Source organism: Leucoraja erinacea, unplaced genomic scaffold (assembly GCF_028641065.1).
Source record: "Leucoraja erinacea ecotype New England unplaced genomic scaffold, Leri_hhj_1 Leri_310S, whole genome shotgun sequence".
Taxonomy (NCBI): domain Eukaryota; kingdom Metazoa; phylum Chordata; class Chondrichthyes; order Rajiformes; family Rajidae; genus Leucoraja; species Leucoraja erinaceus.
The window spans coordinates 1-144,179 of record NW_026576211.1 but is presented as its reverse complement, the minus strand read 5'-3'; the positions used below and the strand labels follow the sequence as shown (position 1 = coordinate 144,179).

At 46.3% G+C, this 144,179-nt stretch overlaps 2 protein-coding genes across 3 annotated transcripts; both read right to left on the bottom strand.

The window, feature by feature from the left end:
• Positions 1 to 27,710: 27,710 nt before the first annotated feature.
• Positions 27,711 to 107,120, bottom strand: LOC129693483 (uncharacterized). Its single transcript, XM_055630292.1, has 10 exons — positions 106,783 to 107,120; positions 106,004 to 106,210; positions 89,750 to 90,088; positions 85,641 to 85,910; positions 67,960 to 68,076; positions 67,767 to 67,868; positions 52,695 to 52,820; positions 31,112 to 31,192; positions 29,302 to 29,411; positions 27,711 to 28,791 (listed from the first exon to the last, which is right to left on the bottom strand). Exons 1-10 carry the CDS (start codon positions 106,820 to 106,822, stop codon positions 28,786 to 28,788), a joined length of 1,398 nt encoding a protein of 465 aa, XP_055486267.1. The 5' UTR covers positions 106,823 to 107,120; the 3' UTR covers positions 27,711 to 28,785.
• A 6,842-nt stretch (positions 107,121 to 113,962) lies between these two features.
• On the bottom strand, positions 113,963 to 144,169 carry LOC129693485 (golgin subfamily A member 6-like protein 2). Of its 2 annotated transcripts, XM_055630293.1 has the most exons (13): positions 142,791 to 144,169; positions 127,763 to 127,828; positions 127,092 to 127,238; positions 126,640 to 126,753; positions 125,460 to 125,573; positions 124,472 to 124,610; positions 123,832 to 123,947; positions 123,123 to 123,240; positions 122,493 to 122,545; positions 119,393 to 119,525; positions 116,766 to 116,872; positions 115,680 to 115,771; positions 113,963 to 114,906 (listed from the first exon to the last, which is right to left on the bottom strand). In XM_055630293.1, the coding sequence occupies exons 2-13, from the start codon at positions 127,808 to 127,810 to the stop codon at positions 114,801 to 114,803; spliced, it is 1,287 nt and encodes a 428-aa protein (XP_055486268.1). In that variant the 5' UTR covers positions 127,811 to 127,828; positions 142,791 to 144,169; the 3' UTR covers positions 113,963 to 114,800. The 2 variants fall into 2 exon arrangements, with proteins under 2 accessions (XP_055486268.1, XP_055486269.1); XM_055630294.1 differs by lacking the exon at positions 142,791 to 144,169 and having other exon boundaries at positions 127,763 to 128,133.
• Positions 144,170 to 144,179: the final 10 nt, after the last annotated feature.

Genomic DNA, 144,179 nt, shown 5'->3' with positions numbered 1-144,179 from the left:
GAGAGAAGCGAGGACAGAGATGGGGAGAGGGAGAGGGCAGAGAGAGGGGGAGAGAGTGCGGAGAGAGAGATAGAGAGAGAGATGAGGGAGGGGGGAGGAGCAGAGAGAGGGGCAGAAGGAGAGAGAGAGGGAGAGAGAGAGAGAGAGAGAGAGGGGGAGAGGGAGGAGAGAGAGAGAGAGAGAAGAGAGAGAGAGGGAGAGAGAGAGAGAAGAGAGAGAGGGAGAGAGAGAGAGAGAGAGAGAGAGAGAGAGAGAGACGAGGTGAGAGAGAGGACGGTCTCTGGTGGTGAAGCACCACTGTGCCATGCAGAATTATATAACGGCTTCCTCCGCCATAACAGCACCCAATATTTGCTAGAAAAGTTATTCATTAGTAGTCCTGTTTGCCAGCTGGTTGACCCTCTGTGTTCCCCTCCTGCAGGATTTAGGAGCCGTTGCTGTGGACGGAGAGACGGGGACTTGACCGGCCATTGAGGGCGGCCAGGGTGCCGATGAGCTCGGTGTGCGGGCTGAGCTTCGATGGAGGACCACATGACGGGGCATAACAAGGAGAAATGTTATGAGTGCAACATGTGTGGCAAGGCCCGGCAGCACATGAGCGAGCTGTAGATCTACCGGCGGGTGCACAAGGCAGAATGCACCTTCGACTGCTCCACCTGCGGCAAGAGCTTTGCCTAGTTGTCGGGGCTGCAGGATCACCAGCTGGTGCACAGCAGTGAGCGGCCCTTCATCTGCTCCGACTGTGGCAAAGGCTTCAAGTCGTCGCCGCACTTGAAGCAGCACAGGCGCATGCACACCGGTGCGCGCCCCTACACCTGCACCCAGTACAGCAAGGACTTCAACCGCTCTAGCACCCTGCTGGTGCACCAGCGCACCCACACCAGCGAGTGCCCATTCAACTGTGCCCAGTGCGGCAAGGGCTTTACCCGCTCCTGCAAACTGCTGGTGCACCAGCGCACCCACACCAGCGAGCTCTCCTACACGTGCGCCCAGTGCGGCAAGGGCTTCACCCACTCCTCCAAGCTACTATCCCACCAACGGGTGCACGTCGGCGACTGTCCCATCCCCAGCCCGTTGTGTGAAGAGCACTTTGCCAGGGCCTACCATGCCCTGTCTCACCAGCACGTGCACACCAGTGGCCAACACTACGACTGACTATACAGCGGTGAGGAGTTTGACAGCTCGCGGGGATTGAGGCAGCACCGATGGACGCACGCTGGCGAGCAGCTGCTCCCACTGTGACAAGAACGCAGCAGATATACACCAGAGAGAGACCCTTTGTGTGCGCTGAGTGTGACAAGGGGTGCTTTCTTTCTTATAAAATCTCTTTATTAGTTTCTTTTACCAAAAAGCTAAAACAAAACAAACAAAAAACAAAGCAAAAGAATAATGATAAACATAACAATCCTTCTAAATTCCAGGGTGTACAAGCCCAGCCGTTCCATTCTCTCACGATATGACAGTCTTGCCATCCCGCAGCAGCACCTTTACTTCCTGAGGAGATTCAAGAAAGCTCACCTGTCCCCCCAGATCCTGACCAACTTTTACCGCTGTACCATCGAAAGCATCCTGACCACCTGCTTCACGGTATGGTACAGCAGTTGCACCATAGCGGACAGGAAGGCACTACAACGGGCGGTGAAAACCGCTCAGTACATCATCGGTGCCCCGCTCCCTGCCATGGATGCCCTCCACCAAAAACGGTGTCTGAGACGGGCCGGGAAGATCATCAAAGACCCCTCCCACCCCAACCATGGACTGTTTGCCCTCCTCCTATCAGGGAGGCGGTACAGGAGCCTCAGGTCTCGTACTAGTAGGATGAGGAACGGCATTTTCAACAGCACTATCACATTGCTGAACTCGGAGTCCCGCCGATAGATTTCTCCAGTCTCTCCGTCCACATTGTTTGCTTAATCTGTATTTATATTTCTATATTGCACTATTACTACGGACTGACGCTAAACTGCATTTCGTTGTACCCATACTTGTATCTGTGCAATGACAATAAAGTTGAATTGAATTGAATTGAATTGAATTGAATTGAATTGAATTGAATTGAAATGAATTGAATTAACCTGGTGAACCTACGCTGCACTCCCTCAATAGCAAGAATGTCCTTCCTCAAATTAGGGGACCAAAACTGCACACAATACTTGAGGTGTGGTCTCACTACAACTGCAGGAGGACCTCTTTGCTCCAATACTCCACTCCTCCTGTTATAAAGGCCAACATGCCATTCATTTTATTCACTGCCTGCTGTACCTGCATGCTTACTTTCAGGACCCCCAGATCCCATTGTATTTCCCCTTTGCCCAACTTGACACCATTCAGATAATAATCTGCCATCCTGTTTTCGCTACCAAAGTGGATAACCTCACATTTATCCGCATTAAACATCATCTGCCATGCATCTGCCAACACACCCAACCTGTCCAAGTCACCCTGCATCCTCAGAGCATCCTCCTCACTTCACACTGCAACCCAGCTTTGTGTCATCTGCAAATTTGCTAATGTTCCTGAATCCCTTCATCCAAATCATTGATGTATATTGTAAATTGCTGCAATCCCAGCATCGAGCCTTGCGGTTCCCTGCCTGCCAGTCACTGCCTGCCATTCTGAAAGGGACCCATTAATCCCTACTCTGCCAACCAATTATTAATTCCTGTCTGCCAACCAATTTTCTATCCATGTCAGCACTCTACCCCAAATATCACGTGCCCTGATCTCCTATATGGGACCTTATCACTATAGTGGCCATTTGGCATAATTTTGTGAGTCATACATTATAGCATTTTCCTTTAAATGTTGTCTGCCTGTAATGATGTGTGTGGGATGTATGACGTAGTTGGATTCAGATTCAGATTCAGATTTAAACTTTATTGTCATTGTGCAGTGTACAAGTGCAGAGACAACGAAATGCAGTTAGGATCTCACCCAGAAGTGGGAACACAGAATAATGACTGTAAAAATAGATATGTATATTCAGTAGCAGTAGCGCAATTTTCGGGGGGGGGAGGATTTGTCACTGGGGAAAGGAGTGTACGTTGGGCGGGGGGGGGGGGGGGGGGTGACTAGCAATCACCAAGATGCAGAGTTAAGTATATAATCATATGACAATTACAGCACGGAAACAGGCCATCTCGGCCCTTCTAGTCCGTGCCGAAGACTTATTCTCCCCTAGTCCCATCTACCTGCCCTCAGACCATAACCCTCCATTCCTTTCCCGTCCATATAACTATCCAATTTATTATTAAATGATAAAATCGAACCTGTCTCCACCACTTCCATGGGAAGCTCATTCCACACAGCCACCACTCTCTGAGTAAAGAAGTTCCCCCTCATGTTACCCCTAAACTTCTGTCATTAATTCTGAAATCATGTCCTCTTGTTTGAATCTTCCCTACACTCAATGGAAAAAGCTTATCCACGTCAATTCTGTCTATCCCTCTCATCATTTTAAATACCTCTATCAAGTCCCCCCTTAACCTTCTGCGCTCCAAAGAATAAAGACCTAACTTGTTCAACCTTTCTCTGTAACTTAGTTGCTGAAACCCAGGCAACATTCTAGTAAATCTCCTCTGTACTCTCTCTATTTTGTTGACATCTTTCCTATAATTTGGCGACCAAAATATTACACCATACTCCAGAATTGGCCTCGCCAATGCCTTGTACAATTTAAACATTACATCCCAACTTCTATACTCAATGATCTGATTCATAAAGGCCAGCTCACCAAAAGCTTTCTTTACCACCCTATCTACATGAGATTCCACTTTCAGGGAACTGTGCACAGTTATTCCTAGAACCCTCTGTTCAACTGCATTCCTCAATTCGCTAACATTTACCATAGTATGCACCTAACGTCTATAGGTAGTTGACACCAATAACTGAAGAATGGGTAATTCATGCAAATCCCATCCCCCTCCATAACTAGAGGTGGCATTCATAATTTTCCATCTTTGAGCACAAGCATCAGTCTGAAATTGAACTGAAGTTTAGTGACCAAACTACTGGAGCAATGCTGAATATTGTTCGTCCACCATAGTGACTTTGGTGGCCTCAGCTGGTAAAAGCATAGGTCTGTAACAATTACCTATATGACCTACATGAGTATAGAAGTTGGGATGTAATGTTAAAATGGTACAAGGCATTGGTGAGGCCAATTCTGGAATATGGGGTACAATTTTGGTCGCCTAATTATAGGAAGGATGTCAACAAAATAGGGAGAGTACAGAGGAGATTTACTAGAATGTTGCCTGGGTTTCAGCAACTAAGTTACAGAGAAAGGTTGAACAAGTTAGGGCTTTATTCTTTGGAGCGCAGAAGGTTAAGGGGGGACTTGATAGAGGTCTTTAAAATGATGAGAGGGATAGACAGAGTTGACGTGGATAAGCTTTTCCCACTGAGAGGAGGGAAGATGCAAACAAGGGGACATGACTTGAGAATTAAGGGACAGAAGTTTAGGGGTAACATGAGGGGGATCTTCTTTACTCAGAGCATTGTGGCTGTGTGGAATGAGCTTCCAGTGAAGGTGGTGGAGGCAGGTTCTTTTTATCATTTAAAAATAAATTGGATAGTTATATGGACGAGAAAGGAATGGAGGTTTATGGTCTGAGCGCAGGTATATGGGACTAGGGGAGAATATGTGTTCGGCACGGACTAGAAGGGTCGAGATGGCCTGTTTCCGTGCTGTAATTGTTATATGGTTATATGGTTATATGGCACTTGACAGGCTACCACTTTGCACAATGCAAGTTCTGATAATGCAAAGGCCCAATTGCACAGCTGAAACACAGCTGCTATATTGACAATTACACTTGATAAATAGAAGACCGCTTGATAACAAGGTTGTTTTAGGCTTCTATTGATTCCAATCTTTAAAAAAAAAAATTGGATAGGCATATGGATGAGAAGGGAATGGAGGGTTATGGAATGAGTGCAGGCAGGTGGGACTAAGGGAAAATAATTGTTCGGCACGGACTTGTAGAGCCGAGATGACCTGTTTCCATGCTGTAATTGTTATATGGTTATAATCTCTTGCCCCAGGGCGAGTCCCAGATAAATTAATAGTTAACGGTAAAAGCGAATAATCAATACATGTAGATGGTATCAACTTAAATTTAACTGGATGGATAAGTAACCTCAATTTCTCAAATCTATTCGCGGCTGAAACAGTTGAACTCAGCATTTAGAATATCATCCAGATAAGCCATAACAAGTGTTTTTGAGCTCTGAGCAGTCCCAGCACCAGTTAGTAATTTGGTAGATGACCTGGGAGCTGAAGTAGCCCATTTGCAACGCATTAACTATTATCATTGCCCCGTCCAGATAAATTCCAATGTCTCCTGGGATCCCTGTGAATGGGACCTGAAAATATATGTTGCACATGTGAATAAAATCAATTATGAACCGACATCCTCCTTCTTACACAATGAACAGGCCACGCCTGCCATAATTCTGTGCCTGCCTTGAATGACAACTCTGGCCCCAAATTCAAGCCAAGCTTGGTACCTATTGTATACTGCAAATAATACCCCAATACTGCAATAATAACCCAATATCATTTTAGTATAACTGATCTGAATCTCAAGTTATCATAGTCTTTTGTACAAAAACAATTGTAAATATTACCAACTTGTAAATGGTCCACTTACCCCATGTTTTGGAAGAACCAGACCCACCTACCTCCATGGTTACCGGTGGTCTATGATAACCTCAACGGTCCCTGATGTGGGTACTATTCCCGTCCTTGACTGGATTTTCTGAGACCGCTTTGGACCTTGGCCTATCAAGCTGCCACCAGAACAGTGGGGTGTCTCATTGCCGATACGATGAACGTTTGTACCTTGATCAGTCCGCCACGTTTACCTTCATCATCCAGGTATACCTGTTGGATAATTCCTACCTGATGAGAAGATTTGGCGGCTGGTTTCATTTCCTCCATGTCACCCCTGATAGCGCTGTTTACTGCCGGCACTTGTAGTGTGAGGGGAAACTCTGGCCCCTTCCGGGTTTTCTGCCAACGGCTGGAACCAATGCTTCCGGCAGTAACCACTTCGCTTGCGAGTATTCTCTCGCACTCCCCTCCACAGAGAGGGAAATTCATAGGCAGCCCAGAAAACAGGTGTCGCCGCAGGCCCCTGAGGATACCTGCGCTGACATGGCCCCTCCTTCGGACCTATATCAGGACTTTTGGTCTGAGCCAGACTGATAAAACTGACCCTGAATGCTCTCCTCCTCAGAGAGGGAGACATTGTGCAGCCCTGAAACAGGTGCCGCTGCCAGTGGGATCGCCATAATACCTGGGCTGATAACTCCCTCTGACGGAGTATATCATAGTGGAGTACCTCTCCACCAAGTGCTCCATGTGGGTTGAGGCGTCCACAGACGCTACCCATTGAAGGAGGGGAAACCTCCTGGCCTGACCGGCTTCCTCGTGGTTTGACCCCGTCTCTGGGGCACCATTGGGGTCTGGGAGCCGCTGATTCCACTGTCAGCGACTCGGGTGGCGAGACCGGATTACTGCCGGGTTTACCCCTTTACTGGGGGAACCATAGCGGTCTGGGAACCACCACTCACACTCACCTCCTGGGTGTCGCTTACCTCCTTGTCAGCGACTTGGGAAACAAACCCGACGGCCGCCGGCTACCCGCTTCCGCGGTCCGGACCGGGATTCCCCGCAGTCCATAACCGGTTTCCCCGCGGCCCGTCCGACTTCGCCCCGAATCCAGCAGGCAAACTCTGTAAAGAGCTTCCTGCAACACAAAAAAACAACCTAGAAATAAGTTTAAAACTTACCTTACAGGTTTAAACTTACCACTGGCAGGAGCAGCACGCTTGCAAGTCAGTCGTTGCGCAATACATCAGACGTAATGACACGCATACGGGTTGACGGCCTTTCTCATGTAGTCATTCACGTGACTCCGAAGTAAAATTGCTGCTCTGTCAGAGACGGACTAGCCACTACAAGAGAAGTTGGTTAGCAGCATCAACGATCTAATGGAAATGACAACATGGACAGAGTCTGCGAATGAAATTTTGCTGGAATTCCAGCAAAGGTAAGGAACCTGGAGTTAGAGACACTGATAAGTAGGTCTCATTTTTTACCTCCATGAAAGTCACTATGGTGGACGAACAGTATTCAGCATTGCTCCACTAACTTTCGTCAGAAAATCTTCAGTTATATTACATACTGATGCTAGTGCTCAAAAATGGGAAATTACTAATATCATCTCTAGTTACGGAGGTGATGGGATTTGCATGAGTTACCAATTCTTCAGTTGCTCACACCTGGACGAGGCTCACACCTGAATGAGGCTCACACCTGGATGAGGCTCACACCTGGATGAGGCCCGCACCTGGATGAGGCTCACACCTGGATGAGGCCCGCACCTGGACGACGCCCTCGCTGGGCGAGGCTCACACCTGGACGAGGCTCACACCTCGACGAGGCTTACACCTGGATGAGGCTCACACCTGGATGAGGCTCACACTTGGATGAGGCTCCCGCTGGCCGAGTCTCACACCCGGACGGGGCTCACACCTGGATGAGGCTCACACCTGGACGAGGCTCACATTTGGATGAGACTCATACCTGGACAAGGCTTACACCTGGACGAGCATTACACCTGGATGAGGCTCACACCTGGATGAGGGTCACATCTGGACGAGACTCACACCTGGCAAAATCCCTTGGTGGACAGGTGCACACCCGGACAAGGCTCACACCTGGATGGGGTTCACACTTGGACGAGGCTCACACGGGGACGAGGCTCACACCTGGACGAGGTTCAAGGCTGGATGAGGCTCACACCTGGCTGAAGCTCCCGCTGGGCGAGGCTCACACCTGGGCGAGGCTCACACCTGGATGAGGCTCCCGCTGGACGAGGCTCATGCCTGGACAAGGCTCACCCCTGTGTGAGGGTCAAACCTGGAAGAGGGTCCAGCGGGATGAGGTTCACACCTGGACGAGGCTCACACCTGGATGAGGCACCCGCTGGACGAGGCTCTCACCTGGGCGAAGCCCACACCTGGACGAGGCCCACACCTGGACGAGGCTCACACCTGGATGAAGCTCACACCTGGATGAAGCTCGCACCTGGACGAGGCTCACACCTGGATGAAGCTCACACCTGGACGAGGCTCACACCTGGGTGAAGCTCACGCCTGGACAAGGCTCACACCTGGACGAGGCTCTCACCTGGGTGACGCTCACACCTGGACAAGGCTCACACCTGGAAGAGGCTCACACCTGGAAGAGGCTCCAGCTGGATGAGGCTCACACCTGGATGAGGCTCACACCTGGACGAGGCTCACACCTGGACGAGACTCAAAGCGGGATGAGGCTCACACCTGTATGAGGCTCACACCCGGACGAGGCTCACATTTGGACAAGGCTCACACCTGGAACATCCCCTCGGTGGGCGAGACACACCTGGACGAGGCTCCCACTGGACGAGGCTCCCACTGGACGAGGCTCCCACTGGACGAGTCTCACACCTAGATGAGGCTCACACCTGGGCGAGGCTCACACCTGGACGAGGCTCACACCTGGATGAGGCTCATATTTGGACAAGGCTCACACCTGGAACAATCCCTCGGTGGGCGAGGCTCACACCTGGTGAAGTTCACACCTGTACGAGGCTCACACCCGGACGAGGCTCCCGCTGGACGAGGCTCACACCTGGATGAGGCTCACACCTGGACGAGGCTCACACCTGGACGAGGTTCATAGCTGGACGAGACTCACATTTGGACAAGGCTCACACCTGGAACAGTCCCTCGGTGAGCGAGGCTCACACCTGGACGAGGCTCACACCTGGACGAGGCTCACATCGGTGGGCGAGGCTCACACCTGGGTGCACTTTTATGTTCATCTCATGGTCCACTTACCCCATGTTTTGGAAGAACCAGACCCACCTAGCTCCATGGTTACCGGTGGTCTATGGTAACCTCAACGGTCCCTGATGTGGGTACTATTCCCATCCTTGACTGGATTTTCTGAGACCGCTTTGGACCTTGGCCTATCAAGCTGCCACCAGAACAGTTGGGTGTCTCATCGCTGATTCGATGAACGTTTGTACCTTGATCAGTCCGCCAGGTTTACCTTCATCATCCAGGTATACCTGTTGGATAATTCCTACCTGATGAGAAGATTTGGCGGCTGGTTTCATTTCCTCCATGTCACCCCTGATAGCGCTGTTTACTGCCGGCACTTGTAGTGTGAGGGGAAACTCTGGCCCCTTCCGGGTTTTCTGCCAACGGCTGGAACCAATGCTTCCGGCAGTAACCACTTCGCTTGCGAGTATTCTCTCGCACTCCCCTCCACAGAGAGGGAGATTCATAGGCAGCCCAGAAAACAGGTGTCGCCGCAGGCCCCTCAGGATACCTGCGCTGACATGGCCCCTCCTTCGGACCAATATCAGGACTTTTGGTCTGAGCCAGACTGAAAAAACTGACCCTGAATGCTCTCCTCCTCAGAGAGGGAGACATGGTGCAGCCCTGAAACGGGTGCCGCTGCCAGTGGGATCGCCATAATACCCGGGCTGATAACTCCCTCTGACGGAGTATATCATAGTGGAGTACCTCTCCACCAAGTGCTCCATGTGGGTTGAGGCGTCCACAGATGCTACCCGTTGAAGGAGGGGAAACCTCCTGGCCTGACCGGCATCCTCATGGTTTGACCCCGTCTCTGGGGCACCATTGGGGTCTGGGAGCCGCTGATTCCACTGTCAGCGACTCGGTTGGCGAGACCAGATTACTGCCGGTTTTACCCCTTTACTGGGGGAACCATAGCGGTCTGGGAACCACCACTCACACTCACCTCCTGGGTGTCGCTTACCTCCTTGTCAGCGACTTGGGAAACAAACCCGACGGCCGCCGGCTACCCGCTTCCGCGGTCCGGACCGGGATTCCCCGCAGTCCATAACCGGTTTCCCCGCGGCCCATCCGACTTCGCCCCGAATCCAGCAGGCAAACTCTGTAAAGAGCTTCCTGCAACACAAAAAAACAACCTAGAAATAAGTTTAAAACTTACCTTGCAGGTTTAAACTTACCACTGGCAGGAGCAGCGCGCCTGCAAGCCAGTCGTTGCGCAATGCATCAGACGTAATGACACGCATACGGGTTGACGGCCTTCTTCATGTAGTCATTCACGTGACTCCGAAGTAAAATTGCTGCTCTGTCAGAGATGGACTAGCCACTACAAGAGAAGTTGGTTAGCAGCATCAACGATCTAATGGAAATGACAACATGGACAGAGTCTGCGAATGAAATTTTGCTGGAATTCCAGCTAAGGTAAGGAACCTGGAGTTAGAGACACTGATAAGTAGGTCTCATTTTTTACCTCCATGAAAGTCACTATGGTGGACGAACAGTATTCAGCATTGCTCCACTAACTTTCGTCAGAAAATCTTCAGTTATATTACATACTGATGCTAGTGCTCAAAGATGGGAAATTACTAATATCATCTCTAGTTACGGAGGTGATGGGATTTGCATGAGTTACCAATTCTTCAGTTGCTCACACCTGGACGAGGCTCACACCTGAATGAGGCTCACACCTGGAGGAGGCTCACACCTGGATGAGGCCCGCACCTGGATGAGGCTCACACCTGGATGAGGCCCGCACCTGGACGACGCCCTCGCTGGGCGAGGCTCACACCTGGACGAGGCTCACACCTCGACGAGGCTTACACCTGGATGAGGCTCACACCTGGATGAGGCTCACACTTGGATGAGGCTCCCGCTGGCCGAGTCTCACACCCGGACGGGGCTCACACCTGGATGAGGCTCACACCTGGACGAGGCTCACATTTGGATGAGACTCATACCTGGACAAGGCTTACACCTGGACGAGCATTACACCTGGATGAGGCTCACACCTGGATGAGGGTCACATCTGGACGAGACTCACACCTGGCAAAATCCCTTGGTGGACAGGTGCACACCCGGACAAGGCTCACACCTGGATGGGGTTCACACTTGGATGAGGCTCACACGGGGACGAGGCTCACACCTGGACGAGGTTCAAGGCTGGATGAGGCTCACACCTGGATGAGGCTCCCGCTGGGCGAGGCTCACACCTGGGCGAGGCTCACACCTGGATGAGGCTCCCGCTGGACGAGGCTCATGCCTGGACAAGGCTCACACCTGTGCGAGGCTCACACCTGGAAGAGGCTCCAGCGGGATGAGGTTCACACCTGGACGAGGCTCACACCTGGATGAGGCACCCACTGGACGAGGCTCACACCTGGGCGAAGCCCACACCTGGACGAGGCCCACACCTGGACGAGGCTCACACCTGGATGAAGCTCACACCTGGATGAAGCTCACACCTGGACGAGGCTCACACCTGGATGAAGCTCACACCTGGACGAGGCTCACACCTGGGTGAAGCTCACGCCTGGACAAGGCTCACACCTGGACGAGGCTCTCACCTGGGTGACGCTCACACCTGGACAAGGCTCACACCTGGAAGAGGCTCACACCTGGAAGAGGCTCCAGCTGGGTGAGGCTCACATCTGGATGAGGCTCACACCTGGACGAGGCTCACACCTGGACGAGGCTCAAACCGGGATGAGGCTCACACCTGTATGAGGCTCACACCCGGACGAGGCTCACATTTGGACAAGGCTCACACCTGGAACATCCCCTCGGTGGGCGAGACACACCTGGACGAGGCTCCCACTGGACGAGGCTCCCACTGGACGAGGCTCACACTTGGATGAGTCTCACACCTAGATGAGGCTCACACCTGGGCGAGGCTCACACCTGGACGAGGCTCACACCTGGATGAGGCTCATATTTGGACAAGGCTCACACCTGGAACAATCCCTCGGTGGGCGAGGCTCACACCTGGTGAAGTTCACACCTGGACGAGGCTCACACCCGGACGAGGCTCCCGCTGGACGAGGCTCACACCTGGATGAGGCTCACACCTGGACGAGGCTCACACCTGGACGAGGTTCATAGCTGGACGAGACTCACATTTGGACAAGGCTCACACCTGGAACAGTCCCTCGGTGAGCGAGGCTCACACCTGGACGAGGCTCACACCTGGACGAGGCTCACATCGGTGGGCGAGGCTCACACCTGGGTGCACTTTTATGTTCATCTCATGGTCCACTTACCCCATGTTTTGGAAGAAGCAGACCCACCTAGCTCCATGGTTACCGGTGGTCTATGGTAACCTCAACGGTCCCTGATGTGGGTACTATTCCCGTCCTTGACTGGATTTTCTGAGACCGCTTTGGACCTTGGCCTATCAAGCTGCCACCAGAACAGTTGGGTGTCTCATCGCTGATACGATGAACGTTTGTACCTTGATCAGTCCGCCAGGTTTACCTTCATCATCCAGGTATACCTGTTGGATAATTCCTACCTGATGAGAAGATTTGGCGGCTGGTTTCATTTCCTCCATGTCACCCCTGATAGCGCTGTTTACTGCCGGCACTTGTAGTGTGAGGGGAAACTCTGGTCCCTTCCGGGTTTTCTGCCAACGGCTGGAACCAATGCTTCCGGCAGTAACCACTTCGCTTGCGAGTATTCTCTCGCACTCCCCTCCACAGAGAGGGAGATTCATAGGCAGCCCAGAAAACAGGTGTCGCCGCAGGCCCCTCAGGATACCTGCGCTGACATGGCCCCTCCTTCGGACCTATATCAGGACTTTTGGTCTGAGCCAGACTGAAAAAACTGACCCTGAATGCTCTCCTCCTCAGAGAGGGAGACATTGTGCAGCCCTGAAACAGGTGCCGCTGCCAGTGGGATCGCCATAATACCCGGGCTGATAACTCCCTCTGACGGAGTATATCATAGTGGAGTACCTCTCCACCAAGTGCTCCATGTGGGTTGAGGCGTCCACAGATGCTACCCGTTGAAGGAGGGGAAACCTCCTGGCCTGACCGGCATCCTCATGGTTTGACCCCGTCTCTGGGGCACCATTGGGGTCTGGGAGCCGCTGATTCCACTGTCAGCGACTCGGTTGGCGAGACCAGATTACTGCCGGTTTTACCCCTTTACTGGGGGAACCATAGCGGTCTGGGAACCACCACTCACACTCACCTCCTGGGTGTCGCTTACCTCCTTGTCAGCGACTTGGGAAACAAACCCGACGGCCGCCGGCTACCCGCTTCCGCGGTCCGGACCGGGATTCCCCGCAGTCCATAACCAGTTTCCCCGCGGCCCGTCCGACTTCGCCCCGAATCCAGCAGGCAAACTCTGTAAAGAGCTTCCTGCAACACAAAAAAAACAACCTAGAAATAAGTTTAAAACTTACCTTGCAGGTTTAAACTTACCACTAGCAGGAGCAGCGCGCTTGCAAGTCAGTCGTTGCGCAATGCATCAGACGTAATGACACGCATACGGGTTGACGGCCTTCTTCATGTAGTCATTCATGTGACTCCGAAGTAAAATTGCTGCTCTGTCAGATACGGACTAGCCACTACAAGAGAAGTTGGTTAGCAGCATCAACGATCTAATGGAAATGACAACATGGACAGAGTCTGCGAATGAAATTTTGCTGGAATTCCAGCAAAGGTAAGGAACCTGGAGTTAGAGACACTGATAAGTAGGTCTCATTTTTTACCTCCATGAAAGTCACTATGGTGGACGAACAGTATTCAGCATTGCACCACTAACATTCGTCAGAAAATCTTCAGTTATATTACATACTGATGCTAGTGCTCAAAGATGGGAAATTACTAATACCATCTCTAGTTACGGAGGTGATGGGATTTGCATGAGTTACCAATTCTTCAGTTGCTCACACCTGAATGAGGCTCACACCTGGATGAGACTCACACCTGGATGAGGCTCACACCTGGATGAGGCCTGCACCTGGACGACGCCCTCGCTGGGCGAGGCTCACACCTGGTCGAGGCTCACACCTCGACGAGGCTTACACCTGGATGAGGCTCACACCTGGATGAGGCTCACACTTGGATGAGGCTCCCGCTGGCCGAGTCTCACACCCGGACGGGGCTCACACCTGGACGAGGCTCACACCTGGACGAGGCTCACACTTGGATGAGGCTCCCGCTGGCCGAGTCTCACACCCGGACGGGGCTCACACCTGGACGAGGCTCACACCCGGACGGGGCTCACACCTGGATGAGGCTCACACCTGGACGAGGCTCACATTTGGATGAGACTCATACCTGGACGAGGCTTACACCTGGACGAGCATTACACCTGGATGAGGCTCACACCTGGATGAGGCTCCCATCTGGACGAGACTCACACCGGGCAAAATCACTTGTTGGACAGGTGCACACCCGGACAAGGCTCACACCTGGATGAGGCTCACACTTGGACGAGGCTCACACGGGGACGAGGCTCACACCTGGACGAGGTTCACGGCTGGATGAGGCTCACACCTGGATGAGGTTCCCGCTGGGCAAGGCTCACACCTGGTCGAGGCTCTCACCTGGAAGAGGCTCACACCTGGAAGAGGCTCCAGCTGGATGAGGCTCACACTTGGACGAGGCTCACACCTGGACGAGGCTCTCACCTGGGTGATGCTCACACCTGGACAAGGCTCACACCTGTGCGAGGCTCACACCTGGAAGAGGCTCCAGCTGGATGAGGCTCACACCTGGACGAGGCTCACACCTGGACGAGGCTCACACCTGGATGAGGCTCACACCCGGACGAGGCCCACCCTTGGACAAGGCTCACACCTGGAACATTCCGTCGGTGGGCGAGACACACCTGGACGAGGCTCACACCTGGACGAGGCTCACACCTGGACGAGGCCCTCGCTGGGCGAGGCTCACACCTAGATGAGGCTCACACCTGGACGAGACTCACACCTGGACGTAGCTCACACCTGGATGAGGCTCCCATCTAGACGAGGCTCAGACCTGGACGTAGCTCACACCTGGATGAGGATCATATTTGGACAAGGCTCACACCTGGAACAATCCCTCGGCGGGCGAGGCTCACACCTGGCGAAGTTCACACCTGGACGAGGCTCACACCTGGCGAAGTTCACACCTGGACGAGGCTCACACCCGGACGAGGCTCCCGCTGGACGAGGCTCACAGCTGGATGAGGCTCACACCTGGATGAGGCTCACACCTGGACGAGGTTCATACCTGGACGAGACTCACATTTTGACAAGGCTCACACCTGGAACAGTCCCTCGGTGAGCGAGGCTCACACCTGGACGAGGCTCACACCTGGACGAGGCTCACACCTGGACAAGGCTCACATTGGTGGGCGAGGCTCACACCTGGGTGCACTTTTATGTTCATCTCTCACGCACCCATCAGCCGACCCATCCAATCGCTGGTCACCACCTCAGCCACGCCGACAACCCATGCATGCAAGGAACTGCAGATGTTGGTTTTCAAGAAAACGCGCAACGTGCTGGAGGTACTCAGGGGGTTTCCTCTCTCCCCTCCCTCCATATCTCTCCAATACCACCGCACATGTTGCTGCCCCTCTCCTCCGCCCTTGCCCTCCCTCCAGCCCAGCAACGCACCCCCCTCACTTTGCAGTTGCCTTACAGTCATTGCCGGCTGTTTGATTGCACAAGGACAGCAAAACATGAAGATATTCAACTTGAAACCTGCAACAACCAGCTTAAAGTTGCGGGAAATTAAACTGGGAAAGTTGCCAACATGAAATTAAAGCGCCCCAAGAATTTCTATCGCAAAACTTATTACTTACTGGCCTTCATCGGTAGAGTGTTGGGTGTGGAAGTTAAGAGGTCATGTTACAATACATTAGTAACTGCAGATAGTTGTTTAAATCAAAGATAGACACAAAAAGCTGGAGTAACTCAGCAGGACAGAGATATAACCATATAACCATATAACAATTACAGCATGGAAACAGGCCATCTCGGCCCTACAAGTCCATGCCGAACAAATTTTTTTTTTCCCCTTAGTCCCACCTGCCTGCACTCATACCATAACCCTCCATTCCCTTCTCATCCATATGCCTATCCAATTTATTTTTAAATGATACCAATGAACCTGCCTCCACCACTTCCACTGGGAGCTTATTCCACACCGCCACCACTCTCTGCGTAAAGAAGTTCCCCCTCATATTGTCAAGTTGGAAAGAGTGCAGAGAAGATGTATGAGGGTATTGCCATGAGGTCTAAGCTACAGAGAGAGGTTTGGCAGGCTAGGACTCTATTCCTTGGAGCACCCAATATTCTGGGGTGATGTTATTGAGGCATACAAGATCATGAGAAGAATACATCCTGTAAATGCAGTCTCTTCCCCAGAGTAGGAGAATAGTAAGATTAAATGAGAACTTACCAGTTTGAAGTTTGATCTTGATTTTATGAGGAGTCATGATGAGCGATTACGTGAAGAAGGGCCATCCGTCTGCGTGCGCGTCAATCTTCAAAGCAGCGGTGTTAAATCACAGATAAAAAGTAGACCTGAGAATTGTAAGATTGAAGAAACTAGAACTTCCATATGACCTTGATAGTATGAGGGTGGGAGCGGTGGGCACGTAATCGCTCATCGTAACTCCTCATAAAATCAAGATCAAACTTCAAACTGGTAAGTTCTCATTTAATCTTACTATTTTACTTCGGAGTCACGTGAGTGACTACGTGAAGATTTCAAAGCTGTGATTTTACACCGGTTACGAATCCAGGCGTCACACACTGAATGGATTGACCATGGATGAGTGTAATCATTAAAGCATTCAGACATTACGTAGTTAAGTAAAGACACTGATGCTTTAAATGAAAGAAAGGTTTTTTAACAAGTTTCCCCTCCCAACCTTGGGGGGAAACTAGGGGACAGAACTTAAAATGGTACGTGCAAACACCCCCAGTCCGGTTATAGGTTTGTTATAAAACCGGTGGACCGTTATTTCATTCGTCCATCCTGCAGCCACTAGTATGTCATCAAGGGGCACGTCCATAGCTCCTGCTGCCGATGTAGATCCAGCCCTGGTGGAGTGAGATATAATAATATAAATGTTCACTCCTACTACCGCCATTACCCCCTTTGACCATCTGGAGATGGTTTGAGTTGACACCTTCTGGTGTGGTCTTTTATGGCTGATGAGGACCGATTGTTCTGAGCCTCTGAGGTTCTCCGTAACTCTCAGATAGTGGTGTTAGTATGTTACCACACACACAACCGTTGGTCCTCTGGATATGCCAAGAACTGGATCTCCATCCCTGGCATTCCTGGCCTGCTATGTTTATATCAGGTTCCTGATTACAAATGTTATGTTGTTCATATTGGTGGTCATGTGGTCCAACCGTAGCTTTTGCAGTGTCTGGACTCTTTGTCAGCATACCACCTTCAGGGTTAGTTATAGGCGGTCCCCACTGTCAAAGTAGGGTTAGTACCATGCTCACATCCCATGTGTCCGTGTACCTTGGTCTTGGAGGTATTAAATTGTAAATTCCCTTCATGAATTTTGTTGTAAAGGGGGTGCGTTCCTATCGACCCGTGCCCTGCTTCCAGCATCAGATAGGAGGAGAGTGCACTTCTGGCACTATAGATTGCACTATAACTTTGTTTATATTTATAGTACAGAGTTGATAGGAACTCCAAGACATCTGTTATCCTAACTGTGGTGTGTTTGTTTGGACAGTCCTATGCCTTAAAATGGCCTCCTCAGAATCTGCAGACCGACAAATTAATACGTTCATGTAGTGGATGATTGCTCCCTGTAACTGGGTTCACTAGGAGGCACCGGCTCTTGGGTACAGCCATAACTGGCTGGTCTATAATTCCCAACATTTTTTGGGAACCAGGCTTGAGTAGGCCAATCTGGCATTACCAATATGCCTGTGGCTTAGTCTTGCTTGATTTTGGTCAAGCATCGGTTTGTGAGACAAATTGGCGGAAAGCATCCATAAACATTCCTCCCCAATCGAGGGAGAAAGCATTCACTGCCTTTGCTCCTGGATCCAGCTCGCAGGACACATAACTGGGTAACTGATGGTTTAGTCTAGATGCAAACAGATCAGTATCTGGTATGCCAAATAGTGTAGTTATTTCATTAAATACTGCCCGATTTAACATCCATTCTGTTGTTATTAAATATTCGTGATCCAGCATCTGTCACCATGTTATATCTGCCTGATAGATAGATCGCTGTAACCCAAATATTCCTCTCGATACACCAGTGCCAAATGAGGTTCGACAATCTGTCGCAAGATACAGATTTTACACCACCCTTGTCAAGTCAAACTGAAATGAAAGGACTACTGCTAAATTAAAATCACAAGCGCACAATAGTAGGAAAAGAGCATATACCATACAGGTGAAATGGAGTTAAAGGGGGAGGAGTGTTAGGTATAGGATAATTAGGATAAGTAATTGGTGTCTTGTGATGTCTTGGGCAAGTACGTATGAGCAGAGGAGGCTGGAGGTGGCGTCCTGCAGTAAAGAAGCTTGTATGATTCCTCTCGTGTCCGAGCCTTTATTCAAGACTGGTCAAAGCATCCGAATACACAACAATTGGCGAAGAGGATAAAAGAATGAAGATAAGAACAAGGCCAGCAAGAAGAATCGAAAACAAAAGTTAAAAATAGAAGTAGTATTTGGAAAGAAATGGAACAGCACCAAGCCAAATGGTTTTGAATTGGCGCCAAAAAGAAAAAAGGTAGGAACGGGAAGCAATAGCTCAGGGAAGAGCTAGGAAAACATGTAGGGGCAGTAAGGGTCACCGAGCACGGTGTCAGCTTACCTGGAATGTATCCAGGGCTCAGCCCACAGCCAAGCCCAAGCAGCAGCCACAGACGTCGGATGGCGGCCTAGTACCGTGAAGACCACGGACAGGTCCAGAGAAGCCACCGACAAGAGGACCGTGTAGCCCACGGCCAGCCCCAGTAGCAGCCACAGACGTCAGGTGAGGGCCTAGTACCGTGTAGGCCACGGACAGGTCCAGAGAGCCACTGACAGAGGCTGAGTCTTCAGCCCAACTGGGAACAGTCAACCCGGTGGGGGGTGAAAACAGAGAAAACCCGGTCGGGATCAGAGTCAGCCCGACCGTGAGCAGAAAAGTGGACAGGCCCACGAGAGAAGTTGACTTGCGGCTAAAACTTGAACAGTATAATCTAAGAGACTGTCCTGAAAACTGCCGCGATCGCCAACAAAGGCATGCAGGACTGATTATCTACAGCACCCGATTAGCAGCTGGTTTTTCAGCTGCTAAAAGACTAAACTGTTAAATACCTTAAGACCTACAACATCCAAATGCCTTCAAAGTAATTAATCAATAAGTCAAGTGGAACTGTAAATTAATTGCTGAATCTGCCAAAATAAAAAGGGAAAAAAAAAATGGAAAAGAAGTGTTTGGTCATTGAGTGTAATCCAGTTCATCATTTCAGGGTGGATGAATCAGATCCCTTTCAAGCGGGGAATCTGCACAAAAACATTAGAAGACTTGACTACCCTTGTGATTGATATATGCGGTGTTATCAATCTGAATTTGAACAAGCACAGGTTGCATGTTGCTACAGAAAATCTTGAGTCCATATTGTGCCCCCAACAATTCTGGGTAATTGATTCCATGTGTTGGGGAATTACAGACTCCTGCTCATTCCATCTGCCCCCACAGCTCTAGACTGCGTTTGTGGCTCCCCATCCTTAGCCGCTTGCATTGGTCTGAAGAACCACCGATGGCATTCGAGCAAGATTTCCCTTGAGCTGTCGCACGTTCCTTATCCACCATACTTATTCAACAATGGCCTCTGCTGGCAATCCATAGTTTTGCCAATTTGGCCTGTATGGAATCTGAGTGTTCGTTCCTTTGCACGCTGAAATTCTGTTAATGCAAAGGCCCGTGACGTACTGCTGGAAATGCAGCTACTATTTGCCAATTACACTCGCTGTTTGCCTGATAGATGGCTAGTATTTGACTATCAGGTCATAGCAGGCTTACTTACATCTTGTTGTTTGCCCCTAGGCAAAGTCACCAACATATTTACTGTGTTTGATAGTAAATCCTAGGTCATCAATTACCCTTGTGGGTGTCAATTTTGATTTAACTGGATGGATGAGGTAACCAAGTCTTTCAAACAGGGTTTTGGTTTGCTTTGAATGATGCTTCTGCCAATTCATGGTGACTCCAAAATGAAAATGTCCTCCAAATATGCCATTGCTATGTGGTTCTGAGACCTTTGTAGACCCAGAATTGGTTTCCGTAGTTTAGTCAACAGTCTAGGAGCTGATGTCAACCCATTTGGCAGAGCCATGCCATCCAGTTAAACTTTAAATATCTCCTGCTCTTAGTGAATGGACACCGAATAGTATGCATCTTTGAGGTCGATGCATGCCATGTGACCATTTTTGGAAACCAACCGAGTTGCTGTTCCAATATTGTCCATTTTGAAATGTTTATATTGCACATATGTTTTTTGAGTTCCGTAAGGTCCAGAATGATGCAGACCCTCCATCTTTTCTCTCTTTTGAGAAATATATTGGATATAAATTGGTGAGGTTCTGTATGTAACCTCTCAATGACATTTTTGTCAGATAAAATTCCAATTTCCTCCTGTATCCATAGTTTCTTGTTGAGAGAACACCTATGTGCGAAATGTTGTGGGTGGTGATGAATTCAAAATGAACTCAATTTTGAACCCTTCTATACTGTGCAGTACAAACGGATCCATAGTGACCCCACACCATTCTTTCAAAATATATTTTAACCTTCCACCCACCAGTATGTGAGGTTTGTCTGGGGTGTTCCCTAAGGAGTTGGTTTGGCTTACCTCTGACGTTACTGGCGGTATGGCGCTGTTTTTCATTTGCGAGGTTTTGGAGGTTGAACTGGTGGTTTTTTGCTCCTTATCCTCGCTGTGGGCCGGCTGGACCCTGCCCCTAAAAGGCCTTGACTCCAGTGTGTGTCTTCCTCTGGTGCCTGGCCCTCTAGGCGTGAAACGCCGAGAGCTGTAAGGATGCATCCTTGGCGATGGACCCTTTTGGGTAACCTGACCTCTGGTTAGTGAGGCGGATTGTTTTTGCCTCATTGTCCAGATCCCGCACCTGTCTCGGCAGGTCAAGGTGAGGGGAGAAAGATTTAATAGGAACTTGAGGCGTAATGCCCCTGTCCCACTTTGGAAACCTGAATGGAAACCTCAGGAGGCTTTGCGCCCCACCCAAGGTTTCCGTGCGGTTCCCGGAGGTTGCAGGTGGTTGTCGGAGGTTGCAGGTAGTGGAAGCAGGTAGGGAGACTGGCAAAAACCTCCGGGAACTGCACGGAAACCTTGGGTTGGGCGCAAAGCCTCCAGAGGTTTCCGTTCAGGTATCCTATGTGGGACAGGGGCATAACTCTTTTTTCCACAAAGGGTGGTGGTGTATGGAACCAAATTAGGGCATGACCAACTTGGAAGGTGTTAGACATGAACACGCTCAAATTGAATGGAGCAGGTTGTTTGAAGGAAAAGGAATGTCATGAAAGTGGGAATGTTTTTAAAAGTGTGCTGACATGAATCCAGGACATGCATGTCCCTGTTCGAGTGAAGGGCAAAGCAGGTGGGCATATGGAAGCTTGGATGATGAGAGAAATGGAAGCTCTGGGCAAGAGTAAGAAGGGTGCATGGGGCAGGTCGATGCAGCTTGGATCAAATGTATCCTTGGATGAGATTCTGGAACTAAGGAGCAAGTTATAAAAGGAAATCGGGAGGGCAAAAAGGGGACAGGGAATAGCTTTGGAAATGAGCTTTAAGCATAATCCTGAGATACAATCAAGGGGAAAAGGGTAACCAGAGAGAGAGTGGGACCCTGAGGAATCAAAGTGGTCAACTCTGTGTGGAGCCTCAGGAGATGGGCAAGGTCCTCAACAAGTATTTCTCCTATGATTTTATCATGGGGAAAGACTGGGGAACTTGAGGCAGTCAATGGAACTGCCTTGAGTACAGTCGAGGAGATGCTGAAGGTCTTGACACGTATGATGGTAGACAAATCTCCCTGGCTGATCAGATATACCCCCAGGATAGTGTGGGAAGCTAGAGAGGAAATTGCAGGAGCCCTGGCTGAGATTATGAATCATCATTAAATATAGTGAGGTGCCAGCAGAGGAGTGGTAAATGTGTGTTTATTTAAAAAGGGCTGTAGGGAAAAGCCTGTGAATACAGGCCAGTGAGCCTGACATCTGTGGTTAGAAAGTTACTAGAGAGTAGACACAAAATGCTGGAGTAACTCAGCGGGACAGGCAGCATCTCTGGAGAGAAGCAGTGAAGACCAAAGAAGGGTCTCGATCCGAAACGTCACCCATTATTCTCTCCAGAGATGCTGCCTGCCTTTCCTACACAATTACCAGAGAGTATTCTGAGGTAAGAGATACACATGCATTTAGATCAACAAGAGCTGATAGGGACAGTCGGCGTGGTTTTGTACATGGTAGGTCGTGTCTCACGAATCTGATTGAGATTTTTGAAGATGTGACCATAAAGGTCGTCGATAAGGCAGAGCTGTAGATGTTGTCTACATGGACTTCAGTAAAGCATTTGACAAGGTTCCGCATGGTAGGCTGCTCTGGAAGGTTACATCCCATGGTATCCAAGGAGAGAAAGCTCCTCTGTCCAACAATCCTATTGCTCTGCTCACCCTCACAGCCATCACCACCAGGTCCATACAGCCCAGACATTGTTAATATATCAGCACCCCACTCCCCTCCCTCCCTTCACACTTACAATGACTGGCCTTCCTCTTGTGCCTCCATGTGCAGTGAGGGGCTGGGACAGAGGGGGGCAGAGGATGAGGGACAGGGGAACAGAGGGGAGGCTTCAGCTGTGGGCCCTGTGGACGGTATTTACGGGAAGGACGACCCAGGCTTACAGCCAGCGTGGAGAAGCAGCGCCAAATCCAGCTCAACTCTGCCTATCTCGCCAGGTTAACCTACAACACTGCCTGGACTGACGGGACACCGGTCCAGAGCCATGGAGCTATCGTTGCTTCTCCGTGCTGGTCGTAAACCTGGACTGTCATTCCCGTAAGTCCAGGCAGGGCTGTAGGTGAACCTGGCGGGACGGGCAGAATTGAGCTGGATTTAGCGATGCTTCTCTGCGCTGGCTGTGGTCCTGTAGGCACCCCTCCCGTCTGACTCCCGATGTCTCTGGCCACCCCCGGGCATGTGGTTTCTTCGTGTTTCTTGGTTTCTTGGTCCTCCAAAATATTCCAAATGGAATTTAAACTGTAGGTGGTGGAGGGAGGGCTGAAGCCAGAAAGGGTTTTAGGGAAGAAAGAACTACCTTAAATTTAGTTGTATCTGGTTGGGTAACTATGGTAGGGTGAAGATTATTCCATGCTTTAATTGTGCGGGGAAATAACAAATTGCTGTACACATCTGTCTTGGTAGCTGGAATCTCAAATTGGATCGAATGCCCTCGTCTGCTCCTAATTGGTTTGGGTTTGGTGTAGGTTTGGGGTTTGGTGTTTTTGTAATCTATGTCGAGCTGACCATTTAACATTTTACAGGTCAAACTGTGAGCTTCACGTCTGTCTTGGAAAGGGTTCCACCCCAGTGAATTCAGACGTTTGGTGACACTCGCTTCTCTCTCATAGGTGTTAGTAACAAATCGAGCTGCCTGTCTTTGGACCCGTTCGATGGAAGAAATGTTTTTATTTGTGTATGGGTCCCTTGCTGCAACTGCGTAGTCCAAATGAGGTCTAACGAGGGTGAAGTCTAGCTGCGGGGAGTGTATGTGTGTGTGGGGGGGGGGGGGGGGGGGGGGGGGGGGGGTAGGGGAGGGGGGGACACTTGGGTGGGGACGTGGATGGTTTCATTAGGTTTTAAAATCCGGATTACAAAAAAATGGGGGGTATATCCCCCACCTCTCAAAACAGTGATGGAAGTCCCCCACCCCCTAGATTTCAATATGGACTTGGGAACGCGATGCACCAAGACCCATCATACACGTTAGAGAGAGATTACTCCCACGGGAACCCAGCCTCCTGACTCAGTCACTCATTGCCAACCCTACATGGACATTTTCATTTGAAATAAATATCAAATTAACCCGATAGCCTGGAAGAATTGACACAAAAATCAGGGGTAACTCAGCGGGTCAGGCAGCATCTCTGAAGAAAATTACGTTTCTGGTTGAATTCAGACCTTGGAAAACTGTAAACCATATTTATGTAAAATATAACAGATGCGGTCAACTATAAAATTGGTACGAGGTTTTCACGGATTGTGAAATGCACCTTCTGTACAGATCAATACACAAAGTGCTGGCCCCACTTTTTACAGTGAAAGTGACAGTAATGTAGGCATGGACGGGACTTAATCTATGCTAAATGAAAGTCTGCATCAATGCAGCTGAGTGGGAAATCACATCAGTGTCGGTGTGTTGCTGCCCTTAGTTTCACAATAGTGTGTAGAAAGCACAGCGGTGTGTGTTGTACAGGTGAGTGTACAGGTGAGTGTGTGGTGCAGTCGAATGTCAAGTCAAGTCAAGTCAAGTTTATTTGTCACATACACATACGAGATGTGCAGTGAAATGAAAGTGGCAATGCGCGCAGACTTTTGTGCAAAAGACAAACAACAAAACAACCAAACAAATTATAAACACAATCATAACAGACATATTCTTTTACATAATAAATAATGGAAGGAAAAACGTTCAGTAGAGTTAGTCCCTGGTGTACGGAATGTGTACGGGTGTATGTACAAATGAGTGTTAATAAATATCATTAATAAGCGAATGCCCAGTAAAGTTCAGTAGGAGCGTAGCCATATCTTGCTATGCTTTATCATCTTTGATCTGCAGTTTTTTTTAAATATGTTCACATATAGTGCGCGGCCGTGCTGGCGGCTTTGCGCAGGATGTGGTTCAGCCTCACCTCTGCACTCGGCGGCCCGGATGATTACGGGAAAAAAATCTGCCTGCGGGCCGGATGATTTCGGGTTGCAGGCTGCATTCAGCCCGGGGGCTGTAGGTTGCCGACCCCTGATCTAAATCATTAATGTATAAGGTGATTTCACGAAAGGTCACTGGAGCGTTGATCCGCAACCACGTGACCGAAAATCTCAACTGGAGTACATGTTATACATCGGTACATGTTAGTGAATGGGAAAACACACACTTTCCCACCCTTGAAAAACATGGAAAACGGCTGATATTTGAGCTGAAATTTTCTGTGCTAGTCGGGGTGACCATGAAGCACATCGACCTAAAGTTTGCTCGCTGAATTTCATCAAAAGTAAGTTAATAATGCCTTACTTTTGATGAAATTCAGCGAGCAAACGCGATAATTCCCGATATTTTGGATCTTTAAATCTCCACGGCAAATGTCCGCTGTTCACTTCCGCTGTTTTTGCACCTTCAGTTCCCTCTTGTAATTACCTTACTTTCTATCTTTTTTTTTGCCTGAAAATTTAGGTCGCTGTGCTTCACGGTCACCCCGACTAGCACAGAACATTTCAGCTCAAATATCGGCCGTTTTCCATGTTTTTAACGGGTGGGAAAGTGCGTGTTTTCCCATTCACTAACATGTACCGATGTATAATATGTACTCCAGTTGAGATTTTCGGTCACGTGGGTGCGGATCTACGCTCCAGTGACCTTTCGTGAAATCACCCTATACTAGACCAAGGGGGACCCGTCGGGGGTGGGGGAGGGGGGGGGCTGCGGCGTCACACACACACACTAAACACCCCCCACACACACCGTGGGGAGGAATGGGGGTGAGGGGGAGGCACTAGTCATTGCCTGCCATTCTGAAAGGGACCCATTAATCGTTACTCTTTGTTTCAATAGTCAATAGACAATAGGTGCAGGAGTAGACCATTCGGCCCCTCGAGCCAGCACTGCCATTCAATGTGATCATGGCTGATCATCCCCAATCAGTACCCCGTTCCTGCCTTCCCCCCATATCCCCTGACTCAGCTATTTTTAAGTGCCCTATCTAGCTCTCTCTTGAAAGCATCCAGAGAATTTCTGCCAACCAATTTTCTATCCATGTCAGCATTCTAACCCCAATACCATGTGCTATAATTTTGCCCACTATTCTCCTATGTGGGACCTTAACAAATGCTTTCTGAAATTCCAGGTACACTACGTCCACTGGCTCTCTCTTGCCCATTTTCCTAGTTACATCCTGAAAAAATTCCAGAAGATTAGTCAAGCATGATTTCCCCTTCGTGAATCCATGCTGACTTGGACTGATCCTGCTACTACTATCCGAATGTGCCGCTATTTCATCTCTTATAATTGACTCCAGCATCTTCTCCACCACCATTGTCAGGCTAACTGGTCTATAATTCCCTGTTTTCTCTCTCCCGCCTTTCTTAAAATGAGAGACATTAGCTACCCTCCAATCCACAGGAACTGATCCTGAATCTATAGAACATTGGAAAAATATCACCATTGCGTCCACAATTTCTAGAACCACTTCCCTAAATACCCTGGGATGAAGACCATCTGGCCCTAGGGATTTATCACCCTTCAGTCTCATCAGTCTACCCAACACCATTTCCTGGCTAATACATCGCAAATTTTTCCTTAGTGAAGACAGATCCAAAGTTGTTCCTCTGTCATTTCCCAAATAATAAATCCTCTTCAAGGGTCCAACTTTGGCCACTAATACATACCAAAGAAGCTTTTACTATTTATAGTAGCTACATACAATCTTTTTTCCCCGTATTTCAACTTATCTTCTGTCATTTCCATTGGAGGGTTCCCACTCATTTGCGGTGCCCCGACTAAATTCCACCACGTGCCGATTACTTTTAATACCTGACTGAAAAACGGACCATGGCCTTTATCACATCCGAGACGACATCAAACGTAAGCTTTGTGATGAAGAGAATGGAGATGACAGTAGCAAAATGACATATTGCGTGATTTTAAGGGTTGCAAACATTGTCGACCTGTGTGCCCCGACCCTGTAATTTGTGGAAACTGCATGGACTTTGAAAAAGCCAGACAAAAATTGCTCTCCATACAAAAACAAAGCCTCATTTGCTGTTGCTGTATTTAAGGGCAAATTGTCGCACCTTCAGAACTTAAAAAGTTGCATTTGCTTCTGTTTTTTCAGAAGTAGTTGCATCTGGGACAGTCTTGTTGGTGGAAGATATGTGCACTTGGTGAGAGTATGAGATACAAGGCCGATGAAAGTTTTCAGCTTAAAATTAAGTGTTTTTGCGCTTTAGCATTTTTACCAATTGAAGACGTTGTCAATGTATTTAAAGATGTGTCTGACGATGAAGACATCCCTTCTGAGTTTATCACTTATTTAGAGACTACATACATTGGGATTGTAAGGGGACGCGGCTTTCGTCGACGATGAGAAACCCCACAGTTTCCTATTCAACTCTGGAATGTACGCGACCGCGTTTTAAATGACTTGCCAAGATCAAATAATTCCGTAGAAGGGTTCCATAATGCTTTGCGCTCATCGATAACATCCACACATCCAAATTTGTGGAAACTGTGCACTGCCCTTAAGGCTGAGGAAGGATTAAGCCAGACAAAAATTGCACACATTCGACGTGGAGACTCAACAACAAAAAAAAAGACCTATCAAATTATTGATGCACGACTGAAGAAGCTAGTTCAAGATTATCAAAATGAAAACCCTCTGCAATTTTTAAGAAGTATTGCATGCAATTTGTCTTAAGAGAATTTTCTTTAAATAAATTGAACTTTTTTTTTCATAACCGCTTTTTTAATGTACTCGCTGTTATTTTTTACCCTAATGTCAGTATAAAATGTGAGCTAAAATTTATTATTTTTCTTTCTTTATCCCAAATTATATCATATTAAAAATTTTGCGGTGGGAGTTCCTTTTTTTTATTTGCTCTGGCGGAATTTACCATGGTGGAATATACCGTGGTGGAATTTACCTATGGTGGAATTTACCTGGTGGAATTTACCTGGTGGAATTTACCTGGTGGAATTTTACCTGGTGGAATTTACCTAGAACCCTTTGCTATGTTATACTTCTTCTCTTTTATTTTTATAGTGTCCCTGACTTCCCTTGTCAGCCATGGTCGCCCCTTACTCCCCTTGGAATATTTATTTCTCTTTGGAATGAACTGATCCTACACCTTCTGTATTATTCCCAGAAATACCTGCAATTGTTGTTCTACAGTCATTCCTGCTAGGGTATCTTTCCAGTCAACTTTGGCCAGCTCCTCCCTCATGGCTCCATAGTCCTCTTTGTTCAAAATTGTAAATTGTTCCCAGTGTGTGTAGGACAGAGTTATGGGGTGTGGGGTGATCGCTGGTCAGCATGCACTCAGTGGGCCGAAGGGCCTGTTTCCACGCTGTAAAGTTTCACAAGTGTGTCCGTATGGCAGCTTCCTTTAATGAATACAAGGAACGTGTACATGGCAGAGTTTCAGGGTGTGGGGTTCCTTCTCACCGCCCACCATCATCTGTGTGTCCACACGCCTCGCCCCTGCCTCAGTGTGTGGTAGTACTGGCCATCTGTGGCTGAGTGACCACTACTCACACACACCCTGGCCATCTGTGTGGCCACTACTCACACACACCCTGGCCATCTGTGACCACTACTCACACACACCCTGGCCATCTGTGGCTGAGTGACCACTACTCACACACACCCTGGCCATCTGAGTGACCACTACTCACACACCACTGTGTGCAGGACACAGGGACACACAGATAATGATGGTGAAACCCAGACTCTGTACAAGGACAAGCACAGCCTCAGTCACACTAACTAGAGAAACAGACGTACAAACTGCACAACACAATGATGTGATCACTCTTCCCCATACACCAGAGGGCTGAACCCCAGCTCCCTGGACTGGCTTCTGCACCACCTCAGCTCGCCCAGCTCTCACGTTTAATCTGCTTTAGTTTCACTTGAGGATCAAGGTCCATCAGAACTGGAAGGAAGAAAACAGGTGGTGAGTGAGGAATTAGTGATGGGAGAGGTAGAGGAAGAGGGAGAGAGGGGGAATTGGGGAGAAGGGGAGAGGGAGAGAGGGAAAGTGGGGGAGAGGGGGATAGAGAGGGAGAGGGAGAGTGGGGATAGAGAGAGGGAGGAGGGAGGAGGGGAGATTGTAGAGAGGGAAGGGGAGAGAGGGGGAGAGAGAAAAGGAGAAGGGAGAGAGGGAGAGGAGAGACAGGGAGAAGGAGGGAGAGGGGGAGAGAAGAGAGAGAGAGAGGGGGAGGGAGGGGGAGGGAGGGAGAGGGAGGGGGGGGGAGGGAGAGGGAGAGAGAGGGAGGGGAGGGAGAGAGGGAGGGAGGGGAGGGAGGGGGATGGGGAGAGAGGGGGAGGGGAAGGAGAATGGTGAGTATACTCCCACCCATTGCCCCTCTACCAACCCCCCTCTCCCCTCAGTGCCCTGCCTACCCACCCACCCACTGCCCCCCCCCCCCCCCCTGCCACTTACGGTGCATGGCGTAAAAAAGAGTACAAAGACCAACATGGGGAAGATGTAGACGAAGCCGGCTATAATTCCCCGTGAGATCAGCAGTTGATCTGAATATTGGCACTGATGGGCTGCAGGAAAGTGCGAGAAGGTTGAGCATGATGCAGCTTTACAAGGTCACCGTACACAAACATTAACGTTATATACCATCCACATCACTACATTTACACAACCTTCACTCACACCATCTAGTCTTTGGCTTTCAATGCACCTCACACCATGTTAGACTCTTGATATTTCACATTACAACACACTGAAACACTAATTATAGGTCACTGAACTACAGGCAACACACATACAGTGTGAGCACACCTGTGATCACTACAGCTCACACCCAGTGCAATGAACACACCTGTGATCACTACAGCTCACACACACCTAGTGTGAGATACACCATGGGTGGGGGTCCCTCTAAGCAGGGATTCTCCCCCTCTACATTGGGGACCTGGGGTGGAGGGTATTGCACCGAGGAGTTCCCTGCAACCTGTTTCTCTCGCGATCCAGACTCGCCAGCCGCCTGCCACTTTTGTGGGCTGGAAGAGTCTGTGTACCACGTGTACATAGAGTGTGTGAGGCTGCAGCCACTGTTTGAACACCAAAAGGGGCTGCTCCTTGCCTTCTGGCTGCATTTTTCACCCACCATCCTCATCTTTGGACACCCTGTGCGTAGGGGAGAGGGTAGGGCTGAAGATGTCCTGGTTGGGTTGCTCCTGGGCCTGGCCAAGCTGGCCATCCGCGAGTCAAGGCGCCAGACGGTGGAGGGCTTTACCCAAGCCGGCTGCCTGCCCCTTTTCCGAGGATACGTCTGATCCCGGGTGTGGTTAGAAAGGGAATACGCCCTGTCCACGGGCACCCTGAGGGAGTTCCGGGACTGCAGGGTGTTGAATGTATCCTCAATAAGGATTGTATCATAATTGTATAATAGTTGATTATGAATATTTGTTTGTATTGTATTATGGTGGTGGGTTCTGCCTGGTTTTATTGTAGTGTAAATATTATTTTTTAATAATTGAATAATTATTTTGATTAAAAAAAATAATAATTTAAACAACAAAAACAAATGTGAACACACCTGTGATCACTACAGCTCACACCCAGTGTAGGTGAACAATAGACAATAGACAATAGGTGCAGGAGTAGGCCATTCAGCCCTTTGAGCCGGCGGCGGTCCATTCAATGTGATCATGGCTGATCGTCCCCAATCAGTACCCCGTTCCTGCCTTCTCCCCATGGCCCCTGACTCTGCTATCTTTGAGAGCCCTAACGCACCTGTGAACACTACAGCACACACACACACACACATAACATGAACACACCTGTGATCATTACAGCTCACATACACCTAACATGAACACTCCTGTGATCACTACAGCACACCTACCGACAGACACTGCTATGTTCCAAATATTAAATACATACCAGCAATGTTAAAGGATACTGATTATGAATATAGAGATCATCTATAGTTTAATTAGTAGTGTATAGATTAATGTTAAGTATATTCCATCCACACTGTCAAACAGCATAGGTTATAAACACAATGATTATAAGTGCAGTGGCCACATGACTCCAAGGTCAAAGCAGAAGAGACTGCATCCAGTAATATTAAACTGAGCACCACAGACATAGTGTAAACCAAGAAAGAGACAACAGCATCAACATTGTCTCTGGGGGTTTCACACTTAGCTACTCTGGGATGGTAGGTTTGACCTGGTCACTCACTCACTGGTAGCAGCCAAGGGTTTGGCAGTAACTGGCCGGATACACTCACCAATATCTGCAACTTTGTAGAGCAGCACAGATGGAAGCAACACCGATATCAGTCCCAGGATGTAAATGATGCAACTCTGATCTGCAAGTCAATGAAATAATTAATCTGAGCTTGAACACAAAGTGCTGAAGAAACTCTACACCACATTCCAGCATCTGCAGTTCCCAATGTCTCCAATTCACCTGAGCCACTCATGTCGGGAATGATGATGTCACCTTGCCATTCCAGAAACAGAAGGAATGCTGGTGCTCCACTTCTCCGGGCAAGGACCAAGTTCCACACTGCAGGAATCTCCAAACCATGTCCTGACAACCAGGGATCATGAGGCCGGCCGATCATTGTTCCCATAATCACCCACTGGCCCACGGCTGGAGTAAAAGGATGGAGTGGATGGTTCTGCTGGTGAGAGGGTGTGGGGTAGAGTTGGAGTGCGTGTCTTTGGTGGCGAGATATCCAGGAGTTTTCTTGGTCGGGGGGTGGGAGGGTGATGTATGTGGAATTCATTGCCACAGACAGTGGTTGAGGCCAAGTCATTGGGTGCTTTTGGAGCAGACATTGACAGGCTCATGATTGGTGACCGTGTCAAGGATTATGGGGTAATAGACAATTGCCAATAGGTGCAGGAGTCGGCCATTCGGCCCTTGGAGCCAGCATCGCCATTCAATGTGATCATGGCTGATCATCCACAATCAGTACCCCGTTCCTGCCTTCTCCCCATATACTCTCCTATCTTTAAGAGTCCTATTTAACTATCTCTTGAAAACCTCCAGAGAACCGGCCTCCACCACCCTCTGAGGCAGAGAATTCCACAGACTCACCACTCTCTGTGAGAAAAAGTGTTTCCTCATCTCCGTTCTAAATGGCTTACTCCTTATTCTTAAACTGTGTGCCCCTAGTTCTGGACTCTCCCAACATCGGGAACACGTTTCCTTCCTCTAGCATGGCCAAACCCTTTATAATCTTATGTTTCAATTAGATACCCTCTCATCCTAAATTCCAGAGTACACAAGCCCAGCCGCTCCATTCTATCAACATATGACATGTACACTCTGGAGTTTAGAAGGATGATAGGATATCTCATTGAAACATATACAATTGTTAAGGGCTTGGATACGCTAGAGGCAGGAAACATGTTCCTAATGTTAGGGGAGTCCAGAACCAGGGGCCACAGTTTAAGAATAAGGAGTAAGCCATTTAGAACGGAGATGAGGAAACACTTTTTCTCACAGAGAGTGGTGAGTCTGTGGAATTCCCTGCCTCAGAGGGTGGTGGAGGCCGGTTCTCTGGATGCTTTCAAGAGAGAGCTAGATAGGGCTCTTAAAAATAGCGAACTCAAGGGATATGGGGAGAAGGAAGGAACGGGGTACCGATTGGGGATGATCAGCCATGATCACATTGAATGGTGGTGCTGGCTCGGGGCCGAATGGCCTACTCCAACACCTATTGTCTATTGTAAAACTGCAGAAGGATCTCTTTGCTCCTATATTCAGCTCCTCTTGTTATGAAGGCCAACATTCCATTAGCTTTCTTCACTATCTGCTGTACCTGCATGCATACTTTCATTGACTAATGAGCAAGGACCCCCCAGATCCCGTTGTACTTCCCCTTTTCCCAACTTGACACCATTCAGTTAATAATCGGCCTTCCTGTTTTTGCCACCAAAGTGGATAACCTCACATTTATCCACGTTAAACTGCATCTGCCATGGATTTGTCCACTCACCTGACCTGTTCAAGTCACCCTGCATCCTCATAGCATCTTGTTCACAGTTCACCATGCCACCCAGCTTTGTGTCATCTGCAAATTTGCTAATGTTACATTGAATCCCTTCATCTAAAGCAGGGGTCGGCAACCTTGTTCTGCATAGAGGCCGGAACGCATGTCTGTGAGCAGATGGTGGCCACATCTATCACGTGTACACATGGATCTTGCCTCAGATGGTAGGCAACAAAAGGTTCACAGAAGGTAGACCAAAATGCTGGAGAAACTCAGTGGTCGAGGCAGCCTGATGCAATCCTTGCATGACTCACCCGCTGAGTTTCTCCAGCATTTTTGTCTACATTCGATTTTTCCAGCTTCTGCATAAAATATGATGGAGCAAAGTAAGATAGACCACTCGATGTAAAAGCCATAGTAGGTCATGGATCATTACAAGCTCCATCTTAGTAAGCAGATTCACGCGGTTCCCGGACGCTACTGCTGTAACCTGGATGTTGTGTGTGTGTCTGATCAGTGCGTGCACTTATCTGCGTTAGCATATCTTTGAAATAATCGGAATGACATTTTATTCTGTGACTTCAACCTCCTTTGCTCTGAAAAAGTCTCCAAACGTGAGGTGCAAGACACGGGGAGATAGATCTCCTGCACCCACCGCCCGCTTCCGTCACAGGTCAACCTAAATCTTGAACTAACACAGAATTCAGGGTAAACTCGGAGAAAACAACTTTTGCCGCAGTTGAAGGCGAGGCTTCGGCCTCAGCGCGTTAGTTTCAATAGACAATAGACAATAGGTGCAGGAGTAGGTCATTTGGCCCTTCGAGTCAGCATCGGCATTCAATGTGATCATGGCTGATCATCCCCAATCAGTATCCCGTTCCTGCCTTCTCCCCATATCCCCTAACTCCACTATTTTTAAGAGCCCTATCTAGCTCTCTCTTGAGAGCATCGAGAGAACCTGCCTCCACTGCTTTCTGAGGCAGAGAATTCCACAGACTCACCACTCTCTGTTTCCTAACCGATGGTGTTCCGGCCTATCCCTGTGTATAGCACGCCACCTCGCACCTGTATACAGGGAACGAGGGACACAAACAGTGGTCACTGCTGCACTGCCGGAAGTGGTTGGGACAGTCGCGGAGACTGCACGCTTCATCGAGGAGGGACATACAATTTGAGAAGGAGAAAGTAAAATCGGAAGTGGCAGTGATGCAGTTGAACAAAGGGGACTATGAAGGCATGAGAGGGGAGCTGGCCAAGGTAAACTGGAAATGGATACTAGCAGGAATGACAGTGGAACAGCAATGGCAGGAATTTCTGGGCATAATCCAGAAGATGCAGGATCATTTCATTCCAAAAAGGAAGAAAGATTCTAAGGGGAGTAGGAGGCAACCGTGGCTGACAAGAAAAGTTAGGGAGAGGATAAAACTAAAAGAAAGACTAAAAGCACAGCAAAGAATAGCCGGAAGCCAGAGGATTGGGAAACGTTCATCGGACAACAGAAGGAAACAAAACGGGCAATACGGGCTGAAAAGATGAAGTGAAGCTGGCCAGGAATGTAAAGAAGGCCAGTAAAAGCTTCTTTAGATATGTTAAGGGAAAAAGTATAAGAAAGTCAAATGTGGGTCAAAGGCAGACACGGGTGAAATTATTATGGGGAACAAGGAAATGTTAGAAGAGTTGAATAAGTACTTAGGATCTGTCTTCACTAAGGAAGACACAACCAATCTCTTAGAAGTACTGGAGGACAGAGGATCTAAGGTGGTCGAGGAACTGAAAGAAATTTTCATTAGGCGAGAAATAATATTGGGTAGGCTAATGAGACTGAAGGATGGTAAATCCCCTGGGCCTGATGGTCTGCATCCCAGGGTCCTCAGGGAGGTGGCTCCAGAACTAGTGGACACATTGGTGATCATTTTCCAATGTTTAATAGATTCAGGATTAGTTCCTGTGGATTGGAGGATAGCTAATGTTATCCCACTTTTCAAGAAAGGAGCGAGAGAGAAAACGGGGAATTATAGATCAGTTAGCCTGACTTCGGTGGAGCGAAAGGTGCTGGAGTCAATTATTAAAGAAGTAATAATGAGGCATTTAGATAGCAGTAAAAGGATTAGTCCAAGTCCACATGGATTTATGAAAGGAAATGGATTTATGAAAGGACTAATCTTCTGGAATTTTTGGAGGATGTGACAAGTAAAATGGATGAAGGGGAGCCAGTGGATGTAGTGTATCTAGACTTTTAGAAAGCCTTTGACAAGGTCCCGCACGGTAGACTGGTGACTAAAATTAGAGCACATGGTATTGGGGGTAGGTTGTTGACGTGGATAGAAAATTGGTTGACAGACAGGAAGCAAAGAGTAGGAATGAACAGATCCTTTTCAGAATGGCAGGCAGTGGTGAGTAGAGTGCCGCAAGGCTCGGTGTTGGGGCCGTAACTGTTTACCATATATATTAATGATTTGGAATAGGGAATTAGGAGCAACTCTAGCAAGTTTGCAGATGACACAAAGCTGGGTGGCAGTGTGAATTGTGAAGAGGATGTTAGGAGGTTGCAGGGTGACCTGGACAGGTTGAATGAGTGGGTAGATGGGTGGCAGAGGCAGTATAATATAGATAAATGTGAGGTTATCCACTTTGGTGGCAAAAACAAGGGGGAAGATTATTATCTCAATGGGGTTAGGTTAGTTAAGGGGAGGTACAGTGAGACCTGGTTGTCCTTGTACACCGGTCACTGAAAGTTGGCATGCAGGTACAGCAGCCAGTGAAGATAGTTCATGGAAAGTTGGCCTTCATAACAAAAGGATTTCAGTATTGGAATAGAGAGGTTCTTCTGCAGTTGTAGAGGGCTCTGGTAAGACCACATCTGCAGTATTGCGTACAGTTTTGGTCTCCTAATTTGAGGAAGGACATCCTTGTGATTGAGGCAGTGCAGCGTAGGTTCACGAGATTGATCCCTGGGATGGCGGGACTGTCATAAGAGGAGAGATTGAAAAGTCTAGACTTTTATTCACTGGAGTTTAGAAGAATGAGGTGGATCTTATAGAAACATATGCAATTTTACTTCGGAGTCACGTGAGTGACTACGTGAAGAACCCCGCCAGGACGCATGCGTGTCATTATCGTCAAACGTATTGCGCGAGTCAGCACGGGAGAGAACGTCTCCCTTTAGCGGCAAAATCGAAAAAGCCGACACAGCAGGAAGGGACTCTGCAATTGTTCCAACTTACCTTGCAGGTAGGGAAATGCAGAGAACCGAGTAGCCAGCAACAGCAAGAAGCTGCGGGCAAAGCTGGAGGGGGAGAAGCTGTGCCGGAGTAGCGGGCAGCAACAGCAAAAGACGTCAGCAGCAGCCTCGGAGACGGCAGCGCTGAATCTTCGGCTGGAGAGGGAAACAACCGCTGTGCCCGACTTCACCCTCCCGGCCGCTGACCGGTTTGACAGCTGCAAATAACCACTTCTCACCGGGGTCGGTCCCAGCGGGAAACGGGTATTTGAGCGACCGGCTGCAAAACCGAGCGACCAGTGCCCGTCACCGTTGTCCAAGGAGATCCTCCGTGTCCGGGAGACTCAGGGGAGTCTGGCTCGGAGCAGTCAGCTAGGGCAGCAGAACAGTGCTGGGGTGAACAAAGATGTGTTGGAACTCCCCGGGGCGCTCAGAACGGTGTGAAGCGGCTGGCGCTGGAGGTTGCAGCGCCAGGGAACAGGGAGCCAGAACCTGGGGCAGTGGTTCAGATGTATCATCGCTGATTGGGGGATCATTTATGCATCCCTCCCTTTGCCTCATCAGTCGGGTATTTAGGAAGAAACAATAGACTCCACGTCTCGAATTTTGATAATACCTGATTGCCCTATGCAACCATGGGTCCGGTTGATATCAACATGGGTCAGGACCACTGCACCTACAACCTGGGGACCCTACACCTGGAGTCCGCATTACAGGGCTGTAGCTCACTTCTATTTCTATACAGGGAAGTGCTTGAGGGAAGGACAGATTCAGGAGATGGAAGCAGCACCTTCCATAGTGCTATATCATGCTTTTCTCCCTCCCCAGTATACATCACCATCCATCATGCTATAGACCTAACTTACTGGTTCTTCCCGCACTAGGGGAGTTACCCATGTCACTATTATATATTAACCTATTTATTTTAGAGTTGAAAGCACCTCTTCTACACCTGGGACTGAAGGACCGTATGCGGAATTATTTCAGCGGGTCACAGACAGTCCACCCAAACATCAGTACTTGGTATCATCTAGGTACGAGAAGTACTGCCACAACTATAATCATCACCCACAGATCTATGAACATCCCGCCTGTTCTGGAATTTCTGGCAAGCCTCCATTACGATGAGAGGCTCAGTCATAGTGCCATCTACTGCACCAGAAGTGCTCTGTCAACATACCTGTTGAAGGTACGGAACCGCATTCTGTTGGGACACACCCTGGTAACAAAACTCATGAGGGGCATTTTAAAATTAATCCTCAAGAACCAGGTACTCCCAAATATGGGAAGTGAGCATTGTACTGACCATGTTAAGAAACTGGTCTCCAGCTACAGCTCTGTCCCTACGGAAACTGACTATAAAACAGTCATGCTGATGGTCCTGGTCATGGCACAAAGGGTCCAGTCACTACAGAAAATAAGGTTGGATAACATGATTAATTCATCTGGAATTTAATTTTCACATCAATGTAATAGTCATAAGGAACAGACAGAGGTCAGCAGGCCTAAAACAGAATTCAGGGCCTACCCTACAGATGGTCATCTCTGTATTATAACACACTTAATATCATACCTGAAATATATTAAGATCATCAGAGGGAAGAAATGTCACTTTAATCAACTACTAACAGCCACTCAAACAGTGACAGTCCAGACCATCTCTAGATGGCTAAAACAAGTCCTAAATAGGCTGGAGTGGACACTAGCATTTCAAATCTCACTCCACCAGGGCTGCAGCTACATTGGCAGCTATGAAGTTGGAAGTACCAATGGACTAATCCTCAAAACAGCAGGATGGTGAATGGAGGAAACTTTCCAACGACTTTATAACAAACCAGTCATTGAACCTGGAACTTTTGCAGAAACAATTTTAAGTTCTGTATATAATTTACCCCAGGAATAGGGGCAATAATTGGTGTTAATATTTTTACTATTGGGTTTCAATATCGTATTGATGTCTAATAATGTTAACTTTATTCTCTCCAAAAATCAAGGCAGATGTGATGCATGGACTCGTTCCACGGCATGAAATCACAGAGCTTTAAAATCTTCACGTAGTCACTCACATGACTCCGAAGTAAAATAGTAAGATTAAACGAGAACTTACCAGTTTGAAGTTTGATCGTTATTTAATGAGGAGGAACGTTGAGGGATTTTGTGCCCTCCGCTCCCACCCTTGATCATAGTCTGAACTGGTATCTGTTGTCTAATCTTACTATGTTTAGTCATTATAGTTATCTGTGATTCCACACCGCTGCTTTGAAGAATGACACGCATGCGTCCTGGCGGGGTTCTTCACGTATTCCCTTAACGTTCCTCCTCATAAAATAACGGTCAAACTTCAAACTGGTAAGTTCTCGTTTAATCTTACTATTATAAAGGACTGGACAAGCTAGATGCAGGAAAAATGTTCCCAATGTGGGGCGAGTCCAGAACCAAGAAAAATATTCCCAACGTTGGGCGAGTCCAGAACCAGGGGCCACAGTCTTACAATAATGGGGAGACCATTTAAGACTGAGGTGAGAAAAAACTTTTTCACCCAGAGAGTTGTGAATTTGTGGAATTCCCTGTCACACAAGGCATTGGAGGCCAAATCACTGGATGGATTTAAGAGAGAGTTAGAAAGAGCTCTAGGGGCTAGTGGAATCAAGGTGTATGGGAAGCAGGCAGGCGCAGGTTATTGATTGGGGACGATCAGCCATGATCACAATGAATGGGCCGAATGGCCTCCTCCTGCACCCATTTATTCTATGACAGGACTCACTGACAAACCTTCTCCCTGATACACGGCTCCTATCCGTCAAGATGAATTAGAAGATTATATTCAATGTATGTAATTTTACAAAGACGCCAATTGCAATGTGCACTTGTGTGCACGATGCACCGAGACCCATCCGACACGTTACAGAGAGATTACTTCCACGGGAACCCAGCCCCCTGACTCAGTCACTCATTGCCAACCCTACATGGACATTTTCATTTGAAATAAATATCAAATTAACCCGATATCCTGGAAGAATTGACACAAAAATCGGGGGTAACTCAGCATCTCTGGGTCAGGCAGCATCTCTCTGGAGAAAATTACGTTTCTGGTCAAATTCAGACCTTGGAAAACTATATTTATGTAAAATAAACCGTACCCGGTCAACTATAAAATTGGGGCAAGGTTTTTACGGGTTGTGAAATGCTCCTTCTTTAAAGATCAATACACAAAGTGCTGTCTCCACTTTTTACAGTGAAATTGACAATAATCTAGGCGTGGACGGGGCTTAATCTGTGCTGAATGAAACTCCGTATCAATGTAGCTGAGTATGAAATCACATCAGTGTCGGTGTGTTACTGCCATTAGTTTCACAATAGTTTGTAGAAAGTACAGCGGTATGTGTTGTACAGGTGAGTGTGTGAATGTGTGGTGTAGTCGAATGTGTACGGGTGTATGTGCAAATGATAGGTAGCGTTAATAAGCGAATGCCCAGTAAAGTTCAGTAGCAGCGTAGCCATATCTTGCTATGCTTTATCATCTTTGATCTGCAGTTCTTTTTTAAATGTGTTCACATAAGGTGCGCGACCGTGCCGGCGGCCAACACCTCTGCGCTAGGCGGGCCGGATGATTACGGGTTATAGGCTGCATTCGGCACGGGGGCATAGGTTGCCGACCCTGATCTAAATCATTAATGTATACTAGACCAAAGGGGACCCATCGGGTCCCGTCCCCTCAACGCGCTGGGGGGAGGGCGGAGGGCTGCTGTGTCACACACACACACTAACCCCCCCCCCCCCCCCCACACACACACACACACACACACTCCGTGGGGAGTAGTGGGGGGGGGGGGGGGGAAGCACCAGTCACTGCCTGCCATTCTGAATGTCAAGTCAATTCAAGTCACATTTATTTATATAGCACATTTAAAAAACAACTCTCGTTGACCAAAGTGCTTTACATCTGTTATAAGAATACAGGCCCCTACAAAGCTTTCCAAAAAGGGGGGTGGCATGACAGGTTTACAAAAGATTTAATGTGAAATCGTGTGCCGCGCTACGCACATCATGAGCGCGAAGCATGAAGTCCCTCGATGCCAGGGTACAGGGCCTGCTTAAGGGCCCTGGAAGCTCCTGGATTTTAAAGGCTCTCTAAAACCCCTCTTAGATGGGGGAGAGGGAGGGGGCAGTGGGAGAGGGAGTTGGGAGAGGGAGGTGGGAGAGGGAGGAAAAAAGGAGGGCAGGGGGGAGAGGGAGGGGGGAGAGAGAGGGAATGGGGGGTGGGGACAGAGAGGGGGGGACAGAGAGGGAGGGGGGGGAGGAGACGGGGAGGTGTGGGGAGGACAGAAAGGGAGCGGGAAGGAGTGGAGAGGGAGGGGGTGAGAAGGGGAAGAGGTGAGGGGAAGAGGTGTGGGGGAAGGGGATGGAGGGGGAGGGGGGTGAGAGGCGGGTATGGATGGGAGGTGCGAAGGGGTGGGGGAGCCACTCTGCTGCTGGAGTAAGGGGGGAGAGGAAACGGAGAGGAAGGGTGGAGAGGAAGGTGGGAGAGAGGGGGGGAGAGGGGAGAAAAGGTGGGAGAGGGGAGAAAGGGGAGAAGGATGCGGAGGGAGGTGGAGAGGGGTAGGGGGAAGATAGACCGGAAGTGGCGGCGCTGGTGAACGGCTGCCTGCAGTCCGTTCGTTTTTACTTTTTTGTGTTGTTTTTTTCGTTTTGTCTAGTTAAGTTTTTGGTTTTTAGGTTGTGTTTATGTGGGGGGGGGGGGGTTGAAACGGGACTTGCTGTGTCTCCATTCGGGGGGAATGCGACTTTCTTGTCGTATCCCCCTTCTCTGCCTCCGTCTGCGCTGAGGCATAATGGCGGAGCTGGCGACCTCGAGACTCCGGAGGCAGAGCCAGTCAGGACTTGCCCTGGTCTCGCTCCCGTGAGGGCGGTCCAACTCGGGGCTGAGACTCTCCCGTGAGGGGCTGTGACGCTCCCGTGAGGGCGGCCTGGCGCGGGGTTGAAACTCTCCCGTGAGGGGCTGTGGCGCTCCCGTCGGGGCAGCCCAGCTCGAGGGTGGAATGGCGCTCCCGTCAGAGCGGCCCAGCTCGAGGGAGGAACGGCACTCACGTGAGGGCGATCCGGCTCGGGGTTGGAACGGTGCTCCGGTGGCTGGAACGGCGTTCTGGCGGCGGTGACCTGCGTCCGCGGTTCAGCCGCGGGCCAGCGGCTGCGTCCGCTGGACTGGAGGGCGGCAGCTTCGACCACCCCGGGCCACGGTGTTTGAGCCGGCCCGTTTGCGGGGTTCGGTGAGCCGCGGGACTGTTTGTGCCATCGCCCGGTGGGGAATCGCCTCAGCGCAGAGGGAGAAGAGGAGGGAAGAGACTGCAGCCCTAAGATTTTTGCCTCCACCACAGTGAGGAGTTGCTTGGAGGACTCACTGTGGTGGATGTTAATTTGTGTTTTTTGTTGTTTATTATTGTATTATTGTATGTATGACTGCAGGCACGAAATTTCGTTCAGACCGTAAGGTCTGAATGACAATAAAGGTAATTCTATTCTATTCTATTATATAGGGGAAGAGTAGGGAGGGGGAGGGGAGAGAGGTGCAGAGGAGGAGAGGGGGAGTGGGCGGAGAGAGAGGGGGGAAGAGATGGGGGAGGAGGGGGGGGTGAGGAAGTGGGAGAGGAATGGGGGAGAGGAAGGGGGAGAGGGGAGCGTGAGGGGCGGAAAGGGAGTGATGGGGAGGAGTGGGGAGATTTTGAGGGGTGGGGGTGCGCGTGCGCGTCGTCAGAGGTGAGGGGGAGAGGGAGGGGGAGAAAAAAACAGGGCCCGCCTGCTGCTGCTAGCGGGCGGACGTTGAAAATCAGCAGAGGAGGCCCGGCCGCTCAGAGAGAAGGGGGGGGGGGGGGGGGAGAGAGAGGGGGGGAGAGGGAGGGGAAGAGAGGGGGGGAGAGAGGGGGGAGCGAGGGGAGGAAGGTGAGAGGAAGAGAGGAGAGAGCGTGGAGAAAAAGGGTGGAGAGAGAGGGGGAGTGCGGAGAGACGGGTAGAGAGAGGACGAGAGAGAGGGGGGGGGGGGGAGAGAGAGAGAAGGAGATGGAGGGAGGGGGAGAGGGGGAGAGGGGAGAAAGGGGGGAAGAATGGGGAGGGGTGGAGAGGGATAGGGGGAGAGGGGAGGGGAGGGGGTAATGGATAGGGGGAGAGGGGTAGAGGAGGAGAGGATGGGAGAGAGAGGTGAAGTGGGGTGAAGGGGAAGTGGGGGGGGTGGGGCTGGCGTGCATTAGTCAAGCATCGGGAGGCGTGTCGCGAGCAGCGGGGGGGGGGGGGGGGGGAGCAGAGCCGTGCTGCCAAATGAGAGAGAGAGAGAGAGAGAGAGAAGCGGCTTTTGCCACAGCTGGAATGAGCGCGCAAGGCTTCACGAGCTGCTCCAACATTGATGATAAGGTGATGTGTAGAACAAAGAAGCTACAGCGGAACGGAGCTGTAGAATGTTTGTTCAGCTGAGGTTTCTCCACCTCTCTGCGCCTTTAATCAACAGCGGCGGGGGGGGGATGGGGCCTGGAGGCAGGTGGGCCTGGATAGGTCGCCATGTTGGCATTGTGACGTCAAGCAGCGCGTGAGTACGAGGTCGCCATGTTTGCATTGTGACGTCAAGCAGCGCGTGAATATGATTTAGATTTTAAAACGAGTGGTGGGGGAAGTATTTTATTAGAAAACGTGTACATAAAAATGCCCAAATGTTTTAAGGAGTGGATGATTGAATGTAAAAGTGAAATCGCTAGCGAGATGGGAAAAATCTGAGAGAATTTCGGAGTTGTTTTGGCGTAGCAAGGAATCAAAGGCCGAATCTGGCACCCACAACCACACACACACACACGCACATCTGGCACACACAAACACACACACACACACACACACACACACACACACACACACACACACAGAAACACACACACACACACACACACACACACACACACACACACACACACACACACACACACACAAACACACACACACACACACAGAAACACACACACACACACACTCTGTTTTAATATATAGATAGATATGGGCAAAACGCGTGTGTGAGTGGGACTAGTTTAGATGGGACATGTTGGTCGGTGTGGGCAAGTTGGGCTGAAGGGCTTGTTTCCACACTGCATCATTCTATGACTAAAAAGTTAAGAAGATGTTAAGAAAAGTTAAAAATGAATGTAGATAAGTAAAGCAGATTTGAAAGATGAGTGAAATGTAAAGGCAGAAAGATGTTTATTAGTGGAAAGGAACATAGGAAAGGAGGGGGAGAGTGGGCTTGGGCAGATGGGTGAATGGAAAATAGACACAAAGTGCTGGAGTAACTCAGTGGGTCAGGCAGCATCTCTGGAGAACATGGATAGATGACATGTCACGGAGTGCTTGAGTAACTCTGAGTCAGGCAGCATCTCTGGATATTATATTTCGGGTCAAAACCGTTCTTCAGTAATATTCATGATGTGGCATGCATAGACATTCCTGAATGTTACCCAAACCATTGTGAGCTGCTTTGTTATGGTGCTTGCCCTCTCCTATAATGTCTCTGCTGCCTTGGGTGATGCAGGACAGGACACATGCTTTGGGACACGGTGTGAAGCTGTTGCCGTCTGTCCTAGCCTGGTAAAAACCTGGATGGAGTGGATGTGGAGAGGATGTTTCCACTAGTGGGAGAGTCTAAGACCAGTGGCCACAGCCTCGGAACGAAAAGACATTCCTTTAGGAAGCAGATGAGCAGTAATATTTTGGTGGTGAACTGAGGGTGGTGAACTGTGGAATTAATTGCCACAGACAGCTGCGGAGGTCAAGTCAATGGACATTTTTCAGGAGGAGATTGATAGATTCTTGATTGATTCGGGTGTCAGAGGTAATGGGGAGAAGGCAGGAGAATGTGTTTGAGAGGGAAAGATAGATAGAGCCATAGAGTGATACAGTGTGGAAACAGGCCCAGCATGCCCCATCTGCACTAGTCCCACCTGCCTACGTTTGATCCATATCCCTCCGAACCTGTCCTATCCATGTACCTGTCTAACTGTTTCTTAAATGTTGCGATAGTACCTGCCTCGACTACCTCCTCTGTCAGCTTGTTCCATACACCTACCACCCTTTGTGTGAAAAACATACCCCTCAGATTCCTATTAAATATTTTGCCGTTCACCTTAAAATTATGTCCTCTGCTCCTCGATTCACCTACTCTGGGCAAAAGACTCAACCATATCTATTCAAATCAAGATTTTGTACACCTCTATTAGATCATCCCTCATCCTCCTGTGCTCCATGAAATAGTCCCAGCCTACATAACCTCTCCCTATAGCGCTGGCCCTCCAGTCCTGCCCACATCCTCATAAATCTTCACTGTACCCTTTCCAGTTTGATGACATCTTTCCTATAACATGGTGCCCAGAACTGAATACAATACTCTGAATGCGGCCTCACCACCTTCTTATGCAACTGCAACATGACCTCCCAACCTCTATACTCGGCCTGACCCGCTGAGTTACTCCAGCACTCTGTGAAACGTCACAGAACAGGGCAAGATTAGCAAGTTTGCTGATGATACAGAAGTGAGTGGTTTTGCATATAGTGCAGATGGTTGTGAAAGACTGCAGCAGGATCTGAATCAATTAGCCAGGTGGGCAGAGGAATGGTTGATGGTTGCATGATTGCTTGAAGCTCGTGTCGCAGGTATATCAGGTGGTCAAAAAGTATTTTGGCACTTTGGCCTTCATCATTCAGAGTATTGAGTATAAAAGTTGTGAGGTCATGTTGCAGTTGTATATGACGTTGGTGAGACAGCATTTAGAATATTGTGTTCAAGAAGGAACTGCAGCTGCTGGAAGATCGAAGGTACACAAAAATGCTGGAGAAACTCAGCAGGTGCAGCAGCATCTATGGAGCAAAGGAAATAGGCAACATTTCGGGCCAAAACCCTTCTTCAGACTGATTAGAATATTGTGTTCAGCTCTGGGCACCATGCTATAGGAAAGATGTCAAATTGAAAAGAGTACAGAGATCCCCATCCTGGATCAGTCCAATCAGGGTTGTGTCATCCACAAACTTGAGAAGCTTGACAGAGGTATCTGTGGAGGTGCAGTCATTGGTGTGGCGAGAGTAGAGGAGGGGGAAGAGTACGCATCTTGCGGTGCTCCTATGCTGAGCGTTTGCGGGTCCGAGATATGCTTTCCAGTCTCACATGCTGCTTCCAGTCAGTCAAAAAGCTGGTGATCCACCGACAGAAGGGTTCAAGCACAGTCAACTCAGAAAGTTTGGAGCGTAGTAGCTCTGGCACAATGGTGTTGAATGCAGAGCTAAAATCAACAAACAAAATCCTCGCATAGGTCCCCTGGCGGTCTAGGTGCTGGAGGATGAAGTGTAGGCCCAGATTGACTGCGTCATCCACAGAATGCAGAGGGTCCAGCACAGGGATTGTGATATTTTTCAGCTTGGCCAGCCAAAGCCTTTCAACGGTCTCCATGACTACAGAGGTCATTAAGACCAGTAGTCCTTACCTTTTTGGGTACAGGGGCAATAGTGGAGACTTTGAAGCAGGCAGGGTCAGTCCATCTTTGCAGGGACTGGTTAAATATGAGTAATTGGGTGTGAAGTGTTGGTGGGGGTGGAAAAGGGTCCACTCTTCATTACTGGAGTCTTGCCTAAAGTAGGTGTGAAGTGGTGAATGGGAAGGAGAGGATGCAGGGTCCATTCTTTGCAGACTGAGGTCTGGCTGTGTTTGTTGGGGCGGGGTTACCTGGGTTACGGTTCTGATTTTCAAACCTGCAGTAAAACTCATTCAGGTCGTTCGTCAGCTGACGATTGTCCAAAGAGCTTTCCTCTTATAGCTGGTGATTTCTTGCATGCCCTTCCAAACTGAAGAAGAGTCACTAGCTGAGAACTTGCTCCTCAACTTCTCAGAGTACCTTTCCTTGGCAGCTCCAAACCCTCCCCCCCTCCACCCCCCCAGCCCCGATCTGGAAATGGAAATGTTACATCTGTATATAATGATTCCATTGAAATGTATATTTATGTCACAGACTATGGAATTCATATTTTTCAGTATTATTATCAAGGAAAAGAGTTCCAATTGTTTGTTATTATTTGATATTGTTTAAAATTATTCATATGGAGGAGAAAATATAAAAGATCTAAAACCTACCTTTATTTTGCATTCTCACTAAAGATAATCCCCCTTTCCCTCTTCCATCCCGCACCTTCCCCTCTCTCTCTCCCCCTCTCCCCCACCCCACTCTTTCTCGGGTCAGCGGGCATGGCGTGGGCCCAGCGGGGGTGGCTTGGGCCCAGCGGGGGTGGCTTGGGCCCAGTGGGCGTGGCGTGGGCCCAGCGGGGGTGGCGTGGGCCCAGTGGGGGTGGCGTGGGCCCAGCGGGGGTGGCTTGGGCCCAGCGGGGGTGGCTTGGGCCCAGCGGGGGTGGCGTGGGCCCAGCGGGGGTGGCGTGGGCCCAGCGGGGGTGGCGTGGGCCCAGCAAGGGTGGCGTGGGCCCAGCAGGGGTGGCGTGGGCCCAGCGGGGGTGGCGTGGACCCAGTGGGGGTGGCATGGGCCCAGTGGGAGTGGTGTGGGCACAGCGGGGGTTAGTAGGGGTGGCGTGGGCCCAGCGGGGGTGGCGTGGGCCCAGCGGGGGTCAGTGGGTGGGACGTGGGCCCAGTGGGGGTGGCTTGGGCCCAGGGGGGGTCAGTGGGTGGGACGTGGGCCCAGTGGGGGTGGCGTGGGCCCAGCGGGGGTGGCGTGGGCCCAACAGGGGTGGCTTGGGCCCAGCGGGGGGCGTGGGCCCAACGGGGGTGGCTTGGGCCCAGCGGGGGTGGCGTTGGCCCAGCGGGGGTCAACAGGGGTGGCGTGGGCCCAGCGGGGGGCGTGGGCCAGCAGGGGTGGCGTGGGCCCAGCGGGGGTGGCGTGGGGGGTAGATGTCTTGGGCCCCGGCGGCGTGGGGGGCAAGCGAGGGGAGTGGGCCCGGCCACAGCGGCATCTGGTGTTGGGGTTACAGCCGCTGGGCTCAGATTCAGCCACTCCCACCCGGCGACGGGACAACGGTCTCCTGGTCAACGCCGCGGATGGAGATGCTGGACCGGGCAGGCAGACACCGCATTCCCCCCCCCCCGTCCTGGAGAAATGGGCACTCCCTTATCCCGTGGGCCCGATTAGACCCCCTCATGGGTAGTTTGAACCAAGGATAAAAAACAGACCCCCTCCTGCAACGCAATATTCCACTACTTACCTGGAGTAGACGACACGAGGCATCGAGCTCAATGTGTGGAGTGCAAATGGCAGTCTGATCCCGCTCGGGCCCACTCCGCACGCGCGGAGAGACGGTGTCATTTTCCGTCGCTTCCCCAACTACGCAGGCGCGGATGGTCACATTTTCTTCTCCCATATCATCCAGCAGACGGAACCAGAATTTTGTGCGTTCTTCCGACAAATTGGTAACGCTGATTTTTTTTTTTTTTTTTTTTTTTTTTCTTTTTCCACGGGATTTTTTCTTACTCAGGGAAAACGCACCGCCTCTTCAGACGGCCATGGAATAGTATACACAAGCAAGCTAAATGTATGAAAGGGACCCATTAATCGTTACTCTATTGTTCATTAACAATAGGTGCAGGAGCAGGCCTTCGAGCCAACTTCAATGTGATCATCCCCAATCAGTACACCATTCCTGCCTTCTCCCCATATCCCCCGACTCCGCTATTTTTGTGCCCTCTCTAGCTCCCTCTTGAGAGCATCCAGAGAATGTCTGCCAACCAATTGTCTATCCATGTCAGCATTCCAACCCCAATACCATGTGCTCTAATTTTGCTCACTAATCTCCTATGTGGGACCTTACCAAATGCTTTCTGAAAGTCCAGGTACACTACATCCACTGGCTCTCCCTTGTCCATTTTCCTAGTTACATCCTGAAAGCATGATTTCCCCTCGTAAATCCATGCTGACTTGAACCGATCCTGCTACTGCTATCCAAATGTTCCGTTATTTCATCTTTTATAATTGACTCCAGCAACTTCCCCACCACCGATGTCAGGCTAACTGGTCTATAATTCCGTTTTCTCTCTCCCCGCCTTTCTTAAAAAGTGGGATAACATTAGCTACCCTCCAATCCACAGGAACTGATCCTGAATCTATAAAACATTGGAAAATTATCACCAATACGTCCACGATTTCTAGAGCCACTACCTTAAGTACCGCCCAGCGACGGGAGAACGGTATGGATCCGCGGATGGAGATGCTGGACGGGGCAGGCAGACACCGCACCCCCCTCCCCCCTCCCCCCCCTCCGGAATAGAACACAGAAATATTGCAAATGTCATTAGAAACGGGAATAGTGCCGGAGGATTGGCGCACTGCGCATGTTGTTCCATTGCTTAAAAAGGGGTCTAAGAGTAAACCTAGCAATTATAGACCTGTTAGTTTGATGTCAGTGGTGGACAAATTAATGGAAAGGATACTTAGAGATAATATATATAAGCATCTGGATAAACAGGGTCTGATTAGGAACAGTCAACATGGATTTGTGCCTGGAAGGTCATGTTTGACTAATCTTCTTGAATTTTTTGAAGAGGTTACTCGGGAAATTGATGAGGGTAAAGCAGTGGATGTTGTATATATGGACTTCAGTAAGGTCTTTGACAAGGTTCCTCATGGAAGGTTGGTTAAGAAGGTTCAATTGTTGGGTATTAATGGTGGAGTAGCAAGATGGATTCAACAGTGGCTGAATGGGAGATGCCAGAGCGTAATGGTGGATGGTTGTTTGTCAGGTTGGAGGCCAGTGACTAGTGGGGTGCCACAGGGATCTGTGTTGGGTCCACTGTTGTTTGTCATGTACATCAATGATCTGGATGATGGTGTGGTAAATTGGATTAGTAAGTATGCAGATGATACTAAGATAGGTGAGGTTGTGGATAATGAAGTAGATTTTCAAAGTCTACAGAGAGATTTATGCCAGTTGGAAGAGTGGGCTGAAAGATGGCAGATGGAGTTTAATGCTGATAAGTGTGAGGTGCTACATCTTGGCAGGACAATTCAAAATAGGACGTACATGGTAAATGGTAGGGAATTGAAGAATGCAGGTGAACAGAGGGATCTGGGAATAACTGTGCACAGATCCCTGAAAGTGGAATCTCATGTAGATAGGGTGGTAAAGAAAGCTTTTGGTGTGCTGGCCTATATAAATCAGAGCATTGAGTATAGAAGTTGGGATGTAATGTTAAAATTGTACAAGGCATTGGTGAGCTTTCCCCACTGAGAGTAGGGAAGATTCAAACAAGGGGACATGACTTGAGAATTAAGGGTCAGAAGTTTAGGGGTAACATGAGGGGGAATTTCTTTACTCAGAGCATGGTGGCTGTGTGGAATAAGCTTCCAGTGAAGGTGGTGCAGGCAGGTTTGTTTTTATCATTTAAAAATAAATTGGATAGTTATATGGACGGGAAAGGAATGGAGGGTTATGGTCTGAGCGCAGGTATATGGGACTAGGGAAGAATACGTGTTCGGCACGGACTGGAAGGGTCGAGATGGCCTGTTTCCGTGCTGTAATTGTTATATGGTTATATTATACCCTGAGTTGCAGACTATCAGGCCCTGGGGATTTATCAGCCTTCAGTCCCATCAGTCTACCCAATACCATATCCTGCCTAATGTGAATTTCCTTCAGTTCCTCCATCACCCTAGATCCTCTGGCCATTAGTACATCAGGGAGATTGTTTGTGTCTGCCTTAGTGAAGCCAGATCCAAAGTGCCTGTTCAATTCTCTGCCACTCGTCTGTTCCCCAAAATAAATTCACCTTTTTCTGTCTTCAAGGGTCCAACGTTGGTCCAACTTTGTTCTAAACTATTTTTTCATCTTCACATACCTAAAGAAGCTTTATATTCTTGGCTAGCTTATCTTCGTACCTCATCTTTTTTCCCCGTATTTCCTTTTTAGTTATCTTTTGTTGCTCTTTAAACATCACCCAATCCTTTTGCTTCCCGCTCATCTTTGCCATGTTGTACTTCTTCTATTTTTATACTGTCCCTGACATCCCTTGTCAGCCACGGTCATCCCTTACTCCCCTTGGAATCTTTCTTCCTCTTTGGAATGAACCGATCCTGCACCTGGATCTGTATTATTCCCAGAAATACCTGCCATTGTTGGTCAACTGTCATCCCTGCTAGGATCTCTTTCCAGTCAACTTTGGCCAGCTCCTCCTGCATAGTCCCCTTCAACTAATTAGTTCAACTAATATTGACACTTCCCTTCTCCCTCTCAAATTGTAGATTAAAACTTATCATATTAAGGTCACTACTTCCTAATGGCTCCTTTACCTTGAGTTCCTTTATCAAATCCAGTTCATTACATAACACTAAATCCAGAATTGCCTTCACCCTGGTAGGCTCCAATACAAGCTGTTCTAAGAATCCATCACGGAGGCACTCCACAAAGTCCTTTCCTTGGGGTCCAGTACCAACCTGATTTTCCCAGTCTACCTGCATGTTGAAATCTCCATAACAACTGTAGCAATACATCCACGACATGCCAATTTTAACTCGATTCAATTTGCACCCTATATCCAGGCTACTGTTTGGGGGCCTGTAGATAACTGCCATTATGTCCCTGTCCCACTTAGGAAACCTGAACGGAACCCTCTGGAGACTTTGCGCTGCACCTAAGGTTGTTGTGCGGTTCCTGTAGGTTCCCGGAGGTTTTTGTCAGTCTCCCTACCTGCTTCCACTACCTGCAACCTCCGGCATCCACCTGCAACCTCCGGGAACCGCACGGAAACCTTGGGTGGGGCGCAAAGTCTCCAGAGGTTTCCCTTCAGGTTTCCTAAGTGGGACAGGGGCATAGTTAAGGTCTTTTTACCCTTACAATTCCTCAGTTCTATCCATACTGACTCTACATCTCCTGATTCTGTATCACTCCTTGCAAGTGACATTGGGTGGGAGAGGGACGGATGGATCAGCCACGGCTGGCAGAGCAGACTCGATGGGCCCAATGGCCTAATTCTGCTGCTATAACCAATAAACATGAACCTATATGTTAGCTATGTGTGATGGTGCCCAAGAGAGGCACTCTCTGCATGCTGGTCCCAGAGGTGAATCTGCACCTCAGCTTCAACAGCAGCTGTACACTGTGGATGGCTTGATTATAGTCATGTACAGTCTTTTCACTGACTGGATAGAAGACATCAAAAAAGCACAGGCATACACTGGCCCTACCCCCAACTCTGTTACATTAATGACTGCATCGGTGCTACCTGCTGCACAACTCATGGACTTCATCATCTTCACCACCAATTTTCATCCTGCACTCAAATTTATTTGGACCATCTCCGACTCCTCCATCCCCTATCTTGATCTCACCGTCTCCATCACAAGAAATAGACTATTGACTGATGTCTATTACAAACCCACTGACTCCCACAACTATCTCGACTACACTTCTTCCCACCCTGCTTCCTGTAAAGACTCTATCCCCTGCTCCCAATTCCTCCATCTATGCCGCATCTGCGCCCAAGATGAAGTATTCCATACTAGGGCATTTGAGATATCCTCATTCTTTAGGGAACATAGATGAGGGCTTCACTCGTGTCTCCTTGGTACTCTGCAGCTCTACCCTTGCTACCCCTCCCCCTAATTGCAACAGAGACTAGTCCACCTAGTCCTCACCTTCCACCCCATCAGCCTCGCATACAACACATAATCCTCCAAAATGTCCGCCACCTCCAAAGGGATCCCACCACTAGCCACATTTTCCCATCTCCATCCCTTTCCGCAGAGACCATTCCCTCTGCAACTCCTTAGTTAACTCATCCAAACCACCCCCTCCCCAGGTAACTTCCCCTGCAACTGCAGAAGATGCCAACTCCACACCTGTCGCTTTACCTCCTCCCTCGACTCTGTCCAGGGACCACAACACTCCTTTCAGGTTAGGCAGAGGATCACTTGCACCTCCTCCAACCTCATCTACTGTATCCGTTGTTCAAGATGTGGAATCTTATACATTGTCGGGACTAAACGCAGACTGAGCGATCGTTTCAAGGAACACCTTCGCTCAGCCCGTCAGAACCAACCTGAATTCCCGGTTGCTGGACATTTTAATTCTCCTTCCCATTCCTACGCTGACCATTCTGTCCTCTGTCTCCTCCATTGTCAGAATGAGGCTGAACACAATTTGGAAGAACAGCATCTCATATTTTGCTAGGGCAGCTTACAGCCCAGTGGTATGCATCTTTATTTCTCTCACTTCAGGTAGCCCTGGCATTACATCTCTCTCTATCCCTCCCCCACCCAAGTCACATCAGTATCTAGTTTTCACCCAACAGCTTACAATGGCCTGTTTCCTTTATTATCGTTACATTTTTGCATGTCTTTCATTCATTGTTCTTTATCTCTCTACATCACTGTCTATATCTCTCCTTTCCCTTATCCCTAACCAGTCTGAAGAAGGGTCTCGACCCGAAACTTCACCCATTCCTTCTCTCCTGAGATGCTGCCTGTCCCGCTGAGTTACTCCAGCTTTTTGTGTCTATCTTCGGTTTAAATCAGCATCTGCATTTCCTTCTTACACAACAAAAAAGCTATTGGCTCTACCTCGGTACATGTGACAATAAAGTACACTAGCCTGCAGCTGAGCAGAGGAAGGGGACAGACACAGCTTTAACAACTTTATACTTACAGTTGTATATGAATGATGAAGACTCTTCTAGGTTTGGGTTGAGGAACATTACCGCCATATAGGTGATCATCGTTAAACTGTAGATGCAACCAAACCCTGCGACCACCCTGAACCACGTTGTAAAAGCTGCAAGAGATTGTGTGGCAGGTGGGTGAGGTCTGGCAACCCATTCCCTCAGCCCTCAACACCACACAGTGAGAGGCGCGAATGGATCAGAGCAGTGCGGGGCGCGAATGGGGAGGACAGAGCAGGGGGGAGATCAGGGGAGGGTGGGGACGGGGGGGGGGGGGGGAGAGAGGGGGGAGAGTTGAGCAGGAACGGGAGAGGCACGAGGATCAGGGTGCGGGGTCAGGGGGGGGGATGAGCAGGACGGGGAGACGAGGGGAGGGGGGGGGAGGAGAGAGGGGGGAGAGTTGCACCCCTTCCCTCAGCCCTCAACACCACACAGTGAGAGGCACAAATGGATCAGAGCAGGGCGGGGTCAGAGCAGGACGGGGAGACGAGGGGAGGGGGGGGAGAAAGGCACCCCTTCCCTCACCCACAACACCGCACTGTGAGAGGAACAAATGGATCAGAGCAGGCCGGGGGGGACGAGGGGAGGGGGAGAGTAGGGAGAGTGGCACCCATTCCCTCACCCACAACACCGCACAGTGAGAGGCACGAATGGATCAGAGCAGGACGGGGGTTGGAGGGGAGGAGTGAGGGGAGTAGGGGAAGTGAGGGAGAGTGAGGGGATTAAGGGGAGTGAGGGGAGTACTCAAGGAGGTGGCCTGAGTAATTGTGGATGCATTGGTGATCATTTTCCAATGTTCTATAGACTGTGGATCAGTTCCTGTGGACTGGAGGGTACCAATGTAACTCCACTTTTTAAGAAAGGAGGGAGAGAGAAGAAAACGGGGTATTATAGACCAATTAGCCTGACCTGTAGTGGGGAAGATGCTGGAGTCAATTATTAAAGATGTAATTGTAATGTATAAAATGTAATTAGCATATGTTATGTCTTGTGCGAGGGGACGCATGCGCTGGAGGAGTCTCATGGTGGCTTCCTGGAATAAAGAAGCTTGTTAGTTTACTCCTGTATCTGAGAGTTCTTTTGAGTCAGTTCCAAGTACCCAAAATACACTACAAATGGCGACGAGGATGGGATAGAGTTTGTGAACTCACCCACGGGACTGTTTTGCAACACACAGGATTGTTCAACAGTTTAAACTGTAGATACGGACTTGTGTCACAGTTGTTTGCGAGCTGGACAAGAGAGGCCTGCAGATCCCTCTATGCCGGGGACTGCATTTAAAACATCAGCTGTACAAGTCGGCGAATGTTGTCAGGCTATCTCTATGTTGTGTCTACGTGGCAAGATGTCGTCCTTCGGATTGTTACTCATTTTAGACTGAGTTGTTTTCCTTTTGTCAAATTCCTCAAGCTGAATAGTCTTTGTATAAGTTTTAGGTGAATTGTTACACCAAAACACACAACAACAGCACGAAGAGGATAAAAGAACAGAAAAGGAAAGAAGAAGGACTGTCAGAAAAAAATAAGGTTGTGTTTGGAAACAAAGTGGAACGGCACCAAGCCAAAAGATTTGGCGCCAAACGGTTTTGGATTGGCGCCAAAGAAAAGCAAGGTCGGAACAGGAAGCAAGGAAAACAAGTGGGGCAGTAAGTAGGTGTCACCGAAGAAAGCAGCCGACAGCTGGAAGCCTAACCAGCAGGGCAGCGACGGTGTCAACTTACCTGGAACATTTTCCAGGGCTGTGCAGCCAAGGCAAAGGGGCAGAAGAGGCCGAGCAGCTGCCACCGACTTCGAACGTTTTCCAGGGCTGTGTAGCCCACAGCCAGGCCCAGGAGTCGCCAACGACGTCGAGTAAGGGCCTAGTACCGGGTACGTCACGGACAGGTCCAGTGAAGCCACCGACGAAACGTAGTCAGCCCGGCTGGGAGAAGACTCAACCCGGTCGAGGGAGAAAGCCGGCCGCGTGAGAAGCGGACCAGCAGCGAGAAAAAAAAGCCCGGCCACACGTGAGAAGCGGACCGGCAGAGTAAAAGAAAACTGGCCGCGAGAGAAGCGGACCGGTCGTGAAAGAAAGCCCGTCGGGAGCAGAGTCAGCCCGACCGTGAGCAGAAGAGAGGGTCCGGCCGCGCATGAGAAGCGGACTGGCCGAGGGGGAAAGCCCGGACGAGAGAGGAAGTCCAGCCCCGAGCAAAGAGTGGGTCCACACGAGAGAAGCAGGACAGCACTCAAGCACTTCAGCCCGGTCGGGAGTAGAGTCAGCCTGGTCGTGAGGGCTGTGGAGACAGCGGGCAGGCAAATCAGCAGAGCAGCAGTAGTCGACTTGGCAGCGAGCCAGCGGCAGCAAAAGTAACGGTGAAGCCCGGAGGAGCCAGCAAAAGCAGCAAAAGTGGAGGTCTGGCGAGGCCAGCAGCAAAAGTACCGGTGGGGACAGCTCGAGAGGTCGAGAAGGCATTGGAGTCCATAGGCCTACAAGCTGGACCGGTGAAATTCATCAAAGTAAAAGCAGGACTGTTCAATGTAATGCGTTGGTCACTGTTCCTTCACAGTAAAAGCGAGACTGTTTGGATGTAATGCATTCGTCACTGTTATTTATAGTAAATCTGTGTGCATGAGAGGCCCAGGGAGCCGTTGGTGAGAGGAGGACTTACCTGGAGCTGTGAGTATAAAAACAGCGCGGGGCTTGCTTCTACAGAGGCGCGGGGAGCCGTTGGTGAGAGGAGGAGTTACCTGGAGCTGTGAGTTACCCAAATCTGCAACGTTCCATCTCACTTCCAGAGAAGGAGTCTGGTGGAAGGCTCTGATTTGTGGAAGAGGACCATTTGAAGAGGAAGCAGCTGATTGGCTTGTATCCCGGTTAAGGCTTTTTTTTTTGTATTCGGATAAGGGGGAGAATGAGGACCAGGGCAGTTTACTGTTCTGGATGTCAGATGTGGGAGGTCATGGAGTTGGAGTGCCCTCCAGACGTCCACATCTGCGCCAGGTGCGTCGAGATGGGGCTCCTAAGGGACCATGTTAGGAACCTGGAGCTGCAACTCGATGACCTCTGTCTGCTCAGGGAGAGCGAGGAGGTCATAGAAAGGAGTTACAGGGAGGTGGTCACTCCAAGACCACGGGAGACAGAAAACTGGGTCACAGTTAGGAAGGGCAATGGGCAGAGGCAGGGACTGGTGAGTACCCCGGTGGCTGTACACCTTGAAAATAAGTACTCTTGTTTGAGTAAGGGTGGGGGGGACAGCCTACCTGGGGGCAGCGACAGCGGCCGGGCCTCTGGCACAAAGACCGCTCCTGTTGCTCAGAAGGGTAAGGAAAAGAAGAGGAGGGCAATTGTAATAGGGGACTCTATAGTCAGGGGGTCGGACAGGCGATTCTGTGGACGCAGACAGGAGACCCAGATGGTAGTTTGCCTCCCTGGTGCCAGGGTCAGGGATGTGTCCACATGAACATGTCCAAGAAATCCTGAAATGGGGGGGAGAGGAGCCTGAGGTTGTGGTACATATAGGTACCAACGACATAGGTAAAAAAAGAGAAGAGGTCCTGAAAGAAGAATTTAGGGAGTTAGGTAGAGAGTTAAGGAGAAGGACTGCAAAGGTAACAATCTCAGGATTACTGCCTGTGCCACTCGACAGTGAGAGTAGGAATGGAGCGAGGTGGAGGATAAATGAGTGGATGAGGGACTGGTGCAGTGGGTATGGATTCAAGTTTCTGGATCATTGTGACCTCTTTTGGGGAAGCTGCGACCTGTACAGAAAGGACGGGCTGCACTTGAACTCGAGGGGGACCAATATCCTGGTGGGGAGATTTGCAAAGGCTACTGGGAAGACTTTAAACTAGTATGGTTGGGGGGAGTGACTCAAATTGGGAAAGCTAGCAGTCAATGCGTGAGGCAGGAGGCAGAGAATGGTTGCACTCTGACCCAAAATGTAGGGGAGAGAGAAGAAAAAGACAATAAACAGAGAATAAGAGAGGGTGGGTTTCTTAAATGTGTATATTTTAATGCTAGGAGCATTGTAAGAAAGGTGGATGAACTTAGAGCCTGGATTGACACCTGGAAGTATGATGTTGTGGCGATCAGAGAAACATGGTTGCAGGAGGGCTGTGATTGGAAACTAAATATTCCAGGATTTCGTTGCTTCAGGTATGATAGAATTGGAGGGGCAAGAGGTGGAGGTGTTGCATTGCTTATCAGGGAAGATATTACAGCAGTGCTTTGGCAGGATAGATTAGAGGGCTCGTCTAGGGAGGCTATTTGAGTGGAACTGAGAAATGGGAAAGGGGTAGCAACACTTATAGGGGTGTATTATAGACCGCCAAATGGGGAGCGAGAATTGGAAGAGCAAATATGTAAGGAGATTGCAGATATTAGTAGTAAGCACAAGGTAGTGATTGTGGGAGATTTCAATTTTCCACACATAGACTGGGAAACACATTCTGTAAATGGGCTGGATGGGTTGGAGTTTGTAAAATATGTGCAGGATAGTTTTTTGCAGCAATACATAGAAGTACCTACCAGAGAAGGGGCAGTGCTGGACCTCCTGTTAGGAAATGAGACGGGTCAGCTGGCAGAGGTATGCGTTGGGGAACAGTTCGGGTCCAGTGATCACAATACCATTAGTTTCAATATAATTATGGAGAAGGTCAGAACTGGACCTAGGGTTGAGATTTTTGATTGGAGAAAGGCTAACTTTGAGGAGATGTGAAAGGATTTAAAAGAAGTAAATTGGGACAGTTTGTTTTATGGGAAAGATGTGGAAGAGAAATGGAAGACATTTAAAGGTGAAATTTTAAGAGTACAGAATCCTTATATCCCTCTTCGGTTGAAAGGAAATAGTAAAAATAGGAAAGAGCCATGGTTTTCAAGGGAAATTGGACACTTGGTTCGGAAAAAGCGAGAGATCTAAAATAATTATAGGCAGCATGGAGTAAATGAGGTGCTTGAGGAGTATAAAGAATGTAAAAAGAATCTTAAGAAAGAAATTAGAAAAGCTAAAAGAAGATACGAGGTTGCTTTGGCGAGTAAGGTGAAAGTAAATCCAAAGGATTTCTACAGCTATATTAATAGCAAAAGGATAACAAGGGATAAAATTGGTCCATTAGAGAGTCAGAGTGGACAGCTATCTGCAGAGCCAAAAGAGATGGGGGAGATATTGAACAATTTATTTTCTTCGGTATTCACCAAGGAGAAGGATATTGAATTATGTGAGGTAAGGGAAACAAGTAGAGTAGCTATGGAAACTATGAGATTCAAAGAAGAGGAAGTACTGACATTTTTGAGAAATATAAAAGTGGATAAGTCTCCAGGTCCGGACAGGATATTCCCTAGGACATTGAGGGAAGTTAGTGTAGAAATAGCAGGGGCTATGACAGAAATATTTCCAATGTCATTAGAAATGGGAATAGTGCCGGAGGATTGGCGTACTGCGGCATGTTGTTCCATTGTTTAAAAAGGGTTCTAAGAGTAAACCTAGCAATTATAGACCTGTTAGTTTGACGTCAGTGGTGGGCAAATTAATGGAAAGGATACTTAGAGATAATATATAAGCATCTGGATAAACAGGGTCTGATTAGGAACAGTCAACATGGATTTGTGCCTGGAAGGTCGTGTTTGACTAATCTTCTTGAATTTTTTGAAGAGGTTACTCGGGAAATTGATGAGGGTAAAGCAGTGGATGTTGTATATATGGACTTCAGTAAGGCCTTTGACAAGGTTCCTCACGGAAGGTTGGTTAAGAAGGTTCAATTGTTGGGTAGTAATGGTGGAGTAGCAAGATGGATTCAACAGTGGCTGAATGGGAGATGCCAGAGAGTAATGTTGGATGGTTGTTTGTCAGGTTGGAGGCCAGTGACTAGTGGGGTGCCACAGGGATCTGTGTTGGGTCCACTGGTGTTTGTCATGTACATCAATGATCTGGATGATGGTGTGGTAAATTGGATTAGTAAGTATGCAGATGATACTAAGATAGGTGGGGTTGTGGATGATGAAATAGATTTTCAAAGTCTACAGAGAGATTTATGCCAGTTGGAAGAGTGGGCTGAAAGATGGCAGATGGAGTTTAATGCTGATAAGTGTGAGGTGCTACATCTGGGCAGGACAAATCAAAATAGGACGTACATGGTAAATGGTAGGGAATTGAAGAATGCAGGTGAACAGAGGGATCTGGGAATAACTGTGCACAGTTCCCTGAAAGTGGAATCTCATGTAGATAGGGTGGTAAAGAAAGCTTTTGGTGTGCTGGCCTTTATAAATCAGAGCATTGAGTATAGAAGTTGGGATGTAATGTTAAAATTGTACAAGGCATTGGTGAGGCCAATTCTGGAGTATGGTGTACAATTTTGGTCGCCTAATTATAGGAAGGACGTCAACAAAATAGAGAGAGTACAGAGGATATTTACTAGAATGTTGCCTGGGTTTCAGCAACTAAGTTACAGAGAAAGGCTGAACAAGTTAGGGCTTTATTCTTTGTAGCGCAGAAGGTTAAGGAGGGACTTGATAGAGGTCTTTAAAATGATGAGAGGGATAGACAGAGTTGATGTGGATAAGCTTTTCCCACTGAGAATAGGGAAGATTCAAACAAGGGGACATGACTTGAGAATTAAGGGACAGAAGTTTAGGGGTAACATGAGGGGGAACTTCTTTACTCAGAGAGTGGTGGCTGTGTGGAATGAGCTTCCAGTGAAGGTGGTGGAGGCAGGTTTGTTTTTATCATTTAAAAATAAATTGGATAGTTATATGGACGGGAAAGGAATGGAGGGTTATGGTTTGAGCGCAGGTATATGGGACTAGGGGAGAATACGTGTTCGGCACGGACTAGAAGGGTCGACTGCCTGTTTCTGTGCTGCAATTGTTATATGGTTATATGGTTATAGCAGGAATATGATTAAAATTTTCTAAATGTCTATTAACATGAAATGTTGGTTAATAGTATTAATCTATTATTATAAGAATTAGTAATAGTCAGTGGGCTGGATCACTTCTTATTGTGTAAAAGGATTAAGTCTAGTGCAGAATACACAGTGAGAGAAAATAAGATAGTGCACCTGAATAGCAACAGGTGGCATGGCTTTTCAAATTGTAGGAAACGTGCCCTGGTTAGATTCTAGGTGTAATTTTGTGAAATGGACCGAAGTCTTGGAGGCTTGTTTCATTTCCAATGATATCGCTGCAGAGGAGAAGAAGAGAGCATGGTTCATATTAGGCTTAGGAAGAGAGGGTTATCAAACCTTACTTATGTTACCCCAGCCAGCAAAGCCCACAGATAAAATGTATGAAGAATGTAAAGAGGCTTTAATGGCTCATTTCTTGCCAAAACTTCCAAGGGTATCCAGAGGCAAGGAGCCTGAACTAAAGAGGGCAGAGTCTCTCAAAGGACCAAGGTCAAGTGCAAAAGGACAAAGGTCAAGTGCAAAATGACAAAGGTCAAATGCAAAAGGACAAAGGTCAAGTGCAAAAGGACAACATTCAAGTGCAAAAGGACAAAGGTCAAGTGCAAAGGGGCACAAGTCAAGTGCAAAGGGACACAAGTCAAGTGCAAAGGGACACAAGTCAAGTGCACAAGGTGCAAAGTGCAAAGGGACACAAGTCAAGTGCAAAGGGACACAAGTCAAGTGCAAAGGGACACAAGTCAAGTGCAAAGGGACACAAGTCAAGTGCTAAGGGACACAAGTCAAGTGCAAAGGGACACAAGTCAAGTGCTAAGGGACACAAGTCAAGTGCTAAGGGACACAAGTCAAGTGCTAAGGGACACAGGTCAAGTGCTAAGGGACACAGGTCAAGTGCTAAGGGACAAAGGCCAAATGCAAAGTGGCAGAAGTCAAAGGCAAAGATAAATTACCATCCAAGGGGCAACCCTAGCTATTTAAGCTGCATTCAGGGGTATGAAGGTACGGAGAGAGATCCGGAACAAACAGAAGGCAGCAACGGTAATACAAGCAGAATTTAGAAGGCACACAGTATACCGTCAATACAAGGCAATGAGATTGGCAGCTATAATAGTACAAATCCACTATGGGGCACACCTTCAAATGGAAAGTGATCGTAAAACTTACATGAAGGTACGCAGAAGCATTGTACTGCTTCAGGCAGCCTACCGTGGAATGCTTGTTCGAAGGCAACTGCGGGTCATGCATAAATCTGTCAAGGTCATACAGACTTATTATCAGATGCATAAACAGCGTCAGTATTTTAAGAAACTACGCTGGTCTGCCATTGCTGTACAGCAATGATACAGAGCATGCCAGATAAGAGATGTCCAAGTGAGACAGTATAAGAGTTTGAGAGAAGCAGTGGTGTGTATTCAGGCCTTAAAGCCAGAGTATTGGTAGAGAAAACCAAGGCAGCATGCTGTATTAAGTCATTCATAAGAATGTGCATTACAAGAAAGCATTTCTTGATGCAAAAGGCGGCTGTAGTCACTCTGCAATCTGCATACCGTGGTTACCGATTAAGGGTACGGTACAGAGCTATGCGACAAGCAGTCATTTCAATCCAGAGATGGTACAAAGCATGCAAAATGGGTCATTCCCAGTTTGTGCACTATCAGTCAATGAGGGATGCAACTATTACCATTGAAACTGCCTACAAGAGTATTGTGCTTAAGCAAAAGAGAGCTACTGTAAAAGTGCAGTCAGTACTCCGTATGAGTTGGTACAGGTGCACAACCTTTTATCCGGTGTTCCGGAAACCGAAAAACTCCGAAAACCGGCCATTTTTTCCAGATGTCGTCTGCGCACCAAAGCTCGCGTTTGGTGCCAAACTTGACCCGAAACGACCCACGGTCAACCCAGGTCTGTACTACTGTAGCGGCTGCCTCCTCCCCAGAGACCGGGAGACGCTTAAACATCTGTAAATCATTGCTTAAATGTTAGTCAGTTAGTTTGGAGGGCTTTTATGTGAAGGGGGGGTGAAGGGGTAAACTTTAATTCTTAGTCCCCTACCTGGTCGGAGAGGCGGGGAGCGGTCAATGCCTTACCGGGTCGCCGTGCAGTAAGCTCCGCAGCGCTGTGGCCGATGGGGCTGCGGCCGGCGCCGGTTGTAGCTCCGACCCCGGCAACTCTACCCCTGGCTGCGAGGCGCTCCAAATCCAGCGCGGCCCGCGGCCGGACGCCCCAGCTCCGCGAATGTCGGGAGTCGGCGGCGTCGCAGCGCTGGGATACCAGCGGGGAGCGGGCAATGCCTTACCGGGTCGCCGTGCGGCAAGCTCTGGAGCGCTGTGGCCGCCGACTCCCAACGTTCGCGGAACGTCGCTGGATTTGGAGCCGCGCAGCCAGGGGTAGAGTTGCCGGGGTCGGAGCTCCAACCGGCGCCGCCCGCGGCCGGACGGAGCTCCGCGAGGTTGGGAGTCGCCGACCAGGTAGGGGACTAAAAATTAAAGTTTCCCCCTTCACCCCTACTCCACCACCACCACATAAAATCCCTCCAAACTAACTGACTAACATTTATGCAATGATTCTCCCGGTCTCCGGGGAGGAGGCAGCTGCTCCAGACTTTTCAAGCCGCCCGCGCTACCTACCTAATCTACGCTAAAAATCTTCCATTCGGAAATCCGAAAATGTCCGAAATCCGACAAGTGTCTGGTCCCAAGGCTTTCGGATAAAAGGTTGTGCACCTGTATAGTAAAGAGCTAAGGAGACAAATAGATGCACAACAGAAAAGGCTGAAACGATACAAAAGGCTTAATCGATATATAGGAAAGACTTCCTCAAACCGATTTATACAGCAGTTGTAGTGCAGTATCACTACTGTGCTTATGTAGTAAGAGAAATATACAGAGCGCAAATCAAAGCCAATGCTGTAGTGCAAGGACAGTATAGATCCTACTTCTTGATGAATAACCAGAAAGGTGATTTAAGAAGACAAATAGACGAACAGCAAAATAGGCTTAAACGTTACAAAGAACGGTTAAATAAATGTTAACTTTAGCAGAATTTCAAGAACAGGAAGAAATCTGCAAATTACATTTGGATATTTAAAAAGGGAAGAGGCAGAGATACAGGTAGAGCTAGAGTGATTAGAAAGATGAGTGGAATGAACCATTATAAGTGCTAAGTTTAGATACAGTTTACAGTTATGAGGATGTAATGTCAGATGACTGTAATAATATAATTTTGCAACTGTGTGTTAATCAATTATATTTAATGTAGTAGAAATTGTGTTATTCGCCTCCAAGCTAAAGGGGGAGCAGTGTAATGTATAAAATGTAATTAGCATATGTTATGTCTTGTGCGAGGGGACGCATGCACTGGAGGAGCCTCATGGTGGCTTCCTGGAATAAAGAAGCTTGTTAGTTTACTCCTGTATCTGAGAGTTCTTTTGAGTCAGTTCCAAGTACCCAAAATACACTACAGTAATAGCAGCGCATTTGGAAAGCAATGATGGGATCGGCCAAAGCCAGCATGGATTTACAAAGGCGAAATCATGCTTGACTAATTTTCTGGAAATTTTTGAGGATGTGTAGAATGGATAAGGGAGACCCAGTGGATGTAGCGTATCTGGACATAAAATTCTGAAGGGTTTGGATAGTAAAATGTTCCCGATGTTGGGGGAGTCCAGAACCAGGGGTCACAGCTTAAGAATAAGGGGTAGGCCATTTAGGACTGAGATGAGGAAAAACCTTTTCACCCAGAGAGTTGTGCTTCTGTGGAATTCTCTGCTGCAGAAGTCAGTGGAGGCCAATTCACTGAATGTTTTCAAGAGAACGTTAGATTTAGCTCTTATGGCCAACGGAATCAATGGATATGGGGATAAAGCAGGAATGGGGTACTGATTGGGGATGATCAGCCATGATCACATTGAATGGTGGTGCTGGCTTGAAGGACCGAATGGCCTACTCCTGCACCTATTTTCTATGTTTCTATGCCATGACCTTCGACACCTATAATCCCCTCATCCTCCTGCATTCAAAGGAATAAAGTCCTAGCCTGCCCAACCTCTCCCTGGACCTCAGGGCCTCGATTCTTGGCAGCATCCTCATAAATCTCCTCTGCACTTTATCCAGCATAACAATATCCTTCCTGTAGCCGGGTGACCAAACAGAGAAACATAAAAACATAGAAAATAGATGCAGGAGTAGGCCATTCAGCCCTTGCCTGACCGCAGCAGCTAGAACAGTCCATTGCTGGGGAGGTAGGGGCCCCCCATAATGTTGCTGGCTCTGGATCTGCACCTCCTGGTGCATAGAAACATAGAAAATAGATGCAGGAGTAGGCCATTCGGCCCTTTAAGCCTGCACCGCCATTCAATATGATAATGGCTGATCATCCAACTCAGTATCCTGTACCTGCCTTCTCTCCATACCCCCTGATCCCTTTAGCCACAGGGGCCACATCTAACTTCCTCTTAAATATAGCCAATGAACTGGCCTCAACTACCTTCTGTGGCAGAGAATTCCACAGATTCACCACTCTCTGTGTGAAAAATGTTTTTTTTCATCTCGGTCCTAAAAGAATTCCCCCGTATCCTTAAACTGTGACCCCTTGTTCTGGACTTCCCCAACATCAGGAACAATCTTCCTGCATCTAGCCTGTCCAACCCCTTAAGAATTTTGTAAGTTTCTATAAGAACCCCCCTCAATCTTCTAAATTCTAGCGAGTACAAGCCGTGTCTATCCAGTCTTTCTTCATATGAAAGTCCTGACATCCCAGGAATCAGTCTGGTGAACCTTCTCTGTACGCCCTCTATGGCAAGAATGTCTTTCCTCAGATTAGGAGACCAAAACTGTAAGCAATACTCCAGGTGTGGTCTCACGAAGACCCTGTACAACTGCAGTAGAACCTCCCTGCTCCAATACTCAAATCCTTTTGCTATGAATGCTAACATACCATTCGCTTTCTTCACTGCCTGCTGCACCTGCATGCCTACTTTCCAAAGTGGATAACCTCACATTTATCCATATTATACTGCATCTGCCATGCATTTGCCCACTCACCCAGCCTATCCAAGTCACCTTGCAGCCTCCTAGCATCCTCCTCACAGCTAACACTGCCTCCCAGGTTTGTGTCATCTGCAATGGAGATGTACCATTCAATTCCCTCGTCCAAATCTTTAATATATACTAGACCAAGTGCAGATCAGTTGGGTCTGTTCCCCCAACGTGCGGTTGTGGGGGGGGGGGGGGGGGAGGCGGCATGCAGCGTCACACACACTAACTATCCCCCCCCCCCCCCCCCGCACTCACTCACGCTAATTACACCCCTTGATATAATATTATGAGAGTGAGGGCAGAGAGAGAAGGGGCAGAGACAGAGAGAGAGACAGAAACATAGAGAGAGGGGCAAGAGGGAGAGGACGGTGGGGAGGAGGAGAAGAGGAAGGGTGGGTGAGGGGGGTAGGAGCGAGAGGGAGAGGGAGTGCTGAGAGGGGGGTGAGGGGAGGGTTGGTGAGCAGGGAGGGAAGAGGGTAGGGGGTGTGGGAGAGGAGGGGGTTTAGGGGAGGGGAGGAGGGGGGGGGGGAAGGGGGGAGAGGGGGGGGAGGGGCGGGAAGGGGAGGGAAGGGGGGGGGGGGGGAGAGATGGTGTGCTGAGAGGGGGGGAGGAGGTGAGTGGAGGGGGTGAGGAGAGTGGAGGGGAGGGGTAGAGGTGGGGGGAGGGGGGAGGGAGGGTGGAGTAAAGGGGGGTAGGGGTGTGTGGAGGGGGGGAGGGGGTTTTAGGGGAGGGACGGTGGGGGAGGGGATGGAGTGGAGGGGGAGATAAAGAGGGGAGAGAGAGAGAGGGGGGAGAGGAGGGGGGAGGGGGGAGGAGGGGAGGGGGAGGGGAGGAAGAGGGGGAGAGGGAGAGGAGGGGGAGGAGAGGGGAGGGGAGGGGGGAGGCGGGCAGCAGGGAGGGGGGCAGAGAGGATGGGGAGAGAGAGGAGGGGGAGAGGAGGGGGGGGAGAGGAGGAGGGGGGACAAAAATAATAAGGGAGAGAGGGGGGGAGAGGGGGGAATAGGAGAGGAAAGACGAGAGGAGAGAGGAGGGGTGAGGGGAGAAGAGGAGAGGAGAGGGGGATAGAGAGAGAGAGGGAGAGGGGGGGGAGGGAGAGGAGGAGGGGGGAGAGGGAGGGGAAGGGGCAGTAGAGAGGGGGGAGAGAGGAGGGGGGGAGAGGGGGGGGGAGAGCGAGGGTGTGCTGAGTGGGGGGGGAGGTGAGGGGAGGGGGGGAGGGTTGGGAGCAGGGAGGGTGGAGGGAAGGGGGTATAGGGTGTGTGAGGAGGAGGGTTTAGGGTGGGACGATGGGGGACGGGATGGAAGGGAGGAGGAGGAGAAAAAAAGAGGGGAGAGAGAGAGAGAGGAGAGAGAGAGAGAGAGAGAGAGAGAGAGAGAGAGAGAGGGAGAGGGGAGGAGGGGAGAGGAGGAGGAGAGGAGGGGAGAGGAGAGAGGAGGGGGGAGGGGGGGGGAGAGGAGAGGGGGGAGAGAGGAGGAGAGGGGGGAGAAGAGGAGAGGCGGGGAAGAGAGGAGAGGCGGGGAGAGAGGAGAGGCGGAGAGGAGGGGAGAGAGGAGAGGGGGGAGTGAGGAGGGGGGTGTGCTGAGAGGGGAGTGAAGTGAGGGGGGAGGGGGAGGAGAGGGGGGGAGAGGAGGAGGAGGTGGGGGGGAGGAGAGGAGAGGAGAGAGAGTGCCTTTTTACTTCAACCTAAACAACCATTTGCAGGCAGTGCTTTTTTACTTTAACCATATTTTCATTTTCAAACCACATTAAGGGTACTTACTCATAATTGTGTGGACATGTGTTATTCACAGCTCAGAGAAACGTGACCCTCTGCCTTCCTCCAGCTTACAGACTAATTGAGGCACACCACTTCCTGGTTTTATAGTCCCTCCCCCCTGCCGCCAGCGGGGGCAGCAGATAGAATGGGGAATTTTGTAAAATCATTAATATCTCTGTCATTCAATACTGAACCCCCAATACCGTGTGCTTTAAGTTTGTATACTAATCTCTTATGTGGGACCTTGTCGAAAGCCTTCTGAAAGTCCAGATATAACACATCCACTGGTTTTCCCTTATACATTCTACTAGTTACATCCTCGAAAAATTCTATAAGATTCGTCAGACATGATTTACCTTTCATAACTTCATGCTGACTTTGTCCAATGATTTCACCACTTTCCAAATGTGCTGCTATCCCATCTTTAATAACTGACTCTAGCAGTTTCCCCACTACCGATGTTGGACTAACGTCTGTAATACCCCGTTTTCCCTCTCCCTCCCCTTTTAAACAGTGGGGTTACATTAGCTACCCTCCAATCCTCAGGAACTACTCCAGAATCTAAAGAGTTTTGAAAAATTATCACTAATGCATCCACTATTTCTGGGGCTACTTGCTTAAGTACTCTGGGATGCAGCCTATCTGGCCCTGGGGATTTATCGGCCTTTAATCCATTCAATTTACCTAACACCACTTCCCGGCTAAATTGGATTTCACTCAGTTACGCCGTCTGATTTGATCCCCGGTCCCCTGCTATTTCCGGCAGATTATTTATGTCTTCCTTAGTGAAGACAGAACCAAAGTAGTTATCCTGAAGGTAATACTCCAAATGTGGCTGCACCAATATCTTGTACAACTGCAACATCTTATCCCAACTTCTATACTTAATACCCTGATTGATGGAGGCCAATGTACCAAAAGCTGTCTTGACCACTCTATCTACCTGTGATGCCACGTTCAAGAAAGTATGTATCTGCACTCTTTGATCCCTCTGCTCCACAACACTCCCCTAAGCCCTGCCATTCACTGTGCACGTCACAAAATTCACCACCTTCCATTTATTTGCTTTAAGCACTATTCATCATTCATCATACCACCAGCTGATTAAGATCCTGCTGTAATTTTTGATAAACATCTTCACTGTCTACAATGCCACCCACTTTAGTGATGCCTTCAAACTCACAAATCAAGTGCAGGTTTGTAGTTTCATTGGCCTCTGTAAATTACCCCCAGCTTGTCGGGAGTGGGTGAGAAAGTGAGGTAACATAGAACTAATGTGAACAGGTGAGTGAAGGGCCAAAGGGCCTGCTTCCATGCTGTATCTCTAAACTAAAGTGAATGTGGTGAGTGCAGATATGTGCTTGTTGGCCATTGTGGACATGGTTCCTCACCTGAATCGTAGATACAGAGAAGACTTGCAATAAGCAGGCAGATAAAGGACAGAAGCTGGAACGTCACAAAGATGAAGGTGAATTCATTACGAAACTTTGCAACTGTGAAAATGAGAACAGAAGAACACAACTTGATGGGTTGAGGTTCAACAAAACTGATGCTGTAATTTCAAAAGAGCAAGGAGCACAATACCTCGTGAATTGTGAAGGATAACAAAGTTGATCACTATAGCTGCGATGAACGAGGCGAAATTACTGACCAGTGCAACGACTGACATCACAAATGCATAGAAAACAATGTACAGAATACCTAAAACAGGAACAGAACACCAACTTATTTCATTTAAATACATTAATCAATTGCACATCTGAATGTTTCAATGAGGACATGTAAGCATGACAGAATAGTCTATCTCCTCCAACTGTTCTCATATAATAGGGTACCAGCCAACAAGCCCAGTGAAGATCCACTCAACAGATTAACCTTATTGTATACACAATACTTCTGTACGTGAGACAAGGTGTAAATGTTTAACTGTTGATAGAGAAGTAAAATAGTTCTAAATAGTGAAGAGCTGGATGTAAGAGGGTGCTGGAAGCTAATGTTAAGACAGTTAGCAACCAGAGAAGCAAGTGACAAAGGCATTTATTGCAAGAAGGAACTGAAGAAGGACAAGATAAAGAGCAGGAATTTGGTGAGATTTATTGTTGGGGAGAAGCAGGCGATGGGTGCCATGATTATCAGGGTTTAAATAATAACAGCCAAGGCTGTTTACAAAAATTTTGAAACCAGCACCTAGCGTTTCTTCGGAAACAAAAACATATGATCATGGCCTATCTAGATGACATATTGATTGTGGGCTAAACTTTGGAATTAGCCAAAGTAGCTGTATCAGCCACCAAACAATTGTTTGAGAAACTGGGGTTTATCATCCATCCAGTTAAATCTAAACTAACGCCTTCCACCATAATGGATTATTTGGGGTTCATTATTGACTCAGTTCACATGTCGATGACTTTACCAAAGGGCAAGGCTACAGTCTTAACTAAGGCCTGCGACAACCTCATTGACATCAGTGAACGATCTCTCAGATCGGTAGCAAGGGTGCTTGGCAAAAAAGTGGCTGCTTTACCAGCCACACAATTTGGACCTTTGTATTATCAAAATTTACGCAGGGCAAAAATACAAGCACTCAAAATTAATGCTGGTCATTTCGACAGACCAGTGAAGCTACCAATCAAAGCAATTATGGAATTAAAATGGGGGAGAGATAACATTCGGCATTGTCCCAGCCCTATCATTATCAGCAACCCCTCAGTGGTGCTACAAACTGATGCCAGTGCACTTGGTTGGAGTGCTACCAATTCCATCTCCAGCTGTGGAGGTAGATCAAATGCACAGGAGGCATCATTACTATAGACACTTGGCATAAACTACCTTGAAATGTTTGGTGCGTTCTATGGCCTAAAGTCATACTGTTCTGGAATATATCACCAGCATGTTAGACTACAGATTGACAATACCACCGTGGTGGCATATATTAACCATATGGGTGGAATCAAATCGACATCATGTGACAATCCGGCTAATACAATTTGGCAATGGTGTATCCAGAGAAATATTTGGATATCAGCTACTTACCTACCAGGTAACCTAAATTCAGTGGCAGACACCAGGTCACGCAAATTCAATGAAAACATCGAATGGATGTTGGATATAAAAGTATTTGCTGATATTGTAGCATGGTATGGAACACCAGATATCGATCTATTTGTATCTAGACTCAATCACCAGTTACTAAACTATGTTTCTTGGGAACCAGACCCTGGGGCATCAGCGATAGATGCTTTTTCGCTGCATTGGGGGAAATTGTTTTTCCTATGCATTCCCTCCTTTATGCCTCATCAGTCGGCTATTACGCAAAATACAACAAGACTCGGCGTCTGGTATTTTGGTAGTGCCCAATTGGCCTAATCAACCATGGTTCCCTGTGATATTCGACATGATCTTAGAACCATGTATCACCATCCTGAAACGACCAGATTTGTTGGTTCATCCCGCAACTGGGGATAGCCATGCATGTCATAATACAACAAACTTATTAATTTGTAGTTTAAAGAAACCTCTACTGGAACTGGGACTGACGGACCAAACATTGAACATTATCTCAGCGGCTCACAGGCAGTCCACCAAAAAATAATATCTGGTATACATCAGGAAATAGACAATAGACAATAGGTGCAGGAGTAGGCCATTCGGCCCTTCGAGCCAGCACCGCCATTCAATGTGATCATGGCTGATCATCCACAATCGGTTGGGGTGGGAGATTGCAACCTTCATGTGGTCGGCCCTGTTTCGACGAATGTAATTAACCTGTTATTCCCATTGGGAAATGGGAGATGTATTGTCACAGAAACAACATCACTTACAGCTCGATGAACATAACGTCTGTTCTGGAATTCCTGGCAGGCCTCCATTATGATGAGGGGCTCAATTACAATACCATTAACTGCGCCAGAAGTGCCCTTTCAGCATATCTATGGCGAGGATCAGAACGTCATTATGTTGGGACTCATGCCCTGGTAGCCAAACTTATGAGGGGAATTTTTAATATCAATCCCCCAAGAACCAGGTACTCAAATAAGGGATGTGAGTATTGTCCTAACGTTGCTAAGGAACTGGTCTTCATCAACAGCTCTGTCCCTGCAAAAACTGACGAATAAAACAGTCGTGCTGATGGCTTTGGTCACAGTACAAAGGGTACAGTCAATCAATCAATCAATCAATCAATCAACCTTTATTGTCATCTTGCAAGCAACAGTTGTACAGTGCAAAATGAAAAGACGTTTCCCAGGAAATAGCGGAGCATCGCACATGAAATTTAAAACGTTTCACACATAATAACACTAAAAACAATCCAGTCCCTGATGGAACAGTATAAATAAATAGTTAAAGCAGGTAAAACACACCGTTAAAATACAATAAACCAATCATAAAAATGTCCGGGGCAGCAGATTTGAGTGGCCAGTGCCAGTTATTAAAGTGTCCGTGTCAGCCGCAGAATCAAGTGACAGAGAGTACAGAGTGACTGTTTAGCAGCCTCACAACCTGTGGTAGGAAACTGTTTAGCAGTCTTGTAGTCCGAGCTTTGATGCTTCGATATCTCTTGCCTGATGGCAGGAGATCCAGGTGTATGTGGAGGGGGTGCAGTTTGTCCTTAGCAATTCTCTGAGCTTTTTTCAGACAGCAGCTCTGGAACAGTTCTTGTACCGAGGGTAGGGAGACGCCAATGATCCTCTCTGCTCCCCTCACTACCCTCTGCAGAGCCTTCCTGTCCGAGCAGTTGCAGGTGGAGTACCACGTATTTATGCAGTACGTGAGTACAGACTCCACCGTACCCCTGTAGAAAGTCCTGAGGATGTTGGTGGGGAGTGAGGCCTGTTTTAGTTTCCTCAGGAAGTGCAGTCGCTGATGGGCCCGTTTGACGGTCCCAGTGGTGTTCCTGGACCAGGTGAGGCTGTCTGTAATTTGCACACCGAGGAACTTTATGCTCTCCACTCTCTCCACTGCAGTGCCACTGATGTTGAGGGGTGTATGCTTTGGCTGCGCCCTCCTGAAGTCGACAACCATCTCCTTCGTTTTGTCGACATTTAATTCCAGATTATTTTTGCCACACCAGTCCACTAGTTGTTTTACTTCCTCCCTGTACATTGATTCGTCATCTCCGCTGATGAGTCCCACCACTGTTGTGTCATCCGCGAATTTTATGATCTTATTGTCCCAGAATCTGGCAGCACAGTCATGTGTGAGCAATGTGAACAACAGCGGGCTGAGCACACAGCCTTGAGGGGAGCCGGTGCTCAGCGTGATCGAGCCTGAAGTGTTCTTGCCAACACGGACTGACTGCGGTCTCTCTCTCAGAAAGTCCAAGATCCAGTCTTTACATAAGTCCTTAGCTGGACAATATGACTTCTTCAACAAGAAGTATACCTTCATATTCACAAATTAGTCAAACAGAACAGACCGGGACCATCAGGCCTCAAAATAGAATTTAGGGCTTACTCTATAGATGATCGTCTCTGTATAATAAGACATTTATTGTTATATATGGAGAACACCAAAAACATCAGAGGCTATGAGATGGCACTACTAATCAGCCACAAGCAACCCCACAAAAAAGTGTTGGTGCAAACTTTTCCAGATGGCTGAAGCAGGTTTTAACAACAACTGGAGTGGATACTAACATATTCAAATCTCATTCCACCAGGGCTGCAGCTACATCGGCAGCTATGGAGTTGGACGTACCGATGGATCAAATCCTGGAGACAGCAGGATGGTCAAGGGAAAAAACGTTCCAACAATTCTACCATAAACCAGTGGTTAAACCTGGAACTTTTGCAGAATCAATTTTAAGTTCTGTAATATGATTTCACCCCATGAAATAGGGGCTATAATTTGTTGTTAATAACTTTATCATGGATTTCAATGTCGCATTCATGTTTAAACATGTTAACACAATTCCTCCCTTACTCAATTTAGGCAGATGTGATGCATGGACTCGTTTCCACGGCATGAAATCACAGAGGTTTGAAATCTTCATGTAGTCACTCACGTGACTCCGAAGTAAAATAGTAAGATTAAATGAGAAATTACCAGTTCGAAGTTTGATCATCATTTTATGAGGAATAACGTTGAATGCACCGCCATTCAATATGATCATGGCTGATCATGGCCACGAGGGCAGTTGACACACGCCCAACCTCTGGTGGGCGGCGCGACTCTGGTCAGCAGCGGCCTCTGCAGTCTGTCCGCGTTTTATTATTTTTCTGTCTGTGTTTTAATGTAGTTTTTGTTATTTTTTGTTGGGGTGTGTGTGTGGGGGGGGGGTGGGGGAAACTTTTTAAACTTTTTAAATCTCTCCCTGCACTGGAGACCCGACCTTTTCTCGTCGGGTTTCCGTTGTCGTTGGGGCCGCAACGAGGAGCGGCCTCCAACAGGAAGAAGCCGGGGACTCTGGTGCTACAACTCACCGTCGCCGTCGTGGGGCTGGCCGAGTCCGGAGCGGGTGGAGCGGTGGAGGAGCGCTGCTGCTGCTGCTGCTGCTGCTGCTGCTGCGGCCCGACCGGAGAGTCGGAGGCTCCAACGGCAGGTCTGTGGATGGCGGCACCGGGAGCCCGCGGGTCCCTGGAGGGAGACCGCTTTTCAGGGCTCTCGCAACGGCGACTTCCCCCGCCCGAGTTGCGGGGTTGAAGAGCTCCTGGAGCGGGGCCTACATCACTGCCCCGCGCGGCTTGGAATGGCCGCGGGACTCTGCGAGCGCACGCCGGGGGCTCTAACACCAAGACCCGGTGTGCGACCTCGCATCACCCGGCGTGGCTTTAATGGCCGCGGGACAATCGCCATCGCCAGCCGGGGGCTTTGACTCTGACATGGGGGGGGAGAGTGCAGTGGAGAGATAAGTTTATTTGGCCTTCCATCACAGCGATGTGATGGATGTTTATGTAAATTATGTTGTGTCTTGGGTCTATGTGTTTGTAATGTATGGCTGCAGAAACGGCATTTCGTTTGGACCTCAAGGGGTCCAAATGACAATTAAATGTATCTTGTATCTTGTATCTTGAGGGATTACGTGCCCTCCGCTCCCACCCTTGATCATAAAGTTCAACTGGTATCCTCTTCTCTAATCTTACTATGTTCAGTCATTACTGTTATCTATGATTTCACACCGCTGCTTTGAAGAATGACACGCATACGTCCTGGCGGGTTCTTCACCTAATCCCTCAACGTTACTCCTCATAAAATAATGATCAAACTTTGAACTGGTAAGTTCTCGTTTAATCTTACTATTTACCACCAATTTTAGAAAGTTTTAACTGTTAACCTATGATTTTGGAAAAAGAAGTGACTGTATTCTGCAGTCTGGCATTTTTCTCTTTGCACGACCAGTTGTACGTGTGTGGGTTGAATGTAGCATGCTCTGCCTGGAATAAACTACATGGCTCCCGTGCACGTGTGCTAACAAACTGCATGGCTCCTCTGCATGCGTGTGCTCATAAATTGCAAGGGTTCCCTGCACTTGTGCGAATAAATTGTGATGAGGTATATTCAAGGTTGAGAAGGATGGATTTTCGGGTGCGCACTGAAGCAACCAAAGAGGGAAAGTTTGCAGCAGAGTGAGAAAAAACGGGCAGGAAGTGGAGTGACCACAGAGCCTTGTATCGCTGCTACTGATCTATCTGTATGAAGACCATATGTATAGAAACGTAGAAAATAGGTGCAGGAGTAGGCCATGCGGCCCTTCAAGCCTGCACCGCCATTCAATATGATCATGGCTGATCATGGCCACGAGGGCAATTGACACACGGCCATCACACTTCCATTGCAGCAGCAGAAGCAGGAAGGTGGTAACAACAAGTGAATATTTGTGGTAGGCTGCTCTGGAAGGTTACATCGCATAGGATCCAATGAGAGCTAGCTGATGGATAGAAAATTGGCTTCATGGAAGCAGAGGGTGATGTTGGAAGGTTGATTTCAAGACAAGGGAGAACTGTGACTAGTGGTGTGCCTCAGGGTTTGCTGCTGGGCCTGTTATTGTTTGTCATCTACACAAATGATTTGGATGAGAACATATAAGGCGTGATTAGTAAGTTAGCAGATGACACTAAAGTGGGTGGTATTGTAGATAACGAAGGTAGTTGTCAAAAATTACAGTAGGGTCTTGATTGGTTGGGCAGGTGGGCTGAGGAATGGTTAATGGAGTTTAATACGGAGAAATGCACTTTGCAATTCGGCATGATTATCATGGGCAGGGCCGACACAGCAAATGGCAGGGCTCTGGGAAGTGTTGTAGAGTAGAGGGATCTAGGAGTGCAGGTGCGTGGTTCCTTGAAAGTGGCGTCACAGGTAGACAGGGTGGTCACAAGGTTTTTCGGCAAATTGGCCTTCATCAATCGGAGTATTGAGAACAGAAGTTAGGAAGTTACAGTTGGACAAGACATTGGTGAGGCCACATTTAGAGTATTATGTTCAGTTTTGGTCACCCTGGTTTTGGAAAGATGTTAAGCTGGAAAGGGTACAGGAATGATATATGAGGATGTTGCCTGGATGTGATGCAAAGGGCAAGGGCTTGATTCATTGGAGAGCAGGAGAATGGCGGGTGATCTTATAGAGTTATACAAAATCATGAGAGGAATAGATCGGCAAATGCATCAAATATTTGACCGGGGGTAATATCTTGTATGGGGGCAAAATTTAAGTGGAACCTGACAGGCAAACATTTATATTACAAATAGGGTGGTGAGTGTATTGAACGAGCTGTCAGTGGAGGTAGTTGAGGCAGGTACTGTCACAATGTTTAAGAAACATTTAGACAGGTACATGTATAAGATAGGTTTCAAGGGATATGGGACCAAACAAAGGCAGGTGGGACCAGTGTAGATGGGGCATGCTGGTCGGCGTAGGCATGTTGGGCTGAAGGACCTGTTTCTGTGCACTATGACTATGGCTCTACATCTCTAATATCACTCCAAGAATTCTACATCACAATCAAAGGGCAACACAGTCGCAGCTTAGCATATTCCAACACATATCCCTCTGCAACTTCCAAAATCCCTCAGCATGGATTTACGAAGTGGAAATCATACTTGACTAATCTTCTGGAATTCTTTGAGGGTGTAACTAGGAAAATAGACAAGGGAGAGCCAGTGGATGTAGTGTACTAGTTGCTCTGAACTCACTGATTAGGTATCCTCGATGGTCGCTGCCACTAAAAACAACAAGCAGGCGATATGTATATGTATCAACCCTAGAGACCTAAATACTGCATTAAAGAGACCTTATCACCCCATGCGTATGGTGGAAGAGGTGGCTACACACATGGGCAAGGCTACAGTGTTCTCTGTGTTGGATGCCAAGAGCTCGTTCTCGCAAATTCCTCTTGGCAATCAATCAACTTTCAGCACAGTTTCTACTATGTTCACTACTTTTAGCACAGCCTTCGGATGCTACAGATTTCTGCGCATGCCGTTTGGCATCAATTCAGCCAACAAAGTATTCCAACGCTTGATGGAGCAGATTTTTGACAGGTATCCCTGCGCGATCATTGTGGATCATATTATCGTAGCGGGTAAAGACCTGCAGGAGCACGATGACAATCTGAAAAAGGTGCTCGACCACGCCAGGGAGGTAAACTTAAAACTCAACCCCAGTAAATGCAGGTTTTGAGTCAACCAAGATAACTATGTAGGTCATCTTTTCACCAGCATTGGCCTCAAAGCCAGCAGCCATTAGTGAAATGGCAGCGCAGATCAATGCTGCCAGTCTGCAAAGATTTTTAGACATGGTGAACTGCCTGGGCAGGTTTGTTCCACACTTCAGCGAGCTCTCAGCCCCGCTATGCCAGCTCACTAACAAGGACACTGTTTGGATGTGGCATGAACAGCAGCAGCGAGCTTTTGACACTTTTAAACAACAGATGTCGTGCCCACCCACTCTGATGTACTTCAATGTCAACAAGCCAGTCACGCTGACATGTGACGTCTCCCAGTACGGCCTCGGAGCGGCATGCTTCGAAGAATATCAGCTGATTGCTTATGCTTCAAAGACCATGATGGACACAGAGACGTGGTATGTGCAGACCGAGAAGGAGTTACTAACAGTTGTATTCGCATGTGTGAAGTTCAATTATTATATCTTTGGCAAAGCTGTGACAATTGAAACGGACCACCAACAACTGGTTTCCATCCTGAATAAACCCATACATGCTGCACCAGCCAGGCTGCAACAAATGATGTGCAGCTCCAGAAGTACGACATCACCCTAAACTACAAACGTAGGAAGGACATGTACCTGGCAGACACTCTGTCCCGTGCACCCAGGAAAACCGACGACAGGCATGCAGCCGAGAAGGACACATTGATATTAAGATGATTGACCACAGTTACCCCTCGGGTTTGGATACGTTGATTGCCCACACAGCTGAAGATAACACCTTACAGATACTCACATCACTCATTAAATGTGGATGGCCTAACAAGCAGCACTCACTTCCACTTTCAGTGCAGCCATACTTTCCCATCAAGTAATCGACAGGAATCTGGTACTGGTGATCGAGAACGGAGTTATTATGAAGGGCCACAAAGCAGTGGCTAGTCCCAGCTTCACTACAGCAGCATTACTCTCATGCCGTACATAGACGGCACCCTGGTTCAGAGACAACGGTGCAACAGGCCAAGAGCATGTTCTTCTGGCCAGCCATGTTGGACTATGTGCGACAGAGGATGCAGTCGTGTGTGGTATGTAACAGTCTAGCACTACACCAGCAGCAGCATCACCTGGTTCCTGATCTTCCGTGGACAACTCTGGCGACTGACCCCCTAGTCCTCACCTTTCACCCCACCAGCCGTCACATACAAAAAGTAATCCTCCGTCAGTTTCGCCACCTCCAACATGACCCCACAACTCGCCACATCTTCCCATCTCCCCCCATATCTGCCTTCCGCAAAGACCGCTCCCTCCATAACTCCCTTGTCAATTCTTCCCTTCCCTCTCGGTCCACCCCCTCCCCGGGCACTTTCCCTTGCAACCGCAAGAGATGCAACACTTGTCCCTTTACCTCCCCCCTCGACTCCGTTCAAGGACCCAAGCAATCGTTCCAGGTGCGACAGAGGTTTACCTGCATCTCTTCCAACCTCATCTATTGCGTCCGCTGCTCTAGATGTCAGCAGATCTATATCGGTGAGACCAAGCGGAGGTTGGGCGATCGTTTCGCCGAACACCTCCGCTCGGTCCGCAATAACCAAGCTGACCTCCCGGTGGCTCAGCACTTCAACTCCCCCTCCCACTCCGCCTCCGACCTCTCTGTCCTGGGTCTCCTCCATGGCCACAGCGAGCAGCACCGGAAATTGGAGGAACAGCCCCTCATATTCCGTTTGGGGAGTCTGCACCCCGGGGGCATGAACATCGAATTCTCCCAATTTTGTTAGTCCTTGCTGTCTCCTCCCCTTCCTTAGCCCCCCTGCTGTCTCCTCCCATCCCCCAGCCTTCTGGCTACTCCTCCTTTTCCCTTTCTTGTCCCCACCCACCCCCGCCCCCGATCAGTCTGAAGAAGGGTTTCGGCCCGAAACGTTGCCTATCTCCCTCGCTCCATAGATGCTGCTGCACCCGCTGAGTTTCTCCAGCTTTTTTGTGTAATCTGGCGACTGACATGCTGGTTTGAGATTGATTTGTTCCGCGCTGCCTCATCAGCGGCAGTTATTTAGACACTTGTCAGTTCACTGTGCCCCTCTCTCCCTCATGTCAGACAATGCAGGACAATTTATGCCAAAGCTTCGAGGACTTAACCCAACGCTGAGATTTCAAACATGTCACCAGCAGCCCAGAATATCTGCAATCGAACGGTTTAGTGGAAAGAGCCGTTCGAAGTGCGAAACAGGTGATGGAAAAATCTAAAAGAGCGGGGTCTGATGTCTTCCTGGACCTCCTCAACTTAAGCAATGTTTCACGGGACGCAGCGTTAGGTTCACCCGCACAACGCTTAATGTCCAGACAAACCCGCACTACCTTTCCAGTAGCTAAGCAACTGCTACAACCTCAGGTTCGTGATGCACACGCAGTCCAGGCCCAACTACAACACAAATGGCAAGTTCAAAAATCGTATTACGACCAAACCAGCTGTCCCCTCTCCCCTTTGTCTCCCGGTCAAACGGTCTGCCTACAAACACAGAAAGGACATGACCATGTAGGCGTAGTGGCAGAAACCAGCCTGGAGCCACGTTCCTATCTAGTCCGTTCCGAAGGAGGAATTTATATGCATAATAGAAAACATATACTGCCGGTGTGCGAACCAAGACCATCGCGGCAATTCTCGTATGGCTACGTCAGTGTTCCAGACTTTGAGTCAAAGACTAATGGCGAGACTGTGGGTTCAAACCGCAATGGCTCCCCAATGGCCAAAGAGCCACCTGCACTATTGGTGAAATTACCTATTAGACTGCCGGTGTAGTCACCCGTGTAGTCTCCTGCAAACACTGTTGAACCACCACCTGATATGATGTCACCCATCCCTCTGGCAGAGGGCCTGGACTGTACAAGTATAAGACGGGTTTGTCTGCCTTACCCTAGATACAAAGACTGTATTAAATACTAATTACAGGTTTCCATTACTTTTTTTTTTTTTTGTTTATTTTATTAGAAGTTAATACAGTACAAAACAGTACAGTGGAACCTGATTTTAGGTGCCAACTATGTAATACCGTAATCCATTCTATGTACAACCTCTAGTTTTATGTTATGAGAAGGAAGTAAGCAAGACAAGAAAAAGAAAACAATAGAAAGAGGAAAAAGTAGAAAAATAGATGGCAGAGAGTAGAAAAACGTGAAGTGTGTATATAAAAAATAAAAAAGAAAGAGAGAAAGTGGAAAGTAAAAATAGAAGAGAAGGCCCCTTAAAAGAGAATTTTTCAAATCTGTATTCGGAGATGTAGATCTATCCGCGTCATGAACTGAAATCAGCAATCTTTACGGTACCGCTGCATCACATGATTCCAAAAAGTCGATGAAAGGAGACCAACTCCTTAAGAATTGGTCAGATTTATCTATTAGTCGGAGTCTCATTTCTTCAAGGCGTGCTATGTCCATCATATTCCTAATCCACATTTTAACAGTTGGTATGGTTGTATTTTTTCCAAAATTTAAGTATCAATTTCTTTCCAATTATTAACTCATAATTTAAAAAAACATTTTGATCTTTATTTAAATTGGTATCTTCTCCTATTATTCCAAATATAATCCATTCCGTTTTGGGTTCTATTCTTGACTTGAAAAGCTTTGTAAATATATCAAATATATCACTCCAAAATGTATTCAACTTTGTACATCCTACAAATGAATGTGTTATATTAGCGTTTTGAAACAAACATTTATCGCATCTGGGAGAGACATTTGGATAAAATTTATTCAACCTCGTTTTTGAATAATATAGTCTATGTAATAATTTGAATTGAATAAAATTATGTCTTGCATTAATAGAGCAGTTATGTGTATTCATCAAATACTTTTCCCATCTATCCTTCGAGATCTTTATCATTAGCTCGTGTTTCCAATCTTCCTTTAGTGCTTCTGTTGAGGGTGATTCTCTATTTAATATATTATTATAAAAGTATGATATTAATTTTTGTGAATCAGCCTTAATATTCATTGCTTCTTCTAAAGGGTCTAAAAATATAGTTTGAAATCTATGTGTATATTTCTTCATAAAGTCACATACCTGTATATATTTAAAATATTGATTATCCTTCAATTTAAATTTAAATTTTAATTGTTGAAATGATAACAGTTTGCCCACCATACATATCCCCTACTTTCCTAATCCCCAGTCTATCCCATTGTTGATATGTGTTGTCGATGAGAGAAGGTTTGAATGCGGGGTTGTTCAATAGTGGGGTTAGTACTGATAAATTATTTAATTTCAAGGATACTTTTATTTGTTTCCAAATTCTTATTATATTGTGAATAATTGGGTTCTTCTTATATATTATACTATTCAATTTTATCGGTGAGAGCAGGATCGTTCCTATATCGTGCGGATAGCACTCCTCTTTCTCCATTCTTATCCACTCCAACTGCTGAGTGGAACTATCCAGCCAGTACATTATGTTCTTAATATGCACTGCCCAGTAGGTAATGATAAACCCCCAACTTCTTTAGATTTGCACAAATGCTTTCGTTGAATTCTATGTGTTCTGTAGTCCCATATAAAATTAGTGATAGTGGAATCTAGTTTTTTGAAAAAATATTTTGGAATATATATTGGGATCGCTTGAAACAAATATATTAATTGTGGTAAGAAAGTCATTTTGATAGCGTTAATTCTACCTATCAATGAGAGCGGAAGCGTTTTCCAAAATTTAATCGTATCATTCAGTTTATTTAATTGTGGTATAAAATTGGCACTAAATAATGATTTGTGTCTTCTCGTAATTTGAATACCCAGATACTTGAATTTTTCTGTTACAATTTTGAAGGGGAATTTTAGTAAGTGTCTCGAATCCTGTGGTTTTAAAGACATAATTTCGCTTTTATTCCAATTTATTCTATATCCTGAAAAAGATCCGAATTCCTCAATTAGTGTTAATAAGGTGGGTATACTCGTTTGTGTATTAGTAATATATAGAAGGATATCATCGGCATATAATGAAATTTTATTCTTTGAGTCCTTAGTGTTATATCCGTGAATATTCGGGTGATTTCTAATCTTTTCGGCCAGCGGTTCTATCATAAGATACCCTTGCCTATTACCCCTTGATAAGTAAAATTTTGGAGATAGCGTATTGTTAGTTAATATTCTTGCCGTAGGTCTATCGTAAAGTAGTTTAATCCATCTAATAAAATTCTCTCCCATATTAAATTTTTGGAGTACCTTGTATAAATACTGCCATTCTACTTGATCAAATGCCTTCTCTGCATCCAGCGTGACAACTGAAATATCTTCATTGTCCTCATTGTGAGAGTACATTATATTGAAAAGCCTTCTTAAATTATTAAATGATTGTCTTTTGGGTATAAATCCCGTTTGATCTGTATTTATTAAATTGTTAATATAATTATTTAGCCTTCTAGCTAGAATCTTTGCTAAAATGTTCTGATCCGTATTTAGAAGTGAAATAGCTCTATAAGAACCCGGTTCATCTAAATCTTTATCTTTTTTTGGTATAAGCGTTATTGTTGCTTCTGCTAGGGTTTCTGGTAGTTTATTTTCAGTATAAGCCTGCACGTATAAATTGAATAATCTTGGTACGATTGACTCCTGAAATCTTTTATAAAATTCATTACTAAAACCGTCTGGTCCTGGGGTCTTCCCATTTTTCAGTGAGTTTATTATTTGTTTTATTTCTTCACTAGTAATCCGTGCTCCTAATTGCTCTTGTTCGAAACTATCCAATTTTGGGAACTTGCAATTATCTAAAAAATGTGTAATTTTACTTACATCTGTCTTTATTTTAGATGTATATAAATTATGATAAAATTGGGCAAACCTCTTATTAATATCCTTAGGCAATGTTAGAAACTCACCCTTATCCGATTTAATTTTAGTAATAGTTTTTTCCTTTTCTCGTTGCTTCAGTTGCCTCGCAAGTAGTTTATGTGGCTTATCCCCAAATTCGAAGTGTGCTTGTTTTGTAATTTGGAATAATCTTATTACTCTAGCCGATAGTATTCTATTGACTTTATATTTCAATAAAGTTATCTTATTATGTTTATTTATGGTTGGGTCAGTTGCATTGTCCAGTTCTAGTAATTTTATTTTCTGTTCTATCCGCTGAAGTTCTCTTTTATTTTCCTTATTTTGAAAACTTTGGTAAGAGATTATTATAACACCGCGAATATATGCCTTGAAGGTTTCCCATAATAGCGGTGCAGAAATACCCGGCGTGTCATTTATTTCGAAAAAAGGTTTTGTTTGTTCTTTTATATACTCATAACCCTGCTGGTTATTTAATATGTGTGCATTGAACCTCCAAAAAGGTTTTATACTCGGCATTCCCTCAATTTTAAGTATAAAAGTCAATGGTGAGTGATCAGAAATAATACTATTATGATATGATGGTTTATTCGTATACGGGATCAATTTTGTGTCCAATAAGAAATAGTCAATTCGCGAATAAGTTTTGTGAACTGATGAATAAAATGAGTATTCCCTACCACTTGGATTTGCTATTCTCCAAACATCAGCTATGTTATTATTTTTTATATAAGTATTTAAAAATTCACAGGTCTTAGTTTTAACAAGATGCTTCCCTAGCTTTATTGATTTATCTAAGTATGGGTCTATAACACAGTTGAAATCTCCCCCCATTATTATATTTGAAAATTATGCTCTGCGATTAAATCTATTATTTTCCTAAAGAATTGTGGGTTATCAAAATTAGGCGCGTAAATATTTATCATAGATAATGGTGTATAGTACATTTCTCCCGTGACTATAACATATCTTCCCTCTTATCCGATATGGATTTCTTTAATTTAAAAGGTATGCCCTTCCGAATTATAATGGCCGTGCCTCTTGCTTTAGAGGTGAATGAGGAGTAATAGGTTTGACCTATCCAATTTGCCCTTAATCTGATCTGAGTTTGTTGTTTCAAATGTGTCTCTTGTAGGAAAGCAATATCCATATTTAATGATTTTAATTGTGCCAGAATTTTACCCCTCTTAATTGGCTCATTCGCACCTCTGATGTTCCAACTACAGAAGGTGAGACCTCCGATATTTATTCGACTATTATCTTGCATTGGCTATTATTACCAGACTGTATGATTCATGTGATGCAGCCAAGTACCTCAGAATCCCGAATCCAGAGTTGTCCTTCATAATTTCTACAGTAGTTCTACATCTCCTGACACTATTAAACATAATTAAGGGAAAGAGAAAAACATAAAATAAAGTGTACATAAAAATGATTGAGTCATACAACACATAATTGTGAATAAACAAAAAAAGTGAATGTAATTTATCAAAAAAGCGATAAATTACAAAAAAGCCACCTAAGGTAGCTAGATTTGTTTTTAAATTGACCTCCGTCGATGAGATTATGCACTGGGCCTTATCCCCCTATTAGAATTTGACCCAACGTTAGTCGGTTCCCTCTAATTGTTACCAAAATTATCATATCAGGTCATCGCTGAACAGTTTAAAATAGAATAAAATAAAAGGGAAGGTAGAAGATTTGGATTAAAATAAAAGTAATTATGGGTTAAAGTACCTCTTCAAAATTATACTTTTCATTTACCTGTATGTTAGTTAATTCATTATTAGTATTTAGTATTTAAAATATATGTCTAACCTCCCCCACCCTTCCTGCTATATAGTTAATTGTGTTAGTATAGGACATTACGCCTTTAACGTTGGTTGAGTTTATTGCGCGTAATTGGATAATGGGTCATATAGTGTGGAACAGATGCCTCATATCATGGCCATTTCAAAAGGAGACGGTCTCATAGTTCTCCGTGCTGAAGGGTTTGGTGATGAGCTTGCGACCTTGAGCTTTCATATGTGCTTTCAGTTCAGAAGTTTAATTCGGCCTGTGTTATTAAACAGCACATTCTTGCCAGATAAGCCTGTCTGGTAACCGTCTGAAGCGTTCTAGTGTCTTGGAACAGAAAAAACAAAGTTCCACAGATAAAATGGCTATTATTCTGTTCCTCCTTGAATTTTGTTTAAAATCTCCTGGGCGTATTTGCAAGCAGAGTCCAGGTCCGTGAATGAGCGTTGCTTGCCCTTAAACGTAATTAGCATTTTTGCTGGATAGATCACGCCATAACGAACTTCAGAATGTCCATATAAAATACTGCTTGCCCTTTTAAACTCGCGTCTTTTTGCCAGAATTTCCCGAGGATAATCCCTGTAGAATCTTACGATATTATCAGCGAATGTAAGAAGGTTATCTTCTTTAATAGAGTTTCCACAGTTGAAATATCTAGGAACTTTACAATAATTTGCCTTGGTGTAGCATTATCATGTTTTTGGAAGCGACCCACTCGATGAGCCAGATCTATCTTTGGTTTTTCAGGAAGTTTGAAAACATCTTTAAGTAGCTTAGTAATAAAATCACGCATTTGAAGGCCGTGTTCAGCACCCTCTTTAACTCCTACTATTCTCAGATTTTGCCTCCTTGACCTGGCCTCTACATCTTGACATTTCTCATTCAGTTTATTCGTTAACTCCCAATTCGTATCGTGTTGTTTTTTCAGACCTGTTATTTCTTGGCTCATCTGTACCATCTCACCCTCCATTTCATCCATCAATTTTTCCGTGTCTGTTAATTGCTTCAGTAGAGTGTCATGTTTGTTGTTATAATCTTTCCGCATACTTTCCATTTCCTTCGCTGTCCTGGACTCCAAATCTTTAAACTGCTGGTTCAGGGCTACATAAAGCTCTTTTACTTCGCCGCAGCTATTATCAATTTTCTTAGAAAGATTGCCCTCCATAGTGGAGAAGTTATTCTGAATTGTAGAATTCATTTTGGCAAATTGCTTCTGAAGATCTTTAGTAATGTCTTTAATAATATTAGCTCTTACCGTTTCTTCCCAGCTTTTCATTTCTTTCTCCTTTGTATCACTTCTCGCAGCCATATCGCTTGTAGGTTGAGGTTGAGGTTGTTGAGGTTCCAGCTCCTCTTCCAAACTTTCAAACGTGGGTTCAGGGGTGGTTTCAAGCTCATCCAGAGCTTTTTGGAGCTGGAAACTGATTGTAGTCTTCTTGGGTCCTCTCTGACCTCTTCTCTTTCTCATCCAGTTTTTACGATAAGATCGTTTTAAATCCCCAATCCACCAGTACCGTTTGATGGAGTCAGTACCCTTGACGTTCAGCAAACCTGATAAGAATGTTTAACTCGATCCTGTCATGGGAGTCGACTTTAAACACGATTTGTCTGGAGGAGAGCTCAGTGCAGCTGCCTTCACTGCTTCATAGCAGCCACCGGAAGTGAGGTTTCCATTACTGAGGCCACATTGTATTCCTCCTTATTCATATCCTTCACGGTTTAGTTGCGATTTGAAAAGCACTGTATCTTCCTACTGTACATTAGCAGTTTCAATTGTATGCTTATTTAGTTGCATGATTTATTATATTTAAGAAGGAGGATGTAGATGACCTGATCCAGGTTATGTTTTACTGCATACTACTGTACACTCAAACAGCGATCTGGTTAAGTGTCTCATATATTATCTATCCTGCCAGTCCATCCTCTAGTTACATTCCTCATTCAGCTTGAGCTCATAACACCTATGTATTTGAGCTCTGTGGGCTTTCTTAATAAACAACTTAGAATCCAAAATAACTGGATCCTGAGTTATTCCACATTCTCAATGGGATCTTACCGTCGGCACTGACAAAGTGTGAGGCGAAATTGGCGCTGACGTCATTGTGCACTCGGCACTTGTACGAGCCACAGTCCGACACTCTCAGCTCTTTAATGAGCAGCATACTGCCATCATTGCTCACTTCGAAATGGGAATTGTTCACCAACGACACACCGTCTTTCGCCCATTCAGTGTAGATGTTTTGAATATCTCGCATAAAGCAGATCAGCTGAACACTATCCATGATATAGTTAGGTTTCTGATATATCCTTGGGGTACTCAGCAGCTCTGTCAGAAAGTAACAACACAAAATTGGTCAAACCTAATCTGTGTTCAGATAGCTAATTATATTTATATCAGCTCTCGCTCATATAATTCATCCTCATCTCCTTTCTAAAGTTATGTCCTTTTATTCTGAGTCTGTGACTACTGGTACTCGACTGTCTTTACTGGAAACATCCTCTCCACATCCGCTCTATCTTTCTTTATCCTTTCATTATCCGGTAGTTGTCAATGAGACTCCCCATCCTCCTCAACTCCAGCAAGTACAGGCCCAGTGCCGACAAACACACATCATATGTTAACCCAATCATAGAAACATACACATAGAAACATAAAAAATAGGTGCAGGAGTAGGCCGTTCGGCCCTTCGAACCTGCACCGCCATTCAATATGATCATGGCTGATCATCCAACTCAGTATCCTGTACCTGCCTTCTCTCCATACTCCCTGATCCATTTAGCCACAAGGGCCACATCTAACTCCCTCTTAAATATAGCCAATTCAATTCAATTCAATTTAATTGTCATTTGGACCCCTTGAGGTCCAAACGAAATGCCGTTTCTGCAGCCATACATTACACACAAATAGACCCAAGACACAACATAATTTACATTTTACATAAACATCCATCACATCGCTGTGATGGAAGGCCAAAAAAACTTATATCTCCACTGCACTCTCCCCCCCCGATGTCAGAGTCAAAGTCAAAGCCCCCGGCTGGCGATGGCGATTGGCCCGCGGCCATTAAAGCCACTCCGGGCGGTGCAAGGTCGCACACCGGGTCTTGGTGTTAAAGCCCCCGGCGTGCGCTCGCAGAGTCCCGCAGCCATTCCAAGCCGCGCGGGGCGGTGATGTCAGGCCCCGCTAGAGGAGCTCTTCAACCCCGCAACTCGGGCGGGAGAAGTCGCCATTGCAGGAGCCCTGAAAAGCGATCTCCCTCCAGGGACCCGCGGGCTCCCGGTGCCGCCGTCCGCCAAACCCGCAGTTGCAGCCTCCGATTCCCCGGAGATCGGGCCGCAGCAGCAGCAGCGCTCCACCACCGCTCCACACGCTCCGGACTCGGCCAGCTCCGCGACGAGGTGAGTCGGCACCAGAGTCCCCGGTCTTCTCCTGTTGGAGGCCGCTCCACATTGCAGCCCCAACGACAACAGAGCCCCGACAAAGAAAAGGTCGGGTCTCCCGTGCAGGGAGAGATTTAAAAAAGTTACCCCCTCCCTCCCACCCCCCCCCCCCCCCCATGACACCACCACACCCAACAAAAATAACAAAAACTACATAAAAAACATAGACCAAAAATAATAAAAACGCGGACTGCCGGGCCGTTGCTCCGCGAACATGTACCTTCTGTGGCAGAGAATCCAGAGATTCTGGCAGTCCCCCTGGTTTCCTCAACAGATAATTCGCAAACCTCCTCTGACCCCTCCCACCCCCTCACTATCTGTGGTCGAAAACCTATCATTATTCCCTCTAGTTCTCTTGAACTGAATTATATTGCTTGGCCTTGCACAAAATTCTTCCAGCATTCCAAGTCCTTTTCCAGCCTGAGATCTCCCAATTTGTCATGACTTTATTCTCTACCAAAGTGGCATGACTCCACACACCATATTCCATACTAGATAATTTTTTTTTTATCAAACGTGACCTCCACCTATCATCGAAATGTAGCGGACACAAAACAACATATAATGCCCCCCCTGTGGAAACCACATCCTGAGAAATTTTTTTTAAAAAACATGAAATGTAGCGGACCCAACAGCGCCCCCCCTGTGGAACCACTCCTGAAAGGTTGCTCTTTATTCACTCTCTATGCCTTCTGCCAGTCGGCCAAACTTCTATCCGAGCAAGTAGCTCACCTGTTTAGCAGCCCCCCATGTAACACCTTATCAAAGGCCAATGACAATCCAAGTAAACAGCATCCACCCATCTCTCCTTTGTCCATCTTGCTTGTTACCTGCTCATATAGCTCCAACACATTTGTCAGCAAAGCTCCGCCCTATTTTATCATGTGCTTCCAAGTACCCTGAAACCTCACCCTAATAATGGACTGTAAAATGTTACCAATGACTGACCTATCACATCTTTTCTTTTGTCTCTGAAGAAGGGTCTTGACCCGAAACGTCACCTATTTCCTTCGCTCCATAGATGCTGCCTCACCCGCTGAGTTTCTCCAGCATTTTTGTCTACCTTTCTTTTGTCTCGACCCTCTTTTGTGATTTTCCAGTCCTCTGGAACCACTCCTGACGATCAATTCTGGAAAGATCACTACCAATGCCTCCACAATCTCTACAGCTACCCTGGGGTGTGCTCAATGATCTGGTCCAGGTGACTTATCCACCTTCAGACCCTTCAGTTCCCAAGCACCTTCTCCTCAGTAATAGTGAGTGAATGTCACTTCTGCCTCATGACTCATGGGAACATCTTGTACACTACTGGTATCTTGCACTGCAAAGATGACACTAATACATATTCAGTTCACCTGCCATTCCCTATTACAACTTTCCAGCAGTCCAAAGTCCACTCTTGGCTCTCTTTAACTCTATATATATATATATATATATATATATATATATATATATATATACCTGAACAATCCTTTGGTGTTCTCTTTTATAATATTGGCTAGTTTAATTTCATATATCATCTTTAGAAACACAGAAACATAGAAAATAGGTGCAGGAGTAGGCCATTCAGCCCTTTGAGCCTGCACCGCCATTCAATATGATCATGGCTGATCATCCAACTCAGTCCTGTACCTGTCTTCTCTCCATACCCCCTGATCCCTTTACAATACAATACAACATCATTTATTTGGTTTCTGCAGTCATACAAGAAAAGAACCAAGACACACACCACCACAATTTACACAAACATCAATCACAGTGAATCTCCTCCTCACTATGATGGAAGGCAAAGTCTTGTCCCTCCCCTGCTCTCCATTCATAGCCACAAGGGCCACATCTAACTCCCTCTTAAATATAGCCAATGAACTGGCCTCAACTACCTTCTGTGGCAGAGAATTCCAGAGATTCATCACTCTCTGTGTGAAAAATGGTTTCCTCATCTCGGTCCTAAAAGATTTCCCCCTTATCCTTAAACTGTGACCCCTTGTTCTGGACTTCCCCAACATCAGGAACAATCTTCCTGCATCAACCCCTTAAGAATTTTGTAAGTTCCTATAAGATCCCCCCTCAATCTTCTAAATTCTAGCGAGTACAAGCCAAGTCTATCCAGTCTTTCTTCATATGAAAGTCCTGACATCCCAGGAATCAGTCTGGTGAACCTTCTCTGTACTCCCTCTATGGCAGGAATGTCTTTCCTCAGATTAGGAGACCAAAACTGTACGCAATACTCCAGGTGTGCTCTCACCAAGACCCTGTACAACAGCAGTAGAACCTCCCTGCCCCTATACTCAAATCCTTTTGCTATGAATGCTAACATACCATTTGCTTTCTTCACTGCCTGCTGCACCTGCCTGCCTACTTTCAATGACTGGTGTACCATGACACCCAGGTCTCGTTGCATCTCCCCTTTTCCTAATCGGCCACCGATTAGTTCCTATGTTGCTTTTTAGATTGCCTTCCGTTGTTTTTTAATAGCTGCCCAATCCTCTAGCTTCCCACCAATCTTTGGCACTCGAGTCCCTGCCTTCCCTCCACATGGGTGAAGAAGCTGCTGGTTGCTGTGCCAGAAATAATGTCAGCAAGGTCAGAAAGGTAACAGAAGATCAGAAACTGAAAGGACAATGTTAGAAGCTGGGTGGTGGATCAAAGTATGGCTGCTCTTCCCAAAACCACCTTCTGCCCCAACTGAGAGATGTTTGTTGAGCGGATGTCAGGCATACATACCCTGCACTTTCAAGTAATAATAGACATTTTTGGATGTAATTGTCTTGTCGTCTGTGAGTTCACTCAAAATTACTTCATATAAGCCACCATCTGTCAATTCCAATTTAGTCACTAAAAGTGAACCAGTCAATAAATCATAATCAGCCCGGTATCTGAAGTATGAATTGAAGGACACCATGTTACTATAGGACACGTGCTCCAGGATGGTCAGTTCACGTTCATGATTGCGAAACTTCCACACCACCTTCCTCCTTAACCTGTTGGGATTAACAGACAGCAGCACCGACGAGCCGACTGGTTGGTTCATGTTGATGTTCGGCAACACAAATCTGAACTTTGCTGTGTGGATGTGAGAGAGGAGATACAAGAACAGATGTTACATCTCCAATATCTGTGTCAACCCTATTAGTCTTGCACATACTGTAATTAATAATAATAATAATAATAATCTTATTTATATAACACATTTTTAGTCAACTTGCATTGACCCCAAAGTGCTTCACATAATTACATTACATTTACACACAGGCAAAGGTGGATGAAGTGTCTTGCCCCAAGGACACAACCACAGTATGCACTCCAAGCGGGATTCGAACCGGCTACCTTCCGGTCGCCAGCCGAACACTTAGCCCCTTGTGCCATCTGTCGTCCTTCCCCCTTTTCATTCTCAGCTCCAGTCATATCGCCTCACTGGAGAAACCATCAGTAATGTCTTCTCAGACTATTGTCGTGACATTCTCCTTGTTCAGTAAAGCAACTTCATTTATCCCCCTCTCTATCTCTGCTGCAGGCCTGTACACTGGTACTAAAAGCTGCAAGTCCTGTCCGCCTCCACCAGGTTTCCGTAACGGCTTCAACGTCCCAGTCGCACATAGCAAACCAACATCCCAGTCGCACGTAGCGGTCAAACGTCCCAGTCGCACGTAGCGGTCGAACGTTCCAGTCGCACGTAGCGGTCAAACGTCCCAGTCGCACGTAGCGGTCGAACGTCCCAGTCGCACATAGCGGTCGAACGTCCCAGTCTGTAGCGGCAGATTTTTCAGATCTTTCAGGAAATTAACTCCCTAGCCACTAATTGGGTGAGAGGGGATAAGGGGAATGTCTTCGGTACGCATGCAAGCTGCCTCAGAGACTTTCAGAGCTTCTACTTTCATAAAGCTTCAGCACACAGTCTTTTAATGAATATTTTCTTTATTGTAGATATAAAACAGTAAGATACATCCAAGGTTTTCTGACTTGTTCCAGCAATCTTCTTCGAACTCCAACGCATTGCTTCAGATACTAGAAAACTCCTCGTGTCTCCTTCTTCACATGAGACTTGACATGCTTGACCTGGCTTGACATGGTTGACCTGGTCGAAGGATAAACCTTCTCCCTCTCCTGTCCAAAACGAATCCCCAACTAAACTAACACGCAAGCAGTTAAGCTGCATAAACACGCCCCAAGACACGTCATAAATCCCACCCACATTATAACGGGCTGGCTAAAATTTAAAGGAACATGCCATCCACAATGACATGCAAAATAGGCCAAATGGCCACTACATACCGGCCCCTAATTGTTCCGAATACATAATGAGGCAATTACCAAATAACATCAAAAAAGTGGCCATTAAGGCTTAACATACATCAAAATCAAAATATCAGGGAATAAAACCCTGTGGCTCCCTCGTCAGGAAATCAAACCGCGATCTCCCACGTGCTAGGCGTGGATACTAACCACTATACTAATGAGGAAAAAATAGCATGCACTATATATCTGCAATCACAATTCTTTCTCGACTCTTCCATCTTCACTTTCGCCTTCTAGAAGCAAGCACAACTTAGTTATTGGTCTCATTAAAACATTGTTCATGAATATGCCGTAATAATAATGTTGTTATGTAAAAGTCCTTAGCGAGAATGATAGGACGTTTCCTTTCTTCAGGCATTGCCAATCTGTTTAGGCGTCCACCGATCCGCAGAAGATCTCCTGCCCAAATTGGGTCGAGCTTATACAATTGACTACTTCTTTGTACCCCTTCTCCACCAGCTTGTAATGTTAATATCTCTTCTTTGTCTTTCTGCCTTTGACAGAAATAAATGATCGCATTTTCTGCTTTGAGGAGATCATCAAGACATAGGCACTGTTGGCTAGGTGAAGCTTCAAAAACTTGCGTCTGGAATTTGATTTCCTTTTCCCTTACCGCAGGATTCTTCTCCAAGATACTTTCTGTTATTTGTTTCTTTTCCCGAATTTTCATCAACAATCTTGTTTTTATTTTAAGAAACCAGGCTACCGATGTTCTCAATTTATTCCATGATGAAAAGTGGGTAATTAAACTATTCACAGTGTCATATGAGTTTTTTTCAATCACATTCACCGAAATGTTTTGTTTAATTTCCGGATCTGTTGTAGAGATTTCAAATCCGAGTTCAAACTTTGGCCATTCTCTACTTGGCTTACTAAGAAACTTTGGCCCATTGATCCATCTCTTGTTATTAATTCAATTCAATTCAATTCAACTTTAATGTCATCGCACAAATACAAGTATCAGTACAACGAAATGCAGTTTTGCGTCAGTCCGTAGTAGTTGTACATAAAGAAAAAACAAAAAAAATAGAAAGAGGGAAGATACAGAATAATCAGGAAATACAGAATGATTAAACAAAGGGGACGGAGGGACCAGAGAAATCTATCGTCGGGACTCCGAGTTCAGCAGTGTGATTGTGTTGTTGTAGAAGCTTTTCCTCGTCCTACTAGTACGTGACCTGAGGCTCCTGTACCGCCTCCCTGATGGGAGGAGGGCAAACAGTCCATGGTTGGAGTGTGAGGGGTCCTTGATGAACTTCCCAGCCCGTCTCAGACACCGTTTTCGGTGGAGGGCATCCATGGCAGGGAGCGGGGCACCGATGATGTGCTGCGCGGTTTTCACCACCCGTTGCAGTGCCTTCCTGTCCGCAGCAGTGCAGCTGCTGTACCATACCGTGAAGCAGGTGGTCAGGATACTCTCTATGGTACAGCGGTAAAAGTTGGTCAGGATCTGGGGGGACAGGTGGGCTTTCTTGAGCCTCCTAAGGAAGTAAAGGCGCTGCTGTGCCTTTTTGATCAGCTTGGAGGTGTTGAGGGACCAGGACAAGTCCTCCGAGATATGTACTCCGAGGAATTTATAGCTGGAGACGCGCTCCACCTCAGTCCCGTTTATATGGATGGCAGTATGACTGCCTCCTCTGGTCTGCCTGAAATCAACAATAATCTCCTTCGTCTTTTTGAAGTTGAAGACGAGGTTATTGTTGGCACACCAGGTGGTCAGGTGCTGGATCTCATCCCTGTAGGCTGACTCATCGTTGTCGCTGATCAGTCCTACTACCGTGGTATCGTCAGCAAACTTAATAATGGCGTTGGATCCGTACTTTGGGACGCAGTCGTGGGTGAAGAGGGAGTAGAGGAGAGGGCTGAGCACACAGCCCTGTGGCACTCCGGTGTTCAGTGTTATAGTGGAGGAGGTGAGGTTATTGACCCTAACAGACTGTGGTCTGTTAGTGAGGAAGTCCAGTGTCCAGTTGCAGAGGGAGGTGGAGATGCCAAGTCCACTGAGTAAGAAAGCAATTTGCTGTTTGTCCCCTAGAGGCTTCATCCGCAGGATTTTCCTTAGTATTAACATATCTCCATTGAGAAACATTAGTAGCTCCTAGTACAAAGGAAACTCTATTTGCAACAAATGTCATAAAACGTTTGCTTTCATTGTTAATGTATTTCAAAACCGTAGTACTATCGGTCCAGAAGGTAGATTCTTCCAGTTGAAATTGCAGTTCCTTTTTCAGCATTATGTCAATTTTCACAGCTAAGACTGCTGCTGTAAGTTCCATTCTGGGAATCGTCAGCATGCACTCTTTTGTTTACATTCTGTAGTCTTAAGTATGAAACAGTCCCATAACCACTTTCGCTGGCATCCGAAAAGTGATGCAGTTGCGCATTTCCGATATTACCAATGGTTTTAGGCTTTACACACCGATCTACCTTAAACGTTGACATTTTGTGGAGGTCTTTTAACCATTCTGTCCAACTGTGCGAGGATGTTTGAGTTATACTCTCATCCCAACCAAGTTTTTCTCGACACAGATTCTGTAAAATTAACTTGGCTAGCAGTGTAAATGGTACCAGAAATCCCAAAGGATCATATACTGAACCAATCACAGATAAGATACCCCTTCTTGTGCATGGTCGTTCCTGAATTGACAATTTAAACTTAAACACATCCGTTCCCACACACCAGTACAGTCCCAGTACCCTTTCCATTGGCAAGTTGTCTTTGTCTAAATCCATCACCTTGGTTTCTTCGGCTCTGTCATCTGGTGGAATGCTTTCCAAAACAGCACGACTGTTGCTGACCCACTTGGTAAGTACAAATCCTCCCTTATTGCAGAGAGAGGTTAGGTGTTTCACTATTTGAATTGCCTCTAACTCGGTAGATACGGATTTTAGGCAATCGTCCACATAAAAATTATTTTTCAAAGTGGAAATTACCTCCTCTGGGAAATAATCTTTATTATCCTCTGCGGTTTTCCTCAAAGCGAAATTCGCACAACTTGGAGATGACACTGCTCCGAAAAGATGTAGTTTCATTCGGTAATCAACAAGGTCTTGCTGCACATCCCCTTCAGGCCACCATAAGAATCGCAGATAATCAATATGTTTACCAGTTACTTTCACTTGATAAAACATTGCTCTGATATCAGCCATCAAAGCTATCGGTTCTTGCCTAAATTTGATGAGAACTCCAAGGAGCGAGTTAGTAAGGTCTGGACCTTGCAGTAATTCACTGTTAAGTGATGTCCCTTTAAAGATGCCGCACAGTCAAAGACCACCCTCAATGTCCCTTTCTTCGAGTGGTACACCCCATGGTGCGGAATATACCAGATCTCTCCATCATCTCCATATAGTTGATTCATTGGTATCCTTTCAGCATAATCATTATTAATCATATTCTGTAAGAAGGATGTATATTCCTCTTGGAATTTCGTGTTCTTAACAAATTTACGTTTCAAACCATGAATACGCTGTTCAGCCATATAGCGATTATTTGGTAAATTAACACTTTCCTTCTTGAAAGGTAAATCCAAACAATAATGTCCATTTTTCATCTTAACTGAATGGTTCATAATATCTAAGAATTTCAATTCTTCTCTAGACATTTCTTCATGTTCTTGTCTGGTACTTTCATTGAAGTCATGATTATATTGCTTCATTAACAGCTTTTCCAATTTACCTGTAGATATTTGGTTAACAGCAACAGCACGGCAATTCATTTTTCTGGTGCTTTCCTTATTCTTACACAAAGAGCCATAAATAACCCATCCTAGTAGGGTCTTCATAGCATACGGTCCATCCTTTTGGCTCCTAATTATCTGTACAGGTTCTAATGCTCTCAGGGCATTCGTTCCAATAAGTAAGTCAATATCAGAATTTATCTTTGTTATTTTGACTTCTTTCAGGTAAGGCCATTGCTGTAAGTCTTCACATCTGGGTACATTTTGACGACCAACAGGCATTGTTTCATGTGTGAAAACCTCTGAAATTGGAATAAAATTATCTTCATCCAAACTGGATATCTCCATATTTGTTATATAATAACTCTGGTAATCCTTTTTTCTTTATTCATGGTACGCATTTGAATTTTAACTTTCTCTCCAGTAAACATCCATAGCAGATTCCATTCCTTTTTAAAAAGTCCATCTTTTTTTCATATTTCTTTTCCTTAAATTTACAACACCATCTTATGGTGTGACCCACTTCATCACAAAATGGACAAAATTAATTATTTCTGGTCGGTGCATACTCTTTTGCACCACCCAACACCTTCTCAGGTATTATATTGGTAGCAAAATTGCTTTTCTTAGGCCCTGTCTTTTGTTTAGTTTTGACATAGGTAGAACCCTTATGAATTGCAAGTGGCTTGGCTTCTTCAATAATCCCGCTGCATGAATCTGACATGTACCGTACTTCTCTTTCTAAATATTCCACCAGGTCTGGTAGCCTGGCTACTTGTTTGCTCTTATCACGTAATTTACCAGCCCTATCTCTCCACTTTTCTCTCATTCTTCTGGGCAACTTGCTTATGATGATTCTCATATTGAAAGATTACTTGAAAGATTAATTTCCTCCATATAGCCAAGATTTTTCATCGAGCTGCAACATCTTCTCAGAAATATTGCATATTCACTCAATTTATCCACATCTTCTGGCTTGATTTCTTTCCAAGCATGGGCCCTTTCAATGTATGCATTCGCAATCCTCTGTTCATCACCAAAACGTTCCTTTAGTAATCTTCTCGCCTTATTATAGCCCTGGTTGTCTGGCTCCATCTGACAACTTTCCACAAGCACCTTCACCCTTCCTTGTGTGTACTTCACCAGAAACCGTAAGCGCTCTTTTTCATCCTTAACTTTCTTCTCTAATACCTCTTCCAGTGCCCTCACGAAAGTTTCATACTCCAAAGGATCTCCAGCATACGTAGGAATTTCAACTGGTGGCAAAATGAGAGATGTATTTTGTCGAGCTATAATCTCGTTGAATTCAGATTGCTTATTCAGCAGTGCCAATAGACCAACCTGATTCCCTTCTCCTTGGTCCACTGGTCTTTCTCGAGTTTGTACGGATGTTCTTATAGTAGCTAGTTTCGGTCTAGCACCCATTTGCTGAGCTGAAGGTTCACTCAACCTATTTAGGTTTTCCAATCCAAGGTATCCTGTGGACTTTGACCGTGGAATCGATTCAACTGTCAATTCACTCTGAGCAGTTTTGGCTCTCTGTCTAGAGCTTATCGCCTTTGATGATCTAGAGCTGCATCTAGACCCTTCACTTTCCAGTATGTCCCTTCTGGCTTTAGCCACCTTCATCATTGCATCTAATTCCAGTTGTTCCTGACATCGCGCCATTTCTTCTTGCTGACGGGCCATCTGTTGCATCATCTCTTCTTGCTGTCGTTTTGTCTCATCTTGCTGTCGCTTTGTCTCATCTTGCTGTCGGGCCATCTGTTGCATCATCTCTTCTTGCTGTCGTTTTGTCTCATCTTGCTGTCGCTTTGTCTCATCTTGCTGTCGGGCCATCTGTTGCATCATCGGGCCTTCTGTTGCATCATCTCTTCTTGCTGTCGGGCCATCTCATGTTGCTGTCGGACCATCTCATGTTTTTTCTTCATAGCATCCGCTTCTATTGAGAGCACTGCTAACTCAGCCTTGGCTCCCAAACGAGCAGAAGCCCTCAAAACCGAACTGGCTGAGCTACCAGATTTACGGCCTGATCTTTGTGAAGATACATTTGAGATACTATCTCCCGGTTCTATTTCATCACCTTCTTCTTCATGCTTAGTATCTTCTTTTCTGCTACATTTACTTTTGCTAACTTGCTCTAACCATCCTACAACTTCCATGGATTTATCATAATACTTAAAATGTCTTTCACACTCCTCTTGAGAACGCTCTTCATCCAGCAGTGTGTCCTGCTTCTCTTTCAGCTCATGGTTAAGGCTACTTATCAGGCGTAATTTCTCTTCCACCTTGTCCTGGTTCTCTTCTGATTCCATGAGTGTCTTCACACTTTCAAACAGCCTTCTAATCCTCTTCCCCAACTTGTTCCTATCCAATTCAGCCTCCTTGAGAACATAACTTCGACCTTTCTCAGTGAGTTTAAGTTGTCTGGCTGGTCTTTCTTCACCACCACGTGGCTCTTCTGGCATAGCTCTGCCCTCATCTTCCTTCATGATTTAAAAGAGGTCTTGGCAGATTGCCAAGTCTTTAAATTAGTCGAAAAAGTCTCTGCTTCTGAGTGACTTTGTTATTATCAACAATTTCTTCCAAAACTAAAACATACTGATAATGTAGAGAACCTCTCTCTAATTCCAGGTGCAAAATAAATGATGCTAATTCCAATGGAATGCGCCTTTATCTCTTTGATTCAAAACAATCCAAGGTCGGTCTGCCTTTCCCAGACACGCTGGAGAAAACAGCTTGTTGAGCTCTGTTACAGAATTCTTTCAATTAAAACCGTAATTTTAATTCAAAAGGTAATAATCAATTCGTACTCACAATCCAGTGATACGTCTTCAGATGCGTTCCGATGCTGTTGATAGACCTCAAGGCTCTTCCTGGCCGAGATCTTCTTCAGTTCCACGATTGGAACCAATCTTCTTTGGCTGCGCCTCTCCGAGGTCTTAGCCTTCGTCCTGCTCTGGCCGCACCTCTCCGGGGTCTTAGCCTTCGCACTTCGATCTTCTGTCCCTATCTCAGGGACTGGTATTTACCCCCGTCGGAGGTTCGCTTTTACTTATCTTCTTCTGTCCCAATCTCTGGGACTGGCAATTACCCCCTGCCGGAGATATCCTTCGACTTAATGTAGCGGCAGATTTTTCAGATCTTTCAGGAAATTAACTCCCTAGCCACTAATTGGGTGAGAGGGGATAAGGGGAATATCTTTGGTACGCATGCAAGCTGCCTCAGAGACTTTCAGAGCTTCTACTTTCATAAAGCTTCAGCACACAGTCTTTTAATGAATATTTTCTTTATTGTAGATATAAAACAGTAAGATACATCCAAGGTTTTCTGACTTGTTCCAGCAATCTTCTTCGAACTCCAACGCATTGCTTCAGATACTAGAAAACTCCTCGTCTCTCCTTCTTCACATGAGGCTTGACATGCTTGACCTCGCTTGACATGGTTGACCTGGTCGAAGGATAAACCTTCTCCCTCTCCTGTCCAAAACGAATCCCCAACTAAACTAACACGCAAGCAGTTAAGCTGCATAAACACGCCCCAAGGCACGTCATAAAATCCCACCCACATTATAACGGGCTGGCTAAAATTTAAAGGAACATGCCATCCACAATGACATGCAAAATAGGCCAAATGGCCACTACACAGTCGCACGTAGCGGTCGAACGTCCCAGTCGCACGTTGCGGTCGAACGTCCCAGTCGCACGTAGCGGTCGAACGTCCCAGTCGAACGTAACAGTTGAACGTCCCAGTCGCACATAGCGGTCGAACGTCAGTCGCACGTAGTGGTCCAAAACCCAGTCGCAGGGGCAAATCCCCTGGCATGGACGGACTGACAGCTGGGGTTTCTCTGCACTTTCTGGGGGATCCTTTTTTTTTTTTTTTAATCAAAAAATTTATTCAATTATTAAAAAATAATATTTACACTACAATAAAACAAGCCAGAACCCACCACCATAAATACAATACAAACATATATCCATAATAAACTATTATACAATTATGATATAGTCCTTATTGAGGATACATTCAACACCCTGCGGAGCCCAGCGGTCCCGGAACTCCCTCAGGGTGCCCACAGACAGGGCGTATTCCTTTTCTAATCCCACCCGGGCACGGACGTAACACCGGAAAAGGGGCAGGCAGCTGGCTCGGGTAGAGCCCTCTAGCGTCTGGCGTCGTGACTCGCGGATGGCCAGCTTGGCCAAGGGAGGACTACACCATGGTATTGAGGGAGAGCCTGGCAACCGGAGAGATGCCCCTGTCTTGGCGAAGGGCTGTCGTGGTCCTTCTGCCCAAGAAGGGCGATCTCCCCCGTCTAAAAACCTGGCGCCCAGTCTCCCTCCTCTGTACCGACTACAAGGTCTTTGCCAAGGCAATGGCAAACCGTCTGGGCACAGTGCTGGCTCAAGTGATCCACCCTGACCAGTCTTACACGGTCCCAGGCCGGTCCATCCAGGACAATATCCATCTGGTCCGGGACCTGGTTTACCTGGCTCAGGAGACCGGTGTACCCACTGCCTTTCTCTCCCTCGACCAGGAGAAGGCTTTTGACAGGGTGGATCACGAGTACCTGTTGAGGATTCTGCGGGCGTTTGGGTTCGGACCGCACTTTGTGTCCCGGATCCGACTTTTATACGCCACCGCAGAGTGCCTCGTGAAAGTCAATGGATCCTTGACGGCCCCCATTCCCTTCCACAGAGGAGTACGTCAGGGATGCCCCATGTCCGGCCAACTGTACGCCATCTGCGTGGAGCCATTCCTTAGTCTGCTTCGGAGGAGGTTGACGGGCATGGTTCTACGCGAGCCGGACATGGAGGTGGTCCTCTCGGTCTACGCCGATGACGTGCTCCTCATGGTCACCGACCCCGTCGACCTGCAGAGGATGCGTGAGTGCCAACGAGTCTTCTCGGCCGCCTCCTCTGCCAGGATCAACTGGGGGAAATGTTCTGGACTCTTGGTGGGTCCCTGGCAGGTAGACTCCCTCCCGGAAGAGATGAGGTCTTTCACGTGGAGTACCACACACCTCCTCTACTTGGGAGTCTACCTGAGTCCCGGTGCGGAGACCTGGCTGGCGAACTGGCAGGAGCTGGAGGTGAAAGTCGTCACCCGGCTGGGACGCTGGGCGGGTCTCCTCAGAGTGCTTTCCTACCGGGGCAGGGTGTTGGTCATTAACCAACTCGTGGCCTCCATGCTCTGGTACAGATTGACCACATTGGTCCCATCAGCCACCTTTGCTGGGATCATCCAGAAGAAGTTGGTGGACTTCTTCTGGGGCAACGGAAAGCACTGGGTCTCAGCAGCGGTCCTGAGTCTCCCGATCGAGGAGGGCGGTCAGTCGCTGGTGTGCATTCGCACCAAGTTGGCGGCTCTCTGCCTCAGGACCTTGCAGAGATACCTGTACTCAGGGCATCCTCCCAGGTGGCACGTGCTGGCAACGCACTTTTTCCAACGGAGCCGCTGCCTTCAACGAGGTACGCGGATCCCGATGGTGGGCGTCAGCCGTGCGGTCCTGATGGGGATGCCTGGCTTCTACAGGGACTTGTTGAGAGTCTGGAACCTGGTTGCCATTGACCGGGCCCCACCTCCGCCGGCGGAGGGTGACGGCCCGGGCGTGAGAGCAGCCGGTCCTTGTCCCACCCCACCGGGTGTCGGGGGGGCTCAAACGTGTGGAGTACTTGCGGTTGAGCAAACCCCCGCTCAGCCGGAAGTACTCATCGGACCCAGGCGCCGTAATCCATCCCGGGAGCCGGTCCCACACAATTTGAGCCGCCTTTCCTCGACACCCTTCGTCTCCCTCCAAGACGCAGGGAGGCGTGTCCTGTACAGGCTCCTCCTCCACACCCTGCACTTCCTCGCCCTGGTCCACCGTCCGGACACCAAGTGGCGGTCAGTGTTGCCTTCCGGTCGCGAGGGGGGCCCCCGGTGGGGGTCCCTCTACGCAGGGATTCTCCCCCTCTACATTGGGGACCTGGGGTGGAGGGTATTGCACCGAGGTGTTCCCTGCAACCTGTTTCTCTCGCGGTTCACAGACTCGCCAGCCGCCTGCCACTTTTGCGGGCTGGAAGAGTCTGTGTACCACGTGTACATGGAGTGCGTGAGGCTGCAGCCACTGTTTGAATATCTAAAGGGGCTGCTCCTTGCCTTCTGGCTGCATTTTTCACCCACCATCCTCATCTTTGGACACCCTGTGCGTAGGGGAGAGGGTAGGGCTGAAGATGTCCTGGTTGGGTTGCTCCTGGGCCTGGCCAAGCTGGCCATCCGCGAGTCACGGCGCCAGATGGCGGAGGGCTCTACCCGAGCCAGCTGCCTGCCCCTTTTCCAGGGTTACGTCCGTGCCCGGGTGGGATTAGAAAGAGAATGCGCCCTGTCTGTGGGCACCCTGAGAGAGTTCCGGGACCGCTGGGCTCCGCAGGGTGTTGAATGTATCCTCAATAAGGATTGTATCATAATTGTATAATAGTTCATTATGGATATATGTTTGTATTGTATTTATGGTGGTGGGTTCTGGCTTGTTTTATTGTAGTGTAAATATTATTTTTTAATAATTGAATAAATTTTTTGATTTAAAAAAAAAAAAAAAAAAGAAGGGCGATCTCCGCCGTCTAAAAAACAGGCGACCAGTCTCTCTCCTCTGTACCGACTACAAGGTCTTTGCCAAGGCAATGGCAAACCGTCTGGGCCCAGTGCTGGCTCAAGTGATCCACCCTGAACAGTCTTACACGGTCCCGGGCCGGTCCATCCAGGACAATATCCATCTGGTCCAGGACCTGGTCTACCTGGCTCAGGGGACCGGTGTACCCACTGCCTTTCTCTCCATTGACCAGGAGAAGGCTTTTGACAGGGTGGATCACCATATAACCATATAACAATGACAGCACGGAAACAGGCCATCTCGGCCCTACAAGGCCGTGCCGAACAACTTTTTTCCCTTAGTCCCACCTGCCTGCACTCATACCATAACCCTCCATTCCCTTCTCATCCATATGCCTATCCAATTTATTTTTAAACTATACCAACGAACCTGCCTCCACCACTTCCATTGGAAGCACATTCCACACCGCTACCACTCTCTGAGTAAAGAAGTTCCCCCTCATGTTACCCCTAAACTTCTGTCCCTTAATTCTGAAGTCATGTCCTCTTGTTCGAATGTTCCCTATTCTCAAAGGGAAAAGCTGGTCCACATCAACTCTGTCTATCCCTCTCATCATTTTAAAGACCTCTATCAAGTCCCCCCTTAACCTTCTGCGCTCCAGAGAATAAAGACCTAACTTATTCAACCTTTCTCTGTAACTTAGTTGTTGAAACCCAGGCAACATTCTAATAAATCTCCTCTGTACTCTCTCTAATTTGTTGACATCCTTCCTATAATTGGGCGACAAAATTGTACACCATACTCCAGATTTGGTCTCACCAATGCCTTGTACAATTTTAACATTACATCCCAGCTTCTATACTCAATGCTCTGATTTATAAAGGCTAGCATACCAAAAGCTTTCTTTACCACCCTATCTATATGATATTCCACCTTCAAGGAACTATCTATATGAGATTCCACCTTCAAGGACTTTTCATCTCTTTTTTTTATTTTTAGTTAGTTAAAGTGTATTTGGTGGTGGCATCATAGTTTATGTTCCTATAACAAGTGTATAACGTAACTAAATATGATGTTTCCTTTTCCGCTTGTATGTTACAGTTTCACAGTTGAATAAAGTAAAGCATCAACGACATCTCGTGTCTACGGGTCTTTATTGGATTAATTGTTTAACTTGCTAGATAGCTGGATAGGGACATTCAGCAAGTCCAGTATAGTGAAAAGACAGCACCACAACAAGCTGTAGTACAGGGTGGCTCACATCATCACATTGTCCATCCACACCTCAACCCCATGGCAACAAGCAACCAAGACAACGCTTCACAGAATGAAGCCAAGCCTCTCAGCGTTCGTTCTTACCGCTCTGCAGCCAGTTCCAGTGCCCGCATGGCGGCCCTTAAAGCGCGGGCTAAAGCAAAAGCAGCCGAGGCCAGAGCTGCATTCGCTCATAGAGATAGATATGAAGATCGAGGCTGCGCGGATGCAGGCGGAGACTATGCGGATGCAGGCAGAGGCTACGCGGATGCAGGCGGAGATGATGGTCAAGGCTGCATGGATGCGGGCGCCCTTAGAGGCCTTGCAGCAAGAAAAAGAGATGAAAGCAGCCATTGCAGAGGCTGACACCATAGAAGCAGGTTTAATAGCAGAACAAGGGTCACGTAATAGATCACCAAGCCCTGTTCACCCTCAAAACCAACACCAGCATACTCTGGACTATGTCATAGAGCAAGCCAGCATAAAGTCTAGCCAACATGTCACCAATTCTGATGTCGAGAGTGATAGCACGCTATTTGGTTCATTGCCGCCCGTTCATCATACCAAATCTAATCTGACCAGTTCATTTGATAGGCACCACAATCCCAGTAATGTGCAAGGAAACATTGGAGCCTAAATTGGAGGATAGAAAACCAACTTCAACCTTTCTGCACAGCGGCTTTATTGACTCTCTCTCGAGCCACCAACAATATCAATCTCACCACCGTAGACCTCACCAGAAACCTCGCCCACAGCCAGCTTGTTACAACGGGATTGACGGCCTTTAATGACAAGCCTGAGAATTACTGGGCTTGGAGATCCCCCTTCCAAAACGCCATAGCAGGCCTGGGCCTTTCACCCGGAGAAGAGCTAGATCTTTTGATAAAATGGCTTGGAAAAGAATCCTCGGAGCAGGCATCAAGAATTAAGGCTGTCAACATGAGGAATCCATCAGCAGGTTTGAGGATGGCTTGGCAGAGGCTCGAAGAAACCTATGGTTCACCTGAGTCTATTGAGCATGCCCTCTTTACCAAGTTTGAGAACTTTCCCAGGATCATCATCAAAGAGCCACACAAGCTACGTGAGCTCGGGGACCTTCTGTCAGAAATCGATGCAGCAAAGTTCGGTGGGTATCTACCTGGTTTGTCTTACCTTGATACCTCCAGGGGAGTTGCACTGATTGTTGAGAAGCTTGCTCATAACATCCAAGAAAAGTGGACTGACTTTGGATCCAATTATAAATGCCGTCACCACATCCCTTTCCCCCCCATTTAGAGTGTTTGCCGACTTTATCCGCACGGAGGCAAAAACCAGAACGGATCCCAGCTTCAATCTTTGTTTCTCTCGTTCAGCAATCGTCCAGAGGGAAAACATAGAGAACATGGTAAAACATAGAAAACATGGTAAAACTCTCGTCTCCGTCCACAGGACACAAGCATCTCCAACAACTCCTGAGACACAGAAATGCAGTGACCCATCCAAGCTGTGTCCCATTCATGTTAAGATTCATCCATTAAAGAAGTGCAGAGCCTTCACAGAAAAGAGCCTGGAAGACCGCAAACACTTCCTTAAGGAACATTCCATTAGTTTCCGCTGCTGCTGCTCCACAAGTCATTTCGCCAAGAACTGTGAAGCAGAAGTGAAATGTACTGAGTGCGACAGTGACAGACACCTCTCTGCTCCACATCCAGGCCTTGGAAGTCCAAGCCATCTCGCCCCCGCATCCGAGCATGGCGGGGAGGAAGAGATAGTGATAAACCAGGAGATCACCTCCAGATGCACAGAGGTGTGCGGTGATGGGGTCAGCATGAGAGCATCTGCTAAGATATCTCATCTCAGTCTATCCAGAAGGACGTCATCAAGAGGCACGCAGGATGTACGCCATCTTAGATGAACAGAGCAACTGCTCTCTCGCAACATCTGAGTTTTTCTATATCTTCGCGATCAAAGGTAATCTTAAGCCATATACACTGCGGACATGAAGGAGGGTTTCGGCCCGAAACATTGCCTATTTCCATCGCTCCATAGATGCTGCTGCACCCGTTGAGTTTCTTAAGCATTTTTATGTACCTACACTGCAGACATGTGCTGGGATCAAGCAGGCTGCATGCAGGTAGAGCAGCCTGCGGTTACATGTTGGAGTCTGAGGATGAGCAGGATTATTATATTTAACACAGCTAAGAATGTTTCATGTACCCTGGCTGGTTTCTCACATAACAGAACTGTATTTGGTGGTGGCATCATAGTTTATGTTCCTATAACAAGTGTATAACGTAACTAAATATGCTGTTTGCTTTTCTGCTTGTATGTTACAATTTCAAAGTTGAACACAGTAAAGCATCAACAACATCTCATGTCTACAGGTCTTTATTGGATTAATTGTTTAACTTGCTAGATAGCTGGATAGGTACATTCAGCGAGTCCAGTATATGTATAATAGTTTATTATGGATATATGTTTGTATTGTATTATGGTGGTGGGTACTGGCTTGTTTTATTGTAGTATAAATATTATTTTTTAATAATTGAATTAATTTTTTGATTAAAAAAAACAAACAAAAAGTCCCAGTCTCACATAACAATCCAACATCAGTCGCACATAGTGGTCGAACGTCAGTCGCACGTAACAATCCAACGTCACAGTCGCACGTAGCACCTCGCGAGTCATGAACTCCCGTGCGCCGACCTGCTCTGTCATGCGCCCACCTCTCCCACACCCCCCATGCCACCCAACCCCCTACGCTCCCCCCCATGCTCCCATCCCCCCTTTCCCCCATGCTCCCCCCCCATGCTCACACTTCACACAGGTCTGCGTGAAGCAAGGATCTCCCATTCGCACTAGTTTCCTCCACTTCACGCTCTCAATCTCCGCACTAAGCACTAGGAATAATGTACAGAAGCCATTTAACCTGCAAACCTACATGTCTTTGGAATGAGAGAGGGAACCGGAGCACCCGGAGAAAACCCAAGCAGTCACAGGGAGAACTAACTGTACAGGGTCTGGATCTGGATGTAATACGCTGAGAAGCTGTAGATAGAGCATCACTCAGCACTATGATGGTGGTGGGAAGACAGCGTCCGTAGTCAGGATGGAACCCGAGTCTCCGCACAGTAAGGCTGCAACTCTACCGCTGTGCCACCAGCCCCTCTCCCTTACCAGTCTTACGCATCTGTTCAAAGTGGCTGTTTGCTTTCAACAGGTCTTGTCTAGTGTCCAGTCCCTCCTCGACATGTTCAGAAGCTCGGGTGACGTATTCCCACTTTTGCCCATCCTCGTTTTCTTTGCCTTCTGCTGCAGCAGCGGGAGGCTGAGAAGTATACCACGGAGTGGCTAGTACACACGGAGTGGCCAGCATCCCTGCAACTGCAGCAGTGATACAGGTTAGCACACGTTAACTGGACTGGGTGAAAAGCAAAAACATCACGAAAAACACAAAGCATGGCAACATATCCAGGGAATGCAACTTGCTCTTGGACAACGGCTGATCACAGACAGTTGCGTCACTGGTAGGGGCAGGTTGTTATCAGCTCACAGGTGATAGGAGCAGATTAGACCATTCAGCCCATCAATCCTACTCCACCATTCAATCATGGCTGATCGGTCTCTCCTAACCCCATTCTCCTGCCTTCTCTCCATAACCCCTGACACCCTGTTGTGTGGGTTAGATCCACCAACAGCTTCAAGATCAGGAACTCCAGATGCCACGGGAAGGGAGGGAAGAGGAGAGAAGAGTCGATCCAGCATATTTGTATATGTACCAACAACAGAACTATGAAATTTTAACCCCCCCCCCCCCCATTCTCCCCCCCTCCTCTCTCTCCCCTTTTCACCCCCCCCCCCCCATTCTCCCCCCCCTCCAAACCTTCTCCCCCCCTCTCCCCTCCCTCTCTTCCCCTTCCCCTCTCCCCCCTCCCTCTCTCCTCTCTCTCCCCCACCGGCCCACATCCAGGCCCAGTCGCGCCTCCACCACTTCATTTTCCGCCGGCCGCGTCACCATGGAAACAGCAGCACGGACCGACCCTGACCTGGCCCGCGGTCTCCATGGCGACTGCTGCCCTGCCACTGGGGGGCGCTCTGGAAATAAACGCAACGCCCCGCCACTGGGGGCGCTCTGGCGACGGCACGATGAGGCGGGAAACGTCTGCCGGCCGTTGGCGCTCGAGCAAAAAAATGTGGCTCCGGCTTTGGATTCATGTTGTTCTGGGTCTGGCCCGGTGGGTGGGGACAGTGTAGAGACAGGTACAGTATGGAGACAGCATAGAGACAGCGTGGGGACAAGGACAGTGTGGGGCCATGAACAATGTGGGGACAGTGTGGGGACAGGGACCGTGTGGAGACTGGGGACAGGGACGGTGTGGGGATAATGTGGAGACAGTGTAGGGACAATTTGGAGACAGTATGGGGATAGGGACAGTGAGGACAGTGGACAGGGACAGTGGGGACAGGAACAGTGACAGGGTGGGGATAGGGACAGTGTGGGGACAGGGACTGTGGAGACAGGGACACAGTGGGAACAGTGTGGGGATAATGTGGAGACAGTGGAGACAGGGACAATGTGGGGATGGGGACAGTGGGGATAATGTGGAGACAGTGTGGGGCCAGGAACAGGACAGTGTGGGGACAATGTGGACACAGTATGGGGACAGGGACAGTGTGGAGACAGGGACAGTGTGGGGGGTAGGGACAGTGTGGGGCAGGAACAGTGTGACAGTGGGGACAGGGACAGTGTGGAGACAGGGACAGTGGGGACAGAACTATGAAATTCTAACCTCCCCTCTCCCTTCCTCTCTCTCCCCTTTCACCCCCTCCTCTCTCTCTCTCTCTCCCTCTCCCATCCCTCTCTCCCCCACCCATCTCCCTCCTCCCATCCCTCTCTCCCCCTCCCTCTCTCCTCTCTCTCCCCACCGGCCCACATCCAGGCCCAGTCGCGCTTCCACCACTTCATTTTCCGCCGGCCGCGTCACCATGGAAACAGCAGCACGGACCGACCCTGACCTGGCCCGCGGTCTCCATGGCGACTGCTGCCTTGCCACTGGGGGGCGCTCTGGAAATAAACGCAACGCCCCGCCACTGGGGGCACTCTGGCGACGGCACGATGAGGCGGGAAACGTCTGCCGGCCGTTGGCGCTCGAGCAAAAAAATGTGGCTCCGGCTTTGGTTGATGTTGTTCTGGGCAAAGATCTTATAGCAGAGCAAGATAGACCACTCCTCCAAAATCCAATGGACTGACGTGTTGTACGTACGGAACGTCACGGCCGCCATTTCTTAATGCGACACGCGACTTCCGGTATGCCACCCGCTGTGATCCAAAGCAAAGATATAGAGGAGCAAGATAGACCACTCCTCGAAAAACGCATAGTATGACGTGTGTGATCGTCGACGCCATTTTTCGAGGCATTTATTGGGCTTCCCCCACACTGTCATGGCGTCCTTATCTAAATTTCATCTCACTGCTCTGCTATCAATTGTTCTAATCGTAAATCTAAACGACCCGACCTGTCATTCTTTAGGTTCCCCAATAAAAAAGAAAGGTGAGAAAATATTTTTATTATTTTCAGTCGATATTCTGTCGTGAAAATGTTATTTTCTGTTCTCCCATCAACGGCCATTGGGAAACTGGGTTTGTCGGTACATTAGAAAGTTATTAGACTTATTTTTAATAGTTCTTTACTTACCATAATAGGGTGATTTCACCAAAGGTCAAATGAGCGTAGATCCCCCCTCACGTGACCGAAAATTTTAACTGGAGGACATCTCTCAGTTTGGTACATGTAAGTGAATGGGGAAACACGCACTTTCCCACCCGTTAAAAACATGGAGAAAGGCCGATTTTTGAGCTGAAATTTTCTGTGCTAGTCGGGGTGACCGTGAAGCACAGCGACCTAACTTTTCAGGCAAAAAAAAAGATAGAAAGTGAGGTAATTACAAGAGGGAACTGAAGGTAGAAAGCGGCGGAAGTGAACAGCTGACAATTGCCGTGGTGATTTTAAGATCCAAAATATCGGGAATTATCACGTTTGCTCGCTGAATTTCATCAAAAGTAAGTTAATAATGCCTTACTTTTGATGAAATTCAGCGAGCATTTTAAGATCCAAAATATCGGGAATTATCGCGTTTGCTCGCTGAATTTCATCAAAAGTAAGTTAATAATGCCTTACTTTTGATGAAATTCAGCGAGCAAACGCGATAATTCCCGATATTTTGGATCTTAAAATCACCACGGCAATTGTCAGCTGTTCACTTCCGCCGCTTTCTACCGTCAGTTCCCTCTTGTAATTACCTCACTTTCTATCTTTTTTTTTGCCTGAAAATTTAGGTCGCTGTGCTTCACGGTCACCCCGACTAGCACAGAAAATTTCAGCTAAAAAATCGGCCGTTTTCCATGTTTTTAACGGGTGGGAAAGTGCGTGTTTCCCCATTCACTTACATGTACCAAACTGAGAGATGTCCTCCAGTTAAAATTTTCGGTCACGTGAGGGGGGATCTACGCTCATTTGACCTTTGGTGAAATCACTCTATAATAAAGACAATTTTAACACTTCTGTACGTATTTGGTTTTGTTCTTGTAAGGGATTGGTCTCCACAATATGGCCCGCGGACACATCAGGTCCAGTGACCAGGAGATTTTTCGAGCTCAGATTCAAGTCCGAGAATGGGCGGCTGTTACCCATTATATTCCTCGAATTGTCAAGAAATCACAAGCAAAGATCACAAGCCCGCCGTGAAGAAGTGTGCAATCAAATATTATATAACTCTGGTCTATCATCTTTGGGTGCAATGGTGGGTCGGGGGGTTCGGTGGCGGCGGCCGCAATCAAAGATACTAGTGGAGCTCTGCTCTATAATCTTTGGTCGGAATGGGACGGCTGCGCGTTATAATGTGCTATCGTTCCACTCTCCCTCTCCCCCTTTCTCCCTGTCCCCCTTCTCCCTCCCCTTCTTCTCCCTATCCCCCCCTTTCCCCCCCTCCCTCCCCCCTCTCCCTCTCCCTCTCCCCCTTCTCCCTCTCCCCCCCTTTCCCCTTCTCCCCCCCCTTCTCTCCCTCTCCCCCTTCTCCCTCTCCCCCCTCTCTCTCCCTCTCTTCTCTCGATCTCTCTCTCTCCCCTCCTCTCGATCTCTCGCTCCCCTCTCTTCTCTCGATCTCTCTCTCTCTCTCTCTCCCCTCTCTCGTGATCTCCCTCCCTCCCTCTCTCCTTCTCCTTCCCTCCATCTCTCCCTCCCTTACCTCTTCGTGAGAGTTGGCAGCTCTGCTATGCCTTGGGTCCAAAAGAGGATAGAAAGAAAATACTTAATGGTCTTTGTAAGAAGATTTTAATAAGCTCTTCTACATTTAAGGTAAATTGACATATTAGAGGCAAAACGCATTTTCAATATACAGGTCTCTCCACATAACTGAAGACAATTGCATTTAAGTGATATATCATCCATTGTTCAGGCGAGTAGCACTAGGTTACAGTAAACTTCCTACATATTCCAGGAATGCATCTCATAAAAATGGGAGAGGCTTAAATGCATTGAAAAATCATAAATCCATGTAGACTTGGACTAATCCTTTTACTGCTATCCAAATGCCCCATTATTACATCTTTAATAATTGACTCCAGCATCTTTCACACCACCAAAGTCAGGCTAACTGGTCTGTAATTCCCTGTTTTCTCTCTCGCTCCTTTCTTGAAAAGTGGGATAGCATTAGCTATCCTCCAATCCACAGGAACTGATCGTAAATCTATTGATCGTTGGAAAATAATAGAAACATAGAAATTAGGTGCAGGAGTAGGCCATTCGGCCCATTCAATATGATCATGGCTGATCATCCAACTCAGTATCCCGTACCTGCCTTCTCTCCATACCCTCTGATCCCCTTAGCCACAAGGGCCACATCTAACTCCCTCTTAAATAATAGCCAATGAACTGGCCTCGACTACCCTCTGTGGCAGAGAGTTCCAGAGATTCACCACTCTCTGTGTGAAAAAGGTTCTTCTCATCTCGGTTTTAAAGGATTTCCCCCTTATCCTTAAGCTGTGACCCCTTGTCCTGGACTTCCCCAACATCGGGAGCAATCTTCCTGCATCTAGCCTGTCCAACCCCTTAAGAATTTTGTAAGTTTCTATAAGATCCCCTCTCAATCTCCTAAATTCTAGAGAGTATAAACCAAGTCTATCCAGTCTTTCTTCATAAGACAGTCCTGACATCCCAGGAATCAGTCTGGTGAACCTTCTCTGCACTCCCTCTATGGCAATAATGTCCTTCCTCAAATTTAGATAATAGTCTGCTTTCCTGTTTTTGCCACCAAAATGGATAACCTCACATTTATCCACATTATACTGCATCTACCAAACATTTGCCCACTCACCCAGCCTATCCAAGTCACCTTGCAGTCTCCTAGCATCCTCCTCACAGCTAACACTGCCCCCCAGCTTAATGGATAAATGGTGGCCGATTGGGAAAGGGGGAGATGCAGCGAGACCTGGGTGTCATGGTACACCAGTCATTGAAGGTAGGCATGCAGGTGCAGCAGGCAGTAAAGAAAGCGAATGGTATGTTAGCTTTCATTGCAAAAGGATTTGAGTATAGGAGCAGGGAGGTTCTACTGCAGTTGTACAGGGTCTTGGTGAGACCACACCTGGAGTATTGCGTACAGTTTTGGTCTCCAAATCTGAGGAAGGACATTATTGCCATAGAGGGAGTGCAGAGACGGTTCACCAGACTGATTCCTGGGATGTCAGGACTGTCTTATGAAAAAAGACTGGATACACTTGGTTTATACTCTCTAGATTTTAGGAGATTGAGAGGGGATCTTATAGAAACTTACAAGATTCTTAAGGGATTGGACACGCTAGATGCAGGAAGATTGCTCCCGATGTTGGGGAAGTCCAGGACAAGGGGTCACAGCTTAAGGATAAGGGTGAAATCCTTTAAAACCGAGATGAGAAGAACTTTTTTCACACAGAGAGTGGTGAATCTCTGGAACTCTCTGCCACAGAGGGTAGTTGAGGCCAGTTCATTGGCTATATTTAAGAGGGAGTTAGATGTGGCCCTTGTGGCTAAGGGGATCAGGGGGTATGGAGAGAAGGCAGGTACAGGGTACTGAGTTGGATGATCAGCCATGATCATATTGAACGGCGGTGCAGGCTCGAAGGGCCGAATGGCCTATTCCTGCACCTAATTTCTATGTTTCTATCTCCACATTGTTCCTGTCCCCACTGTCCCTGTCCCCACACTGTCCCTGTCCCCACACTGTCCCTGTGCCCACTGTCCCTGTCCCCACCGAGGTCCATGTCCCCACACTGTCCCTGTCCCCCCACTGTCCCTGTCTCCACACTGTCACACTGTTCCTGTCCCCACACTGTCCCTGTCCACACTGTCCCTGTATCCACACTGTCCCTGTCCCCATACTGTCTCCAAATTGCCCATACACTGTCTCCACATTTCCTGTTCCCACCCCCTCCACATTATCCCCCCACTGACCCGTCCCCACCATCTCCACACTGTCCCTGTCCCCACACTGTCCCTGTCCCCACACTGTTCCTGTCCCCACACTGTCCCTGTCCCACACTGTCCCTGTCCCCACACTGTTCCTGTCCCCACACTGTCCCTGTGTCCACACTGTCCCTGTCTCCACACTGTCCCTGTCCTCACACTGTCCCTGTACCCACACTGTCCCTGTCCACATTGTCCCGGTACCCACTGTCCCACAGTTCCTGTCGCCACACTGTCTCCACATTATCCCCACTGTCCCTGTCCCCACTCTGTCCCTGTCTCCACACTGTCCCTGTCCCCACTGTCCCTGTCTCCACACTGTCCCTGTCCCCACACTGTCCCTGTCTCCACACTGTCCCTGTCCCCACACTGTCCCTGTCCCCACACTGTCCCTGTCCCCACACTGTCCCTGTCCCCACACTGTCCCTGTCCCCACACTGTCCGTACACTGTCCCTGTCTCCACACTGTCCCTGTCCCCACACTGTCCCTGTCTCCACACTGTCCCTGTCCCCACACTGTCCCTGTCTGTCCCTGTCCCCACACTGTCCCTGTCCCCACACTGTCCCTGTCCCCACTGTCCCTGTCCCCACACGGTCCATACACTGTCCCTGTCCCCACACTGTCCCTGTGCCCACACTGTCACATTGTTCCTGTCCCCACACTGTCCCTGTATCCACACTGTCCCTGTCCCCACACTGTCCCTGTCCTCACATCAGTCTGAAGAAGTGTTTCAGCCCGAACCGTTGCCTATTTCCTTCGCTCCATAGATGCTGCTGCACCCACTGAGTTTCTCCAGCATTTTGTGTACCTCCTGCATTGCTTGGCTGGATCACCATGGGGCGCCTGGATATCTATTCTCTGAACCGGTCTCTTGCACTCGTGCACAGCACCGCTGTGTACACCGCCCCAGTATGATGCCGCAGCGCTCATACTAGCAAGCTGGACGCCATCCTCAACGACACCATGCGGATCATCACCGGCTGCCTACGTCCTACTCCGGATCTTCTGCCGGTGCTCGCAGCTATCGCACCCGCCAAGCTTTGCAGAGAGTACTTCACCCACAGGCCGGTGTGCAAGGCCCCTTCGGACACCAAACATCCTTTGCACCACCTCGCCCAGGACTCACAGCAACTGGGACCTCAATGCCTGTCATCTGATCGCCCCTTCTACCGTCATGCAGCCACCCTCTGTGGCTCCGGTTTCAACACACTAGGAGCTTGGAGAACCAGCTGGGAACAGACTTCCCGACCTCCTCAATTCACTGTTGCACCAAACACCACAGCCACACCTGGCTCGGACATGCCCTGGAACGAGTGGGTCGCCCTGAACTGGCTCCGTACAGGGGTCGGCTGGTTCAACACCAACATGCATCGTGAAGTCTTCATTTTCGAGAGGTGAATATACGTTTGAAAAAATTCACTCGCCTCTTCGCCTGCAAAACAGAAACTGATGTCAATAGCTAATTAACATCAACCTAATACAGGTGTCAGAGTTTATGCGGAGAAGGTAGGAGAATGGGGTTACAAAGGAGAGATAGATCAGCCATGATTCAATCAAGGAGTTGACTTGATTGGCCACACGACCTAATTCTTATCCCATCACTTATGAACCTCAATTAATTAGTTCTTTCAGAATTAAACTAATTAGTAAAATGCCAAGGTACAGATGTGAAGATTTGTTTTTACTTATCATGTTATAAAGATCCGCATTATAATGTACGAATGGGTGGCAGCGGCTTCAATACTATGGTCCAAATGAATGCACTATTCTATGAGCAAACAAGCAATGTAGATTCCTTGGTGAACTATTGGACAGGAAGTCTAGATTCTAAACAATCCTCTGTCACAGTCAATCAGAAAATGACAGTACTTCCATGGTTAGTCTTGGATTCCTTGGTGATGGGTGACGTATCCATTCTTACACTATACAGCAAGCTGAAGGTGGGGAAAGATAAACCTTCATCAGCTGTTTTTTTCCTGCTCTCTGTATTCCTAGAAAGGTGTCTCTACATTTAAGAATTTCTGTTGGTTAAGATGAGATAACTAAATTTATTGCATTCATTTTGAGATTTGGCTTACACCTTGGCCTGTATTCACTGCACTGTTTCATACCGAAACAGGGAGATTAGAGATATGCATTTGAAAACCGATTTGCGTGAGTGCGACATGAGAGTAACTCAAACACCTCATGTCTCGCAGGAGAGGAGTTGTTGCTGGGTGATGGGAGGGGCACCACGTGCAGACCTCGAGGCTGGACAATGAAACCAGGCCAGGTTTTCTGTGTTGATGCCTGAATCACCCACTCCAAACCGATGTACTATGTATCCTATATATTAGTTAGTATGTACATGGAAGCAGGTTTTCCAGAGTTGCCCTGGTCACTGGGGTGGGGTGTTAGGGGCACGATGCAGTGTAAAACATCAGAAAATTAGACTACAACTAGAAAACGATGAATTGATTGTCAATACACACCTTCAGTGCCACCACCACCTTTTCAATTGAGTCATTCTCAAAAGCCTCCTCATATTCCTCGTATGTTTCGTTTTCAATGGTTTGCTTCCTAGCGCTGGTCTGACATGTCTGGAAAGAAAACAGCAGTATAAACAGTAACACAGTAACCCCACTTTCTCAAAGAAATGTCATCGATACCAAGGGCTGGGAAGAACACAGGGCTTTCAAGGAATCTTCTCCAAGGACTTTGAAGCAGCTGCTTTCGACAGTCAGTGGATTCCTCTACAAGCGGTTTGATGGAGCCGAACAGGAAAGACCATTTCTTGAATTGGAGGAAGCAAGGCTATAGAAACTAGCAAAAATGCCAGGGGAAGAGAAGGAGAGATTCAAGTTGTGAGATTCAAAAATCACAAATGCTCTTGAGACAAATTCAGGCAAAGAAGTGTTTTTATTAATTTCATATTCTGCAGAATAGGTGCCTCTCCTCCGACACCACACCTTCAATTCCGTCTAGAATTTGTGTCATAAACCCTTGAAAAATCCCAGGGACTGATGATATGCCAAATGGGAGCCTATTGAACTGAAACAATCCCAAATGCGTGTTGATAGTCAGCTTGGATTTAGATTCTCCCTAAACTAATCTAATCTAAAACAAAGCAAATGAAAGCCGTTGAGCCATTGGCAACAGAATGTCCTCCTTTAACCAGACGGATTCTCCTTCGTCAAGGAGTTGAATAATTTGTGGCTCTACGACACCACCCTACGGAAATTGACTGCCGTGTTTGCTACCATCATCGACACTTCAAACGTTGTTTGCTGGCCAAAGCATCAAGGGATAATCCCATTTGATCGTATGGCACAATAGAAATGCAACTGATATCCCAGTTCAAGTAGAACCAAACCTTAGCTCAGCCAATTCATTCTTGCAGGACGGATCTTGCTCTCTGCGCTCCTGCTGTGTTGATTGTTGCATGCTTTCCAGTTCTTCCTTTTCCTGCAAAATGAAAATAGTGCTCAATCTTTATATACACATGAATGCAAAACAAGATTACAACATATCTTTGCTGTGTTCATCTTGGAATCTTTTAAATTAAAAAATAAATAAATACACAGATATTTAGTCATCATATGCATCCTGAGGAACAAGTCTCACCAATGAGCAATGTCATGGCTTCATCTTTAGTACCTTGAGATTTAGTATCCTGCTCAATTTATTAATTGTTGCAAGGGCTTGTTTCCGTGAATGTCATTAGTACTCTGAAAGTGCTCTTTTAAAAAGTCCCTTTGTTTAAGGGTTCTTTAAGGGACTTTGTTTAAGCTGTCCTTGTGCAACTATCCATTGCTCTTTAAAGATGGATTTCTCATTCTCAAGGTTTAATTTGCTGTTGCTTTTGCAACAACTCCTTCAACTGATTATCCTTCAAAGACAGGATCTGGTTTAGCTCCTCCCTGTACTGAACCAACTGTGCTTTTAGCAGCGCGTTGTCAGAATTAAGGTCATCCATCTGAAGCTGTTGGGAGATATGCTGCCAATGTGATCATCGGTGCACTGGCGGCAGGTCAACCATCAATGGCGTAGTTGTTGACATCAGAAGCATTGGAGAAGTCTAACAGCTTAACTATTGCTCAGTTTACATCTTCACTTGCTGTACTTTGGCCAGAAGGTATAAAACACGCGAATGTTCTTCTGTTTGTGACAAAAGTTTTTTCCCCTCATAAATAATAGTATCCTAAATATTAATAGAAACGTTTACTTCCTTGCACATGAATTCACAATATATTTGTACCAAGGAACAACAAAGTTGCTGTATTAACAACCCTTTAAATTTCCCAAATGTAGTTACTTGGTATCAAGCTAAAATGAATTCACCAATGCTCTACTAATTAACGCTCTACTAAGCGTAAAATGTTGAGTGAACTCAAGCATTAAATTTCCACCGATATATAAAATCAAAGTTTAAATTGAAAGTGTCAGACTGAGCACATACCATAAGCTTTTGGCCAGCTGTGGCCTGCGTTGTCCATCCTTGACCCTGTCCTTGTATCTGAAGATCCCCCACTTCCTCCTCTAGCTCCTGCAGTTCTGAGATCAAATCTGGATCAGAACAGAACCAGTCCTCAATCAGTTTTGTGCCACAGGAAGACACGTCGTTCAGAAAGACAGCATGAACACAGACACAATATGGACTGATTGGACCCTGGTGACCGTCGCTACCTTGTGGCTTCCCCAAGTTAAGATGTTAGTTTCTGACTGGGCTAAAACACCTTGCAGCTGGCTTTAAATTTTAAAAGCTTGCAGTAACAAAGCTAAATTAACATCACTGGTATCACAGAGACAACTGTATAGATATAATTTCAGTATTTTTTCAGGAGAGGCAGATTTGTAATTTAACCTGCAAATCCATTAATAAACTGAGTGAAGCCTGGGTCGTGGCCATTTGGACAAAATGGTAAGTGTTCTACATTTGCAATTACCAATGTAAATATAGGGGAAAAAATAAATCCTTTCGCATTGAAAAATTATAAGGAAGTTTGGTTCATTTTACTTACATCAGATAATGGATGGAATAAACTATGGGTTAAAACAGTGTTCCCTTTCATTACTAAATAGTCCAAAGAGTTGTACAGCACAGAAACATGTCCTTTTCCATCCAATGTGTCTGTGCCGACTATCATGCCATCTAGTTTAACCCCACTTGCCCGTGTTAAATAAACCTCCTAGTCTTTCAGTGAAACTTGCATATTCATAAAAACTCACTCTAAAGTATGTAATAGGAAATTTAACTGCGTGTTTAATGCAGAGCTAAATGTTATAAAATGATTAGATTACTGAATTAACTAAAGAATTCAATGAAAGTATATTTTAGTTGGGGTTTAAAACAATTTTGGAAAATGAGCAGTAACTTTAACTGGATTCTACTAATCATTTTAGTCATTACTAGGGCATTCATTTCATCAGGTCCCACATGGTAGGCAAGTGCAGAAGATTTGGGCACATGTAATGCAAGGTGGGCTAGCCAGTTGGATCTAAATAGGAGGCAGTGATGGAAGGATGTTTTTCTGATGGGAAATCTGTGATTATTGTGGTACCACAGGGATCACAGCTGAGATTTCCGTTGCCCGAGCGAGGAGCTTTGCCCAAGGTCATAGCAGGATATAGATGAGATGGAAAGTTGGCTGGAGCACAGACAGATAGAATTTGGGAAGTAAAAATGGTTGTAGGACAGGTCAGGGCACTGATGAATGTTGATGAATAGAGACTTAGAGGTCCAAGTCCAAAGTTCTCAAAATTTAGCAGGGCAACAGACTGGTGAAGAAAGCATATGGCATGGTTGCTGTCGTAGGTGTGGGTATGGAATATAATAGCTGGGATGTTTTATTGCAACTTTACAAAACACTAGTTAGGCCACACTTGAAGGGTTGTGTGCAGTTCCTGTCAGCACACTATGTATGAACTGCAGAGGCTGGTTTACAAAAACAGACACAAAGTGCTGGAGTAACGCAGCATCTCCGGTAACATGGGAAGGCGGCGTTTCAGGTTGGGCCTCTTCTACAGTCTGATCAGCGATAGATTTGGAGAAAATGGAGAGAAAATTCACAAGGATGTTGCCTGGATTGGAGAACTTTAGTTATGGGGAGAAACTGGATGGATGGGGCTCTTTTTCCCTGGAGTGAGAAAGTTAAGGAGTGACTGATAGAAGTATGTAAGATTATGTGAGGCAGGGTAGAGAGCCAAAATCTTTTTTCCATGGTAGAGTTCCAAAACAAGAGAACATAAGTTTAAGGTAAGAAGAGGAAGTTGTAAAGGCGATCTGAGGGAAAGTTTATTTCTCTCCCCCGAGAGGGCTTTGGATCTGGAACTTGCTGCCAAAGGAGGCAGAATCAAATGCAATTAAAACATTTTTAAAGTAATTTTAGACAAACACGTAATAGGCAAAGCATAGAAGGAGACATTTATAATGCAGGCAAATGAGATAAGTGTAGATGGGAAACAAAAATAAGCATGGACATGGTGAGATGAAAGGCCATTCCTGTGCTGCACAACTCAGATTCTAAATACATCATCTTACTAGGCAAAATATTTTGAACCATCTGTTATCATCATAAACTAATTACGGAAACAATTCAGCATTGCTGTCAGTAATTATAAGAGCCATGAGAGGCTTAAGGGTGTAAAAGAACCAAGGACTAAACGATTCACAAATAAAAGAAAGCTTGTCGCAGCTAACAAGCAACATTTGTTCTGAACAAATGGATGGAACAAGGGGAGAAAATTCAGCCCAAACAAATTTTCAGGGTACAGAATTCACTACAGGTATTGTGCAATGGTAAAGGTTGCATAGGAAGGTGGGAATGATCAATGGCAAATCATATTCCACAGGAATTGCACATCGACACTTCTGAGCAGGGTATGTTCTAGAGTCACAGCACAATTTAGCTAGTGAAGTGCCTTTGTCTCGACTGAAATATGGACAACAGATCCCAAAATAGAGGTGCACTCAACTTTCAAGTCATCAAGATCAAATCAAGTCATTCACTTCTTAAATATTTTAAGTTAAAACAAAGTAAACGGTATGGTTCGTTTAAGACAGAACCAGAGAGCACCACAATTTACCTTCTTTTTTTTCTTCAACTTGATTCATCTTTAATTCCATCACAGTCCACTCATTGTTGTCATGGCTCGTTGTTGGTTTATAATCCGTTTCTTGCCACTTCACCAGTTCCTCTGCAGATTCAGATTCACTTATCTACAGACACATTACACATAAAGCAACATCATCCACTCACCTAACTGGCCAATTAGATGCTTGATGCCATAAGAAACAGAAACGCTTCGGCATGATACAAGAGTAATGATTCTCTATGTTTGCCTCCGGGACATATTTAATTAACAAAATAGCAAACTGATTTGAAGTTTAGAGTTATTCGGCAAGACGACCAGAGGTGGAATAAGCATTAAAAACGGAACATCATGGTGAAAAATATAGTTTTAAAAAGTTTACCATTTTTTATTCTCTTCTGGAAATGATGATTTCAGTGATTTTCAGATTTAAGTAAAATTATTTTAATTGTCTTTAAGATAAATGGACCTATGGGCAATGAAGCACTGACTTGTTCCTATTAATGTACACCTTCAAGACATATTGTTACGTCATTAGAATTGCAAGTTGTAGATTTGGATAATTGGAAACTTTTATTACGTTAAAAAATCAGCCCTTGAGCCTTATTCATTCTATCACATGATCATGTCTGATTTGATCTGTGATCTAAACATTTACCTAATCCCCATAACCCTCAACTTCCCACAGTGTAAAATTCTAGCTGGCTAACCCTTGAATATACTGAATGGTTTCTCCACCCACAGCTCTGGAGGGTAAAGAACTCAAAAGATTCTCAACCATTAGAGGAGAAATGTCAAGTACTTTGGATCCGTCTTCACTGAGGAGGATACAAGCAACCTTCCTGATGTACTAGTGGCCAGAGGATCTCTGGTGACGGAGGAACTGAAGGTAATCCACATTAGGCAGGAAATGGTGTTGGGTAGATTCCCGGGGCCTGATGGTCTGCATCCCAGGGTACTTAAGAAAGTGGCTCTAGAAATCATGACGAATTGGTGATAATTTTCCAATGTTTTATAGATTCAGGATCAGGTCCTGTAGATTGGAGGGTAGCTAATGTTATCCCTCTTTTTGAGAAAGAGAGACAAAACAGGGAATTATATACCAGTTAGCCTGACATCGGTGGTGGGGAAGATGCTGGAGCCAATTATAAAAGATCAAATAGTGGCACATTTGGATAGCAGTAACAGGATTGGTCCAAGTTAGCATGGATTTACGAAGGGTTTCATGCTAGACTAATCTGTAATTTTTTGAGGCTGTAACTAGGAAAATGAACAAGGGAGAGCCAGTGGATATAGTATACCTGGACTTTCAGAAAACATTTCATATAGGTCCCACATGGGGGATTAGTGGGAAAAATTAGGGTACATGGTATTAGGGCTAGAGTGCTGACATGGATAGAAAATTGGTTGGCAGACAGGTAACAAAGAATAGGGATTAACAGGTCCCTTTCAGAATGGCAGGCAGTGACTAGTTGGGTACTGCAAGACTCTGTGCAGATATTTACAATATACATTAATGATTAAGATGAAGGGAATCAAAGTAACATTAGCAAATTTGTAGATGACACAAAGCTGGGTGGCAGTGTGAACTGTGAGGAGGATGCTTTTCAGGTTGCCGTTATCCACTTTGGTAGCAAAAACAGGAAGGGTGATTACTATCTAAATGATGTCAAGTTGGAAAAAGGAAAAGATCCGGGGGTCCTTGTTCATCAGTCAATGAAAGTAAATATGCAGCAGGCAGTGTAGAAAGCGAATGGCATGTTGGACAACAAGAGGAGTTGAGTACAGGAGCAGAGAGGTCCTTCTGCAGTTGTATAGGGCCCCAGTGAGACCACACCTGGAGTATTATATGCAGGACATTCTTGCTATTGAAGGAGTGCAGCACAGGTTTACAAGGTTAATTCCCAGGATGCCGGGACTGTCATATATTGAGAGAATGGAGCGACTGAGCTTGTTTAGAAGGATGAGAGGGCATCTTATTGAAACAGATAAGATTATTAAAGGCTTGGACACGCTAGAGGCAGGAAACACGTTCCTGATGTTGGGGGATTCCAGAACCAGGTGCCACAGTTTAAGAATAAGGGGTAGGCATTTAGAACGGAGATGAGGAAACACTTTTTCACATAGAGAGTTGTGAATCTGTGGAATTCTCTGCCTCAGAAGCGGTGGTGGCTGGTTCTCTAGATACTTTCAAGAGTGAGCTAGATAGGGCTCTGAAAGATAGCAGAGTCAGGGGATATGGGTAGAAAGCAGGAACGGGCTACTGATTGGGGATGATCAGCCATGATCGCATTGAATGGCGGTGCTGGCTTGAAGGGCCGAATGGCCCACTCCTGCACCTATTGCCTATTGTCTATTGCAGCTTTGAAGCCAATCCTTATCCTGAGGCTATGCCCGTTAGGTCTAGACTAAAGGACGTTCTTTTTGGAAGGAGATGAGGTAACATTTCTTTACCCAGAGGGTGGTGAATCTGTGGAATTCTTTGCCACAGATGGCGGTAGAGGCCAAGTCAGTGGATATTTTTAAGGCACAGATAGATTCTTGATTAGTACAGGGGTCTGAGATTATGAGGGGAAGGTAGGAAAATGGGGTTAGGAGGGAGTAATTGATCAGCCATGATTGAATGGTGGGGTAGACTTGATGGGCCGAATGACCTAATTCTACTATTCCTTATGACTGTATAATATTAATAGGCAAGTCTGGAAATACTCTGTTGCTTCCCCAACCACACCAGCTAATTCAGTAAACTTTCTCCATGTCCAAGGTGTGTGGTAATGCATACAGAAACCATCTGGTGTGGAAGCAAATAGCACCCCTCAGATGCAAGCATCAAGCCAAAAAGTAAGGATGATGATAGAAAAGAGCAAAACAAAAATTTACTTAAATGACCCATTTTAAACAAAAAATCTGAATAAGCAACATAAAATTATTTGTAAAATGCAATGTAATTAATTAATTAGCAGGATACTTGAGACTCTTGAATCTGTGCAGAATGCGCACACTTGGAATTAAGACTGTACGTGGGGGAATTAAATGCATCACAAATTCTCCCAACCGGGGAAGCTGCTCCCTTGGTAACTTGTTCTAAACCTACTTGCATGTTCTGGTATTGCTCTTCATATGTTTCCAATATTTTTTGAAGCTTCTCTGCAAGAAAACACGCATCACCATTTAAATAAAGAGAACGAGGAAGAGTCCCTGACCTGAAACATCACCAATTATTTCTCTACACAGATGGTGCATGTCCCGCTGACTTATTCCAGGTTTATGTGTCTATCTTCAGTTTAAACCAGCAACTGCAGTTCCTTTACACAAGAGAATGAAGGATCTCTAACCAAATAACCCTTCCATTCTCTATCTCCCCATCTCTCCCCCCCCCTAGTCCTCTTGCTAATTTCACCATTTATATTCCTCCATGGGCCCCCCACCCCCAGCCAACAATGGACCATTGTCAGCCTCCACCCCCCCCCCCCCCCCCCCCCCCCCCCCCCCCCCCCACCCCGAGCCATCGATGCGGGCACTGCTTTATTCTGTACCTCCCCATACCTCTAATTTCCCCCTCCCTGACTCTCGGTCTGATGGAGGGTCTTGATCAGAAACTACACCTATTCGTTTCTTCAGAGATGCTGCCTGACCTGCTGACTCGAGCATTTTGTTCTATCTTCGGTGTAAATCAGCATCCCCAGTTCCTTCTTACCCAATGAAAGTCATACTATACACACACCATTTTGTGCCTCGACGTATTGTGGCCAGTTCACTTTTAGGTATAACTGGTCGTCCTCCTCTTCATAATCAATCTCCGCATCTTTGTGCTCCAGCAGAAGCTTCTGAGCAGAAACAAGCTGGGTAGAAATAAGTTTAGTGCCAATTAAAGCCAAGGGATTTCTAATGGTCTGAAATAGCCACCATTCGAATTCTAGATTAAATATTTTGCTTTATGACTGTAAAGGCAGGTAAGACTAGTGTAGATGGGGCATGTTGGTCAATGTGGGTAAGTTGGGCTGAAGGGCCTGTTTCTGAGCTGTATGGCTCTCGAAATAATTTTAGCATGCATTATACTTTTAATGTGCCACTGCTGACAGCTCCATTCTACCACAACTATTTTATGATTGAATTTTCCTGCAGGCTCGCATCTATCCCATGTCACTTACTCTTCAGAAAGGGGTTCTACACGGAATGGAGTGAGCAGTGAAATGTAGGGAAGCACTCCTTCATACAGTTGAGCCCAGATTAAAAATATACAATGCACATAACTAACTATGTAACCAAAAATGTTTTAAATTGCTTCCTACAATGCTTCAACAACTCACGGTATATCAAACCATCAATTTTCCTTTTTTGAAAAGATGAAGTCATTTCATTCCGGGTAAATGGCAAACAGATCAATATTCAGTTAATCGTCATCAGGTGCAAGGGACTTATATTTGGGGTACCTGTACATTGTCCAGCTCCTCTTGGATCTGGCCGATTTTAGACAGGTATGAGGCTTCCATTGACAAAGAACTTTCCTCTGATCTTGCAGCCTCTTGATACAGAAGCGTCACTTGTTCTTTAAGAAAGAGAAAGGAAAAAACGCCCATAATGATCTGATATTTGTTGTAAATAAAGCAATACCTCCACAATTTGCAATTTTTTCCACTGCAGTTAATGGCAATTAGTGAAAATCATATGTTCTACTAATTACCGGCATTTGAAATCATAAAATACCCTTGAAATGCTACAATTCATTAAGCTTGAAGATTGCTCGGGCACAATGGTAATTCCATGCTAGAATATTTTAGGGCAAACCTACTCCCTACCACGAGACGACAGATGTACAAATCTGCGGTAGGACCATTTATGGCCAAAAATATTAACAGGTCAACTTTGAGTAATTACCTTCCAGTTCGTTAATCTTCCATTCGCTGAAATAATTTAAAGAACCAGTTGCCTGTTCTGCAAGGGGTGCACAGAACCTGGCGTGAGGTCTTAAAAGTTGAAGATCTTTGTGAAGTTGTAAACAGCACTGATCTTTCTGTGATGTTTCTTGTGCGTGTTTCTCCCTGATTTTACAGAGCTGAGTGCTGTGTTTACCTTTGAGATTTGTTAATTCAGCTTTATGGGTCGCCCTCAAACCACAGATCTTGATATGGCTGGCGTAATCTTCGGCGTAATACTGGTTGTCCAGGTCCTCATTCTTATCTTCAAGCTTTCTTACATCTTCAACTAACTCCTAAAAAAATTAAAAAGTAGCCAAATTAAACGAAAAAGACTTTCGGGAGCCTGTTCCACTTAGGCGTTTTGTCACCGGTCTGCACTGGCTATAACCTACGGGAACCTTCGACCTCCTGGCAACCCATTAGGACCTATGACACGGGAATTCTCGCTACTCTCCATGTTGAAAAAAGGATCCATAAGGATGCCGCGATGGGTTCTCAGAATGCTGGAACTCCTCACGTCCATGAAGGTGACTTTCCAACAACCACCTGCGAACATGTGACGATCATGTGACGACGGCATAGTCTCCTGCAGTCGCCTAAAAAGTCACCTGTGGGACAGTCCCATTAAGCCTAGAATAATGCAGCTTTCTAAAGTGACATTAAATGAATGAAATGAATAAGCCAAGCAGATAAGCAAGAAAAATTGGAGCTGTCAAAATGGATTTGTCAAGTAGTCATCAAAATTAAAAGTTATCATAAGGTCACGTGATAGAAGCAGAATTAGGCCAATTGGCCAATCAAATCTCCTGCGCCATCCAATCATCTATCTCTTCCTCCTGTTCTACTCCCTTTATCTCTGACACCGTACTAAACATGAATCTATCTATCTCTGCCTTAAAAATATTCACTGACGTCCTACACAGCCTTCTGTGGCAATGAATTCTACAGAATTCTACTGACGCAACACCGGCTGGAGCTCTGCAGACCGCGGCTTCAGCAAATCAGAGCGCTCCCCTCCGGCGAGCCCTGGCGATGACTCACCCGCACCACGCCCGCCGCTGAAGTAATAGAGATGACGCTGTAATAGAAGTAATACGCCTGTAATTAGAGATTCACACAGCAGCAAACAATGATTTCCTTACCATTATCACACAATTCTTCCTTTCCAGCTTTGTCTGCAGTACTTTCACGTGTTCTGTTGTTTCTCGCAGTTCCTCTTCCCTTTCCCAGAGTTTTTTGTTGAAGTCTTCCAGCAACTAAGGAAGTTAACAAGTGATTAAAACCTCCTAACAGTGATAAAAACTGGGCAACATAGTATGGAAATCACACACACACAACATTTGTAATTCAAGTGCGCCAATAGTTAGGTCTTCAATTCTGCCTTGTTATTAAGACATTAAAATTAAAATTATCATTAATGAAATCAGGGGATGAAATCATTAATTTGCATTCAATGGTTCTTATTCAACTGAGTTACTTGTTTTAACATTCTGCAGGAATACCGATTCAGACCATCAGGTCTGTTCTGCCTTTCATTAAGATCATCAATGACCTAATGTATACATTCACCCAGTTTATCATGAATCAATCCCCACTATCTTGAAAATATTCTACGAGCCTGCATTGTCTACACTTTGACAAACATAGTTGCAAACACGCATGCCGTTGTCAGAGAACCAAAAATGCAAATGCATTAAATGGGCAACCGCTTATTTCAGTCTAAAGAAATCCCTCCTAATCTCCTTTAAATCTGAGGCTATGAACTCTACTCCTAGACTCTCCCACCAGTGGATGGGAAAAAGAAGACCAACTAAAATGTTGTGTCCCAGTCGCACAGGAGGCCTGGTCCCATTCCCCAACACAATCGTAGCATTAAGCAGGATCGTTTTTGATCAAATTTAATTACATAGCAGAGAGGAAGTGGTCAAGATGAGAGTTTTAGTAACATATATGGAATAGAATAGATGGAAGATAGATATAATCGGTAGTGACGCTGTTGCATTATAATCAAGAGTTCATGTGTTGTTGGCATCTTAAATAGCAGATGTCTTCTGATCTTGATCAGGGCTCAAAAAAATGGTGGCACAGATCAGCAATGCCAACAACCTGTCATAACCAGAATGGCAATGTTGCAATGAAAAAACGAATGGGAAGATTTATACAAAAGAAAATCTTCACATTTTTTCATATTTACAGATTTATTTCCAATAGGCTCCCTTCAATTTTTATTTCACTGCCAGTTACAACAGAATCCCTTAGCCGGTTGCAGAGATCTTTCCCTGAAATAGACATTCACACAGCAGCAAACAATGATGTCCTTACCGCTAGATCCCGATTATTCCTATTAAGCTTTTTCTGCAACACATCGACAAGTTGCGTCTTTTCCAATAATGCTTCTTCGTTTTCACAGAGTTTTACCTTGAGGTCTTCCAGTAACTGAGAAAGTTAACGTGATTAATACCTCCTAACAATGATAAAAACTGGGCAATATAGAATGGAAATCACACACACGCAACATTTGTAATTCAAGAGCACCAATTCTTCAATTCCACCTTGTTATTAAGATATTAAAATTATCATAATGAAATCACGGGATGAAATTATTAATTTACATTCTATGGTTTAATGGTCCTTTATTGTCACAGGCATGACTTTCTGCTTAAATCATTTGAGTATGACTTTTCAATAACATTTTGTAGCCTATTTTGAAGTACAACCTTCTAAACCAAGTGTGAAGTCATCCTTTATCAATATTCAACTGGAATTGATGTTACCTTAAGGTGTTCATCTCTCACTTGTAGCTGGGTCTCTTTGTCCGGATATTGGTCTATGAGCTGCACTACCAGCTGTCCATACTGAGCCAGCTGCTCAGATAAACCAGCCACCAAATACTTACCTGTAGTAGACCTGCAGCTCAGTGCCTGCAGAATAATTGGTCACTATTAATAACTGCATCATAGTGAATCAGACTTTAGAGAAAACAGTATTGAAATATTCAGTGACTTGAGAAGTGCATTAATATGGAATGCATGAAAGCCAATGCATTTTTTAAACAAACGCGCCGCCGACTGGAACATGCTAGACTCGCCCCACAGGCCTCCCAGGGGACCGAGGTGAAGCCGGATGGCGAGGTCTGCCTTGGCTGAGGGTACCTAAGCAGTGGCGGTGATGGAAGCCTCAGCAGCAATGGCAGCTTCGGCGGTGGCGGGAGCCTCAGCGGCAACGGGAGCCTCAGTGGCAACGGGATCCTCAGCGGCAGTGGGACTACATGATCGACCCACAATCATCGTTCAATAAGAGTGGGGGGAGGGGGCGGGGGGCTAGGGGAAGGCAATGGGGACCGGGCGTGAGGGGACTGCCGTGAAGAACAATGGGACTCCGGCGATAATACAAATACAAGTTTTGTAAATACAATGCAACAACAGGAAATTACAAAAATACTTACCTCTGATGATGCAAGGGACTCTTCAATTCCACAAATGCACCTCCACATGATTGTAATTTAAAGTGGCTGCAAAATAACCAAAATAATAATTAAATAGAATTGGTACAGAGCAGACAAGCAGAGAAGATTAGTTTAACCGGGCATCAGCCGTGGCACGGACATTGTGGGCCAAAGGGCCTGTTCCTGTGCTGTACTGTTCTATGGTCTATGCTCTTGAGTTTACGTTTAGTTTGTTGTCACGTGTACCGAGGTACAGTGTAAAGCTTTTGTTGCGTGCAGACCAGTCAGCAGAAGGACAATACATGTTTGGAATCGACCCATTTACAGCACAAGATAAACCCAGCAAAGTCTGATCAAGGATAGTCCAAGGGTCATCAAAGAGGTAGATAAAAGTTCAGTGTAGCACTTCCTTATCATTGGATTGGCAATTCGCGCAGATTATGTGTCTATAAACTGACTCAAAAGCAAATCCTGCTCTATTCTCAAAATAACTAAAACTCAAAACAATGGAATTTGCACTCATAAGATGAGCAGCACAATGGCGCAGCCGGTAGAGCTACTACCTCACAACACCAGAAACCTTGGTTCAATAATGGACATTGGGTACCGTGGAGTTTGAGTGACTGTGTGGGTTTCCTCCGGGTGTTCCGGTTTCCTCCCACATCCCAAACACATGCAGCTTTTTAGGTTCCGTAAATGGCCTCCATAAAATTGCCACTAATGTGTAGGGAGTGTTTGAAAAAGGGGAAAAACATAGTGTAGCTCTGGGTAATAGAACCCGCGTGATTGACGGGAGGGAGGAGTCACTGAGCACGGGCGGGTGTTCTATTGGCAGTTTTTTTGCTGTAACTATCAGTAACTGTCAGTCTAGCGCCCACACTTGTGGAAGCCATCTTGTAAATTTGGTTCCACTCTCGTTGGCTCGTTGTTTCATTAAAATAAAACAATTCAAGCCAAATTACCGTCTCTGTCTCGCCAAAATAGCCGGTTTTGGGACATAAGACAATAAAACACTCTTGAACCAGTTTGAATGTCGAGACCAACTGGCGCCTGATCAAGGCGATCCTTTGCGTGCTGTTCTGCATCTGCGTGCAGACTGTAAGAGGTCTGCTGACATCGATTACAATCATTCCACTCTAAAATCTTTATTTACCCTTCACCTGTATACTGTGGATGGTTTGATTGCAATCATGTACAGGCTTTCCTTTACCTGCAGCATGCAATTTCAAGCTTTTCATATGACAATGAACAACTAAACTAAAATCGGTGATCGATGGTCACCATAGAATCACTGGTCCAAAGCGTCTGATTCATGTTGTATCTCTAAACTATATTTAAATCGTTTCAAACCAAGAGCTTGTGAAATTCCTTAATTTCTTTGCTTATGTGATGGAAATCACTTGGAAAACATATGTAATTTTGTGCACACAAGTCTCCACTATGAAATGTCCTGAAACATTTGACTTCCCACACTCATACAGATATACAGAAGTGAACATCTTATGTAAATCAGCACTACACAAGGTTAGTGGAAAAGAAAATTACAATACCTGTATCAAGCCAAATGTCACAATAAATTAAACAAATTTGATGATCTTTCCCCAAGAGGACAATTTCCAGATTGAATTTAGCCTTCTGATGACACAAAGAAGGCTATTGTCTACTGCAAGGGGAATTGATTACAAAAGACACGCAGTTTCTGCGGATAGTCGTAACACTTTCCCTGAAAGATCTTTTAAAGGAAAGGTCTCAGAATGTAAAGATGTTAGGAATACCAAGCTGTTCGGGTTAAGTTTGTTCAACTGATAGATTAAATGTGATAAGCTGTGTTCTCTTCTCACTGTTACCACAGTAGATGCAGAAGTGTAAATGTCCCACACTCCCAGTTCAAAAAAAGCTACTGTCCCATCAGGTTGTTGAACTGACCTAACGCTACCACAGCAACGGAACATTACAGACCATCTCTTGGCAACAATGCATTGTTTCATTTTCTGGATTCCATTTTATAGACAATAGACGATGTCATATGCCAATTACCTGAATGGTGCAGGAGCAGGTCATTTGGCCCTTTGAGCCTGCACCGCCATTCACTGTGATCATGGTTGATCATCCACAATCAGTATCCCCTTCCTGCCTTCTCCCCATAGGATAGAATATAGATTATTGGAGGTGTTTCAGTTTGTTCCTGCATCCAAATAATTTAACACATCAAATTCCTTTAGTCCACTGGAAGTAGATCACCAAACTTCAGAGATTTCCTGCTTCTATCGCCATAATCTCCAAGCACTATGTCATTAATCCTAACATCGATTTCTTTCAATTCCTACCTTCCACACATATAGAAACCTAATAGTTTGATTTTTTTTTTAACTCAGCAGAGCTCTTGGAATGAACTTGCACCGTGGGACAGGGCTTTAATTGTGCCCTCCATTGTAGAGATAGAACTGAGCAGCATTTAATTATTCTGCAATTTATTTGTTTCCAACCAGGGTTTCTAACCAAGAGACTTATTTTTGATTTCATTACATTTCATCAGAACTGGAAGAAGCTATAAAACAAGCTTATATTTCTCACTTTTTCCCAGTTCTCATGAAAAGTTGTTGACCTGAGATGTGAACTATGTTCCCCTCGCCACAAATGAAAGTGAGTAGCTCCAACATTTTCTGCTTCTCTGCAGCAATCAGGCTATTAAACAATACAACCTCCAAATAAGATCTGAACTACATCGACTTCAGAGCAGCGGTGTCGGATTTTTTGCACTATTATTGTTTGTTGGCTAATTTTATGTTTGTGTACATATGCAAATGTATATATGTGTGTGAGAGAGAGCGAGAGAGAGAGAGATATCCCACATAGGAGATGCTCCATCGTCCTCTGAGGCAGAGAATTCCACAGACTCACAACTCACTGTGAGAAAAAGTGTTTCCTCGTCTGTGTTCTAAATGCTTTACCCCTTATTCTTAAACTGTGGCTCCTGGTTCTGGACTTCCCCAACATTGGGAACATTTTTCCTGCCTCCAGCGTGTCCAAACTTTAATAATGTTATATGCTTCAATAAAATACCCTCATCCTTCTAAACTCCAGAGTATACAAGCCCAGCCGCTCCATTCACTCAGCATATGACAGTCCTGCCATCCCGAGAATTATCCTTGTAAATCTATGACACAATGCTGGGTGGAAGTGTGAACTGTGAGGATACTATGGTCCCCTAATTTGAGGAAGGAAATTCTTGCTGCTGAGGGACTGCAGCATAGATTTACAAGGTTAATTCCCGGGATGGCGGGATTGTCATATGCTGAGAGAATGGAGTGGCTGGGATTGTATACTCTGTAGTTTAGAAGGATGAGAGTGGATCTTATTGAAACATATAAGATTATTAAAGGTTCGGACACGCTAGAGGCAGGAAACATATTCCCGATATTGGGGGAGTCCAGAACTAGTGGCCACAGTTTAAGAATAAGGAGTAAGCCATTTAGAACGGAGACAAGGAAACACTTTTTCTCAGAGAGTTGTGAGTCTGTGGAATTCTCTGCCTCAGAGGACGATGGAGATGGTTCTCTGAATTCTTTCAAGAGAGAGCTAGATAGGGCTCTTAAAGCTAGCAGAGTCATGTGATATGGGGAGAAGGCAGGAACAGGGTACTGATTGGGGTTGAACAGCCTTGATCACATTGAATGGCAGTGCTGGCTTGAAGGGCCGAATGGCCTACTCCTGCACTTATTGTCTATTGTCTCAGCAGGATAGACAGTGTGAGGAAAGAGTTAACAGGCATGGTTGATTTAGACTAGGGATAGAAAAATAACTTAGAAAGAAATAAGGCAGAAACCAGACTGCTAGTAGATTAGAAAGTAACGATATAAGAACAGAGAGAAATTCTAGATAAAAAGTAGCAGTAGAAAGACTTCAGCAGGAGATAGTAAAGAAATTAGAACGAAGGGGAAAGGGACACAAAGTCACGCTCAACTACGCATGCTTGATGAGATTACATGAATATGTACACACACCCACTATGACAAGATGCCTAATTTAAATGCACATGCGATGCATGATAGGGGAGGTGTCTTTGACGTTAGGTGGGCGTTCCCCGACGTTCTCGTGGGAAACAGGGCTTTATGTTATGATTGGAAGAAGCTCAATGGGAAGGGATGAGAATGTGATAATAATGAAATGAAATGTATAAAGATAAAAAGCATCTCCATCTTCGGTGTGCCTCTAGGGGACATCAGAGGAGAGGCACCTATTCTGCAGAATATGAAATTAATAAAAACACTTCTTTCTCTGAATTTGTCTCAAGAGCATTTGTGATTTTTGAATCTCACAACTTGGGGGCTCGTCTGGGATCCAATACTCTGGACAGCTGACGGGAGTAGACGGACGAAGGGAAGGTGCACCCTGCTGAGTTCAGCGGTCTCAGACTCCTTGCTTGCCGTCAGCTGTTTAAGCAGTAGTATCCGGACCACACAGAGACTCGGCAAAGAAGTGGGAGTAGTTGGAAATCGTGAAAAATCAATCGAGCAATTTCTGTGCACAGAACCCAGGTAGGAACAATGACTAATAAAGTACTTCCTGGGCGATTGTGGAAAGACCTTGTGGTTGACGCCCTGAAGGATTCAGGGGGCTGTAAGGTACCCAGAAGGGAGGGGAAGATAAGAAGTTCTGTAGAAATTAAGACCTTGTACGGGCAAGGCAGATATGATGAACACGGTATTGAGAATATGATGAACATGGTATTAAGAATATGATTATGATAAATAAGGTAATTAAACACGGTGTTAAGAAAAAGGGAGGGGAAAAGGCTGTGGGCCAAATCCCCGCATTCTGCCCAATAGTCCGTTGGGGCAAATGCTGGACTCTGGAGGGCAGGAAATACCCAGGGGTTGGAGAAGCCAACAATGATAAGGTATAGTCCGTTGGGACAAATGCAGAGCCGGAGGGGGCCAAAATACCCAAAGGAAAGAGAAGACAGGGGCCGGGGTGGACGAAGATCACCCGGCCAACAGGACGGGGAGTCAAAGGGCAGAAGGGGAAGATAAGTTCGGTTGAAATTAGACCCCTGAGGGAGGTACCTAGGAGAGGACCCTGAGGGGGAAGGGGGTTTGTTAAATAGCCTCCTTGAAGATCCTTTAGGTCTGACAAGAACAGTTAGATCAATTCCTTTTCACAGAAGTGAAAAACAAGTAGTAAGATTATGTTGCAGGCAGTAGAAAAACAGCAAATAAGGAACAGAGAGAGACAGGATGATGAGGGAGTTACTCCCGAAAGTAGCAGATAAGAAGACGGCAAAGGCCGGGGACAAGAGTGCAGGACAGGGAGAAAATATAAAATGAATAATCTATTTGAAGTAAGAATGGAACGAATGTGATTTGTATGTAAAAACCGGTTTGGAACGAATGGTTGAAAATTGAAAGGTTGGAATGAGCCAGTTGTAAAATTGAACACAGTGGCGGGAGCGAGCATTTCCACTGTAGTTCAAATTGGATTGCGAACAAGCTGTAAAATTAACTCTTTGTATCCTCGTAACCTGAAAAAGGGAAGTTGTAAAAATCAGCTTTTGATTTTCTTTTAATCGTTTCTTGATGTTCTTTTAGATTTCTTGTCAGTAAAGTTAATTTGGAAAATTGTTACTAATGCTAGGAATTGGACATTTAAAATAATGGTGAATATGGATTGAAATAATTGGAATTAAGTTAATTGATTAAACATGACCAGCTTTTATGGTTTGTTGTTTTATGGTAGACATTCAAGTTGAGAAACAGAGAGAGAGAGAGAGATACAGACACAGAGATACAGCCAGAGAGAGAGAGAGAGACAGACACAGAGAGACAGCCAGAGAGAGAGAGAGAGAGACACAGAGATACAGCCAGAGAGAGAGAGAGCAGACACAGAGATACAGCCAGAGAGAGAGAGAGCCAGACACAGAGATACAGCCAGAGAGAGAGAGAGCCAGACACAGAAATACAGCCAGAGAGAGAGAGAGCCAGACAGAGATACAGCCAGAGAGAGAGAGAGAGCTAGACAGAGAGAGGAAAGACAGAGACACAGAAAGAGAGAGAGAGAGAGAGAGAGAGACAGAGAAACAGAAGTAGGAGACGACAGGATGACAGATTATCCCTTGGGGCACCCATAAACTGAGAGGGCTAAAAAAATGATAAGCCCTAACAGGACTGGGGTCCCCAAGAGAGATAAAGGGATTTAAGGAAGGATGTCAAGAAAGGCTAGGATGAGGTAGGTTTTTTTTAATTAGATGGGAAAGGCAGAGTTGAAAGTTAAGGGGGAACTTCTTTACTCAGAGAGTGGTAGCTGTGTGGAATGAGCTTCCAGTGAAGGTGGTGGAGGCAGGTTCGATATATGGTTATATGGTATACCCTTAGAAAGTATTTGCTGATGTGGGCAATTTGTTGGTTTGTTCCACAAGTGAAGAGGGAGAAATACTTCAGAATATAAGACAGCGGATGATGACCTTGGGAAAGGCAGGATATAGTTCAGACTAGATCGGAATAAATGTTGAAATTGTACGGTGAAACGGAAAAAGTACATGTCAAAAAGTTAAATTAAAATGCAGACAAAGCAGCTGAAACAGCATTTGGAAGAGATGTCCAGGGTAAGTCTGAATCGATTTAGGTATGAGCACTGTAGTGTCATTTATGCTGAATAAGGTAATTAAGAGGTTTGGTAAACCTACAGAAATCAGCTTTGACAACGGATTGTTTTCATTTGATGAAAAGAATAACTGGAACATTGAAGGTTAAAATAAATAAGATTTGTGTAATGCTCTGCCATTGGCACTGAAGAAATGTTGCATGCAAACTAACCAGCAGGTGACACAATGGAGAAGTTCCTGCAAGGGACCGAGTTTGGAACAGTTACAGATAGAATTTAAAAAGTATATGAAACAGTTAATAATGATATACAAGTCTATTTATGAACAGGTAAAGTAAAAGCTGTCGGAGATGGACCAGGAAGAAGGACCCTTTAAACCTGAAGACAAGGTGTATGTATGAGTTTTCGAAATCACCGACCGATGTTCGTTTAGAAGGTTGAGATAACTAGTACGATTTCAATAATTACATGAGGGCTGTCCCACAGGTACGAATAGATAATAGCCCTGAGGTAATTGAACAGGGTGACAAGGAAGAGGGCCCAGTACACTGCTGTAGTGAAATAATAGATTTACAGACAAAAAGTAGAGAAGACTTAGAAGAGCAACCTCTGGCTGAGGGCAGCCGGTGGTTCATAGATGGATCCTCCAGGTGCATAGATGGAAAAAGACATAGTGGGTACGGTATAGTGAACGGGGAAACTATGGAGGAAATTGAAAGTGGCAGGCTGCCTGGTAGTTGGTCAGCTCAATCTTGTGAATTATATGCATTAATGAGAGCTTTGGAATTATTGGAGGGGAAGGAAGGAACAGTATATACCGATTCAAAATACGCTTTTGGAGTAGTACACACCTTTGGGAAGATCTGGAAAGAGCGAGAAATGATAACAACTCGAGGTAAAGAACTAGCACATGAGCAATTGATAGGACAGACACTGGAAGCATTGCAAAAACCAGAACGAATAGCCATAGCACATGTGGCAGGGCATCAGAAGGGTAACACCCTGGAGGCCAGAGGAAATAGGGCAGTGGATGAGGTTGCAAAAAAGAGCAGCCACAGAACAGATGGTAGAAATGAAGTCACTAATACCGTTAAGGGAACCAGAGGAAAAGATACCTATCTTTAGTGAGAAAGAACAGGAAAACATGAAAGAAATGGGGGCTTAGCGTACTTCAAATGGGAAATGGTGGACACCAAATGGAAAGCAGCTATTGAACAAAGAAATAATGAGGGAGTTATTAGGGAGATTACATGGACAAAGCCATTGGGGAACACAAGCCCTCTGTGACACCCTCCTCAGAACCTACGCTTGCTGTGGGATGTTTACCATGGCCAAACAGGTCATAAGGGGCTGTGTGATATGTCAGCGAATTAATAAGAAAATCATGAGAGCAGTCCCAGGAGGAGGACAACCATTAGCAGTTAGGCCCTTCCAAAGAATACAGATAGATTTTACCGAGCTGCCCCGGGTACGAACATGGAAGTACCTGTTAGTGGTAGTGGACCATTTCACCAGATGGGTAGAGGCATTCCCCACGGCAACTGCCACCGCACAGGCGGTAGCCAAGATATTATTAGAACAAATTATACCCAGATATGGGATTGTGGAAACAATAGACTCAGATAGAGGGACCCATTTTGCCTCAAAAACACATGAAATGATATGTGAAGCACTGGGAATAGAATGGAAATTGCATACACCATGGCATCCCCAGAGCTCAGGAAAGGTGGGAAGAATGAATGGCACCTTAAAGACCCAAATTACCAAGTTGATAGAGGAAACGAGACTCCCCTGGACTAAGTGCCTCCCGATAGCCCTGTTGAGAATCCGAACGGCACCTCGAAAAGACATAGGGATATCACCATATGAAATGTTATTCGGGCTCCCATACTTAGGGAAGATAGAAGGAGTCCCAACAATACAAGGGAACGATGTGTTCCTGAGGAACTATTTACTGGCAGTGTCCCAATCTCTTGCAGAACTAAAAATTAAAGGATTGCTGGCCCAGAGCCCACCACTGGACTTTCCAATTCACTCAGTCAAGGCTGGGGACTGGGTATTAATAAAAACGTGGAAAGAAGAAAAGCTGCAACCTAAGTGGACTGGACCCTACTTGGTATTACTAATCACGGAGACAGCAGTACGAACAAAAGAGAAAGGGTGGACACACGCAAGTCGAGTTAAGGGTCCTGTGGAGGCCCCACCAGACGATATCAGCCCGTGGACAGTGCGCAAAGGAGAAGAACCATTGACTTTAATATTTACCAAGAACCCGCAGGAAAAATGAAGATTTTGTGTTGGTGGGTCGTGTGTTGGGTGGTTACCCAACTTGTAAGTAATGTAACATGCATAAAAATCACAATACCACAAAATAGAAGGTCCACCACCATCCCATTTAATGTATGTAAAGGAAAAAGGTGGTGCGGCTATAGAATGTATGTATGCACCCATCCCTGTAAAGATTGGCACGCGGTGTTTACTTCATCAAAATATGGGTGGCATCGGACCACCTATCAAACTGATAGGTGGAGAGTATATCAAAACCCAAACGAGAAATTGCCAGGACGCGTATATGTGAGCATACAGAGTGTTCAGATACAGGAAAGTGGTAGGTATTGGATATGTGCAGATAAAACAGGGAAGGACGCATGTCTGAAGTTTGAGATAGAAGTAAAGCGAGATGGGAAGATGGTAATATACAAGGATAGGGGAGAGGTGTTCAAGATAGATGACAGTCAGAATAGGGATCCCGGGGCAACACCAGCACCACCAGTAGTCAGCAATGTCACCAGGGAAAATGAGTCTAAGAAGCTGAAGATAATGATAGTAGCAGGAGAAACAGGATTAAGGCAGTTATATGAGAAGGGAATACCAACAGGGGGAAAAGGAGCCAACACCTGGCTTGCCTGGATGATGTACACAGCCAGAAGTATGCAACGAACCAATTGTTACGCCTGCGCCGGAGCTAGGCCTCAGCTGTTCCCAGTACCATTTCCCCTGAATTGGGATAGAACACCTAGGGCTATGACATGTATACTACAGCTATTCACGAATCCCCTCTTACCAAAAAAATGAGATATGCCAGAGTTATCATTACCTATTTCCGGCCAGCAACAACAATACGAAGGGCCGAAGGGAAGATCCTCGACCTCCTCCATTTACCATTCCTTTTGGGGAGGAGGGGTTTGAGTGCTATACAAGAAATAACCCAGAGTGACAGGACATGGGGGAGGTGCTCAACTGCAATCAGACGTATAACATAACGGCTGAGGAACAAGGGCCAATGTTCAATAGCTCCTGGCTGAACAAGCAGATAGTCAGTAGAGCCGATGTCTGGTGGTGGTGCGGGAAGAATACCCTGTGGCCCCGGTTACCAGGGTCATGGACGGGAACCTGTACCCTCATACAACTGATGATGCCCTTCACCATAGCAGTAGAACATGCTGTAGAAATCAATAAAGGAAGCCGACGACAAAGGAGAAAGGTGAGAGGATCATTCGACACACACATCTATATAGATGCGATAGGGGTGCCAAGAGGGGTACCCGATGAATTTAAAGCCAGAAATCAGATAGCTGCGGGCTTTGAGTCCATCCTCTTCTGGTGGTCCACAATTAATAAAAATGTGGACTGGATTAACTACTTATACTACAATCAACAACGCTTTATAAATTACACTCGAGATGCAGTTGAAGGATTAGCGGAACAACTGACAGCTACCAGCCAAATGGCCTGGCAAAATCGCATGGCCTTGGACATGCTACTGGCTGAGAAGGGAGGGGTGTGTGTAATGTTTGGCGAACAATGTTGCACATTCATCCCCAACAACACTGCTCCGGATGGGTCAGTGTCAAGAGCCCTAGCAGGGCTCACCTCTCTGTCTATCGAATTGGCTGAGAACTCTGGAGTTGACACCTCCTGGAAACCGGGTTTCTAGACTCCTGGTTTGGGAAATGGGAGCACATCTTTACATCTGCCCTAACAACAGTGATAGTCATGGTGGGGTTACTGTGTTTGTTCGGATGTTGTATCATTCCCTGCATACGGGGATTGGCTCAGCGATTGATAGAAACAGCCCTGACGAAGAACAGTGCAGCCACCATAATGGCCCTCAGAACACAGTATGACCTACGAGAGGAGGATAGGGAGGTGAAGAACCTTCTGCTAGCATTAGAAAAGGAGGAGATAGTGTAAATCAAGGGTGCGTAGCAAAACGAAAAGGATGGATTGTGAGGAAAGAGTTAACAGGCATGGTTGATTTAGACTAGGGATAGAAAAATAACTTAGAAAGAAATAAGGCAGAAACCAGACTGCTAGTAGATTAGAAAGTAACGATATAAGAACAGAGAGAAATTCTAGATATAAAGTAGCAGTAGAAAGACTTCAGCAGGAGATAGTAAAGAAATTAGAACGAAGGGGAAAGGGACACAAAGTCACGCTCAACTACGCATGCTTGATGAGATTACATGAATATGTACACACACCCACTATGACAAGATGCCTAATTTAAATGCACATGCGATGCATGATAGGGGAGGTGTCTTTGACGTTAGGTGGGCGTTCCCCGACGTTCTCGTGGGAAACAGGGCTTTATGTTATGATTGGAAGAAGCTCAATGGGAAGGGATGAGAATGTGATAACAATGAAATGAAATGTATAAAGATAAAAAGCATCTCCATCTTCGGTGTGCCTCTAGGGGACATCAGAGGAGAGGCACCTATTCTGCAGAATATGAAATTAATAAAAACACTTCTTTGTCTGAATTTGTCTCAAGAGCATTTGTGATTTTTGAATCTCACAACAGCATTTCTGGAGGGAAGGAATTGGTTACGTTTCAGCTTGAGACCCTTCTTCACACATATCAAGAGTCAAGAGTGTTTTATTGTCATATGTCCCAGATAGGACAATGAAATTCTTACTTGCTGCAGCACAACATAGTACATAATGGGAGAAGAAGAAAAAATTCAGTGTGTGTATGCATATGCACACATACTCAATAAATAGCGAATATAGTGCAATAATAGTAATAGTTTGTTGCAGTTCAGAGCTTATTTGTTGTCGTGTTTAATAGCCTGATGGCTGTAGGGAAGAAACTGTTCCTGAACTTGGACCTTAGTTTTCAGACTCCTGTACCTTCTTCCCGATGGCAATGGTGAAATGAGTGTGTGGTCAGGATGGGTCTTTGATGTTGTTGGCTGCCTTTCTGTGGCTGCGACCTCGATAGATCCCTCCGATGGTGCGGAGGTCAGAGCCAGTGATGGCCTGGGCAGTGTTTACAACTTTTTGATTCCCTCTCCTGGCAATCACTGCCATGAAGGCCACGCCCCTTCTGGTGGGAGGGACTATAAAACCCGGAAGTGTGGGCGTGGCTCAGTCTATCTGCAAGATGGCGAGGGAGAGGTCACAACTCTCTGTCTGAGCTGGGAAACTACAGAACACTGTAAGTGCAATGTACTTGAATAAATGATTTGCTATCCCTTAATGAACATGAAATGAGTTGTTTGGCCTGTCCTGTGCTTGAAACATCAATAGCAATGGAAATTAAGTGAAAATACCATCAATTGTTTGTCTTCGCCTGCCCTGTGCTTGAAACTACAATGGCAATGGAAATGAAATGAAAATGCCATCAATTGTTTGTCTTCGCCTGCCCTGTGCTTGAAACTGCAATGGCAATGGAAGTGAAATGAAAATGCAATGAGCTATTCAGCCTGCCCTGAGCTTGAATCTGCAATGCAATTGGAAATGAAATGAAATTAGTTGTTTGCCCTGCCTGAAACCACTAATTCGGCCCACAAGGCCCGTAATAGTCGAGGTCCCTTTAGCCCCAAATGCCCTTATTAGCCCAGGAGGAGCATTTTGGCCCAAAAGGCCCGTGCCAGGCCAGGAAAAGTCCAGAAAAGTTGCCTTTCACTGAGAAGCTGCTCAGATCTTTTTTAAAGAGTTCATTCGGCCCATCAGGCATGTACTAGCCCAGGCTCATCAGTAAGTATTGTCCCTGCAAGTATTAAAACTCACCCCAGTATTTTTCTCCCTCCCTTCATTTGAGATCCAGGCCAGGATATTGTTTCCTCCTTCATTGCTGTGATTAATATTAAAGTTCTGATCTTGAGAATATCACATTTTTGAATTTTTAAAGCAGTCTGGGTGTTTATTACTATTTCCGTCACAACGGTTAATTTTGTAATTAGCTATTTAATTAGGTAATTAACTAATTATATACTTTAATTTCAGTCCATCAAAGTAAGATGCATCATATTTGTTTCAGAATGCTTCAATCTATAATAACTGAACATTTTATTCAGTTCTTTTAATTTTTATTAAAGTTATGGGCTTTTATGTCAATTGACTGTCCTTGATCACAGCTTTTGTGTTAAATTAATGGAAAAGCAATAAGGAACAAGATGCTAATTTCTGAGTATGGAAATGACCATAGCTTTTTTTAATACTGAAGATACGAAAGTGAATTAGGCATCAAGTTTTTTTGTGCTTTATCTGATGAGATAAATTACGGATTTGATTTTTTAAATCTCAAAATGTTTTAAAGGCAAAGGCAAAGGAAAGTTTATTTGTATAGCACCATTGGTGCAAACAGCAATTCACAAGGTGCTTTACAGGAAAGAAAAAATAAAATAGTCAATAATTAAAAATTGCAAAATAAGCACTACGTCAAATGTATAAATGTACAGTCTGTGCACACCTCAGGTGTTCAGGGAGCTTGTTCCACAGGTGTGGAGCATAAAAACCGAATGCTGCTTCAGCCTTTTTAGTTCTGACCCTGGGAACACAGAGTAAACCTGTCGCTGAAGACCTGAGGAGTCTAGGCACCTCATATACAACAAGTAGGTCAGAGATGTATTTTGGACCTGGACCATTCAGTGCCTTGTAGGTCAGTAACAGAATTTTAAAATCTATCCTCTTACACACAGGGAGCCAGTGCAAAGATTTAAGGACAGGTGTAATGTGGTCCATTTTCTTGGTGTTGGTCAAGACTCTGGCAGCGGCATTTTGGATAAGCTGCAGTTGTTTAATTGATTTTTTATTGAGACCTGTAAAGATGCCATTACAATAATCTAACCTATTAAAAATATATGCATGAACAAGTTTTTCAGTGTCTTCTTTGGACAGAAATTCCTTGATTCTTGTAATATATTTTAGATGGTAATAGTCTTTATATGGCTGTTAAAATTTAAATCCGAGTTCATAACTACACCAGGGTCTCTGGCTTTGTCTGTGGTTTTCAGTGCAATTGAGTTGAGTTGAGCACTCACCTCTAGCCTTATATTTTTCGGACCAAAGACAATAATTTCTGTCTTATTTGCATTGAGCTGGAGGAAGTTCTGGTTCATCCACTCATTGATATGTAACATTCCTACTGACTGACTGACCCTAATCCTAACCACAGCTCTACATTTGTTATTTATCATTTTTATTTAACAGTTCACATCATAACTTTATAAAGATAAATCAACTCTAAAACAAAATGATCAGCAAGGTTAGCATTCCCTTTATTCCTTGGAAACCTTGCTATTGTTTTGATGTAATTCGGAGGAAGCCATGATCCCAGAGTGTTCGCTACCTAGCGACCATGAAACAAAGGGAGTGAATGGTCAATTGGCGTCTGATCTCAATGTCAAAGGTGCTTTGATTGGACAATTACTACTCGGAAAACTGGAGGTTTTTCTCATATTTTTTAAATATGCAGGTTTTTGTCTTGACAAGTTTCAGGTATGAATTCTATAATATTTTTACACAATATGTTACAAATTCAGGTAGTTACGTGATTTGGGTCACAAACTTAAACAAAAAAGCACTTTGGCCCACAGCCTAAAACAGGGAATTATAGACCAGTAGTGGGGAAGATGTTATAGCAGTGCATCTGGAAAGCAGTAACAGGATCGGTCAAAGCCAGCATGGATTTATATAGGGGAAATCTTCCTTGACTAATCTTCTGGAATTTTTGAGGATGTAACAAGTAGAATGGATAAGGGAGAGCCAGTGGATGTGGTGTATTTGGACTTTCAAAAAGTCTTTTACAAGGTCCCACACAAGAGATTAGTATGCAAAATAAGAGCACATGCTATTGGGGGTTGGGTATTGACATGGATAGAGAACTGGTTCGCAGACAGAATGCAAAGAGTAGGAATTACCAGGTCCTTTACATAATGACACACAGTGACTAAAACTCAGTGCTGGGACCCAAGTTATTTACAGTATAAATGATTTAGATAAGATAATTAAATGTGACATCTCCAAGTTTGCAGATGACACAAAGCTGGGTGGCAGCATGAGCTGCGATGAGGATGCTATGAGGCTGCAGGGTGACTTGGATTGGTTGGGTGAGTGGGCAGATGCATGGCAGATGCAGTATAATGTGGATAAATGTGAGGCCATCCTTTTTGGTGGCAAGAACAGAATGGCAGATAATTACCTGAATAGCATCAGATTAGGAAAAAGGGAGGTGCAACGAGACCTGGGTGTGCTTGTACACGGGGCCTCTAAGAGGAATTTTATCAGTGGGTACAAAGTTTCTTTCGGGCCCTGTCCCTTCTCCATTAGTATGTTTGTATCCACTGTTTGTATCCACTGCCGGTTTACGCCATGAGCTGTAGCCTGAAAGGCAAAAAGGGGTATAGAAGATGAGAGAGGGGTGGAATGGAGCGCTCTGTTGATTTTCTGCATTTCAGGCCTCATGCTCCTATACTCCCTCCATGATGAATATAAATAAAATAAAATGATCAGAAAGAAGAATGCACATTTGTTTTGAACATCTTTTTTTATGCTACAATACTGATAAGGAGGAAGAATTCACACAAAAAAAATCTGTATTTCTAAGCAGATCAGATCTTGAAATGACATAATTATTTACTTTAATTAAAGAGCTTTCCTGGCCTTTTTTTGTGAAAAATTCCGATCACAGCACAAAACGTTATTGTTCTGGCAATGATTGATTCAATACTTAGCCTGGCTAAATCCACAAGGCATTTCTGAGACATTGTAGAAACATAGAAAATAGGTGCAGGAGTAGGTCATTCGGCCCTTCGAGGCTGATCATCCAACTCAGTATCCTGTACCTGCCTTCTCTCCATACCCCCTGATCCTTTTAGCCACAAGGGCCACATCTAACTCCCTCTTAAATATAGCCAATGAACTGGCCTCAACTACCTTCGGTGGCAGAGAATTCCACAGATTCACCACTCTTTGTGTAAAAAAATGTTTTTTTCATCTCGGTCCTAAAAGATTTCCCCCTGATCCTTAACTGTGACCCCTTGTCCTGGACTTCCCCAACATCGGGAACAATCTTCCTGCATCTAGCCTGTCCAACCCCTTAAGAATTTTGTAAGTTTCTATAAGACCCCCCCTCAATCCTGACATCCCTGGAATCAGTCTGCTGAACCTTCTCTGTACTCCCTCTATGGCAAGAATGGCTTTCCTCAGATTAGGAGACCAAACCTGTACGCAATACTCCAGGTGTGGTCTCACCAAGACCCTGTACAACTACAGTAGAACCTCTCTATACTCCTATACTCAAATCCTTTTGCTATGAATGCTAACATACCATTCGCTTTGTAGACCTTAATTGTAGACCTTAAATAATTTTAGTCAGCTTGAGGTTGCTAAATGACCTCTCTGCAGAAGCTACTGTGGCTGGAATTGTTAATAGTATTATTAAGCTAACACAAACATTTGGAAACAGGTCACCAAGTGTATACTCTGTTAACAAGTTCAACAGATCTAATGTTTTAACAGTGCATTTACAAAATTCACCCTACCACTAACACACACACACTCAGACACACATTCACTCACCCACTCACAC

What these genes read in the sequence shown, in the direction of transcription:
- LOC129693483 (XM_055630292.1), bottom strand. Translation starts at nt 106,822, where the DNA reads ATGAAGTGGTGGAGGCGCGACTGGGCCTGGATGTGGGCCG. An exon ending in TGAACAGATGCGTAAGACTG is followed by an intron (nt 90,089 to 106,003) that starts GTAAGGGAGAGG and finishes ACATCCACACAG; the next exon opens with CAAAGTTCAGATTTGTGTTG. An exon ending in CTACAAAGTTGCAGATATTG is followed by an intron (nt 29,412 to 31,111) that starts GTGAGTGTATCC and finishes ACTTTCCTGCAG; the next exon opens with CCCATCAGTGCCAATATTCA.
- LOC129693485 (XM_055630293.1), bottom strand. Translation starts at nt 127,810, where the DNA reads ATGTGGAGGTGCATTTGTGGAATTGAAGAGTCCCTTGCATCATCAGAG. An exon ending in TGAATTAACAAATCTCAAAG is followed by an intron (nt 123,948 to 124,471) that starts GTAAACACAGCA and finishes TCTTTCTTAAAG; the next exon opens with AACAAGTGACGCTTCTGTAT. An exon ending in AGGAGCTGGACAATGTACAG is followed by an intron (nt 123,241 to 123,831) that starts GTACCCCAAATA and finishes ATTTCTACCCAG; the next exon opens with CTTGTTTCTGCTCAGAAGCT.